This window comes from Solanum dulcamara, chromosome 10 (genome assembly GCF_947179165.1).
Source record: "Solanum dulcamara chromosome 10, daSolDulc1.2, whole genome shotgun sequence".
NCBI classification, from domain to species: domain Eukaryota; kingdom Viridiplantae; phylum Streptophyta; class Magnoliopsida; order Solanales; family Solanaceae; genus Solanum; species Solanum dulcamara.
The window spans coordinates 65,404,911-65,549,089 of record NC_077246.1 but is presented as its reverse complement, the minus strand read 5'-3'; the positions used below and the strand labels follow the sequence as shown (position 1 = coordinate 65,549,089).

At 33.0% G+C, this 144,179-nt stretch overlaps 10 protein-coding genes and 1 pseudogene across 14 annotated transcripts in view; 4 read left to right on the top strand and 7 right to left on the bottom strand.

The window, feature by feature from the left end:
* The first annotated feature begins 9,250 nt into the window (after positions 1-9,250).
* On the top strand, positions 9,251-10,633 carry LOC129869885 (zeatin O-glucosyltransferase-like). The gene has a single exon (XM_055944464.1). The coding sequence runs from the start codon at positions 9,251-9,253 to the stop codon at positions 10,631-10,633; it is 1,383 nt and encodes a 460-aa protein (XP_055800439.1).
* Positions 10,634-24,998: 14,365 nt separating this feature from the next.
* LOC129870999 (uncharacterized) lies at positions 24,999-25,721 on the bottom strand. Its single transcript, XM_055945865.1, has one exon. It carries the CDS (start codon positions 25,651-25,653, stop codon positions 25,204-25,206), a length of 450 nt encoding a protein of 149 aa, XP_055801840.1. The 5' UTR covers positions 25,654-25,721; the 3' UTR covers positions 24,999-25,203.
* A 7,042-nt stretch (positions 25,722-32,763) lies between these two features.
* On the bottom strand, positions 32,764-37,764 carry LOC129869884 (xyloglucan endotransglucosylase protein 7-like; annotated as a pseudogene).
* A 2,638-nt stretch (positions 37,765-40,402) lies between these two features.
* Positions 40,403-41,695, top strand: LOC129871301 (probable ribose-5-phosphate isomerase 2). The gene has a single exon (XM_055946203.1). The coding sequence runs from the start codon at positions 40,679-40,681 to the stop codon at positions 41,480-41,482; it is 804 nt and encodes a 267-aa protein (XP_055802178.1). The 5' UTR covers positions 40,403-40,678; the 3' UTR covers positions 41,483-41,695.
* A 4,885-nt stretch (positions 41,696-46,580) lies between these two features.
* On the bottom strand, positions 46,581-56,674 carry LOC129871056 (transcription initiation factor TFIID subunit 11-like). The gene is made up of 6 exons (XM_055945919.1): positions 56,398-56,674; positions 54,232-54,559; positions 49,296-49,383; positions 48,512-48,611; positions 47,711-47,872; positions 46,581-47,615 (listed from the first exon to the last, which is right to left on the bottom strand). Exons 2-5 carry the CDS (start codon positions 54,549-54,551, stop codon positions 47,745-47,747), a joined length of 636 nt encoding a protein of 211 aa, XP_055801894.1. The 5' UTR covers positions 54,552-54,559; positions 56,398-56,674; the 3' UTR covers positions 46,581-47,615; positions 47,711-47,744.
* Positions 56,675-59,594: 2,920 nt separating this feature from the next.
* On the top strand, positions 59,595-68,382 carry LOC129870301 (sulfhydryl oxidase 2-like). Of its 2 annotated transcripts, XM_055945032.1 has the most exons (12): positions 59,595-59,991; positions 61,886-61,910; positions 61,981-62,073; positions 62,888-63,069; positions 63,926-63,995; positions 64,101-64,169; positions 64,257-64,330; positions 64,417-64,570; positions 65,256-65,296; positions 67,157-67,303; positions 67,420-67,866; positions 68,085-68,382. In XM_055945032.1, the coding sequence occupies exons 1-12, from the start codon at positions 59,771-59,773 to the stop codon at positions 68,104-68,106; spliced, it is 1,545 nt and encodes a 514-aa protein (XP_055801007.1). In that variant the 5' UTR covers positions 59,595-59,770; the 3' UTR covers positions 68,107-68,382. The 2 variants fall into 2 exon arrangements, with proteins under 2 accessions (XP_055801007.1, XP_055801006.1); XM_055945031.1 differs by having other exon boundaries at positions 67,420-68,382.
* A 1,152-nt stretch (positions 68,383-69,534) lies between these two features.
* On the bottom strand, positions 69,535-74,399 carry LOC129871478 (uncharacterized). 4 transcript variants are annotated; one of them, XM_055946395.1, is made up of 8 exons: positions 74,198-74,399; positions 73,212-73,522; positions 71,442-71,513; positions 71,179-71,246; positions 70,907-71,051; positions 70,226-70,306; positions 70,056-70,145; positions 69,535-69,974 (listed from the first exon to the last, which is right to left on the bottom strand). In XM_055946395.1, exons 2-8 carry the CDS (start codon positions 73,455-73,457, stop codon positions 69,891-69,893), a joined length of 786 nt encoding a protein of 261 aa, XP_055802370.1. In that variant the 5' UTR covers positions 73,458-73,522; positions 74,198-74,399; the 3' UTR covers positions 69,535-69,890. The 4 variants fall into 4 exon arrangements, with proteins under 4 accessions (XP_055802370.1, XP_055802372.1, XP_055802371.1 ...); XM_055946397.1 differs by having other exon boundaries at positions 73,212-73,518; XM_055946396.1 differs by having other exon boundaries at positions 73,212-73,507.
* An 18,447-nt stretch (positions 74,400-92,846) lies between these two features.
* On the top strand, positions 92,847-95,398 carry LOC129870795 (WAT1-related protein At3g30340). The gene is made up of 6 exons (XM_055945656.1): positions 92,847-93,102; positions 93,196-93,258; positions 93,338-93,454; positions 93,578-93,959; positions 94,462-94,613; positions 95,165-95,398. The coding sequence occupies exons 1-6, from the start codon at positions 92,921-92,923 to the stop codon at positions 95,313-95,315; spliced, it is 1,047 nt and encodes a 348-aa protein (XP_055801631.1). The 5' UTR covers positions 92,847-92,920; the 3' UTR covers positions 95,316-95,398.
* A 17,691-nt stretch (positions 95,399-113,089) lies between these two features.
* Positions 113,090-113,822, bottom strand: LOC129870586 (uncharacterized). Its single transcript, XM_055945402.1, has one exon. The coding sequence runs from the start codon at positions 113,737-113,739 to the stop codon at positions 113,233-113,235; it is 507 nt and encodes a 168-aa protein (XP_055801377.1). The 5' UTR covers positions 113,740-113,822; the 3' UTR covers positions 113,090-113,232.
* An 11,688-nt stretch (positions 113,823-125,510) lies between these two features.
* On the bottom strand, positions 125,511-128,008 carry LOC129871759 (GDSL esterase/lipase 6). The gene is made up of 4 exons (XM_055946739.1): positions 127,762-128,008; positions 126,860-127,005; positions 125,938-126,403; positions 125,511-125,839 (listed from the first exon to the last, which is right to left on the bottom strand). Exons 1-4 carry the CDS (start codon positions 128,006-128,008, stop codon positions 125,601-125,603), a joined length of 1,098 nt encoding a protein of 365 aa, XP_055802714.1. The 3' UTR covers positions 125,511-125,600.
* Positions 128,009-135,616: 7,608 nt separating this feature from the next.
* The window catches only part of LOC129870100 (vacuolar-sorting protein BRO1-like), a 10,256-nt gene continuing 1,693 nt past the window's right edge, over positions 135,617-144,179 (bottom strand). The window contains exons 2-9 of the mRNA XM_055944696.1: positions 144,068-144,179; positions 142,352-143,305; positions 141,699-141,788; positions 140,926-140,994; positions 139,891-140,031; positions 138,104-138,152; positions 137,568-137,671; positions 135,617-136,513 (exon numbers count right to left, since the gene is read on the bottom strand). The exon at positions 144,068-144,179 is cut by the window's right edge and continues 196 nt beyond it. Coding sequence (XP_055800671.1) covers positions 135,881-136,513; positions 137,568-137,671; positions 138,104-138,152; positions 139,891-140,031; positions 140,926-140,994; positions 141,699-141,788; positions 142,352-143,305; positions 144,068-144,179 — 2,152 coding nt within the window. The 3' untranslated portion in view covers positions 135,617-135,880. The remainder of the gene's footprint in view (positions 136,514-137,567; positions 137,672-138,103; positions 138,153-139,890; positions 140,032-140,925; positions 140,995-141,698; positions 141,789-142,351; positions 143,306-144,067) is intronic.

Below are 144,179 nucleotides of genomic sequence, written 5' to 3'. Positions count from 1 at the left end.
CTTTGTGAATAAATCTGCAAGATTATCACTCGAACGAACCTGTTGTACATCAATTTCACCGTTCTTCTGGAGATCATGTGTGAAGAACAATTTTGGTAAAATATGTTTCGTTATGCCTTCTTTTATGAATCCACCTTTCAATTAAGCTATGCATACGACATTGTCTTCAATTATAACAGTGGTACTTTGACATCAATTTCCAAGCCATATCTTTCTTTGATGATCTGTATCATTGATTTCAACTACACACATTCTCAATTTGCTTCATGAATTGCTATTATTTCAGCATGATTTGAAAAAGAAGTAATAATAGACTGCTTTCTAGATCACCATGATATAGTAGTTCCTCCGTATGTATATAAATAATTTGTTTGAGATCGAGCTTTATGTGAGTCTGATACATAACCTGCATCAGCATAACCAATAAGATCTACATAAACTTTATTAGTATAAAACTAACTCATATCAATGGTACCCTTTAGGTATCGCACAATATGTTTGATACCGCTCTAATGCCTTCGCGTTGGGGATGAATTATACCTTGCCAATAAATTAACAAAAAATATTAAATCAGGCCTGGTTGCGTTAGCAAGATACATAGGTGCACTAATAGCACTGAGATATAGTATTTCAGGACCAAAAAGTTCTTCATTCTCTTCTAGAGGTCAAACGGATCTTTGTCCACTTTAAGTGATCGAACAACCATTGGAGTACTTAATGAATGTGCTTTGTCCATGTAAAATTATTTTAAGATTTTCTCAGTGTAGGCAGATTGGTAGATAAAGACTCCGTATGTTAAATATTCAATTTGCAGACCCAAACAAAGTTTTGTCTTTCCAATATCTTTCATCTCAAATTCTTTCTTTAGATATTCAATCACCTTTTGGACCTCTTCAGGAGTTCCAATGAGATTTATGTCATCAACATAAACGGCGAGTATAACAAACTCTGATTCTATTTTCTTAATAAAAACACATGGACAAATGACATCATTTATATAACCTCCATTTATCAAGTACTCACTAATGCGATTATACCATATATGCCATAATTGTTTCAGACCATATAATGATCTTTGCACTTTGATTGAGTACATCTCCCGAGACTTAGTACATGCTTCAGGCAATTTTAATCCTTCTGAATTTTCATATAAATTTCATTATCAAGTAAACCATAAAGGTAAGTTGTAACTACATCCATTAGATGTATTTCAAGATTTTTACGTACAGCTAAACTAATGAGATATCGAAAAGTTATTTCATCCATAATAAGTGAATGTATTTCTTCATAGTTGACCTCAGATATTTTAGAGAATCCTTCTGCAACAAGCGTACCTTATATCTTACAATTTTATTTTCGCACAAAAATCCATTTATAGCCAACTAATTTTACACCTTCAGGGGTTTAGACTACAGGTCCAAAAATCTCACATTTATCAAGTGAGTCTAATTCTAATTGAATTGCCTTTTGCCATTCTGGCTAATCACATCTACGTCGATATTCTTTGACGAATTTAGGCTCAAGTCTCTCACTATCTTGCATGAGGTTAAGTGCATTATTATATGCAAAAACATTATCAATCCTGATTTTCGATCTATCTAAATTCATCTCATCACCGGTAGAACTTATTGAAAGTTCTTCATTCACTTGAGTTTCGTATTCACTGATTTCTTAAAAAATATCAGGATTACTCAAATCTTGACCTTCTTCAGGAAGTTCTTTTGTAGTATCATTTTTATTATTCCTCACGCTTCTTTTTCTAGGATTTTTATCCTTTGAACTCAATGATCTACCACGCTTCAAGCGTGTTTGATATTCAGAAGCTATGATACTAGTAGATGGTCTTTTTTGATATCAATCTGGATAGGCATATTCACTGCAATGATATATGACTTAGTTATCCATTTCAAATCAGTAAATACATCTGACATTTGATTTGCTATTTTCTGTAAGTAGATGATCTTCTAGACCTCCTACTCACGTATGCGGGTACGTGAATCAAAATGAGATAGTGATGAAATGTTTCACACAATTTTTCTTCCGAATTCATTTTTATCTCCCCCTAATTGCAAAAAAGTTATTTTATCAAACCGACAATCTTCAAATCGAGCAGTAAATAAGTCTCTTGTAAATGGTTCAAGGTAGCGAATTATAGAGGGTGAGTCAAACCCAACATATATGCCCAACTTTCATTGAGGGCCCATCTTTGTATGTTGTGGTGGTGCTACAGACACGTATACCGCACAACTAAAAATTCGTAGATGGGTTATATTTGGATCATGACCAAATACTAACTGTAACGGCGAGTATTTATTATAATTTGTCAATCTAAGACGTATAAGTAATGTTGCATGTAAGATAGCATGACCCAGACAGTAATCGGAAATTGTTTTCATTAGTAGAAGTCTTGCTATCAATTGTAGGTGCTTAATAAATGACTCTGCAAGGTCATTTTGAGTATGAACATGAGTAACAAGATGTTCAATTTTTATCCTAATTGATAAGAAATAATCATAAAAAGCTTGAGATGTAAATTCTCCAGCATTATCAAGGTGAATAGCCTTAATTGGATAATCTGGGAATTGCACCCCTAATCTTATTATTTGTGCTAAAAACTTTGCAAACGTCAGGTTGTGAGATGATAAGAGGCACACATGACACTATCTAGATGATGCATCTATTAGGGCCATAAAATATCTAAACAATCCACTAGGTGAATGAATAGGTCCACATCTATCTCCATGTATACGCTTTAAAAAGCCAGGAGATTCGATGCCAATCTTAAGAGTTGATGATCTGACAATTAATTTGCCTTGATAATAAGCAGCACATGAAAATTCATCATTCGTAATAATCTTCGGGTTCTTTAATAGATGTCTAGTCGAATTTTCAAGAATTCATCTCATCATTATTGATCCAGGATGACATATTCGATTATGCCATAGCACAAATGTATTTAGATTAGTAAAATTCTAGTTTATGATCAAATGTTCTTCAATTGCACTAATTTCTACATAATATAGTCTAGACGACAAAGTTGGTAATTTTTCCAAAATATATTTCTGACCTGAGATACTCTTGGTTAAATCAAGGTATTCAATATTCATTTCATTTAGTGTCTCAACATGATATCCATTTTTGTAGATATCTTTAAAACTTAACAAGTTTCTTAGGGATTTAGAAGAGAACAGTGCATTATCTATAACAATCTTTGTCTCCTTAGGCAGAAATATAGTACCTCTTCCAGAGCCTTCAATCATTTTTGAATTACCAAAATTTATAGTAACATTTGCTTTTCTTTTAAGCAAGTAGGGAAAATATTTCTCGTCTTTAAAACTAGCTTGAGTCGTTCCACTATCAATTACACAAATATCCTCGTGTTGATCATTGATCCAATCAAAATTTGAGGCATATCCATATTTTTCTTCAAAAAGAAATAAGATAAATGTTATAATTAAAACATGGCTCATTAAATAAATTTAATTTATTTACATGAATTACAAAAATATAAATATATTATTTAGTACAAATAAATGAAAAGAAAATTATTTAAATATCATCAGGCTTATCAGTATTCATATTTCCTTCTAGAAAATTAAAGAAATCAGCTACATCCAGATGCATAGGCTCAATATTATCTTCAGAGATAAAGTTTGTCTCTGATTATTTTATGCCCTTTTCAAGTATGCCTGATATAGCTGAACCAGACGTTTTGATGACCGACAAGTCCGTGACCAATGCCCATACCTCTACATCTATGACATATACTTTCTAAATTTTTCTTTGGTATAGCTTCTGACTTTTTACTATTTTTTTTAAATTGCTAATCATTTCTTGGTGCCAGCCAAACATCATGATTATAATTTCTTCTTCGATCAAGACGACGGCCACTACTAAGGCCATGACCTCTTTCTCGTTGGTTATAGTTTGTCTGATTCACTTCAGAGAGTAGCAAAGAACCAACGAGCCGACTATCATGATTTTTCATTAACAGTTTATTGTGGTGTTCAGCAATAAGAGGGTGAGAAAGTAATTCAGAATATTTCTTAAATCCCTTTTCGCGATATTTCTGTTGTAGGAGCATATTCACGGGAAGAAATGTGGAGTATAATTTTTTAAATTTGTCTTGCTCGGTGATTTTTCTCCGTATAAATTTAATTGTGATATAATTCTAAACAAGGCATAATATTCAGTTATATTTTTAAAATTCATTAATCTCATATTTAGCCAATCATGACGTGCCTGTGGAAGGATGACCAACTTCAGGTTATAGTTTGTCTGATTCACTTCAGGGAGTAGCAAAGAATCAACGAGCCAACTATCATTATTTTTCATTAACAGTTCGTTGTGGTGTTCAGCAATAAGAAGGTAAGAAAGTAATTCAGAATATTTTTTTAAATCCTTTTCGCGATATTATTGTTGCAGGAGCATATTGGCGGGTAAAATGTGGAGTATGTTCTTTCAAGTTTGTCTTGCTTGCTGATTTTTTTTCCGCATAAATTTAACTGACTTATAATTCTAAATAAGGCATAATTATATTCAGTTATATTTTTAAAATCCATTAATCTCAAATTAAGTCAATCATGACATGCCTGTGGAAGGATGACATGCCTAGTGCCCATGATGAGTAGCCCTTTTCAGATATATCAAGAGCAACAAATTCAGGTTTAAATATATTCGACATTTTAAGAAAAATAAAATTCTTACCCTTTTGTTACCTTCTTAAAATAGCTCAAAGCGATAGAGCCTCGTGCTGATAACGTGTTATAAAATAAACTAACATAACAATTTAATAAGAAAGAGAGATAGTAAAAGAAAGGAATAAATTGAGAGAATTTCCACGGTCAATTATTTCTTTTGGGTAAGGCTATTTATAGCCTAAAAATAAGGGGATAAGCAAGAGGGTGAAAATTTTCTTTTAAAGTGGGTCCCACAACATGGGCATCCACTATATTTTGTGTATATATCCTTTCATACGGTTGGGCATAAAATACCGAAAATTAAATTACCGAACCGAACCGGTGATTTTGGTATTCGGTAATTTGGTTATTTGGTTCGGTATTTGATACTAAAATATAAAATTTGGTATTTCAGTTCGGTATTCGATATTTCGGTTTCGATATTCAGAAAATATCAAATACCAATTTTTTATTTTATTTTTATTTTATTTTGTTTCGTATGTCAGGTTGCTAGCAGAAGTAACACAATCCATAATCTAACCAAGTAAGCATCGATATCATTGTAGTAGTCATAACCTGACCCTTTTTGATATAAACTCAATCTATGAAACTGCAATAGATATTCTGACCATACTCCTTTCACAAAGTGGTGAAATTCGCTCTTCTAGACTGAAGCAAAGTTGTGTAGCGTATTTGGATAAGGCACGAAACCTAGTCTCACAAAATACAACGAACATATTCCCTTACTCTATATTTTGGAACTCATCTCCCCTCTTGTCCCTCTAGGTCCGGGGGATATACTTCTCTATGAAGAAGTCAAAAGACGTTGCCTAGCTGCCTGATCTATGCCCTTGGTGGGATTTCTCCTGCGACCTCTACCACGATCTCTCGTCACTAACCACCTCTAGCTACAGCCCTAATGGCTGGCTCAGGCGATGCTATTGTTTTAGTTCTGAACATTTGCGAAAATAGAGTGAAGAAGGTCATATACCAATTTGTATCACCTAGATACCAATTGAATTCAAGTAATAGCACGAAATAAAGAAGGAATGGAGTTTTCCTAAAGTCCCGTAGCCTCTCGAAGAAAAGTAAAGGCGTCCACATACCGTTCCGCAAGACTCTACTAGACCTGTCCTTGTGTGATGAGATTACAGAAACTAAAGCTCTGATACCAAGTTTTTCACAATCCAAAATAGGTCATGAGTGGAACCCACACTTAACCTCCTAGGTGGGAGAACCAACGATACAAACCTCAACTAATACATATAACAATAACGCGGAATCTTAATTAAATATGTTTTCCCAAAACCTGAAAGTCATCACATGAAGGACATCCAAATTCTAAAACTAGTTTTGAAAATATCAACACCAGAATAAACAATTAACATAGTGTGTCTGAAAACTAAGGACGTCATGCCATGTTAAGAGATTACATCGCCAACTAGAAGGATAGCTCACCCAACAATCCGATGAACTGGAGACTGACTAGAACTGAAGTTGAGTCAAAGCCGATAGAAGACTCACTGCACTCAACAAATAAAACAAAGAAAGATACAAGTAGGGGTCAGTACAGGACAACTATACTGAGTAGGTATCATTGGCCGACTCAAAATAGGAATCAATATGCAATAAGTAATAGCGGGAAATCAACCGTAGCACTTAACATGTGGCAACCAACAAGATCAAGATCAAGTAACAACACAATTAACAATTTTATAACCAATCAACAATAACAAGATCACACAGGAGGACTCATGCCTCCACATCACACTCTTTTGGAAAATGAGTTATTGGAGATTGGGTAGCATTAAGTTATTTTAAGTTGTTCTCCTTTTATATTACTGTGCCGAAACGTAACACCCGATCTAATAATACCGTGTTGAAACATGACACCCGATCCAAATATATCGTATCAGAATGTGACACCCGATCCAAATATACCGTGTCAGAATATGACACCCGATCCAAATATACCGTGTCGGAATATGACATTCGATCCAAATATAATTAATTTATCATTCTTCATAATTACATTCCACTTTATTAACAATATTTTATCAAGTCTTCTTTATTCAAGACACCATTTTTGATAGGGCAAGTTCAAGATTATGAATTTCATGACCTCGGGATTTCAGACCAATCACAACAATATATCAACCATTCAAACCACAACAATTAAATACGTAGTAAACTTCACACATTACTCAATGAATATCAATCACTATTAAGAGTCTATCTATGATATAGAATAAAAAAACCATAACCTACCTCAACCGAAGAACCAAAGTAAAGCAAGTTAATCCACCAATGTCTTTCCTTTCTTCAATGCCTCAAACCAATTTCAATCTATCAAATATATAATATATATAAGTAAACTAATCTGTACATCAATATTATATATATGTTTAACCTAGACCCAATAACTCATCCAATTCTATAAACACGTTCCTAATCTTGATGCCACTTAGCATGTCAACTCCCATATTTTTTGAATTTCAAAACTAGGTTAACCCTCAATTGAATTAAATAATCACTTTAAAAGTTGAGCCTTTCGTAACGCTTTCGAATGATCAAAATCTATTTAAATACATAATCTTCGTAAGAATACGAATCCAATGACACTCATATAGATATATTTATTTTTGGATCAAAATTTGGGTCAAAGAGTCATTCCGAGTCATTGAAGTCAATTTTGAAAATTTCTTTCCGATTATGTTCACTCATAATAAAATAAACTCACTTGTCAAATTTCAGCTAAAACGGATCGTTATTCGACCCCCAAATCAAGATTTTATGTGAAGAACCCTAGGGTCATATTTTTTTATTTCAACGTTGCTTCTCCACCAATATACCCTAAAAATATGTTCATAATCACATAAAAATTTAATGGAAATGATGAGAATAATTACATTGACGCTTTGGAAGGAAAATTCCTATTTTTCTCTTCTCCTTTATTTTTTTTCTCCTTTCTTTTCTTTCTTCCTCCATATTTTTTTTCCAGATTCTGCGTTATGTTCTTCGTCGATGTTCTCTTCAAAAAAAAATTCTTTCTTTTTGCTCCAACTAATTATGTACAAAAATTTATAAACCCTATCATTTTCCTTTAATAATTGGTATAGAGTATTAATTAAATTAACACTTTAACCCATTAATTAAATAAATTATCAAAGTTTTCCCCTCAACTAAATAACCGTAATTATCGAAAAATCTAAAATATCCAATTAAAAATTTACGAGATGAATCTTTTATGAACTAAAAATTCCTAATACTCAAAACGATCTAATAGATCGTTACATTTATATTTTAATAATGAAATAAATTATTTCAATACATGATGAAATACTTTATTCTAAAATAACTTATCTTATGATAATTAATCTCGAGATAACTTATTCTCAACCAAACGATTAGTGAATAATCTATTAGATGCCAATGACCCGTGGTAGCATGGACCCAACTATAGATCAATTAATTTATAATTCTTTATAAACTCATTTATAATTTTGTATTTTTTTACATAAGAATTTTTTACTTCACACACAAAAAACATGATAATAATAATAACATAAAGTGATGTGAAAAAGGAAAAAAAAGTAACTAAATTAATGATCACGAGTCACAAGAGCCATAAAGAGTGGGGTGCTATAGAGTAGCTACAAGACGACAGATCTGATCTGCAATTAATACGCATGTGCTTATTGGAACTATAATAATAATAAAAACTTTAAAAAATAACAACGATTTTGAAACATAATTAGTTTTTTTAACTACAATTTATTTAATTATATTTTATAACTATAGTTTTAATTGTTATTTCAATTTTCATTTGTATATTTCACTGCATTATACAAATTAGACTTTATCATTTGTATATCTCGTTGTGTTATATAAATTGAGCTTTCAAAGAGATTGCATATATTATTTTTCAGATTTACTTTAAAGATTTGTATCTGAATCCTCAAATTTGTATATGAACCCCTAAATTTATATAATATCAAATTTCATTAAACTATTCTTATCATATAATATAATAATAATATTTATCAAGCATAATTTTTTCTAATAAAAATGGGTCAGATTGGGTCAAATGGGCGAATCTCAAAAAAGAATTGCATATTTAAAATAAGGAGTGAATAATTTAATTCTCAACTTGACACGTATCCTTCTGTCAAAATAATTCTCAAAGTATAATGAAAAGATATATTTAAAACTCAAAAATATAACGAGAGAAATATATTTGGATTGAAACTCAAGTATATTTAAATTATTTTTCAAACTATAGAAATATATTTCACCTTCGAATGAAAATCACTTACACCCCCAAACTTTGATTTAAAAATCAAACTCTCTACTCAACTTTAAAAAATAATCAGTCTCTCCCTTTTTCTAATTGACTTTTTTAAATATTTATTCTACCCTTGCATAATAATGTATGATAAGATAAGGTTTTATATAGAGCTACCCCTCCACATATATTTTAACTAACACTTCCAATATTCATTTCTTCTTGATTGATTTGTTTGTCCTCTTTGTGTCCAATGGCTACTACCAACAACTCAATAATTGTAGCCATGGTGCCATTTTCTAGATTTACTCATATCAATCAACTCTTCCTCCTTGCTCGTATCATTGCCTCTCATAATATACCGGTACATTTACTTTGCCTTCCTGAATTTAATAAAGATTTAAAGCCACGCCTTAAAGATGAATATTTTGAGGTTGCAAAAAATATTCATTTTAAAGACATTTTGCTTTCACAAGATGAATATTGTAGAACAACGGAAGATGTTGATGATGAACTTGTGCTTTCGATTATGGAATTGTTGGAAAAACAATCCGAGGCTATTCAGAGAACATGCCTTGAACTCTCCACAAATACAAAGAAATTAGTCATAATTTATGACTCGATAATGAAGGACTATCTAGGGGATGTCCATTCATACCCTAATATTGAGACTTGTATTTTTCATTCAGGTTCAGCTATAAGCAAATATTCTTTGCTCCGACAGAGTGTCGATGACTTAGAAGTTGTTGATGGTGGTGGTGATGGTGATGATAATGATCATGAAAAGTTGATTAAGCAAATGCATGAAGAGTTCCCAGCTATGGATAGTTGTTTTCCACCGGGTATGGACATATTCGAAAAAGATTTATATGAGTGGGATCTCAACTCAGGAGAATTCATGATTTCCTCTAGAGAAATTGAAGGTAAGTATTTAGATTTACTAGCTAAGGCAAAAAATAAGAAGCCTTTGTGGGCATTTGGTCCACTTCATATGTTGCTATCATCATCATCATCATCATCTCGCAACAAGGATCCTCGCCATGAATGTCTTGAATTTCTTGACAATCAAGATCTTAATTCAGTAATATACGTTTCGTTTGGAACAGGGACTGCATTATCAAAAGAGCAAGTCAATGAGCTTGCATTTGGTCTAGAAAAGAGCAATCAAAGATTTATTTGGGTAATAGGGAAAGGGGATCATAGTAATACTAATGATAATAATAACACTATTGAATTACCACAGGGATTTGAAGAAAGGGTGAAAGGAAGAGGAATGGCTGTGCGAAATTGGGTGCCCCAATTGGAAATCTTGGGACATCCATCTACCGGTGGATTTTTAAGTCACTGTGGGTGGAATTCTTGTATGGAAAGCATTAGCCTAGGAGTTCCAATAATAGCTTGGCCAAATGAGTGGGACCAACCTTATAATGCTGTTCTTGTAACTAAAGTGCTAAAAATTGGAATCTCACTCTCTAACTGCACTCGCAACAATGAGTTAATCACATCAAAATCAATCGAGAAATCTGTCAAAATTTTGCTGGATACAGCAGAAGGAGAAGAGATGCGGAAGAGGGCGGTGGAGTTGAGCAATAAGATCAAGAGTTCGGTTAGCCCCGGAGGTGTGACAGCCAAGGAAGTTGAATCTTTCATATCCTATATTACCAAATAACTTTGTAGCTTAATTTTAGACTTGGTGCGTCTCTTTATTTATTTTGTTTAATAATAGACGTACTAATCCTCTTTGTTATTTTTAGTTTAAAATAAAGTTCCCAGTTTTATTTATCTACTACTATGAAATCTTTTTTATATATAATGTGATTCATATATTTTTATTATTATATAATTCAAAGGACACAATTATGTGGATTGAATACACCCAAGATTTACAATGTACAAAATTGAAATGTGTAAAAATTTTATGACAAATTTGTAAATAGATACAGACGGATAATATTATTGTTTACTCAACCTTGATAATTCTGTAAAAGTCCCAAAAACTATGAAAGTATATAACTTCTTTTTTTCTTCTGGGTCGTTCCGTGCGCATTTTTTATCCAACCTTGATAATTTATGACTTTTAATTTATTTTTTTTATTATTAAAATTAAATTCTTATTCCCTCCTTTCCATATTAGATGAGCACTTTCTATTTATACAGTAATTAAGAAATCATTAATAGATTGATTACCTTTACTATTTTGTCATTTGTTCATATCAATGCAATACACATAGAGTATAAAAATAGCTAGTATTGAAAATTATTCTCATTTAAAAGGTCATATTAATTGTAGGGGTAAAATGAAAAAAATATAACTAATTCTATCTCGATTTAGTAAGTGATAAAGTAATATGAGACAAACATTTCTAGTAAGATATACATCTAATAGAAGACGGAGGGAGTATTAAATTTATCCAAATATATTAAGTGTTTAAAAATTATTTGAACATAAAATAAGACAATCCAAATTGACTCTTACTCCCTCCATCTCATATTAGATGAACGTTTTTTATTTTACATGGTGATTAACTGTAACGACCCATTAGGTCGTTTTGAGAATTAGAGGTTTTTACTTCATTAAAGACTCATCCCGTAAATTTTTAATGGGTATTTTGGACTATTCCATAACTCTGCTTATTTAGTTAAGGGGTAAATTTAGATAACATATTTAATTAATGGGCTAAAGTGATAATTTATTTAATGCCCTATACTAATTGTTCAATACATATAAAAGTATATTAATGGGATTTAGCTTTTATTTATTTATTAATTCATGATTAGTTGCCCTAACTAAGTAGAAAAGAAAAGGGAAGAAATAGAGAAAAGGACGAGAAACTTACCTCGCAGACGACGACGGAAGAGGTCACCACACTTCAAATTCATATTGGAAATGTTTTGAGGCATCGAAGAAAGGGAAATCACCGGTGAATTAGCTTGCTTAACTTTGGTTCTTCGGTTGAGGTAGGTTATGGTTTTATTCTACACCATAGATAGACTCTTAATAGTGATTGATATTCATTGAGTAATATGTGTGAAGTTTACTACGCATTTAATTGTTGTGGTTTGGATGGTTGATATGTTGTTGTGATTGGTCTAAAATCCCGAGGCCATGAAATCCATAATCTTGAACTTGCCCTATCAAAAATGGTGCCTTGAATAAAGAAAGCTTGGTAAAATATTGTTAATGAAGTGGAATGTAATCATGAAGAATGATAAATTAAATATATTTGGATTGGGTGTCACGTTCCGACACGGTATATTTGGATCGGGTGTCACGTTCCGACATGGTATATTTGGATCGGGTGTCATATTCCGACATGGTATATTTGGATCGGGTGTCACGTTCTGGCACGGTAATATTAAAGAAAAACAAATTCAAATGACTTAATACTACCCAATCTCCATAACACATTTTCCAAAAGAGTGTGATGTGGAGGCTTGAGTCCTCATGTGTGATTTTGACATTGTTGATTGGTTATGTAATTGTTCATTGGTTGCCTCCTGTTAAGTGTTATTGCTGATTTTCCGCTATTACTTTATGTATATTGATTTTTATTTTGAGTCGGGCGATGATACCTACTCAGTACATGTTGTCCTGTACTGACCCCTACTTGTATCTTTTCTTGTTTTATTCTGTGGAGTGCAGCGAGTGTTCCACCGACTTCGACTCGACCTCAGCTCTAGTCCGTCTCAAGTTCATCAGATTTCGGGGTGATCTATCCTTCTAGCTCTAAGATGGATTCTCTCAGTCATGACATGATGTCCTTAGTGTTCAGACACGAACTACATCATTTATTTTATTTTAGTTTTTGACATTCTAGACTTAGTATTTAAGAATTATATGTCCTTGATGTGATGACTTTCAGATTTTGGGGAACGTTATGTAGTAAATTATTGTGGATTGTTATTTCTTACTTTATAAGTTTGAGCTTCCGCGTTATTGTTATACTTTATAAGTTGGGGTTCACATTGTTGGTTCTCTCACCTATGAGGTTAAGGGTGGGTGCCACTCATGGCCCATTTTGGGTCGTGACAAACTTGGTATCAGGGCTTTAGGTTCATTGATCTCATCACACAAGGACAGGTCTAGTAGAGTCTTGCGGAACGGTACGGGTACGCCTTTACTTTTCTTCGAGAGGCTACAGGACTTTAGGAAAACTCCATTCCTTCTTTCTTTCGTGCTATTACTTGAATCCAATTGGTATCTAGGTGATACAAATTGGTATCTGACCTTCTTCACTTTACTTTCGCAGATGGTTAGAACTAGAGCAACAAAAGCACTTGAGCCAGTCTTTGGGGCTGTAGGCAGAGGAAGAGTAGCAATGAGAGGTCGTGGTAGAGTTCACGGAACAAAGCCCACCAGGGGCAGGGTCCAAACAGCTGGGCCAGCCAGGGAAAGAGCAGCGACCCCTCCACTGGCTGATGAGGTAGTTAGAGATGATGTTGAGGTGGAGGAGGAGCAGGTTCATGAGAGGGAAGCACCACCCCAGCCTACTCCAGAGATGATCCACCAGGTTCTCACCTATCTTAGTGGGTTATCCGATCAGGGACAAGCTCCCCCAGCACCTCATATTCCAGGAGTTCAACATGCAGCTGTTATGGCTCCCCGCATGACTGCGTCCTTGGGGACAAGCATGTTTTCTCAATTGACTACAGGGCAGGTAATGACAAGTGACCAGCATGATCTCTTTGTTAAGTTCTTGAAGTTGAAACCCCCAGTCTTCAGGGGTACCGAATCTGAGGATGCCTATGATTTCCTTGTTGATTGTCATGAGTTGCTTCATAAAATGGATCTAGTAGAGCGATTTGGTATTGAGTTTGTGACATACCAGTTTCAAGGAGACGCCAAAATGTAGTGGCGGTCTCACGTGGAGTGCCGACCAGCAGAGGCACCACCTATGACCTGGGCAACCTTTTCTGACTGTTTTAGGGAGAAGTATATTCCCCGAACCTTGAGGGACAGGAGGAGAGACGAGTTCCTGAATATAGAGCAGGGGAGGATGTCTGTTGCCGCTTATGAGGCCAAGTTTCGTGCCTTACCCAGATATGCTACTCAGCTTTGCTTCAGTCCAGAGGAGCGAATTCGCCGCTTTGTGAAGGGATTGAGGTCAGATTTGCAAATTCCAGCTTTACAGGTTGCTGCTTCAGCAAAATCCTTTCAGGAAGTAGTTGATTTTGTGATAGAGGTAGAGGGGGTGAAGCCAGATAACTTCACTAAAGAGACAACATTCAAGAAGTTTCGTAAGGGAGGTGAGTTTAGTGGTTCTTACTCCAGAGGGCAAAGTTCTGGAGATTATTCGACCCGTCCTATTCAGTCTTCATTGCAGGTTTCAGATGGAGGTCCGTTAAAGACTAGTCAGCCTTTTTTTAACTTTGAGGGTTATCTTCAGTCTTCTTCGTCTTCACAAAGACCCACTCTTGACCCTAAGACTTGTTACGGATGTGGTGAGCCTGGACATATCAGAAAATACTGTCCAAGGCAGAGTCAGACTTGGCATGATCAGGGTTATAGAGTCCCAGCAGTTAGAGGTGGAGACGACGGCTATGATAGGGGCCGTCATTTTGGAGGACGTGGTGGCCAAGGTCGTGGTGGTTGCCAGTCCGGCCGGGGTGGCGGGCAGGTTGGAACTACTGTAGTACAGCCCGGCAAGGGAAATAGTCAGACAGATGACAAAGCCCATTGTTATGCTTTCCCTAGGAGGTCAGAGGCAGAGGCATCTGATGCTGTTATCACAGGTACTCTTCTAGTCTGCGATAGCTTAGCTTTCATATTGTTTGATCCTGGATCTACATTTTCTTATGTATCTTCCCCATTTGCTGATGGACTTGATTTACATTGTGACTTGCTTGACATGTCTATTCGTGTTTCTACACCTGTTGGTGAGTCTGTGCTAGTTGAGAAAGTGTATAGGTCTTGTCTTGTGACTTTTGTGGGGAGCAGAACTTATGTAGATTTGATTATTCTGGAGATGGTTGACTTTGATGTAATCTTGGGTATGACTTGGCTCTTTCCAAATTTTGCTATCTTAGACTGCAATGCTAAGACTGTGACGTTAGCCAAGCCTGGGATGGATCAGTTGGTATGGGAGGGTGACTATCTTCCCGCCCCAGTTCAGATTATCTCTTTTCTTCGTGCTAAAAGGTTGGTGGGTAAGGGTTGTTTAGCCTTTCTAGCACATCTCAGGGATGACCGTTCTGAAGTGCCATCGATTGAGTCTATTTCGATAGTGCATGAGTTTATCGAAGTTTTCCCCGCAGACTTACCAGGTATGCCACCTGATAGGGATATAGATTTTTGTATCGATCTGGAGCCCGGTACTCGCCCTATTTCTATTCCACCTTATAGAATGGCCCCAGCTGAGTTGAGGGAGTTGAAGGCCCAACTTCAGGAGTTGTTGGGTAAAGGTTTTATTAGACCGAGTGCCTCTCCTTGGGGTGTTCCAGTCTTATTTGTAAAGAAGAAGGATGGTAGCCTTCGTATGTGCATAGACTACAGGCAGCTGAACAAGGTGACTATTAAAAATAGGTATCCCCTTCCTCGCATTGATGACTTATTCGATCAGTTGAAGGGTGCTTGTGTTTTCTCAAAAAATGATTTGAGGTCTGGTTACCATCAGCTGAAAATACGGGCAACAGATGTACCAAAGACGACTTTCCGAACCAGGTATGGTCACTATGAATTCTTGGTAATGTCTTTTGGGCTTACAAATGCGCCTGATGCTTTCATGAGTCTGATGAATGGAATCTTTAAGCCATATTTAGACCTCTTTGTTATTGTTTTTATTGATGATATATTGATCTACTCAAAGAGCCAAAAAGAACATGAAGAGCATCTGAGAACTGTTCTGGGATTGTTAAGGGAGAAGAGGTTATATGCCAAATTCTCCAAGTGTGAGTTCTAGCTTGATTCAGTGTCTTTCTTAGGGCATGTGGTTTCTAAAGATGGAGTGATGATGGATCCCCAGAAGATTGAAGCAGTGAAGAGTTGGGCAAGGCCCACTAATGTCTCAGAGGTAAGGAGCTTTATTGGTTTGGCTAGCTACTACCGCCAGTTCATCAAGGGATTTGCTTCTATTGCTTCCCAGCTGACTAATCTGACCAAGCAGAAAGTTCCATTTGTGTGGTCGGATGAGTGTGAAGAGAGTTTTCTGAAACTCAAGACCTTATTGACTATTGCACCGATTCTTGCCCTGCCAGTAGAAGGTAAGAATTTCATTGTTTATTGTGATGCATCATATTATGGTTTAGGTGCAGTGCTAATGCAGGAGAAGAAGGTAATTGCCTATGCTTCAAGGTAATTAAAGGTGCATGAGCGTAATTACCCCACTCATGATTTGGAGTTAGCTGCGGTTGTATTTGCATTGAAGCAGTGGAGACATTATCTATATGGGGTGAAGTGTGAAGTGTATACAGATCATCGCAGCTTACAACATGTGTTCACTCAAAGAGACTTGAATTTGAGGCAAAGGAGGTGGATGGAATTGTTAAAGGACTATGATATCACTATTCTTTATCACCCCAGAAAAGCTAATGTAGTGGCCGATGCCTTGAGCAGAAAAGCAGGGAGCATGGGAAGTTTAGCTCATTTGCAGGTTTTCCAACGCCCATTGGCTAGAGAGGTTCAAACTCTGGCTAATGACTTCATGAGGCTGGAAGTAACGGAGAAAGGAGGATTTTTGGCCTGTATGGAGGCAAGATCTTTTTTCCTTGACAAGATTAAAGAAAAGCAGTTTGATGATGAGAAGCTGAGCCGGATTCGTGATATGGTCTTGCAGGGAGAGGCCAAAGAGGCTGTGATCGATGAGGAAGGCATCTTGAGGATTAAAGGGCGGGTATGTGTGCCCCGTATTGATACTTTGATCCAGACTATTCTTGTAGAGGCTCATAGTTCGAGGTACTCTATACATCCTGGTGCAACCAAGATGTATCGCGATCTGAGACAGCATTATTGGTGGAGCAGAATGAAGCGTGACATTGCTGATTTTGTTGCCCATTGTCCAAATTGTCAGCAGGTAAAATATGAACACCAAAGGCCTGGAGGGATACTTCAAAAAATGCCCATTCCTGAATGGAAATGGGAAAGGATTGCAATGGATTTTGTGGTTGGACTTCCAAAGATATTGGGTAAGTTTAATTCTATATGGGTGATTGTTGACAGGTTAACTAAGTCTGCTCACTTCATTCCAGTCAAGGTGACTTATGATGCAGAGAAGTTAGCCAAACTCTATATCCGCGAGGTTGTTCGATTACATGGAGTTCCGGTTTCTATCATATCAGATAGAGGTACACAATTTACTTTTAACTTTTGGAGGACCTTGCATGCTGAGTTAGGTACTAGATTGGATCTTAGTACTGCATTTCACCCTCAGACTGATGGGCAGTCTGAGAGGACAATTCAAGTGCTGTAGGATATGCTTCGTGCGTGCGTGATAGAGTTTGGTGGTCATTGGGATCAATTCCTACCCCTGGCAGAGTTCTCGTATAATAATAGCTATCACTCAAGTATTGATATGGCTCCGTTTGAGGCGTTGTATGGGAGGAGATGTAGGTCTCCTATTGGTTGGTTTGATGCATTTGAGGTGAGACCTTGGGGAACTGATCTCTTAAGGGAATCACTAGAGAAGGTGAAATTCATTCAAGAGAAGCTTCTAGCAGCTCAGAGCAGGCAGAAGGAGTATGCAGACCGAAAGGTCAGGGACATGGAGTTTATGGAGGGAGAGCAAGTGTTGTTGAAGATTTCACCCATGAAGGGTGTGGTGAGATTCGGTAAGCGAGGTAAGCTCAGTCCGAGGTATATTGGGCCGTTTGAAGTTCTTAAGCGTGTTGGAGAGGTGGCCTATGAATTGGCTTTACCTCCAGGTTTGTCTGGAGTGCATCCAGTGTTTCATGTGTCTATGCTAAAGAAATATCATGGTGATGGAAACTATATTATTCGCTGGGATTCGGTCTTGCTTGATGAGAATTTGTCTTATGCGGAGGAGCCTGTAGCAATTCTTGATAGGGAGGTCCGCAAGTTGAGGTCAAGAGAGATTGCGTCTGTGAAGGTCCAGTGGAAGAATCGTCCGGTTGAGGAGTCCACTTGGGAGATTGCGGCTAATATGTGTGGAACATATCCACATTTGTTCGTTGAGTCAGGTACCCTTTTCTACCCTCGTTCTTCTTTTGACCGTTCGGGGACGAACGGTGGGTAAATTGGTATCTGTTGTAACGACCTATTAGGTCGTTTTGAGAATTAGAGATTTTTACTTCATTAAAGACCCATCCCGTAAATTTTTAATGGGTATTTTGGACTATTCCATAACTCTGCTTATTTAGTTAAGGGGTAAATTTAGATAACATATTTAATTAATGGGCTAAAGTGATAATTTATTTAATGCCCTATACTAATTGTTCAATACATATAAAAGTATATTAATGGGATTTAGCTTTTATTTATTTATTAATTCATGATTAGTTGCCCTAACTAAGTAGAAAAGAAAAGGGAAGAAATAGAGAAAAGGACGAGAAACTTACCTCGCAGACGACGACGGAAGAGGTCACCACACTTCAAATTCATATTGGAAACGTTTTGAGGCATCGAAGAAAGGGAAATCACCGGTGAATTAGCTTGCTTAACTTTGGCTCTTCGGTTGAGGTAGGTTATGGTTTTATTCTACACCATAGATAGACTCTTAATAGTGATTGATATTCATTGAGTAATATGTGTGAAGTTTACTACGCATTTAATTGTTGTGGTTTGGATGGTTGATATGTTGTTGTGATTGGTCTAAAATCCCGAGGCCATGAAATCCATAATCTTGAACTTGCCCTATCAAAAATGGTGCCTTGAATAAAGAAGGCTTGGTAAAATATTGTTAATGAAGTGGAATGTAATCATGAAGAATGATAAATTAAATATATTTGGATTGGGTGTCACGTTCCGACACGGTATATTTGGATCGGGTGTCACGTTCCGACATGGTATATTTGGATCGGGTGTCATATTCCGACATGGTATATTTGGATCGGGTGTCACGTTCTGGCACGGTAATATTAAAGAAAAACAAATTCAAATGACTTAATACTACCCAATCTCCATAACTCATTTTCCAAAAGAGTGTGATGTGGAGGCTTGAGTCCTCATGTGTGATCTTGACATTGTTGATTGGTTATGTAATTGTTCATTGGTTGCCTCCTGTTAAGTGTTATTGCTGATTTCCCGCTATTATTTTATGTATATTGATTTTTATTTTGAGTCGGGCGATGATACCTACTCAGTACATGTTGTCCTGTACTGACCCCTACTTGTATCTTTTCTTGTTTTATTCTGTGGAGTGCAGCGAGTGTTCCACCGACTTCGACTCGACCTCAGCTCTACTCCGTCTCAAGTTCATCAGATTTCGGGGTGAGCTATCCTTCTAGCTCTAAGATGGATTCTCTCAGTCATGACATGATGTCCTTAGTGTTCAGACACGAACTACATCATTTATTTTATTTTAGTTTTTGACATTCTAGACTTAGTATTTAAGAATTATATGTCCTTGATGTGATGACTTTCAGATTTTGGGGAACGTTATGTAGTAAATTATTGTGGATTGTTATTTCTTACTTTATAAGTTTGAGCTTCCGCGTTATTGTTATACTTTATAAGTTGGGGTTCACATCGTTGGTTCTCCCACCTATGAGGTTAAGGGTGGGTGCCACTCATGGCCCATTTTGGGTCGTGACATTAACAAATCATTAATAGATTGATTATCTTTACTATTTTGCTATTTGTTCATATCAATGCAATATACATAGAGTATAGATATAGCTAACATTGAGAATTGTTCACATTCAAAATGTCATATTAATTGTAGGGTAAAATGGAAAAAATTTAATTAATTCTATCTTGATTTAGTAAGTGATCAAGTAATATGGATAAATATTTTTAGTAAGATGTTCATCTAATATGAAACGGAGAAAATAATAAATAGCCATTAAGTTTGGAAAGTACACTAAAACCTCTATAAATGCATATGCTTGAGACCGAAAAAAAAATATTCATTTATCGAGATTATTAGTTTATCGATAAATGCATATTTATTATTTTAGAGAGTATTTTGCAGTATGTGCCATAAGAAAGAAAAAAAATATTTGAATTAAGAATTTCAAAACCTTAAATCTAGAAAACTAAAAAGTATAGTCTTTGCATATTTATTATTTAAATTTGGGAAAGCTAAACGAATTTAGTGAAGTTTAATGTTTCTAATTGTATTCATGTATATAAAATATGAAGAGATTTTATATTAACTATAAAAGAAAAGGCTAGATGTTTAAAACTCATAGTCCAAGTATAATGTCTTCTCATCATTTGAAAGGCGTACAAAAATCATCTTTAACCAATAAAATAAGAAACGCAATATATGAGCATAAGAAAGAGAATCCAACTACTAGCCAAAAAGATTTGCAAGCATGGGTGAAACAAAAGTTTGATTCTACTATTTGTCAATCAACTATTAAATATATATAAATTCTTGATGTGTTCTAATAATTATTATTTTATATTTTTTCTGAGCCTTTAATACTTTGTTTTTAATTATTATCTAATGCATTTAGCGAGAATATTACTTTAATATAACTGGCCCAAGTCAAAATTGAAGAAAAATATTCATTTAACGAGATTATTACTTTATCGAATATTACTTTATCGAGTTTTACTGTAGTTGGATAAGAAGGGAGAGAAAGATCTTCAGGATACTTCCCATGAACAAGAAAATTAATAAAGTACTCCTTTCATTAATTTCAAAATAAATGGCGTTTTTATTTTTTATTTAATAAAAAATGACATTTACATAATTAAAAAGATATTAATAATATTTTTCAATTTTCTTCCTTGAGTAAATAAAGAAAGGGTGTGATGACACTCATCTTAATCCATCGAGACAAGTCAGCCTAAAACTCAACGAAAAGTAAATGCGGAAGTAATTGAGATAAAGCAAGGTTTAACTTAGTCAAAAACAAATAAATAATCTCAAAATCCCCCAAGACTAGTTGTCACGTGTACAAGCCACTAATACATTATTGAAGTACGAAAGAAAATATAGTCACAATGTCTTTGTCTCTAGAATAAGACTAAAACATATTAAAGGAGTAAGAGGTGTCCGCTAGATAGATGTAACAGCTACCTCAACACTAGAGATGATAGCCTCGGATGTGGTATAAAACGCGAGGAGATCAAGCAGGTCCGGGCTCACAACCTACACAAGTGTAGAAGCAAGGGGTGAGTACCAAACAACACAGTACTCAGCAAGTGGATAACTAAAACTAAGCAAAACTTAATAGATACAAGTACTCCTTTCATCCCAATCGAACCTCCTTAATTACAACCTGCATAAAACCAACCCAACTCCACACTCTACGCAATAATAATAGTACAGTCCATGAATACTCATCAGTAGTCTCATCAAGTGATTCATATCAAGTCAAGTTCAACATATACAGAGCAATAAGTGGTAAACACGAATTCACAAATTCACAAATATCAACAAAATGCGATGCAATGCAATGAGATGATGCATGTCTGTCCTATCGGTACACATCCGCTGAATTACAGTCTGAAATCCATGGGGGACATTTCTGTCCATGTTACCTGCCATAGAGCGTGTGGCCCGTCCCCTCAATATACATATCCTACCACGGAGCGTGTGACCCGACTCCTTTGTTTCATAATACCTGCCACGGAATGTGTGGCCCGACCCATTTGGTTCATATCATTTTCAGTCTCAGCACAGTATGTCAAAATCAATGCAATCAATTCATGCTCATATGATTCACGATAATAACATGACAACAACAATAATTTTTTTCCTATCTCATATCAACATAGTCATTTCACATGTCCAAAATAAATCCATAATCACGACATATCAATTCCACCAATACATTTCATTAGATTACCATTTTATACCCCTCATCTTCATTTTTAAGGCAATTCATACAGTCAATAATCCAGTCCAATTCTCATTACTCTCCAGTACACATAACACGGAAATACAAGCATCTACAAGCTTAAACTGAGGTTTAAAAATTTATTTGCCTCAATTAAATTGAATAGTCACTTTAAAATTTGAGCCTTTCGTAACGCTTCCGAACGATCAAAATCTGTTCAAATACATAATCTTCATAAGAATACGAATCCAATGACACCCATATTGCTATATTTATTTTCGGATAAAAAATTGGGTCAAAAAGTCATTCCAAGTCATTGAAGTCAAATCTGAAATTTTCTTTCCGATTATGTACATTGATGATAAAATAAACTCACATGTCAAATTTCAGCTAAAACGGATCGTTATTCGACCCCCAAATCAAGATTTTATGTGAAGAACTCTAGGATCATATTTTCTTATTTCAGCGTTATTTCTCCACCAATATACCCTAAAAATATGTTCATAATCACATAAAAATTTAATGGAAAGGATAAGAATAATTACCTTGACGTTTTGGAATAAAAATTCATATTTTTCTCTTCTCCTTTATTTATTTTTTTTCCCTTTCTTTTCTTTCTTCCTCCATAATTTTTTTTTCTGTTTCTACATTCAGCGGCGCTGTTATTTGTTGCTCACGTTTGACGGCTCCAATGCCATCAGACCCCTATCTTAATTTATTTATTTTTCCTTTTCATTTATTCTTTTTTTTAAAAAAAAAAGAACTTAATTTCTCGTTCTTCTTTCTTTTTTATTATTATTAGCAATAAAATAATCATTTCATTAATCTGAAAATCGTGTCACTCATTCCCACAAGTCATAAATTATTTATAAAAATTAAGGGTTAAATAGGAAAATCAATAAAAATCACAAAATAAGGTCGTTACATTCTCGTTCTTCTTTCTTTTTCATTATTATTAGCAATAAAATAATTCTTTCATTAATCTGAAAATCGTGTCACTCATTCCCACAAGTCATAAATTATTTATAAAAATTAAGGGTTAAATAAAAAAATCAATAAAAGTCACAAAATAAGGTCGTTACAAAAATTTACATTACCAACAAAATGCTAAAAAGCTACATTTTTATTTATAAAAATACATATCACTTGCTAAAAAATCTAAATTTAAAATACCATTTATTTTGAAACAAAAAAACAACTCCTAAGTAAGGCCACATAATCTCTTATCTTTTGGCTATATGTTAGATAGAAGGGATAAAGCGTTTCCTGGCCTGTGACAGTTTTAGGTTGGTCATAGGATTAGTCGTGCCATGTTAGTTGTGTTGTTGTTGCTTTTCGACTATCACATTATTTTGTTATTGTTATTATTTTATTTTTTGTTTCGTAGAATTCACATTGCTCCTAGTTTTTGCCAATATATATATATATATATATATATATATATATATATATATATATATATATATATATATATATATATGTGTGTGTGTGTGTGTGTGTGTGTGTGTGTGTGTGTTTTCTCCTACTTGGGGCTGATACATTCGAGTCGAGGGTCTTTCGGAAATAGCCTCACTATCTCCATGAGATAGTGATAAGATTTGCGTACACTCTACCCTCCACAGACCCCATTTGTAAAATTTCACTAAAAATATTATTATTATATTTTACGTGATTTACAGTTTCTATTTATACTCGTAGTTTTATTTAACCATACCAATAACTAAAAGTTTGATTTCCTAGATATATAATACTTAGCAAGACTATATTGATACATTACTTTAACCAATTTATGTGAAGACGATCTATAAAATTATATTAATTTTGGGTAACGAAATTCTCAGTTTACATTGTGTTTTGCGATCGTCAATATACTCTATTAGCACTATTTGTATACCAAGGCAGTTTTGAAATCCTCCCTCTTAATTAGTCTTTTTTATGTACGTCAATACTACAAACATTAGGAGAAAAAAACTCTATTATTTATTCAAAATACTGTATTTGTACTAAAATGTGTTTTTATGGGAATAAACTAGGTCGATGCACCATATTTGGAGACAAGTAAATTTATTATAATAAATTATAAATTATAGAAATTATCATAGAAGGAAAATCACACTTTAAACTAAATCGTTATATTTTTTTCCTTGTTTACAAAGTATAATAATGTTGTATACATGGTAAAAAAAAAAGTAAAATTTCGACCCTACACTCCTATAAATTCAACACAACTACGTTCAATTTAAACTTTTTGATTTTCAATTGATTTGATTGAGAATTAACATTATTGTCTTTGTTAATTACTTCCCAAAAAAGAAGTAATTAAGCTATACAATACACTGATAAAATATTATGCAAGACTCGTTAGGAAATAATTAGTTGCAAAGAGTACTTATGTAGTTCATAAGATTCGTTGAAAATCAAATGTTCATCACAAAAGAAGAAGAAAATTAATTAATCAGCAAAATTTATAATGTTGTAAAGATACCAAAATTCTTTCATATTACATTTAAATTCCCATGATAATTAAGTACAATATTCAGAAGATGAATTATCCTCTCAACTTTGTATGGAGATTTAACAAGTGGACGAGTCAAAGGATGACACGTGATCAAGAATTATGTCATGAGCCCATTTAGCTTCTAAACTGTGGAACCAAATATACATATTTTACTTGATTAAAAATTAAATATACCAAATCATATATCACAAGTCTTCAAAATCTCTGGTGGTGTTTTATATTTGATTAATTCAAATGATTAAAAGATTAACAATTTCTCCCCTTTCCTTTGACAAGTTCTTAGGGCACATATTGATAAGAACATGAGTAATTTACTTGTCTCTATATAATGGTAAAAGTAAATGTGTTCATAGAATAAGTATATATGTTTGTGCATATTTATATATTTTAGTATATATATGCAAACACAACATGGAGGGTGATACGACAGATTAGATCACATCCTTGATCAAAGGTTTAGAGTGCGAATTCAAAGAATGATTAGAAAAACTGATGTAGTAAATATTAGTCCCCCCCCCCCCTCCCCGTTAAAATGTGCCCTATACAATGCTAATTTAAATTGATCGAGTGGATATTGAATATCAGATGGTTATACTAAGAAAGAAAAGTATTGTCAAGAGATTTAGTTATAGAAACGATAGTATTATAACAATTCTCACTATAAAAAATAAAAAGCATTGCCCAACCTGGGTAAAGCTTACGCATACAAATTTGTACAAAGAATGAAAAGAATATAGCTATTTTTTCGTAATTAAAACTTGTATGAATTTACATATAAAAGATCCCAATTAAGAAGAAATTATGAAGGAGAACTTTTAAGGAATATGTAGTCCATTAGCCAAAATCCCCTTTGCCAACTCTAACAAATGAAACAAAACGACAAAAGTTGAAATGGGCACACTTAATGCAATGAGACCAACCATGCCCAAAACTAAGCTTGGCCTTGTATCCATCAATTGGGCTTGAAATAATCCCATTGCATCACAAATATTCGAATCGTAATCCGCATAAAGACTCTTCTCCCAATCCATCCATTCAGAAGGGGGCTCGTAATTCCTCTCTATCATCTTCATCTCGTGAATTCTCTTTCGAAGGACTATCAAGTTCTCATCTACACGACTAGAACCATTGGAGTGGTTCTCTTCGTGGGCATCTCTTCGCAGTATCGCCAACATTGTACATCTTCTTGAAGATCTTGATAACTTTCTTTTTGAGGAAAATGGTGAAGGAAGAAGTAGAGAAGAAGTTGATATTGATTTTGACATTTTGGTTGGTTTTTTGAGTTTAGGAATAAGTCTTGATTTTTGTTAACATGTAACATGGATGAATGTATTTATAGATATTGGTTCATGTGAGGGTATTAAAAGTCTTTAGCAATAAGGCGTGAAGCATAGCCGCGTGAAAAAGCCAGCAGCCAACTTGATTGGTGCGTGTTTTATCTCTATTGATCGACACACACAAAAGTAGCATCGTGGGTTTGGGATTACTTTAAATTCGAGCTTGGATATTAACTTTTTTTTTGTTTGGAGCTTCATTTATGAAGGTCTTACAGTGTACAATCCAAATTTAATCAAGGATTCAATGCAGATTTCAAACATCGAATGAGAGGGGAAAAAAGTAGTCTTTCAATATGCGAGGAAAACTACATTATTTGATACTCCCTCCTATCTATATTATATTATGTTTTTAATTTGTTAACGCCTTTTAAAAAATTCACTTGTTTCTAGAAAGTATTTTCTCCATTTAAATTTTAATTATCTATTTTGATTTGGCACAAATTTCTAAATTTTGTGATCTTAAATTTAAAATATGTCAAATGTATTAAATTGTTTTTTATTTTTATAATATTAAACATGTTATGTGGAAAGTTGAAATTAAAAAATTATTGAAAACAAAAGGAGATAATCCTTTTGAAATGGATAAAAAAGAAAATTAGGACAAACAAATTAAAATACAGAGATTAAGAATTCTTTTCACTAAATCACTCTCAATTAAATTGTATCTATTTAGTATGATTTCTTAAGAAAAATAGACAAGTAATATAGAATAAAGGAATTTAGATTAAATATCAATTAATATAAATATTATAATAAAATATTCATATCAATTATTAATAATGTATATAAAAGAAGTATCCACTCAGCTTCGGCATCTTAGTGTATTCTCCCTCCATTTCAAAATAATTGAATTATTAAAGTATTTTTTAGTGTTTAAAATAATTGAATTGTTCACTATTCAACGTAGATATTGGAAATTTTTTCTAATTTTATCCTTCATTAATTAAATTTCAAGATTGAGCTTCAAGAATGAATTAAATGAGCATTGAGAGTTAGCATGAAATTTGAAAAGGGCAAAAAGAAAAAAACATGAATAATTTATGTCTTTATTTTTTCTTAAGATGTGTCATATTCCAATAATTCAATTATTTTATAATGAAAGGAGAAATAATTAACTATTTAAAATATCTAAAATCATATTACAAATTTAATTAATGACTTTCCAACTTCTATCTATATCACATAAATTAAAATAAAAAATTAATATATATTAATCTCATACTAGCATGGAATCATATATCTGGGATAAGTAAGAGTGGTCCTCATCAAATCATCTAAAGTCAAGCCAAAGATAACAAATTAAAATAATATTCTGTTCTCTGTGCGAAAATAAGTATCACTTTAAAATTTTAAGATTAAAATTACGTATGTTTTTTTAATTATATATTTATACTTCATCTTTTAAATAGTGCTTAATTTTTAAAAAATATTTATTAAATAAAAATAATTTAATAAACTATATATTATATTTATTGATTTTTTTAATAGACGTGATTTTTGCAAAGAATATACTTATTTAGGAGGGACAAAATATCGAACATTGAGAAATTGGAGGTCCATCTACAACTGTTGATATCAAACGATTAATTAAATATATAATTAACAATTCTCCCTCCCCTCCCCCCCCCCCCTTTTTTTTTTTTGACAAGTTCTTAGGAAACACGAATAAGAACATGAGTAATTATTAGTCTATATATAAATGCAATTCTAGAATAAGTATAATTATTTTGACCACGTCTAAATTATAACAAAAAAACTTTCTAGAAAAAGACGCTATTATAAAACGTGAGAATTGGTTTTAAAAGTAGTAGTTTTTAAATAATGTCCAACACATGAAATATCTAGTGGAGCTATAGAAGCTTATGATATTTGTTTCAACAAATATAGATGATAATGGATGCATGGAGTTTGGTCGTTAGAATTCCTAAATTAATTTTAATTGTATAAAATGCTTATGCTATAATCAAAAATAAAAAAGAAGTCAAGAAGGCAAATATTTCTTGCGTTTAAAAAAATTGACTTACTTTTTTTTTTAGTCTGTATCAAAAAGAATGATCCATTTTTTTTGGCAATATTTTAATTACAATCTTTCACGTAAAATATTTAAGATCACAAGATTAAAAGATATTTTGATACATTTAACAAAAATTTAATTTAGAATTACAAAATTAAAAAGGTTTTATTTTATTTTATTAAACTCTGTGTAAAGTCAAACTAAATATTTTTTTTTAAACGGATGAAGTATTAGTGTGACTAATCTGAGAGTTAATTCAAATGCTTAAGGCACCTAGCAAATGGCAAACTCGAGTTGAATTTTATGTAGTACCAACAATATAAAAGAAATTTACACAATTATATATTATTTATAAAATAGTTATGGATAAATCTTAATACAATAAATATAGTAATTAGTAACCTCATAAAAATGATACCTAATTTAATTGCTTGACATGTCATGTCTATACAAAAAAATACTTTTTTTCTTTGACAATTTTTCAATTTTAATTTTTCACATATTTAAAATTTTAAGATTAAAAGATATTTTTAATAAATTTCATATATATTTAATTTAAAATTATATAATTTAAAAAATAATTACTTTTCAAAATTTCATATTAAATTAAAATCAAATAATTAAATTAAAATAAAACGAGTATAACTTAATTGATGCATTTTGGTGCACATATATTTCACGTAACTTAATGATGTGACTAATTAACTCATTATTGGCTGTTTCTTCTTGTAAAACACGCACTAATTGACACGGTTTTGCATCATTCCTTCTTTTGTAAGGCATTTCTCCAACGTCTCAATTTATGTAGCAATACTTTATTAAATACAATTTTTTTTAATGACGATCTCAAATATGTTAAATAAATTTATATAGTTATAAATTATTTTATTAAAATTAAATTATTTCAGAATAAAAAGATACTCCTTTCATTTTATTCTACGTGAAAATGTTATTATTTGAAGAGTCAAATAGTTCTTTCTTAGATTATAATTTTTTCAATTCTTTTTTAAATATTTTATTACATTAGTTGTATTGAGTTGTAATACTTTTGGTATAGTTTCCAAATATGTATTTTAACACTTGTATTCGGAATATTGTTACATAAATTAGGACAAAAAGAATATACAACTCTTAATGAAATAAACTAAAGAAAAGTATGACACATGAGAGTTCAATCTACAATGTTAACAGAATCTTTGATAGGTAAAGGAGGCAGACAAAAAAGTGTGTTCCCTTCAGATAAGACGCACCGTAGGCCATCATCGGCCTTCTTCGTTTTCGATGGAAAAAAAATCTCGACTCCCATACAATTTTTGCGAGAGCTGGAGAAGCGTCTACGGGTAAAGCAATGGAGGAAGTAATATGCTACTAATTAATGATAAACAATCTTCTATAAATATCAGAAACACAAGGACACAACAAAATCAAAAATGGCATCATCATCATCAACTTCTTCTATTCTTTCAATCTCATATCTTCCATCCAAACCATGTTTTTCTCAAAGAAGAAGATCATCAATAAATACAACAATGATCACTTTGGCTATGAAAAGAGAAGCACAGGGTCAAAACTACTATAATGATAGGAATGTGGATGAGAACATGATTGTTCTTAGATAGAGAATTCAAGAGATAAATAAATAGAAAGAGCCTATAAAGCTTCACTGTTTTCTGGAATTGGCTTTGGACCTTTCCTGGGCAGCTTAGGTAGAAGGCGAAGAAGGCCTCCTTTCATAGGGCTCGAACTATCAGTAAGATACCACTCTCAAGGCTAGAATTCTAACCTTGTGTCAGGACCTACAGGCCAAGGAATAGTCTCAGATAGACAATTTCTATGGGATGTAGGCCTCCCAAAAGGTAACGAAGGCATGCAAAGTTTTCCTCGGGCCAATGATCGAAAGGAATTACGAGCCACCAAGTGAATGGATGGATTGGGAGAAGAGTTTTTATGGAAATTATAATTCGAGTATTTGTGAAGCCATGGAATTATTGCAATTTTTGTTGATGAAGCCAAGCTTGGTTTTAGGCATGGTTACACTTGTTATACCGAGTGTGCCCACATCAACTATTGTTGTGCTTTTTCATGTCTTAGAGTTTACTAAAGGGATTTTGGATGGTATTCATATTAGTTAAAACAACAACCAAAAAAATGGTTAGACATTACAATCATTGAAACCTAAAGAAGCACTTTAATGGTGGCCACAACATTTTACTTTTTTTTATTTTATATTTAAACAAAATTAGATAAAATGTTTATTGGGTTAAAATTCCTTATACAAAATAATTTAATTATCTTTTATTAAAAAAGAAATGGTCATCGGACTTTATTATTTCCACCGAAGTGTAATTTTTGGCTCATTGCTTTCCCTTTCTTATTCTTTCTTCTTCGCTCTTCTTATTCCGGCCATTAAAGAGCTTCTTCTTCTTCCTTTTTCTTCGCCGCTTTCCTTCTTTTTTTGTGATTGAAAACATGAAAGGAAGGAAACTTAAGACTCCATGTTCAACCATCAAAGTTTGTTCGAAGCGTGATTTTATAATCGGACGTGTGACGTGTCGCAAATATGAATCGGTTCGAGTAAATAATATATCACAAGACTCAAAATATTCCGAGGAGCTCATATTTAAATTTTGGACTATTTAGAGGATAATTTGAGTTGGTCAAAATTGAAAACTCCATTAGCCATTAAAGCTTTTTCAAACCTCAATTTTAAAGTTTGATGTGTCGCAAATATGAATTGTTTCGAGTTAATAGGTATCAAAAGACTCAAAACATTGAAAGAGACTCATATCTAAATTTTGGAATTGCTTAGAGGATATTTGAGTTGGTCGGAATTGAAAAAAAAATAACTCGTTGAGAAAGATGAACTGGTGTAATGTATACAGACCCTGACACATTATTATACATCATATATCCATAGTTATATACTATTAATAGAATATGAATACATTACATAAATAATTAGACAATATCGATACATACATATAATGCATATAATTACGTAAGAAGCCCCCGATATATTTTAAAGAAAACTTCATAAATAGCTATTTGTTCGGACCCTAATTATCATAAACAATTATAGTTTGCTTAATTACGATTTATAACAATTATTGTGGAATTGTATTTGTTCTCTCAAATTTGTTGTATTTGTTTGCTCACTTTTGTTGTATCTGTCGCTCAAACTCGATGTATTTGTTTGATCAATTTCACTACATAAGTTCACTTAATTTCGTTGTATCTTTTCGCTCAACCTAGTTGTATCACACTTTTTAAATTTTGCTGGATGCAATATAGATTTTAGGGCAAGTCAATGTGTATCAATGTATCAACACATTTTTAATTTCTTCGAGTTTATGCACTAGTATATATCAGTGTATCAATATATCACTTATATTTTTATGAGATTCACTTATATCACCAAAAAAAATCACTAATTTATATCTCGATTCTAAATTGTCAGGACTCTGACCCGCTGTGACTGGCACCCACAATACTTATTCCATTGAAAGAACAATTTCTACAGTCCAGCTTATCAACTTAACAAATAAATATTAAAAACCTTACAGAAGCAGGAATATAACCAGAAAATAATACTGAATTCTCATAAACTCAGCCAACAATTTTAATAACTACGAAAATGCGAAAGTTAACACATCCTAGGAACTAAAAGTCATTAGTACCAAAACTCTAACCAGTGTCAATGTAAGAAAAGGGAAAACACTCCCCAAACAAAAGTCAAAATACTAAAACAGTGTCTAAATATCTGAGTCCCGAAAGAAGGACTGAGATTAATGAAAAAGTCCACGGCAACATGACAGAATAGCTCACCATTGGATTTTGAACAAACTTCTAATCTTCCAACCGAGGTCTCTTCGCAACAGACTGAATAGGCCCAATACTCAACAAAAAGGCAAAGCAAGAGTAGTATCAGTACACAAAGACAACGTTGTATTGGTAGGATCATGCGGTTAGCCAATAAACGGATCATAAACAAGTAAATTCAACACAATAGACATATACATATACAAAATAAGTCAACCAATCTCAAGTTAAACTATTATTCAACAATATCACAACTCAATAACTTCCACATGCTATAACTTCACACTAGGGCCCTCTCAAGGGACCTACAAACAATCAACTTTATGTCGAACCGTGACACCCGATCCAATTGTGTATCGGAATGTGACACCTGATTTAAATATGTGTCAGAACGTGACATCTGATTCAAATTACATGTCGGAACATAACACCCGATCCAAAGGTACCATAATCACAAACACATTCACTATTTACAACATTTATATCACCAAGAACAAGTTCATCACGCAAACAGGCCAGGAAGTGATCATTTCACACATAATCTAGCATATTTTCCTATTCATATACATACATGCATATCATGAAGTAATTTAATAAGTATATGAAACATATACGGGAAACTAGACCATCACCTACCTCAAATTCAAGCTTAAACAACCTTACAATACAAGATCCTTCCTTTTTTGGGTTCGTTCTTCTTGTTCTTGGTCTAAAAAATAGTAAATACATATAAATGATCAACACAATGGCCCAACTATCAGGAAATATAACATAATTTCACACCCTAAGCCAACCTTTGATCCTAACTTTACCCTAGGGCTAATTCCCACCATAGATTTTCAGTTCAAACCCTCCCCCAATAATTACCACTCATACTTTCTAGTTTCTAGGAATCAAAGTATGAATTTAGGGAGTAAAAATCTTACCTTAAGCGTGGAAATCCGTGGAAAATTGGTGCCTTAGGTCGCCTCTTAAAGTCTTAAAAATTGATTTTGCAGAAAAAGAGCATTTCTGGACTTTTTCACGACTTAAGTCGGGACTGTCCAGCTCTGGCAGGACCCATCCCATTCTGGCAGGACCCATCCCACTCTAGAAGGAATAATCCCGCTCTGGTGAGATGTGCGGAAACAGTGAGCTCGGAGTTTGTGCTTCAATCCCCTATTTCACAACACACCCCTTCCAAAGATGTATTAAAATTATACCCTTCACGTCAAATTCGATTTTGAGAGTTTTACTCGCCCAAATGCGATTCTGCGAAGCCACAAATGCTCAGTATCGTCTTGGCTATCAGCCTGTCCAATCAAATTATAGATTTGACCTTCCATCATTCACATGATCACCCTATGCTTCACCTGACTCAAAATCCGTCCAAGTCTAGCCTAGGCTCAAATTTTTCGAAGTTACTATCCAAAGTTTTTTAGCCCAATATCCTTCTCCATTGGCCTATTCCTAATGACGGAGACAGATCGTTACATAAATACAAACTAGAAATCCCCTCACCCCCACCCCACCCGACTTTTATACACTTTTCCCTCTCCATCTATGTCTGCCTCATTGGCATTTTCATCGGCCTTCTATCCTCTTCAAACTTATGTATTGTAGTTTTGACAAAGTATAGTTATATATTTTATTATATATATATATATATATATATATATATATATATATGGTCCTTATATTTGCTTCATCGTGTAATTTTTCTTCCTTTTTGGAGATAATTAGGGGCCTTCGGCATATAGTTACAAAATATGTACAAATATATAAATAGTTTATATTTTATAATATATATATATATATATATATATATATATATATATATAAAAGAAAACTCTAGGTAATATCTTCTATTGGTGCTTCAAACTAGTTTTTTTTATGGACCATATAATTTGGTTATATCTTGTGTATATCAAATGAAAGTCAACACTCTCACTATAATACAAAAAAAAAAAAAAAAATATGCTAGTGGCAGAGTTTGAAGATGCAGATTTGGAATTGCAAGAAGTTGATGATGAAGAATTGGGAATACAAGCATTTGCATCGAAGTTTTTGTAAGAAGCAAGCACTAAAGGGTGCTTGACTCCAATAAGTTTTTACAAGTCCACCTCTTGTAGCCCAATCATCTGCATTCTAAAGACTTGAGTATATTCTCATTGGTTGGTTATTGGAATATGATACTCCAATTGATTCTGCATTCTTATATTCTATAATGGATGTTCCATCTACATAGAAGCTTTTCAACCAAAAAAATAAGAAAACCCCAATTCAAGATTGAAAGTTTTTAAGAAGTGAGAGAACCCCAAGACAAATTTGACACTTTCTAAAAGAAACAAGAGAACCCCAAGTCAAATTTGACATTTTCTAAAAGAAACAAGAGAACTCCAAGTCAAGATTTATTCCAAAAAAGTGTAAATTTTAGAGAAAGTCTGAATCTTTAGGGTGTGTTCGGTACGAAGGAAAAATGTTTTCTTACAGCTTATTTGGATGATGTTTTTTTTTGTGGTATGATATAGTATGGTTAATAAGAAAATCACATTTTTTTTTATTGTTTCTTTAATTACATGGTATGCTATGATTTGGTTTTATGATTTTGTAACCATGAAAATTTCCATTTTTTAAAATCACTAATTTGGTGATATCCCATTATTTACTTATTTTTTTTCCAATTATATCCTTACTTAATTTTTAAATAATTCTAATTTACCCTTTGTTCTTTATTAAACGTTACCCTAATATATCTACTTCTTTTATCGACGTATTACTCATTCTCCCCCGCAATAATTATTGAAGTTTCTAGAAATTTCAAATTGAAAATCAGAATTACGATTGTTCAGAACATTTATCAACGCGATTCCTCTTCTCGATGAGCCTTATTACAGAATTTTGACAACCCCAAAGTGTTGAGCACGTCCAGTGCTTTACGTTGAGCTCTCCGCAACAAGGTTCAACAAAAGACCAGCACTTTGACCATAATATGCTTAAGACTAATACAAACTTTAGAAAGTAATAATAGTAATCGTGACAAAAAAAATTTAAGCAGAGTAAATGATAATAATTGTTCACCGCCTGTATTCCTTCAACAAAGTAAAAGTTTCCACAATTAACAAAGGGGTTCAACTCAAGGCCCTGCAGATTTTAAAAACCAAACCTCCAGAAACTTTGTGGCTCCAAATTAGTTGGTTAACGACATGAAAGGAGACTTCTAGCACTACAATATCTATGAAGAGACATCAAATCCTAATTCGGAAGTTATTTTGTTCAAACATAGCTTCGAAAAAAGGTATTCCGTAAAAAGAAAATTTATCTCACCAACCATGGAAGATCTAGATCTATTTGACATCACCCATGACATCAATAGTCTTCCATTTTACATCACAATCCTCTATTAAATTTTTGTATTTTTCTTTATAATTATTTTGATTATTGTTAGGTCCTTCATTCACACCTATAAATACTCACCTTATTTCATCATTTTGTTCATCAAGTTTTCTCAAGCAACTCTTCCCTCTATACAATTCTTTACACATTCTCAAAATATAATTTTAGTTCTTAGTAGTGTAGAAATATTATTCCGGTAATTCATATATTGTGGGTAGTACACTAAATGCTCTGACGAAGAGAAAAGGGCAAGGATTCAAGAGTGATCTTTAAGTCATTCGATTCTGAGTAAAGCTTATAATTTCAAGTATGTAAGGCTTGAGTATTCTTTCCACTCTCATGCCTAAAGTATTTTAATTATATGATAAATTATATTTATTTACCCAATTCTCTTCCAGCTTTACCTTAAGGTATATGGATGTTTATCCATGGGTTCTTTCACCCATGTAATCCAAAACTCTTTCAACTAAATCTCTTGATTTCAAATAAAATTTTCTTATTGGTAAAACTAATGATTATTGGTCTATTTTGATGCAAAATAATTTCATGTGTATGAATTGATGCTTTGCAAGTATTTTATCTATTTATCTTTAAAGGTGCTTGAAATTCACGGTGGGTTATTTAAAGAATGATTTTTAATTGATGGATTTCAAAGTATTTATGCATAATTTCATTACATTCGTGTTTGAAAGTTGAAGTGATTTGAATCCACCTAGTTTTACTATGTTTTCAATGAAGTTTGACTTAAAATTTTTGACTCCAAATGAATGTTTATGAAAGCAATGTTTATGATCAAAAGGGATCATGTGAAATAAAAGAATGATGAAATGATATGAATGGTGAATTCTTTATGCAATAAGGACAATTCTTGCACATTTGAATTTAAAAAGGTTTTAATGAGCTATTGTACCGAATATGATGTTTTGAATTCTCAAGCTATATGTTATGACTATTTTGGAGTATGAAACTATTCTGTGGGATTGACTTAGCACCGAATGGGTCATTGAGGTGGGATTCAATAAGGGAATCCTAGTATCAACCCCTTGTCTCATTAATTATGTGCTAATATAATAGCTCTTGTAGGCTTAGGCTAATGGATCCATGAAAGCCCTTAAAGTTAAAGTTAAAGAAATGAATGAAGTTGACGGAATTCTACCCGGCAAGTAGTCTCCACAAAATAAATGTTTTAAAGGATATCTATATGATTGATTATACATGCATTGCATTATGTTTCATATTACATAAATGTTTTAATGTTTCGTCAATGTTCATGCATGCCTACATACTTAGTACATTCAAAGTACTAGCGCATACTCTTTTGGCTACATGATATCACCATGTAGGGATCAGTGCTCCTCCTCGTTCTCCTCCTTGTGACTAGTTGAATTTTCATTTGAACGCTACTTTTGGTGAGTTCCCATGTTCCGGGAACAATACTCTTTTATCTTTCTAGCATATGATTTGTTGAGATCTTTAGACACTTACTATGACATTTCTTTCTATTATGATTAAGGGTGAACTAGAGACTTGTCTTAGCCCCGTTAAATCTTAAAGTTGAAAGTATTGTTGGACATATGTAAATTGAAGATTTACTATTATGATTTCCGCTTGTTTATTTATTGTCATTACCTATGAAAGGCTAAAAGAATGTTAAGAGGCTTGTTTGAGGTATTTTCGAGTTCCTCATTCGCCCTGTCACGTCTAAGCTCTAGGCTTGGATCATGACAGGCCTAGTCGGATAGGGTTTCAGGAGGTGGAGTGGAATGAAGTGTGTTGAAGGGTTGATGACAAAATCAATGTAAAATATTATTTGTAAAACTTGTTTTCCCTACTTTTTGTTGGGAAAGTCATTTTCCTCATAAACTTGTTTTTCTAGAAAAAACATTTTCCAAAAATTTTGAACCCCAATTCAAGATTGAAACTTTTTAAGAAACAAGAGAACCCCAAGTCAAAATTACACACTTTCTGAAAAAACAAGAGAACCCCAAGTCAAGATTTTATCCCAAGAAGTGTAAATTTTGAAGAAAGTTTGAATCTTTAATTACTTACATGATGCGTTGTGGATTCCATAGGATGGAATAGGTGTGGAATTCAGCAGTTGGATTGAACCAAAGATGAAATATTTGTTCTTTGTTGCCTTTGCCTTGACTAAATACATTAGTGTGCAGAGTATAAGGATCACCACTTACATTTCCCAAGAATTCAAAATCTCTCTCATTATGTGTTGGCCCTAGTGATGACTACTACAATAAATTCAAAGTTAAAAGCAAATCAGTTTCATTTCAACTCAATGAACATAGTAAAATCTAGAGATGACAGTCAAAAACACATTTAAAGTATCATTTTTTTGTGAGTTCAATATTTGAAATATGAGATATTTGTGTTTTCTATCTGAATTATATCAACTATTAATCAAATGACCTCTCGAAGCTAACTAGACCAAATATTTGAATACCACCACCAAAAGTCGTGTGATAACTTAATTTTCCCATAACATTTCATCCATATGTCAACTCATTAATTTTGAGGCGTATTTTGACAAATACATAATGATAGTTCAAATAAAAAACGCAAACACCAGATAAAAAGTTTCAAGGACAAGTTTGAGTTGCATGTAAATTTTACCAAAGAGATTTTCATTCTTGGATTGAAAACGCAAGAGATTTTGTAAGTGAGAGAGTTAAAAGCTTTGCATTGTTGAGTATCTTTGTTCTGCCTTCACCTCTTGTGATGTTAAAATCTTAATTTAATTTACCTCCAATTGCATTACCAAAAGCACAAACCACATGACATATCACAAACATTGATTTGGAAAAAGTATTAGAAGCCATCTTTAATTCTTAAGATTCAAGATTTTTGAAGTTTGTTGGACGAACTAGAGTTGGATAATTAGGTGGGGTTTTATAAGGGTTTTGGAACACCCCTATACCCCACCCCCTAAAGTAACCTCTTGTTTGAAGAAAGAAATGGGGAGGTTCTTTTTATTATTATTACTTTTCATACGGTGTTCGTTACCTACATTGGAGTCTGATTAAATTTAAATTCGCATTGAAAAGTCTCACATTAAGGATAAAGCGTTTTCTAATCAAGACGACTCCATAACTAGAGAGATATGAACCTGAGACCTCGAATTAAAAATAAAAAAATATTTACTACTCCACGACCCTTATGGGTAATAGAAAGGTTCTTGTAACAAAGTTATGGGCTTGTAAGAGGTAAAAACTAAAAAGTGGAAATAAATGGTTTTGTTTATATATTTTGTGTAAGATGTTGGGAATTGTTGATGGTACTTTGAAAGGGTTAGTTATATATGTATTTACTAGCTATTTTACTTACTATTTTCTATAAAATAATATATAGATTCTTTCATAATTTATGCATATATTAGTTATGAGTGTTTCTAAATTATCAATCAAATATCGTATTAATTTTATACATAAATAACTAATTTTCTATCTACTTTAAATAACTTTTTTTTATCCGTCCACCAAACGATTTCTAATAATATTTGTATAATTCTAATCGATTATCAAGAGATCACGTGTGAAATGTCTATTACGTCTCTATTTGGCCATATGTTTTTTTGACAAATAACGACTCTCTCTATCTACTTTAAATAACTTTTTTTTATCCGTCCACCAAACGATTTCTAATAATATTTGTATAATTCTAATCGATTATCAAGAGATCACGTGTGAAATGTCTATTACGTCTCTATTTGGACATATGTTTTTTTGACAAATAACGACTCTCTCAATAAATCATAAATTACTTAGAAAAGATGGAACTGTTATAAAATAAACTAACTTAACAAAATAAGAAGGAAAGGAGAATATGAGAAAGAAGGAGGAGTAGAGAAGTGAAAACATATCTGTGTATATCATTTTCAATGCCAAAGAAACTAGCAATTTATAGCCAGAAAAAAGCTAAAAAGAAGAAAAAAAAACTAGTGGACAACCTGCCCACTTTAAGTGGGCCCCATACAAGAAAAAGACATCCACTTATATCATAATAATCTCCCTTGGATGTTCATATAAAAGAAAAATTCTAGTGAAAGAACACGTATATATATAGTTATTTTCAATATCCATAGATGTTGTGCCTCGTTCAAAATCTTACTATTTGAATTTTTCTTTGGTAAAAGCTTCTGGCTTTTCACTCTTCTTTTTATACTGCTGATCATTTTTCGGTGCCAGCCGAGCATCATGATTATAATTTCTTCTTCGATCACGACCACGACTGGGGCCATGACCTCTTTCTCGTTGGTTATAATTTGTCTGATTCACTTCAGGGAGTGGCAAAGAACTAACGAGTTGACTATCATAATTTTTCATTAATAGTTTATTGTGACGTTCAACAATCAGAAGGTGAGAAAGTAATTCAGAATATTTCTTAAAACCCTTTTCACGATATTACTACTGCAGCATATTCGCTGGTAAAAATGTGGAGTATGTTTTTTCAAGTTTATCTTGCTCAGTAATTTTTTCTCCGCATAAATTTAATTGAGCTATAATTCTAAACAACGCAGAATTATATTCAGTTATATTTTTAAAATTCATTTTTCAAATTTAATCAATCATGACGTGCCTGTGGAAGGATGACCAACTTCAGGTGGTCATTTCTTTCTTTTAGATTCTTTCACAATTTAAGGGGATCCTTTAATGTAATGTACTGTAATTTTAATCCTTTGTCAAGATGGTGGTGGAGAAATATCATGACTTTGACACGGTCTTGACTAGATGCTGTATTATCATCTTTGATGGTGTCTGCCAGACCCATCGATTCTAGATGTATTTCGGCATTTAGTGTCCATGATGAGTAACATTTTCCAAATATGTCAAGAGCAACATATTCAAGTTTAGAAATATTAGATATTTTAAGAAAATAAAATTCAAGTTTAGAAATATTAGATATTTTAAGAAAATAAAATTCTTACCCCTTTTGTTATCTTCTTAAAAATATAGCTCAAAACGATGGAGGCTCGTGCTGAAAACATAAAAAAAAAAAAACTAATTTAGCAAAATAAAAAGGAAAGGAGAATAAGAAAAAGAAGGAGTAGAGAAGGAAAAACGTATCTGTGTATATCATTTTCAATGCCAAAAAATTGATAATTTATAGTAAAAAAAAGCTAGAAAGAAGAGGAAAAAAACAATAAGCAACTTGCCCACTTTAAATGAGCCCCACATAAGAAAAAGAGATCATGAACATCCACTTAAAATCATATTTTGAATTGTTTGGTAAAGTAGATTTTGTTGTATATGATCACAAAAATATCATTGCCTCCTCCCTCCAACCAAATCATCCTTCCTACCTCCGCGCTTTCTAGCTGGCCTCTATTGTGTGTGCTCCTTCCCTAGACCCCTCAATTTCCTCCTCATTTAAAAAAATATTAGTCAATGAAATCTTTTGATTAATTTACTCTTAATAATGTTACTTTTTCTCTTCTTTTTTTTCTCCTTAACTTTCCTATATATATCCCTTTCCTACTTTCTTGGTTCTTCTCAGTTAACATCTTTTAGCCCTAAATCTCCTCTTACCTTTCTTTACCAATGTTATAGCCTACAAATCAAACATACCCATTAACCCCTTTCTCCTTGGAGAACCCTTATACACATTAAAGGTGAAAGCTTTATCCTTTTTCTTGGAAACAAACATTTGGATTCTTGATTTAAAGGTGAAAGCTTTATCCTTTTTTCTTGAAAACAAACACTTGATTCTTGATTCTTGATTTTGCAATTTAGAGATATGGCCATTGCATACCCTCATTTTTTTGGGTCTGAAAAGGCTAAGAATTTGAAGCCATCAGTGATGGTTTCTCCTACCCCATCACCTGCCATTTTATCCCAAGATGAGTTGAAGAAAATTGCTGCATATAAGGCTGTTGAGTTTGTTGAGTCTGGCATGGTTTTGGGTCTTGGAACAGGGTCTACAGCTAAACATGCTGTAGACCGTATAGCAGAATTATTGAAGATTGGGAAATTGAAGAACATTGTAGGAATACCCACATCAAGTATTACCCATGAACAAGCTGTTTCATTGGGGATACCCTTATCAGATCTGAATGCACACCCAATTGTTGATTTGGCTATTGATGGTGCTGATGAAGTTGACCCACAAATGAATTTGGTTAAAGGAAGAGGAGGCTCATTGTTAAGGGAGAAAATGGTAGAAGCTGCTTGCAAGAAATTCATTGTCATTGTTGATGAGTCAAAATTGGTGAGTCATTTGGGTGGTACTGGCCTTGCTATGCCAGTGGAGATTGTACCCTTTTGTTGGGAATTTACATTGAGAAGGCTTGAGATGTTGTTTATTGAAGCTGGTTGTGTTGGGAAGCTGAGGGTAGTTGGGGAGAGTGGTGGTGAACCATATGTTACTGATAATGGGAATTACATTATTGACTTGTATTTCAAGAGTGATATGGGTGATTTAAAGGAAGCTAGTGATGCAATTTTGAGGCTTGCAGGTGTGGTTGAGCATGGCATGTTTCTCGATATGGCGACTACTGTGATTGTGGCAGGAAAGCTTGGCGTCTCCGTGACCAATAAGTAGGATTGAGGTTAATGTGATCATATGTTCTTTTAGGAACCTTTAGTTTTCTATATTTTGTTTAACTAATATATTAGGATACGTTGGGGGTTTTGATACTCTACCAATCCAATTGGGGAGGTCTTGCTGAACTATTTATGTGGCAAGGACAATTTAGGTGCATTTGCAAAAAACACATATATTGAATTATTTGGGGTATTTGCCTCAAATTTGCAATCTTTGAGAGCAACTTGGTGACATCTGTTAAAGAATGGAAAGTTTCATGCTATTCAGCACTTAATAAGTGTCATTTTTTCATGGCTTGCATTTGCTTGAGTATGCTTACAGTTTTGATTAGTATTAGTCTTGTATTTTCGTATTCTTAGATTTCTATTTCTATTGCTTGATTCTTTAGCATTAATTGTTGAATTTTCTTGTTCTTGTCCCTGCTTCTTGTTGTTGTTGTCATTTGTTTTGAGCCGAGGGTCTATTGGAAACCGTCTTTCTACCTTTTTAAGTTAGGGGTAAGTTTTGCGTACACACTTCCCTCCCCAGACCCCACTTGTGGGATTATACAGTGTATGTTGTTGTTAGTGTTGCTTACAGTTTTGAGGTTCATCCAGTTATGTGGCGTACTGGCTGTTTCATTGAACATGTGTTTGATAATATTAGAATTGATGCTCTACTTTTATGAGGTTAAAATTTTTTCTCTGCCCTATAATGTTCAAAGACCAACACTTTAGAGTCTTGTTGGATGGTATTTGCTTTTGCATCAGATTGGCCGGAGCTAAAATCTAGTCACGCGAGTGCTGCGAAGATAAACCTGAGGTGTCTGACGTTCTATTAGCATCAAGGTTCCATAATGAATTGAATTGCCTACTGCTAGTTTGTTCAAGTAGCAATGTCTTTCGAACAAATATAAGATAAATCATTGATGAGGACTCACTGACTTACAGCTGCATTGCGAAAAAAGGCCAAGGACTTAGAATATAGATTGCTTAAAAACTTAACAGCCGATGAGCAACTGAAAATAAGGAATGCTGATATGCAACTCCATTTGTAATTGTACTAGAAATTTGATTGATGTGAAGTGTTGCTTCTTTCGATGCTTTTGAGCGCTGTTGTCAAGAATCAGATGCTTGGAGCTCTCTGTTGGAACAGCATTAGTTACAGCTGGTTTTAAATGTTGTTTCTGCTGATTCTGTCATATTTACCCCACTTTTATGGGAGGAGGAAGATTTAACTCAATAGGATGCATGGAAAAGGAACTTTTGTGGGATGTAAAGCAACGGTTATTGTCCGAAGCATGAACCCAATCGAAGGAAGGTGACATATATTCTGTTTAAGACTTAGTGGGATATTCATATTTGACTCTTGAACTATAACTATATTTTACTTTGCTTGGCCCTAATTTCTCCACCTTTTCTGTGATTCTCTTTTCTGCACATGTACACCTCCCATGAAAAGGTTACAAAAGCCTGAAACATGCAATATGGATTAGGTAAATTTTCACCAATTGTCCCCTTGAGATATAATTCGAAAAGGAACTCCACGTTGGCTGTACTTATGTTTTGGGGCCATAATCCAATTCCCTTTTTGGTATAATCCTTTGAACGAACAAACATAAAATTAACTTATTATCATGAATATCCTTCAATTGAGGATGTCCTTGTGCTCAGCCTCGAAGGATATCCTTTATTATGCATCATCACTCATGACAAGTTCCCTTACTATTATACTGCAGTGGGTTGCTAAGTTGTGGGTAAGTGATACTCTCATAGGTAGGTGGAATATCTTACTGAATTCAGTTGGGTTGCTAAGTTGTGAGAAGAAACTGAATTATTTTTTTTGGCTTCATGCACTTTGCTTGAGAATTATTAGAATTTATGTAATTCTGGTACTTGAAAATTGAAACCAAGACTATCACTCTCCGGATTACATGTGGAACCGTGTATGTGCTAGTTCACTACAAAAGCAGGAGATCGATGAAGTCCGAAAGAAAACAGGACAATATTGTGTATAGGTGATGATGAGAGTGTAACGAAGCTTTGGCCACAGTACAATTTTTAGGAAGAATGTACAGAACATGAGAATAAAATGATAAGTGAAAGAGGTGTTGTTGAATCTCTGATAAAATGGCATCGCTTCCTTATGTTCGTACGTGGCTTGAATGTTCTTTTAGAGGGATATGATGTAGAGGAACGGTGGCAGGATATATGTAAGCCGTAGTTGATCTAGTGATAGTCATGGAGGGGCAGGTTATATGTAAGCTGAATGATGCTTGCTTAACTCAAGTCAAGCTCATCGGAAGAAGCTTCCAGTTAGCCAACAGACACCACATGTGTCTCTCCAGGTCAGAAACTATTAACCACCTGTTTATTCAGATGTCTGGAACATGTTTCTATCTATTTTTGGTCAGAAATAGTCTATGACATGTAGTGTCAGAGATGCTTATGAGTCCTGGAGTGCATGGAAAGTTGATAAAACCCCATCAAGAATATTTGGAATATGGTGTCTGCATGCATTTTCTGGTGTATATGGTCTAAAAGGAACCACAGATATTTTGATGGTACCTCAACTTCAAACAGCTCCCTAAAAGCTAAATGTTTGGTTTAAACTTATTTAGCTGGATTAGCCTGTTTCCTATGAACAGTCCTGACCTATTTTTGGAATTTGTCAGCTCATTAGTCTTATAGTTTTCTTGTTATTGTGACAGAGCTGGCACTTTCTTTCTTCTGTAACTACTGCATCTTCTTGATACCTGTTAATGTTCTTCAACATAATTCATCGAAAAAGAGAGACACAGAGGAGGCAGGTTTAAAGAGTCCTGTGGTCCTATTTTCCCTGAACTCATTTCATATATGATTGACAAATGAATTCTGTACTGGGGAAAGTTGGCATATAATGTACTCCCTCTGTTTCAATTTTTTTGTTAGATTTTGACTTCACAGGGTTTAAGAAAGTAAAAATGACTTTTAGATCTTGTGGTCTTAAACTAAAGATGTGTAGAATGTACCAAAATCTCCTTTCATTTCGTGGTCTTAAACATGTCAGGTGGAAAGTTGAAATTAAAGAGTTGTCAATAAAGAAAAGAGACAGTTGTCACAAAAAGAAAAAAAACATTTTTTTTAAACGGACTAAAAATGAAATTATGACAAATAAATTGAAACGAAGGGAGTACTGTTTAATCTCCCTCTAGGATTAGTCTTGTTGTGATGAATTTGTGAAGGGTTTTGACCATAATAATTTTGGCAAGAGATTTGTATGTGGAATTATTTTACAAATCTCATCTTAAAAGCAGGGATAAGGTCTGCGTACACTCTAGACTCCTTAGATCCCACTTACGGGATTACACTGAGTATGTTGTTGGTAACTAGCTAATTCCCCAAGGTCTTTCTTCTAGAGCGTCTTAGTTCGTATGTAGCATTAAGGTGAGGCGCTAGGTGGAGTCATTTCTTCTTAAAGCATGAACCTATTAGAGAGGGCTCATTTAACTTTAGCTCAACGAATTTAACACCTTTGTTACAGAGGCAGAGGAAACGGTTAGTTCATTCATATTTTCACTTCTGTTGGCTTTTGGTTATTTATTTCGTGAGGTCCTCAGGGTGAAATGAGAAATATTTATGTTTTGTTAAAATAGAGCTGATATATTTCTCATTATAAAAGTAGCTCTCACATACACCCTTTTCCTATAACGGAAGTAAAAATTTAATTTTTAAATTTAATTTTTTTGTTAAAATAATAATTCATATAGGAGTATATTTGATTCTTTTCACGCTTTTTTACTTCTTTAATTCAATAGCTAATTTAATTTTAATTTTATTTTTGATGGTCAAATTTATTTTTTCACTAATTTTCTGGTATGATTTAGGATATATTGTTGCCCCAATTTTTTTTAAAATATACAAAAAATAAATTATAATATAGCCACAAAAAAAGATAAGTTTTAAATTTTTTCTTACTTTTTTTCTCCTTTTCCATTCACACTTTTTTTTTTATTTCTCATATTTTTACACTAAAGAATGAAAGAAAAATGTGAAATAAGAATAATAAATTCAAATAATGATAATTACAAAAAATCAATAATTCATGTGTGAGAAAGATCAAATATATTGTATATTTAAAATTAATTTTTCACTTCCCTTATATGAAAAGGGTATATGTGAGCCGTTTTTGTAATGGTACAGGGTATATGTGAGCCACTTTTATAACGGTAGGAGTATATATGAGTCATTTGTATAACAATAGGGGTATATGTTAGCCATTTGTATAATAATATATGTGAGCCATTTATATAACAGTATGGTATATATGAGCCACTTTTATAACGAGAAATATATCAACAGAAATGACGAAGTTGAGGGATATATCATTCCCTTTTTAAATAAGAATTTTTTTCTTCATATAATCAAAAGGCAAGAGGCGAACCAACATATTAGATTATTACAATTTTAGACTTGGGCAGGTAATATTTAACTATTTTCTTGTAATTTTATTGATTGCTTCATCTTTCATGGAAATTGAGAACTTATTTAGCCAAGTTCTTTGTATAGGCAACTATATGTAAATAAGCATAAGCAAGGGCTATCTATAACCAAAGAATGTGGTGAAATGAATCACTCTTTTTTAAATAAAAATTTTGCTTTTGAGCTTAAGAATGGAGAAATTCTTAGTAAAAAGTGTTTACCCTTTAATGTGTTCGATAAAAGAGATTTAATTAAAACCCCTTCAACACGCTGATATTTGTTACAATAGAATATACCTACAGATTAAAATTAAAGCTTATTTCACCAACATTAGAACTAATTTTATTTGGCCAAGCTTCCAAAATCTTCTTAAAAGTACATTTAGAGTGGAATAATTGGTGTTTGATTAATTAGTTGAAGCACTTTTCGCAATATTAGATCAACAAATTCACCAAACTTTTTAAAAAATGCTTCAAGCAGAAGCTACTTTTTTCAACTTTTCAAAAACAACTTCTAGTACTCGTCAGCATCAACAGTCAATGAGATACAAGCAGCAAACATTGAACATCAATCTCATCCAGCAAATAAATTTTAATTTTTAAAGCTACATCAACAATAACATATCCGATATAATTTCACAAGTGTATTTGAGAAAGTTGGGTGTAAAATTTTATCCTTATCTTTGTGGGTAGAGAAACTGTTTCTGATTTGGCTCAAAAATGCAAATTACAAAATACAAAAAGAAGGTGAAAATATTGAAGACAGAAAACCAACAAAAAAAAAAGTAAAGATAACCTAAATAAAGAGAAAAAAAACAACAGTAATAAAATTGAAGAATAAAATAATGCTAGCATAATAATAATAATACCTATAAAGGAGCAAGTAGGTGCTCTAGGCCAAAACCATGTTCTACCAGTAAAGTTGCTGCCATGTGACCAAGAGATCACGGGTTCAAGCCTTGAAAATAATCTCTGACAAAAATGCAAGGTAAGGCTGCGTACAATAGACTCTTCCCCGGACCCTGCGCATAGTGCACGGGACTGCCCCTTGACCTACTTGTTCTCCAAAAAGCTTACATCCAGATTATGAATTTGAAGATATAAAATTAGGTACTTATACCCTGCTGCCAAATGATGTCAGTTCCCAAATTAGAACTCAAACTTACTCCTCATACTGCCTTTTGTATCTCTTTTCTGGTCAACAAAAAAAAATTAGCTTCTTTTGCCTGGCTCAATGTACTTGGTGAATGAATAAGCATTGTTGTCAATCGTTTCTTTTCATTTGGGTGCACCAAAAGTTCAAAATACGAGTGATTAGCTCATCAATTGATGATGTAAGTCCACACTTTTAGTAATTTATGCACAAAAACACCATGATGAAAAAACTCTATAGAAACGTTAAAGAGATTGTGTGCTTTACTCAAGGCACTAACCATCTCTTGTATTAGCATTTAGCGCGCACAGCAAATTCTGCCTTTAAAAAATAAAGTGATGCTGTAATGTTTTAGCCAAGATGTTCAAGAGTATCTGTTTCTATTTCCCCATTTTTGGGTTCCGGATCAGGAGGTATAATAACATCCTTGTTTTTCCAAATGTCGCATTATAATGAATAGGTTCTGCAGATTTAAACAAGCAAATCCAAAAGCATCTGCATACCTTCCAAGCTTTGTGGGCCAGCTATGTTTACATGGCCTGAAAACGCAGAGCAAGAAAAGTATCATCACAATCCAAAAGCGGAATGATCTTTAAGGTCAAATGGTCCAAGCTAGGAGGAGGACGAAGGAAACCTGAAATAATAGCACAAGTAGCTTCCATGGTTGGCTAACGGAAAAGCCTTGGCACTGATCTTTTTGGAATCTTGCCTTCAAGTTTTAGTCTTCTATACGCTTCTCGCATGTGACACGGCCTGATTGGCCCTGTATCCTTCCTCTCTGCCATCACCATTCTAGCTGGAAAAAAGAGTTTCAAGAAAGATACAACATAGTGAATACTTGGGATAGATTGATGCACTATAGGCCCTTAATTTTTTTTCAACCAAAGACTTTTCACCTTACCACTAAAGATTGGTGCCAGCACGTTTTTGTTAATGAAGCCATTAGTTCACTAAATCTATTTTGGGAAGAAGACAGAGGAGAGGTAGCAGAAGAGAGGGCGGCAGAGAGCATGAACATCAAAGAGATGGTAGGATGCTTGCTTGATCAATAGGGGCAATAAATCATTATACTTTTTCTTGCTTTAAAAACGACATTTCTCCTAATCCCTAGACGAAGTGTCTAGCTCTTTGAATCAGCCAACACACGTCAAATACTACTTCAGACAAGTCAAAGATGCTAATAAGCATAGGCCTTTTCCTTTACATTGTGAACTTTGATGAGTTGTCCATTGAAGCCATTGAGTGCTACTTTTTTAGTAGTCAGTTTAAGAGATAAAGTGCTTTAATAGCTAAAGAGGGCAACATGCTCATTCTTGGATAGTTCTAAGGGCTGCTACTACATTTTACCCTTTAACAATGAACTAACTACACCTCACTGGAAAAGATATTTTGGCTTTATCTGATATCTAATATAAGCTTGTAAATGTCCACCAACCTGTTTCAACAAGCTCACCGACAAACAATTTTGCTATACCAGACACCACAATTGTCATTGGCATAGATATCTTTGAACTTCCTGTGATACTGGTCAGTAACTGCATAGGCAAAGTGATGACACAAACAAAATCACGCATGAGAAATTATGAGAGTGAAAAAGAAAACATCGCAATAGCCCAGGGGCCTGAACAATGCCCTTATAAGGTAGCAAAGATCATTGTTCCCAAAGATATTCCCGAAATTTGGCATCTAATTTTGAGGTTCTAAAATTATATAGTCTTGGTGAAAGACAAACTTAACATCAATTGCTTTGATCGGCTAAATGTAAGGTAATGGTCGAATATCAGATGAGAACACCCTCCAACTTCAAAATATGGAAACAGAACTATTATTAGACTAGATGTGAGATGAAAAGGGAAATAAGAGTCTTTAAGCAAAGGAGACTTCCGCCTTTCTACTTATTCTTTTTCTATTCCATATTTATTTGTTTGTGTTGACTGTACTGCTAACTTCAAAAGCCTCATCATCTATTAGAAAAATTAATCGACAGAGGACGAAGAACTGTTACTCGATTTTCTTCTCACTATATCCTATTTTGTCTGAACCCCATTTCAGCAATGAACAACACACAGATGATTGGCCATACATGCTCACAAGTTAAGAGAGGGCAATAAATAGTCTCAGTATATCCTCTATGGTACTTTGGGAGATAATACAAATCATATGCAACACATGCAGAAAAGAGGCTAAAGGAGGAAAAAGCAAGAGTGTCAGCAACATACCTTCTTCATGTTCGATTTCTGAAATCCAGACCTACGGAAAGATTCATACCTACTCATTTGCTCCTCTGTGAATTGGGACAATATAGACCTGCAAAAAAAAGAGAATAAATTGAAATATAACAACATCCAATAATAATGTTTTTTTTTATTACATATGAATTAGGGACTAGGGCACTATTCTGTCTCGACGCATGATTGCTAATGAGCACCAGCCATGGGAAAACGAGCTCATGTACCATCCAGAAGGCTCTAACGGCTCAAAGTACTGCTTCACAAGTAACAAATCAATAGAGAAAGGATGGTAACCAAGCAAAACCAACTGAAGTAAGTCGCCAAACCCCAATAGGAGCTGATTCTGGTGTGCGTGAACAGGAAACCAATGGAGCAGTGAAATCAGCAACTCAATCAAGGACTGAGGTAGTGCAAGGCACAAGCAGCAGTCGGAAACTATCCTGGGTTGAAGAAGTGGAAACAATGGAAGAGGCGGAGAAGAAGAGCTCGGTATGGGATAATTTTGACATAGGGAAGATAGCAAATGCAGATTTCAAACTCGAATTTGTTGCATCTAAAGTACATGGTGAGTCTACTATTTGTGAAACTGAAATCAACGATATCACTGATGAAATTGCATATTGGCTTAATGCAGTAGTTTGTTATGTGTTAGGGGCTCACCCCCCTTTTACTGTATTGAATGGCTACATTCAATGACTATGAGCTAAACATGGAATCAATAAAATCTCAACACTGCGAAATGGAATAGTCTTAGTTTGATTTGACTCTGAAATTGGGAAAAACGAAGTCATCCAGGAGGGGATATTTCTTTTTGACAACAAACCTTCATTGTGAAGGCATGGACTCCAGACATGGAATTCACCAGAAATGAACTGTATTCAGTTCCTATTTGGGTGAGGTTACCTGACTGGAGAGTGGACACCTAAAACTTTTAAGATTGGAAGCTTCATAGGGAAGCCTATTATGGTTGATAAGAGTACTGAAAAGAAAACAGGCCTTCATTTTGCAAGATTTCTGGTTGAAGTTGAGATGAATGCCAAATTGCCAGAGAGGGATTTGGTTCAAGAATGAGAACGGCATGCTACTTGAGCAGAAAATAGTATATGATTGGAAACAAACTCCCTGCAAATGCTGCCAAAAATATGGGCATGCAGAGGAGGAATGTAGGAGGAAGAGATCTCCCGCTGTGAACCAGGATGACAGACAAACAGATGACACTAAAACAGCAGATGAGAAGGTGGAAAGAGGGCAAGATAAAGTAGCCACAGCCACAAACAAGCCTCAGAATGTAGGGAAGGGGCCGCCAATAGTTACAAGGGAATGGGACAAGAAACCAATATTATCAGCAAGGTAAGACCAGAGAATAAAGGCAATAGAGATGGTGCTAATATTCAGGCTGGAGGTAAACTGAAGTAGGCGACAAAGGATGGATGGGTGACTCCAATTCATACCAGAAAACAACAGCCAAAACAGACTAATCAAATAAGAAGTCCAAATGCTTTCCATGTCCTTGATAAGACAGGTACAAGCAAACAGATGCCAGTAGCAGAAGTAAGGAAAGAGTGTGGTCCTATCATCTCCACTTCTGGGAATGAATAGCCTACTTTGTTGGAATGTTAGGGGCTTAAATGGCCCTAGTAAGCAGGAGGTAAAGCTCTTTTGCAATAAGCAATGTGCAGGTTTGATTGGTCTATTAGAACAAAGATAAAGTCTTATTAGATTGAAAATGTGGCAATAAATATGTTCAGTGGTTGGGAGTCTCTAACTAACCTGGAAATACATTACAATGGCAGAATCTGGATTGTTTGGAGGCAGATTACTTTCAGGTTGTTGTTCATAGTATGAGTGCACAAGCAATTACTTGCAAGGTCACTCATATTACTGGACAAAGGGAATTTATGTTGACAATGTGTATGCCTTCACCAACAGGGAAGATTGAAGGGGAATATAGGACCTATCTAAGGAGGCATTTGGCTATAGGATTTGGGACCCCAATTTCAAGTTTTGATTTGAAATTTGTTTATGAGATTTGTAACAGCAATTTCAAATCATGATTTCAATCTCAAATTATCCAAAAAGTAGGATTTCAAATTCCAAATTGTGATTTCAAAATTTTTAAATGTAAAATTTAATCCATGAGTTTATATCTTATAAAGAAGACCCATCATTTTAAATTTTGTGGTAAAAAAACTCATGCTCAACGTGAATAGATTGTCTGTACGTTGTGGAAAGATTATATTAGAGAATGGCTAGTTACCACTTTTTTGATTTTCTGGACCAGCGAATCTTTGTAAAATTGTGTGTTTGAAATCTTGTAATTAGCATGTAATCGCAAACATTTCTTTATAAAAAGAACATGAAGATATGATATTTAATAATGCGGCGCCTTAGGATATTCCAATACTTTGTTTATGAACTATGGTTTGCTCATTTGGTAATACTGAATAAGAGTTGGGGAAGTTTTGATAATTTTTCAGAAATTGTGGGGTTTTCATGTTTATGAAAATAACTCCAACTTAAGAAATCCAAATTGCAGGGTGTAAGGTCAATGTCTGTGGGGAGGGTAAGTTTCGAATTAGATATAGCTCCAATCATAGGGATTCAAGATTTTCATGATAAGATAGCAGGCAGTCAAGGTGGAGGCTATGGAAACTATTAGTTTTTCTCAGAGGCCAGTTTATTTGTTAGAATGAGATTAGGATGACATGAATGGGCCTGTAAATGGAGGAGTGGCGGTTACGTCAGCAGCCACAGGATTCCAAATCTCAGCCTTTACTTATGTCTTCTGTTAGTCATTGAACTAGAGATATTTAAGACAAGGAACAATTTTGAGAATGTCTTCCGCAGAGACTCTGTTACCTAACAGCTCAAGAGTATGTTTCCAGACCAGGTTCGACCATCTTGCTTAATATGTGATAGCAACTCTCTATTACCAGGTAGAAAACTACTGGAATTGACCAAACAAAACTTTAAATTGGAAGTTATGCCAGAAATGCAGAAGGAAATGTTATTGCTCAGGAAGGCTCAAGAATATACATCTACATAGTGGTATGTACATTTTGGTTCAGGCAGTAAAAGTAAGTTTGACCAACAAAACCTACTAGTTTACTAAAAGTCTAACTAATCCAAAAACCCGAAAACCAAACAGTTTGGTCTGGAAGGTCACGGTGTACTACCTCATGATTTGAGCAGTCTGGGCTTCTTGTAAGAATTACATATTCTTACTGAAAATATGCAATAACACAGGAGAAAGAAAATTGCAAACACTTTATGGTCCATGTTTTAAAATAATACCAATTGTTTTGGCCAAGAAAAAACAAAAGAATACTCGAGAGACAAGCAAAGCTGACTATAACAAACTACCAAACAGTGATGTTGAAAGTGAAAACACGAAATTACAGCTTATGCACATATAGCCTATTTTTTTAAACATATTATATATATCTACAGAAATCTAAAATACATTGTCTAAAGTCTCTTAGTTTTAATTTCTATGACACTTTTCTTTTTCACATTGGAAGTGTTCAACACATTCAGCTAATCATATGATTCTAAATAACTTTAACAACTCTCAGTAATACAAATTTACATATTTTAGACTTTGACTTGATGTTTTCTCTATCAAATTAACTTTTTAACCATAACTTTGATACTTTCTTCCGCTCCTGTAGTATAATGCAAAAGTCAAATCAACATCTTGAATAACACCCCGAGTAACCAAAGTAATATAAAATGAAAGAGAAGGATATAGGTTGAGAAAGTATCAAATCATGGAAAAATCAAACCAATCAATTTGCAAGTATTTTAAACGTAGAGTTTCATTTGTCTTGATGGTTTAATTGGTTTCGCAATTCTTTAGACATCCGTCACTGTGGAAAGGAAAAATCTTATCAGAAAAGAGCATAACTGCTATAAGCTTTTTCTATTTGTCGGTGCTTCCATAACTATATTCATCTTTGGATACAAGCTACAGTAGTCACCTTTCCGAATTTCCCCTTGCTTACAAACCCCAGTCCAGGCAAAACTTATTACCTTGCCGGAAAGATGGTACCTACATTGCTAGCAGGAGGCACCTGAGCTATGGATACAGCTAGTTTAAAAGCTAAAAATTCATTGGTGCTTTCTGTAGGTGCTTACTTGCATCATAGCAATATGCCTTTCAAATTTCTGATATATCTTAGAAGAATTCAACTGGTAATGAACTTATAATTATTCAAAAAAATTCACAAACAAGCTAGCCTAAATGTACAGTCATGTGGCAACACACTAAAGATACCAGTGACGTTAGCAGTTCTTTTAGCAAAAAAGAAATGGGAGAGGGAGAAAATAATGTTAATACAACAACAACAACATCCCAGTGTAGTTCCACAAAGTGGGGTTTGGGGAGGATAGAGTCTATGCAGGTCTTACCTCTACTTCAAAGGTACTGAGGCTATTTCCAATAGACCCTTGGCTCAAGAAGACAGTTCAAAGCAGTCCCGAAAAGGGAAGTAACAGAAGTACAAGAAACAACAAACACAAACAACAATAGTAGCTAGTAACATAACAGAAAATACAACAAAACAATACAATAATCGAGGTACAAGAAACAACAGATAATAACTAAAATTGAAGGACAAAAACTACAGGAGCAACACTACGACTAGTAATATGAACGGAAAACAAGACAACACACTACTACTTACTATCCTTCTACACTAATCCGCGTCCCTCACACACTCCTATCTAAGGTGTAAGCTGAAACTGCATTATGTCCTGTGCAATGACTAAGAAAAAGAGTTTTCAATGTGTGTAAGTGATAACACTTACTAAGTAGTCCAAGCAGCTTTTCAGAGTGAAATCTATAAAGAAGAATGTCACAGAACTAGAATTGATTGATTTCCTATTGATAAAAGAAATAAAAAGAAAAAAATCAAGGACTTACTGCATCTTCACCATTTTATCAGGATCACTGTTTGGTGCAAACTTTTCTAACTGTACATCCATGTTATCTTCCTCATCCTCCTCGTCTTCCTCTTTGATTTTACTACTTGAACCAGCAGTACCAGCGGAACTTGGTACTGTCCTAGATGTCAAACGATTTTCAAGACCAGAATTGATATTAGCATCATCACCTTCAGGGACACTACCACTAAGTGCAGCTTGGTCTTCAGTTTCATTCTCATCAAGGCCAACAGGAGATTCAGGGGGTGAGCCCTCCTCTTCCTCAATGGAAGCTTCAAAAGGATCCTTTGAATACTTCATACTATTGTCTGCAGAGGAAATTGAGATTAAAATGAAGTTTTCCATCTTTAGTAAGATTATCAGCATTCAAATCACAAATTTAAACGTGCCTTTTGAAGTTACTTGTTCGACGGAGACTAGGAATGATTTTATGTAAAACCCTCCGACTAGGTTGATAGTAAAATAAATTCCAACTGGTATATTCTTAAGTCATTTGTAATTGCAAGAACGAAAAAGAAAGAAGAATTAAAGCAAGGGGAGAGAAAATAAACTGGAAGAAATGGGTCTAGGTCGAGTGAAATACACATTTGAGGATTTCAACCGACTTCAACTAGCCTTGCAGATTGACGTATAGTTGTTGTTGTGGGAGATAAACAAACACAAGGATATTCTACCAATGTTAGAGAAGATACACATTTGATCAGAAGCAACCCCATTTTTCAATTGCTCTTGAATTGGGGAAATTTGAGAATAGATAGAAAATATAGTGGTCACAAGAAATGAAGGCTGTAAAAACGTGGCACATAATGACAGCAGTTTGCCTCATTTCATATAAGGCCAGTTAACTTCTACAATAATTTGATCACTCAGAATACAAGAACACTTATTTATATCACATGATATGCTTATCAATGTTAACAAAAGTGTTTGTCTTGCTTCAAAAAAGGGTTTAGAGACTGTGTCCAACAATTAAGTTATACGAACAACATTTGTGCCTGCCTGTACAAGCTATGGTGGATTGGAAATTGGAATTTCTTCAATAAACCCACTACAATCGCAAAAGAACCTGATAAAGGAGCCCATGCTCCAAAAAAGAATAACAACAATAGTAACAATACTAATAATAATGCAGTAAAAAAACTACATATAATGACAGCAATTTGTGTGTTGCATACAAGGCCAGTTAACTTCTTCAATAATTTGATCGACTCTGCGTACAAGACCACCTATTTATATCATGTGACATGCTTATCAATGCTAAAAGTGTTATTCTTGCTTGAAAAAGGTCTAGCAACTATGTCCAAATATTAGGTTTAAGGAAGTACATTTCTGCCTGCCTGTACAAGTTAGGATAGATTAGAAAAGTGGAATTCTTCAATCAACTTACTATAATCTCAAATAACTCAATGAAGGAACCCCAAGCTCCAATAACATACCCATCGTAACCTCACAAGTGACATCTGAGAAGTATAGAGTGTACGCATACCTTACCCCTACCATGAGGGAGGTAGAGGGGCTGTTTCCATAAACACCCCAACCCTAAGCTCCAACAAGTGTAATCCTACAAGTATGGTCTGACGAGTGTAGAGTGCACGCATTCAATTAATGTAGAGGAAATCAAGTAAAAACATGATTAGCCATTTATACTAAAATAACTGGAAAAAACTTAGGTAATAGATTAAATCGAATAGGGAAAAAGGCCGTCCAAAAGTGGAGCACTTGTATCCTTCACACTAACGGACGGACATGTGTCCTCATCCAGTGCATCCACCCAATTATTCATCTAATTTTAACCCACAAAAGAAAAACCACTCGGATTAAAAAGACCCACCCAGTCATTAACACCCAAATCAAATCACCCTCAAATTCTCTATTCACATTAAAATTTCAAGAAGAATTAGCAAGAAGAATCTACAAAATTTATCCACGAGATTCAATTGAATCATCATATACAGATGCATTTCTATGAAACTTGCCCATATCTCAAATTCGCGCATTTCACTGCAAATCAAGCGATACTTGAAACGTTCACTAATTGTAACAAAGTTCATGTAATTGATTTCATTTTAAAACAAGGTATGCAATGATCTGCGCTGATGCAAGCTTTAGCTTTACGTCCTGGTAGACCGCCTGCATTTAGACTCACCGGAATTGGACCTTCACAGCCTGATAACACTGATTCTCTGCAACAAGTTGGATGGAAATCAGCTCAGTTAGCTGAAACAATAGGGGTTGAGTTTGAATTTCGTGGATTTGTTGCTAATTCATTAGCAGATCTTGATGCAACTATACTTGATATTAGTCCAAGTAAAACTGAAGCAGTAGCTGTGCATTCAACGAAGCTCTTCATTATTGCTCAACCATGTTCGATTCCTTAGAAAGCTCTTCGTCTTCGCAAACTGGAATTAAAGTTACAGTGGATAGAAAAAACAACAAGAACCCTATATATAGGATTCAATTGGGAGACGGGTTGAATTGTGTTGGGCTTGCACAATTGGGCCCAAATACTTTTTATGGTTAGCTGGATTTGATTGCTAATATGGAAGGCTTTGACTCAAAATTAAATATGTTGAGAAAAATAAATATAATTTGAATAACAAATGTAAACTTTACTACTTGGTGTAAATTCAACTTAAATCAAGGAGATCTCAAATGTGTTTTGGATGGTTGTTGCCTATTGTATTGTATCCTGATGTTAGATGATTACCATGTTTGTTTTAATTTTACTTAAATGATATTGTGTCGTATCGTTAGATCCATCATTATATAAAGATGAAGTGCAATAATCAATTTGGTGCGATGTTTTTCTTAATTTGTCTTCAATTACTATTTAATAATTTTATTTTATTATTTATCCTACGTCTTTTTAATAGTTTTATATTATACCCTACTTTTTTTGTAGGTTTATCCTTCAAATTGTTGATGTGTGACATTATATAACGACGAAAAATGATACAAATATATCCAAAACATTATGTTCTTTAAAACGATTCAATACAACACTAAACAATACCATACATTATGAAATAATACGTAACAATCACCTAACAAAGTGTTGGAAAACCTAAAAATGCATGTTTAGCTCTTCGATTGGTTAATCTTTAATTTTTCCCTCTTTAGCAATTTTTAATTTTCTTTCAAAGATGGAGAGAAACAAATTAAATGATTAGGTGATTTGGGTCGGGTCAAAAGAGGAAAATCACATAATTTAAATACAACAACAACAACAACAACCCAGTGGAATCCCACATCGTGGGGTCTGGGGAGGGTAGAGTGTACGCAGACCTGACTCCTACCAATGTAGGACGGATGTTTCCGAAAGACCCTCGGCTCAATAAAAGCATAGAAAAAGGTCAGACAAGAATATTAGAATAAATAAGTAGATGACGAAAACGATCCAAACAATATTATAATCAAAGCACAAAAACAGTAGATATTATTATTGGATAATAACATAAATACCATAAATAGCATACATCAGAGTACAAGAAATCATAGTGCGTTAATACGCCTACGAATAAGGGAGAATAAAACCATTATGTACTAGCCTTCTACCCTAATGTGTGTCCTCCACACCCTCCTATCTAGGGTCATGTCCTCGGTAAGTCGTAAATGCGCCATGTCCTGTCTGATCACCTCTCTCCAATATTTCTTCGGCCTACCCCTACTTCTTCTGAAACAATCCATGGCCAGCCTCTCACATCTCCGCACTGGTGCATCTGGGACTCTCCTCTTCACATGTCCAAACCATCTTAGTCTCGTTTCCCGCATCTTGTCTTCCACCGAGGCCACTCCTACCTTTTCTCGAATAGCCTCATTTCTAATCTTGTCACTCCTGGTATGCCCACACATCCATCTCAACATTCTCATCTCGGCAACCTTCATCCTTTGCACGTGGGAGACCTTAACTGGCCAACACTCCGCCCCATACAACATAGCTGGTCTAACGACCACTTTGTAGAACTTGCCCTTAAGTTGTGGTGGCACCTTCTTGTCACATAACACACCGGAGGCGAGCCTCCATTTCATCCATCCTGCCCCAATACGGTGTGTGACATCCTCGTCGATCTCTCCGTTGTCTTGCATGATAGAACCAAGGTACTTAAAACTACTTCTCTTTTGGATGGCTTGGTCCCCAAGCCTAACTTCTGTGCCAACCTCTTGAGGTGTCTCACTGAACTTGCACTCTAGATACTCTGTCTTGGTCCTACTCAGCTTAAACCCCTTAGACTCCAAGGTGCGTCTCCAATCTTCCAGCTTAGCGTTAACTCCGCTACGAGTCTCATCGATGAGGACTATGTCGTCCGCAAAAAGCATACACCATGGCACCTCACCTTGAATTTGTCGCGTCAATCCATCCATCACCAAGGCAAATAGGAACGGGCTAAGAGCTGATCCTTGGTGCAACCCCATCATAACTGGGAAGTGTTCTGAGTCCCCTCCTATTGTCCTTACCCTGGTTTTGGCACCCTCGTACATGTCCTTGATCACCCTTATGTACGCTACATGTACACCTTTAGCCTCCAAACATCTCCATAGTATCTCTCGTGGGACTTTATCGTAAGCCTTTTCCAAGTCAATGAACACCATATGCAAGTCTCGTTTCCTCTCCCTATATTGCTCCATTAGTCTCCTCATAAGGTGGATGGCTTCTGTAGTTGAGCGTCCCGGCATAAATCCGAACTGGTTCTCTGAAATAGACACGCCTCTCCTCACCCTCATCTCTACTACTCTTTCCCACACTTTCATAGTATGGCTTAGAAGCTTAATACCTCTATAGTTGTCACAACTCTGGCTATCCCCTTTATTTTTGTAAAGCGGGATCATGATGCTCGATCTCCATTCTACGGGCATCGTTGTCGTCGTAAAGATGACATTAAATAACCTAGTCAGCCATTCCAAACCTACCGAGCCCGCACTCTTCCAAAATTCTCCAGGGATCTCGTCAGGTCCGGTCGCTCTTCCCCAGCGCATCCTACGAACAGCATCCTTAACCTCATCGACCGTAATACTCCTACAACCCCCAAAATCGTGACTCCTTCCTGTATGTTCCAAATCTCCAACATAATTTCTCTGTCCCCTTTGTCATTCAAAAGTTTGTGGAAGTATGACTGCCATCTTTGTTTGATAAGGGTCTCCTCTATCAATACTTTTCCGTCTGCCATCTTTTTTATTTTGATATGCGAATTTTCATTCAATTTTGGGTATAGTATATGATAAGTTTGGACACAAAAGAACAGCTCGATGCACTAAAGCTCCCACTGTGCACAAAATTCAAAAAAAATCGTGATCATAAAGTGTATTGTACGCCATGAAAGTATAAATAGTCAGATAATATAAATTAAAATTCCTCAGCGGGCAAAGGGACAGTAATGAATTAGGTAAACTGTTCCTCTGTCCTAACGAAATCTAAAAAAAAAAATCAATTCTTTAACCCTAATTACCAAATCAGATCGAAGTTCTCAGCTCTGAAAATCCATTTCTACAGAAACCCTTTTCCCTTATACTGAATCTTGGTTATGTCTTCTTCAATATTTTTGCTCTTTTTTGTACTATTTATTTCAATCTTGGAACAATCAGTTTCGGTTTCGAACGGATCGCAGCGGGCAATTCTTCGGGCGATTAGTGGCCAAGATGGTGAGAAGCCTGACTTTGCTGTTGAATTAAACGCCACCAACTTCGATTCAGTACTCAAAGAGACTCCTGCCCCTTATGCCATTGTTGAATTCTTTGCACACTGGTCAGTTTACCTTGTTTTTCTCAATGGGTTTTACTGATTTTTTGAGAATTAGAAGTTTTTTGGTTGTTTCTTTATGTAATCTTATCAATTATAACTACCCCTTTAGTCCTAAATTAGTTTTATCTATAACCTGTCGTGTCATGCCAAACTTGGATTGACTATACTAATCAGTGTGGGAGCCATGATTTTCATTTAGGGATTTCAAAATATGAAGAACTAAAAACGCGAAGAAGCTGAAGGGTTTCAACATCTACTATATCTACATAAGAAAAAAATAATTTTAACAATGTGTAAACAATGTAATTTTCCAACTAAGGGGGTTTGGATGAACCTGAACACTCTAGGCCCTTCTTAGATCTGCCCCTGATATTAATGGTTACCTGTGTCTAACTAGTGGGGATACTGGGTCACTCTGTTCGCTTAATCTTGAGCATATGTGAATAAAGTCTCCTAGCTTGGTTTGCTCCATGAGGGATTTGAACCTTTATCTCACATGGTTTTCATTCCAGCTTCATTGTCCATTAGATCTTTTTTGAGAAATACGAGACATCTAAGTCATACGGGTCAAGAGATCTATTCATTGACAACAAAAAAGAAAAAAACGCGAAGGGTATTGGATGGATGATAAAATAGAATAGTGAGTTGCGAACAGTGGTTTGATTGACAATGAAAAAGAGAATTAACGGCAAAAGAAAAATAGGATTGATGGAATTCTATTCTGTTCGACTCATAGTGATCATTTATCACAAAATGACTTTGGTTAAAAAATGATTAGGTTCACCTCAATCCAGAGCTAGTTGGGGTCATCTATATGAATCCTTGTATCCATTCATCTCCATATGGGCTATTTTGTTCGTAATGGCCATTTAATGGTACCAATTTCATTCCTAAGAAACCTTGTTGATCACGAGAATAATAACTTTGCCTCACTCCCAAGCTGGTTGGGGTAGGCTATGTCAATAGTTGTGATATGAAACCTTTATATCCATCCTGCTTTATGGAGTCCATTTCATTCTAATGATGATGGGTCCTATGGAAAATACCAGGAAGATCCAAATTGGAAAGTGAAAAACAATCATAGTTGGAGGATCTAACTCTTCACACATTTCATTCAAAAGAAACCTTATTAATTGGCGGAGAGAAAATTGCTGGTGCTGTGGTTTTAGCATGTTTATATGTATTCAAAGAACAGAAAAATGTTAAATTACAATATTTGTTGGGAGAAGAAAAGTTCTGGTATGACCCATTTCATTTTCGGAGGCAAACTTCTTTCTTCCTTGTCTTGGTTTTGGTTGCTGTACATGTTAAAAGGATCTTTTTGAAGTTTGGGGAACTGTGTGTACTGAGAGGATTCTAAGGGAATTATAAAGATTGTAGCTTTTTGCATCTGAGTGTTTGGCTTTGGTTTGTCCCATATAAAATTTGAGTAGTCTGAATATGGACATCATAATGATGAAAAAGCTTTACTTGGTAGTAGTAAGAGAAGCTTGTGATGGTCATCAGACTCCGTCAATTTGGTTAATTTTTGAATCGTAAATAGTTAGTTGTGTTCTTTTTATTCACCAAGCAATGTGTTCGCGTAATCCAGTAATCCTAACAACTGTTCATTGTATATTCTAGCTCTTCTTTTTGCTGGGCTATTTAATATGTGATACTTGTGGAATTCATATCAAAATTCTATAGAAGTAGGAAAAGATGAGAAAGTTTAGCATCAATACGATTTTGAGGAAAAGTGAGATGTTGCCTATACTTGTTTCATTGGCGTGTGCTTACCAATAGTGTGATCAACTTTTCCATGTGTATTCAACTTCTATCTTGAATTCATAATATATTATTTTGAACCATGTTTGCATCCATGGGATTCTCACTTAAAGCTCTTTTATTCGTCTCACAGGTGTCCTGCTTGCAGAAATTATAAGGTATGAATCTGCTACTTATCATATGAACTTCCATTGTGATATTTCTAATGATGAGGCAATACTTTTGCAGCCACAATATGAGAAGGTTGCAAGACTCTTCAATGGAGCAGATGCCAGTCATCCAGGAATCATATTAATGGCGAGGGTAGACTGTGCATTAACGGTATTACTCTATGCTTTATTTATGCTTCCAAAAAGTACTTTATTCTCTATTTGTGTACATAATCTCCTCTTTTTAATGGGCTTTTGTCAATGGTCAGTAAGCATATTACATTTTTCCCTCTTTTCTGGTGGTTACTGAGATTTATAAAGACTGTTCATCTTTCTCCGATGTTCGTTTTCCAAAATTTGTAGTTTTTCAATCAACTGTAATCCATGGACTATGCTCTCTCTTTCCCTCTTATTCACCATTTTGAATGTCTGAAAATTATAATGTTAGTTACTTTGAGGTCATAGTCTCTCTGTCTGCGTCTCTGAGAGGACGTCCCACCCTTCAGGAAGAAGAGAGTGTAGATCAGTCTGCAAGGAACGATAACGAGACAATTCGAAGCTATTCTGCTGGTGGTGTAGTTTTCCAAATGAGTAATATCTTTTGCCACAAGAGACAAGTTTAATCAGTCTCTCTTAAAAAGAAAATAAAAAAATCAGTCACTCTTTTCTTTTGAAATATGTTAATCAGTCTCTCTTTATTTTTCTTCTCTTCTCATTTAAATTGGTTCGGGTGGGCTCAGTCAATATCACTTTGATTGGGGATTCTTGCTTTTTAATCATTTCACTTTGCCACACTTTTTCTCCTGTAGTGAGTTTTTAATGCGCTTACCGCTTGATACCTCCCATTTATGCAGATACTTTTCTGCAAAATTTCTTTTTGTTGACATTAGCCTTATCTTTTTTCATTCTGTTAAGAGACCTTTTTTCTTACCATACATGATACACCTAACTGATTTTTCCTCTTATTCATCTTTTTGGCAGCACAGATAAATTCTAATCTTTGTGATAAGTTCTCTGTGAAGTATTACCCAATGCTTCTCTGGGGCCCTCCTAAGAAGTTTGTTGGTAGTGGTTCGGATCCAAAACAAGAAAATAGCGAAATACTCACCATTGAAAAAGGACGCACAGCTGATGTCCTTCTAGGTTGGATCAACAAACAACTGGGAAGGTATATATGATCTCCGACATAGATTTGTAGTTATTGGTGAAGTCATGTCCTAAAATTAGCTCTTAAGCTGATTGTGTGTGTGGTAGCTACTGTAAAAAAGTAATACTTTTGAGAATAGATCATTTATCTTTCTTAGTAATTCAATTGAGCTGCCTTCTTTTGGGGTCTTTGGGATCTAGGTAAGTTAAGGTAGATGTAGTTGTTACAAATAGAGTGTGCTATCTTAAGCTATTATGGTTGTTAAAAAAGCAGTTTAAACTATATTATCTCTAATAGTAATTGCCATTGAACATTTATAGAAATGTCCACTAAGAAGGGTTCCTTAAATACATGAAATAGAGATAAACCATAGAAAGCCTGTAAGGCTGATAAGTTACTTTTGGGTTTTAAGGATACAAAGGTAAAGAACTGTTTGAAAAGTATAAAAGTCAGTTCCATGTGGCTTTTTGTTAATGTTGTACCAGCTGTAGAATACATATTGTTGGGAGGTGTCACATAGAGCTCGGGCGGACTTTATGAATTATGTACCGCACAAAAAATTGTTTTGACATGGTTAAATTCCTCTGTTGTTGAGTCTTCTCCTAGGATCTTAAATTCACCAAAAAGAATCAAATCAGTATTGTATTCGACTGATTTCATATCCTCGGTATTGTATTCGACTGATTTCATATCCTAAATGCTCACTCCATAGGCTGATGTCGTATGGGACTTGAGTTGGACTCTTGAAATTAGAAGACAAACATTTGTTTGTGTGTGTGTCCGTTTTCACTTCAAACTTGTTTTCACATCTGATTCTTACACTAGTTTTATATTTGATCAACTATTTTTTCCCATTGAACTGACTTTGAACTTTCAGCTCATATGGCTTCAATGATGGGAAGTATGAGAATGAGCATCTTCAGAGGAACTTTTCGGATCCTGCCCAGGTTACTAGGAGAGCATATAATATTGTTCTGATTTGTAGTTTCGCAAATTTAAGCTGTCCATTTTTATGTTTGTCTCTCACTGCTGTAAAATTTTTCTTTATGAAGATTGCCAAAGCTATATATGACGTTGAGGAGGCAACATCTACTGCCTTTGGCATCATTCTAGACCAAAAAGTAAAAAAGCCAACTCTCTCTCTCTCTCATGGATAACTTTGGTCTGCATGACTTAGTTTCAATGGCTTTGGTTCTCAATTAATGCAGATGATTAAATCAGGGACTCGGGCCTCACTTATAAAATTCCTTCAACTTTTGGTGGCTCATCATCCTTCTAAGAGGTTAGCTCCTACATTGCTGTGTTCTGTGAATTGTAGAAGCATATCCTGCCTTTCGTTGACTTGTTAAATTTGGATATTTGCGCTAGGTGCCGGAAAGGAAGTGCAGATATACTGGTTGACTTTGATAATCTGTGTCCATCAGAGATATTGTTAGCGGATAATGAGGCTGACAGCTGTAGCAAAAAGGGCGCACTGGGAAATTACCAAATTTGTGGAGAAGAGGTTCCTCGTGGATATTGGGTGAGTACATAAATTTGTTCCTTTATTTTACCTGATGCATACTGAGTTCATTATTCACTTCTTTATTTAGTAGAAGTTGGACATTGCCCTATCCTGGAAGTGTAGGGGTTGATTCTCTATTCTAGAGCAAGAAACTTAGAGAATGTTTGGCTAAACTTATAGCTTAAAAGCTAGTTAAACTAGTTTATAAACACTTTTTGACGTATCTATGTGTTTGGTAAATACCAAAGGTGTTTAAAATCCAAAAGTAGTCAAAAGCCATAAGCTGGTCACCCCCACCTTATGGTCTTACAACTTTTAAGCTCTTTTGGTGTGACCATGCCTTCTACAATTTTATTCTTAATACCTTATGTGATCTCCAAAATACTACTCAAACATAAATTTAATTATATCTCTATGCTATTCTAGTCATACGTTCTTTCTTTAAGTAAAAAACTTCCAAAATTTGTATTTTTTATAATTAGCTTTAGGGACATTTCAAATCATTTTAATGGAGAAGTGCTTATCTCTTAGAAGGATGATGAGCCACCAAAAGTTGAAGGAATTTGTAAAACTGGAATTGTCTAGTGCATGAAGATGCTCCCATCTTTTTACAGTATTAATAGCTTGAAGGAGATTCTGCATATTGCTTTGTTGTGCCGTGCGAAGCATTTCCGATTTGTTTATGACGGTCTGTTTCATGCAGATGTATTGTCGTGGCAGCAATAATGATACCAGAGGTTTCAGGTAATGGATCATTCATGTACGCTTTATTCATATGTGAAATCTTTTACGATTTTATGATTGTAGAAAAGTTGTTGAGAAAGAATATAGTGAAGCAGATACACTCATAGCGAGATAATTCATTACAGAGATGTTAAAGTTTTGAGGATCTGCATTCTATTGATTTCTTTAAGCTATTTCTTCGATGTTAGTGTCAGATGAAGCATGTTTAGTGGATCTAAAGGGCCAAGTGGGACAGCAAATAGGGTATTTGAAAGGTCAACATGTATGGTTAAATTTTTATCTTTTCGCTTCTGATGCTGCTTTGCACCCAAGGGTGTGTCCTAACAGTCAATGAAGAGGTGAAAATCCTGGGAGACTAGGATTCAAATCTCAATAAAGAAAAAAAAAACCACGAAGTGAGTTCTTCCCATGTGCCTTTGGTAGATCAAATTTCCCAGTACATGTGTTGGTAATATTTGAGATGTGCACAAGTTGGCCGAGTCATCACCTTTGTCCAAAAAAGAAAAACTAGTATTATTAGCAGATACCCAGTGAAATCCCACAGGGAGGGTAGAGCGTTAGCAGACCTTGCCCCTACGTCGTAGAGGTAGAAAGGCTGTAAACGTTGAAATTTAGTGCATTTAGGCCATATAATATTTGGTCATAATTCCAAAATACAAGAGATGTTGGACCAAATCAAGTTCAATTATTTAAATCCTAGACACGGATTTACTTGAAACTCCAGCTTGCCCCAAAGGCTTTGGTCTGGTCGTAAGAGCGTAACTTGTGATGTATGGGATATGCGCACGTCACTGGTTCGAAGTTTGCCGCAGATCCAGTGAGCGTAACTTGGTTTAGGAGAAGAATCAGAGGATGTCTTTTGTAAATGTTGTGACATCAAAGAGAATGTAGTCCATATTTTTTCTTCATATTAAACACTAATTTATTAAACTTTTCTTATCTTGATTATTTTTCAGACTCGAAACTCTTTTACAATGGCGAATAGTTGAAATTCCCAAATTGACCAACGTTATGAAAAGCTTTTTATTAAAGAATGTAGAATTATGTTTTTGTCATCTACTTAGAAAGTCCTCTGTTGAATTCCTTGGACCCTGACTGACATACATATTGAGTTTTAAATCTTGTAGGCCTCAATTATCTAAATAGTGTAGTGTTAAAGATGCAGAGGATTTGGAAAAAACTAAGATAGTAAATTACAGACGAAGTTGAAGAATTGGGTTTGTTTATCTTGTAGTGTAGAAGTCTGATCAATTAAGAAAACCTTAAAATGGTGGATACATAATCTGTAGGTGGACCCAAATCTCCAAAGCACTTGTAACTGGAAACTGCAGGTCATTTTCTTCTTAAAGGTTTGTATTCTATGAATTCAAAGCACTTTACTTCATTGATAGCCTAAATATCTAGGGAGTGAAGTTTGCACCAGCAAATGTATGGTCCAGGGTTTTGTTAAACGTTGAGAGAGACGATGAGGGCATGAAAGGAGACAGACAATTAGGTGGGTTCGGTCACAGACTGGGAGGGAGGGTGGGGTTTATATCAACTGCAATTGGCAGTGATGGATTGATTAGTGCTCCTGCAGCAACACACAGTTGATTGACACGGTTGAAGTATCGCTTTTAAATTGTCTGTTCCTTTCTTGCCGGCATCTACCGCTCTGTCTTGTATGCATCTTCTTTTGATAAGTAGCAGAACATAAATCAGCAAACCCAAAAAAGTGGTTCAATTTAGTGCAGTACTAAAAATGCTTTTGCTAAAAAGATACAGTAGCAAAGGTATTGGATGTCAAAAGTTAATCAACTGATGTTATAATATTGATTTGCTTTGGCAGTTTTCTCAGCCACATGTTTATGTCTTTTGCAGTTGCGGTTTGTGGGTGTTGTTACACTCACTCTCTGTCAGAGTTGAGGATGGAGAAAGTGACTTGGCATTCAAAACTACCTGTGATTTTATACACGACTTTTTCATCTGTGAGGAATGTAGGCAACACTTTCATGACATGTGTACAAGGTAAAATGTCAACGAGGTTCTTTTTGTGTCTCATCTTTCTTAATGTTACCTTTTTGTTATCTGACCATCCAGGCTGGTCGTGTAACTGTTTATGTTTAAAATGTTTTCAATTCCAGTGTATCTAGTCCTTTCAAGAAAGCACATGATTATGCCCTCTGGTTGTGGAGTGCTCACAACAAAGTTAATGAGAGACTAATGAAAGATGAAGAATCACTAGGGACAGGTGATCCTGAATTTCCAAAAGTTATTTGGCCTCCAAAGCAGCTTTGTCCGTCATGCTATCTCAAGCCAGGAAAAATGAGCAATGAAAATAGTAAGATTGATTGGAACAAGGATGAGGTCATTAAATTCCTGGTTAGTTACTACGGAAAAGAGCTATCGAATCTCTACAAGGACAAAGAACTGCAAGCAGGTGGTGGGACGGAAAAAACAGTTAATGAGGAGCTGGTAGCCTCAACGAATGCAGTTGTGGTTCCACTGGGAGCTGCATTGGCAATTGCAGTTGCGAGCTGTGCATTTGGAGCGTTAGCTTGCTTTTGGCGTTCTCAGCAAAAGAATCGGAAGTATAAACATCTATACTCTTTGAAGAATATATGACTATTACTTATGACATCACTCAAGTTGGTATAACAACAACAAAAACAACATAATTTTAAAGCAAAATTTGAAATGTAGAAGGAACTTTAAAAAGTTGAAAGATTTTTCAAGAGGTGGAGTTTGAGATCGTTGGAGGTTGACATTCTTGCTGTCTTATTTTTTTTCTCTTCCGCGAACATTTCAGGCCAAGAAGAAGCTGGAACTGAGTATGTTAAACAGGAAAGATCTACACATGGTGTATGTATAATTCAGATACAAGTCGAACGAGGCGCAAAGTAGGAAACAAACTGAGAGGATTCTTATGTGGATCTCTACTGTTAGAGATTTTTCATCATACATGTTTTTCATTTCCTATTTTTCCCAAATGGTGTGTACAGATTTACTTTTTAAGTGTAACTGAACAAAGATTTTATTTTGAGAACCTGCACATTTTCACCCCCTGCTACTCTTTCCATCTGATCTTGGATTCTTCCCTGTCTCAATTCTGATTGATTGGCGTCTTCCTTCGTGCAAGCTGTCGGACCTTTTTGTTGTGTTGCATTTTGTTATCTTCAGCTTTGATTTTACTAGTGGAGACAGTGTCAAATATGATGTATTATCGTGTAGAATGGTGCATCTGGAATTTTAAGTGTTGCAGGTTCTGAATTGAGATGGTAGGATCTGAAATGTATATTTAACTTACATATTCGTGTTTTTGCACATACATATTTGATTTGACCTAGAAACACTATCCATTGGTGGATTTGCCACTGCAGGTGTTCCGTAGGAAGGAAAATGTATTTTAGAAAAATAATGAGTTTTCTTTTTTAAAATGTTTTTTGATGTTCGATATGTAAGTAAAAATATTATCTTAAATGTATTTTTATATAATCTAGATAATCATTAAGGGAGGTATAGGAGCCGGAGGGGTAGGTATGGGGTGCGTAGATGTGGCCACAGGGGTAGGAGGTAAGATGAGGTGTGTTGGAGAATAGGGAGGACATAGTCAATATAAAATGTTACTTGTGAAATTTGTTTTTCCTACTTTCGATCAGAAAATTATTTTCAAAAAGAATTTGTTTTTCAATTAAGAGATTTTAAATCCTTAATTTTACCTGGAGAGATGGTAAAAGCATATTGTAACTATCATAGGGTAGAGATAAGGAGTCACTTTAATTTCTTGAAGATTTGTGATGCTTTGAGAGACACTCCGTCATGTTAAGGGTTAGAACTCTAACGGAACGTTTGACGGAAAAATAAGTTATTTTAAGATTGTTATTCTATCATTAATATGGGACTAAAATAATACTATAATTTCGAAATAAATAATCACAGAATAAGTTATTTTGCGATTTTATTCCCATCAAAACATGGGATAAACTCATCTTAAAATTAATTTGAGAAATAGTTATCCCTTACCAATGAGCCCTAAAATCAATATTTGCAAATACTGGGTTGGACATAAAATATACTTAAGTATATGCAAACTAAAGATAAGTACTCTCTCCCTCTGGTTTAATATAAGTAAAATTTTTGGGGCGTAACACACCTATTAAGAAAATTAATAACACCAATTAAAGAGTCATTTGATGATATTATCATTTTGCTTTCTCCAAACTTTCCTAAAAAGTAGAAATAGTCAGCATCGAGATTGATTTATGATAATTAACAGTTAATATAGCAATCTGAATATTTTTTGCATGAAATCTCAAGTGGTATAACTAGTAATACTACAGATGAGAACCTTTTTTTTGCTAGTTTTATATTCTTTCAAAGTGTTCATATACATATTAACTATACAAAGATTTTTCTGACTAATTCACACCTTCAGACATATCTAGTTGTAAATTGGATATCTTGGTCTTCTTTTGAGTTCTTTCTTTTTTACTTTTATGCTTCTATTTTGAATTTCTCACTGATCTCTTCAGCCTTCACTACAGACACCGCTGTCCGATGTAAATCTTCTATCTTGAAGAAAAAACCTTTTTTTTTCATTCAACAACGAAAATATTCATTGGATAGCAATTATGGGAGGTTCCTGCTGCAGAGTCACCAGGCCAGCTTCTTCACGGGACGAAGAGTTGGGCAAAGTAGCCTGTTGTGAAGGTTGAGCAAAGAACTTAGGAGGCAAATTATGTTAAGGCGGAGCTTAAGAGGAAAAAAGATTCTCACACACCTGTTGGTGTTGCCGGTGGTGGCATGAGATCACTGCTTTCATTATGACGTAGACAGGAAGAACAATGCCCATAACTCTAAGTAGCAGCAGCTGCAAGCAACGCGTAACAAGTGAGAAGACATTATGTATAATAGCAATACGTTACCATTTCCCATATTCAACTACCTTACCATAACCAATGGAAATGAGTAGTCCCCTGCTTGATCAACTATGACGGGAAGGGCATGACTTACAACTAGAAGCAGCATAAACTATTTAAGAAAACAAAATGAGAAAAAGAAGTTAGAATGCAACATATAAATTAGAAAATTGCCAAACCTGGTTTCCCAAAGTACAAAGAAATCCTCCCAGATTCAAAATGAGTGAGTGATGTCATTAGTTGTTTCTTACGTATCAAAAAATATGCTGCTACTAGTTTGACATGTAATCCATCCAAGAACGAGAACTAGTGCATCGTATAATTTCACGTTTTTCCTAGTGATCACTTTTTGTGTTGCATATCAATTTAATTACATTCCTTCGGCTATTTGTTGCTCACGTGATACTTATCAATTATCATGACTCATATTACCAGAGACACAGTTAGAGTATAATGTACGGGTTCACGGGAATCCAGTAACTTCTGCATAGACCTTATATATATATATATATATATATTACTGTGAACCCATATATTACTATTGTATATTAACTTGAGATCTTTGGAGGAACCCATAACATAAAATCCTGGATCTACTTCATATTACATGTCATGCACGTAAGCAACCTTTTTTTTTGAGTGTGTATGTGGGGGGGGGGGGGGGGGGAGAGAGAGAGAGAGAGAGAGAGAGAGAGAGAGAGAGAGATTTTACTATTATGGCAAATACACGACAACACATCATGATTCTGGATGTAGAAACTTCATCTTCATCAGAGTTAATGAGATTGTGATCAGTTGAAACCACAGCTATCACACGTTGATTATTCAAGTTCCTTCTGACAATTCGCCAATTCCCCCTAATAGAAACACCATATACATAGGTTCTCAAGTGATCCAATGAGAAAAGCAACATGGAACTGGGATATTCAAATTTCTATCACATAGTTAAGCTATTTCAGAAAAGCATGAATGAAGAAAAAACACCTCAAGTTCATTGGAATACCACCAAGTCGAAAAATAGAGGGCGGTGCTGTGTAACCTGGCCTGAAAGGCTGCTTCACACCAATACAAAATATAAGCAATCAACAGTAACTGAAATTGATTAAGCATGTGCTAACTTACAGTAATGTACCCAAATAATCAAACAGGAAATACTAATGATGATTCTGATGCTGCGAAAGTGATTGCTTTGCTGCAAATTATGTTTAGCCTATAAGATGGACAAACAAATAGGAAACATATCTGACCTGGTGGCAGATCTCGCAAATGGTATCACCCTTCTCATTACACCATCTTTGCACGCATCTACGATGTGCATACTGGAAGAAAAAGGACAATCCAAAAGCAGTTGGAAAACAAGTTTAAACAGAAAATAATATTATAATATTAGAAATGGAAGGAGAACAGAGTAATGAATATATAGCACCGCCATATCTATACCTCGGTCTAATTTTTTTTTTCTTTAGGGGGTGGGGGAGGGAGGAGCAGCTCAAGTGGGAGGATCAAGTTTTTTGGATTGACTTTTTAAAGTGGCTTATAAGCTAAAAGCTAAAAGTAATAAGTTGGAGACACCCAACTTTTGGCTTTTGGCTTTGTTCTTACTTTTTTAGCCTAAATTGTGTTTGCCAAACACTTCCAAAACTAAAAACTGCCTAAAAGCCAAACGCCACTAAAAATAAATCTGAAATTACTTAATGTGTAGTATTATGAGCACAAAACAAGAATTAGAATAAGGCACATGTAACTCCCCTCTCCTTTTCCCTCTCAAAATTTTCTTTGAGTATATCAAATATCACATTAGATAGGGACATTCATGAAGAGAAACTGATCAGTGGAATACATGGCAATAGAGCGCTGTGCAAAACTAACCATGTAAGTCCATTAGTAAACCCAACTTATTTCACTTGTGTCAACTTTACTATTCATAAAAGGATTCTGGCAAGACATTGATCAACTATAATAGATGTTACATATCATTGATGCTATTTGGAACATGGAGAAACATAGAAAGACATAAGACAATTATGTGGGAACAAGAAGATAAGTGAATCAGCACACACATGGACCCATTTGGCCAACCAACGCCAAAAATACACCATCACAGCCAACTGTCACTTTCATTAAACATCTAGACATGCCAAACTAGTTGAGAGTTCAAATGCCTGCTTGGATTGGCCAAGTACTTAACCACTAACCTCACTAATAAGAAGGTTCAAGATTCTCAAATTTCTTCCTTTCTACTTGCTCCACCTTGTCTATTACAAGGAGCGAGGAAACAAATGCAAACATCATCTCCTTGGAGCTGGGGCGAGGAAAGAAGGAGAAGGTAAAAGCAGAACAATTTCAAAGCATATTCAACACCCAAAAGAAATCCGTACAGGATCTGGACCTTCAAAGCAAAACAATGAGTACAAAGGTAGAACCCAGGATCTTCAACTTTTTTCTCAAGTGGACAGACTATGTCTGCAATAATAAACTGGTTCAAGGGCCCAAAAAAGGAAGAAAATGAAGAAGTATCCAGACGAGCCAACTTTCAAGATTAGAGAGATACAAATAGAAATTGTTTGGAAGGCGTTAAACAGTTATAAGAATAGCACATTCAAACACATTTCTAACAAATTCTTTAAATATGCCTGTGAAAGTAGAACCTATCTCACACCATCATAAAAAAAGGCAGCCTGATGCACTAAGCTCTTGCTAAGTGCGGGATCCGGAGAAGGGACGGACCACAAGGGATCACGTGGCAACAACTTTACAGTTATGCCAAGGCTCCCCTTCTCTATCTCACACCATCTTAAACAAAAATATTCTTTAGTAGGAAGAAAAACAGACTAACTCTGACTGTGCATGCATAACAGGAATTTGATTTTGAGCAAAAAGTACCAGCTGTTTTACATCAATCAGTCACAAGCACAAGCATGCCAAAAGACTAATACACCAATTGATAACATCTTTGCATACTTTAGCTGAAAGTAGCTGAAAGAAAATGATACTCCAATAAACAAGGGTCCACAAACCTTCAAGCTACCACAGCAAGAGCATGGAGCCTCCATATTTGATTCCATATCATCATCTTGGCATATCCTGCATTCCACCATTTTTCTTGGAGTTAAAACAGCATCAGCACTTTGGGAGGCGCAATCACCTGTCGGATCATCAGTTGTCCATGATGCTAATAGATTCTGATTCCTGCTCTCTATTGCAGCCTCCAAAGTTGATTCAGTCAGCAAACGATCAACCAGAAACACAAAGTGTTCTCCCATCCTTTTGGTGATATGAAGAAGATACAAACTTACGCCTTGAACAATCTGTTCTGTACCAGAACTGTCTACAATTAGAACATAACAGAAGTTGCCTTAGAACACAGAAAGATGCTTCTAAAGAATTATCAAAAAGCTAACATACTATATGAAGAGCAGCACTACTAAACAAAGGCAAGTCATACAAGAACACCAAATATTCATGAAGGAAGCAAAACAGATGATTAGCTTCAGAGTTTGATAAATTAGGTCTCCGCCCTAACTCACACCCCAATGCTAGCCCAAAACTAGTTCAAAGGAAGGAGGATTGCCCATTCCTTATGTTCAAAGGGAGGACGATTGCTCAGGATTCTATTCATTCAAGGACGTGGGACATTCCATTCATCAGAGTTCAACTTACAAGAATGAGACAAGTTTAATCAGCAACAACATATGGCAACATCAAAAAGGGACAAAAAAAACCAAGAAAATGAGAACAAAAAAAACCAAGAAAATCCCTAGGAGAAAAAAGCAAGAAGAGAGAAAGTACCCCATCAAAGAACAAAATGAAGAAACTTTATGCAAACCCATATTGCAAAAGTAGCTTTTGAATCAATACCAAACTAAAGCAGGGAGGAAAAAGAAGGGGAATTGAAGAAACCCCATTTGCCAAAAAGTGATCTTTCACATAAATTCCAGGTTATAAGCAAACAAACATCAAAAGAGAGAGAGAGGAAAATTCAAGAACATATAAAAAGTCTTACAAGAAAGGGATTAGATATCTTCAACTTTAGAATTCTCTCTGTGAGGAGTCTAATTTCTTCATAAAAATCAAAACTTTTTAGAAAGAAACAAGAGATTAGCGAGAATGCAAATAGGAAGGACTATTATAGTAAATATTTAAGTGTATAATTTGATTCAAAAGGGTTTCTTGTTTTAGTCTGTTTTTCATGCTTACTCCACAGTAATCCACCATTTTTATAATGAACCAAATTTGAAAAAAACCCACGCCACCCAACCCCACCACGTCCCCCCACTTCTCCATGAACTGTGCCACTTCTTAGGGCCACACATATAATCAAATCAAATTAAATTAATTATTTTAAATTACTTGAAACCATGAATTTTATTAGTAACCTTCCCATTAGGAAATTTGATAGAAAACTTGGATAAATGTATCCATCAATCATCCAATTTTTCAATATAGTCCAAATATACACTATTTATTTATTTTGGTGGTATATATATACACACATTATTAATATATCGCAGGATTATAAATTTTCATGACAGTTTAAAAATTATAAATTTAATTATAAATATCATAATCAACTAAATACAGTCGTAAAAAAAAAAGGAGAGTAAAAAGGGGAAGAGGTGTGACTTAACAGCTTGTTTGGATGATGATTTTTCGTGTTATGGTATGGTATGGTCATTTTTTGTGTTATGGTATGGTATGGTCGGTAAGAGATTTATGTTTATTTTAATTGTTTTTAATTACATAATATGATATGGTTTGGTTTTATAGCCTTTTAACCATGAAAACTCTCACTTTTTGAAACCACCAATTTGGTGATATCCCATGGTTTACTCTTTTTTTTTCCAATTATACCCTTAATTTTAAAATCCCCATGAAATTTGTCTTCCTACTCTATGTTTTCCGTTCTTCCTTTTTGCTAAAACATTATTCTTCTCAATTCTCTTTGATTAATTTTTTCCTATGCTGTTTGGGCGTACTAAAAAAAGGTTATTATACACTCCAACCTCATCCCTTGGCAAAAAAAGGTAGCACCGAAGAAAGAAAAGAGCGAGATGGTGGTTTTTGTTGTTCCTGTGAATCGAAGATTATTCGCTTGGCGATTAAAATGGGTCACACTTTTTTTGGCTTCGGCCAAACACTTTTTCTCGCTGGTTGAACTTTCTACAAAAAAAGCGAGGCAAGAACGTATTCTTTTATCTAAGTTTCTTCCCACATACATTATTTCGGGTGCTCGAGCACCATTACCTGACGTAAAATTATTTATATATATAATAATTTCTTCAAAACATGACTATATCAAACGTTAAACACCTAATAAACAAAGCTTCAATACTGTGCTTTGGTATTTACACATTTTCTATTTTTCTCTTTCCATATAAACTCTCACATCTTCTTCTCTTTTTTCTTTCTTTGTATACTTAACTTTTAGTCTTAATTTCTATTATTTTTTATGTGAATTTCTTGTGACATGAAAAAAAATTAAAAAGTCATGTCCAATCAACTTTTCTTATTTTTCTTGAGATTTTTTTGTTACATATTAATTAAGAAATCCTTCAAGCTAATTTTTTTCACCTCAAAATTTGAAAGTTCCTTCTTTTTTTAATGATAGTGTTAATCTGTTTTTTCTCATTAGTGTTTTAAATATCTCATTTAAATAATTATGCACTTATACTATGTGATTTATAGTAATTTTCTATTAAAAAAAGTGAGCACCCATAAATCGAAAATCTTGAATTCGATATTGACCACGCCCAATGTCACGGAATGATTGAGAATTACGACGGAGTTGAAATGCATTTTCTTGTTGAAGAAAAATGACGTAATTAAGTCTTAATAAATTAATTACAAGTGGATTAGGAACTCAATAGAAAGAAAGACCAAATTCTCTCTTTTTAGGATTATATATTAATTATCAATAAAGAAAAACCTAAAATAAACAATCAATTTAGGCAGAATCCTTAATTATGAAGTTTGTTATATAGGCAAATGCGACGCAAATCTGAATTATTTGGTTTAATAAATTAAATACAGATGATTATATATATATATATATATATATATATATATTAAATGTCATTTTCATATATGATGGGCTTAATTTGACTGATTGGTTATCTTCCAAAAAAGACTATTTGTGTACGTTGCAATTTGATTAGTTGGCTAACTATTTGTAGAGTTTTCTATTATAATTTTATAATATACATCTTTCTAAATCTTGTTTTACTTGTTAAAAGAACTTTAAATCAATATATGATAAATTAAAGTCATAAATCTTTCATTGGTTTGGTTGGTAACCCTCCAAAACCAATTAGTTTCCTCCCAATATCTCATATAATGCATGAAGTCAAGATCATGCTTAATTACCCAAATTTATTCAATAATATATTTGGTCATACACTTCTTTTCCATGCATGTGAGAAGGGAAGGAGGACTAATGGACGATGTGAATTGAACTCACATATATTATTGTGTAAATGAGTATTCTTATAAAATCTCCAAATTATAAGTGTTGATTAGTAGAGCAGTTCAAAATTAATTATTTTATTGCAATATTCTAAATTTCAATTATAAGAGATGATTGTATCTCATAGAATTCGGTTTTACTTTATAGAGTTGATTTTTCAAATCAATTTATAAAGTCCAAAAAGTAAAAATAATAGCTAGGTTTAATTTGGAGTCTTGGCATTTAAATTAATTTTGGATTGGTGTGTGTGTATGTGTGGAGGCTAAAGTGAGGGCAGCTTTAGGCAAATAGTACTATTAGGTATGGTTGACCAACTAGTATAGTCACAACACCAAAGACTATGTTTTATATGCTTCTTATTTGGTGTTTGATATTCACGTATTGCAAAATTTATTTTTGAGATAATTTTTATGAAGATCCCCCCCCCCCCCTCATTTCAGGGGCTTGAATCTGTGACTTTTATGATTAAGGATAGAGGAATCTCAATCATTTCACCACAACTCATGTTGGTACTAAAGATGATGCTATTATATTGCTGATCTTAAACCAACTTGTAATTAAACAATATTGCTAAAACGGATAATTAGTGGGTTTAAGTTGTTATACCACGTAATTTTGTCTTGTAATATTTAATAGTCTACACTCAATATATAATCAGTGTATTTACTAATTATATATACATATTATCCAATAACTATACACATTATACTGACTAAACTTTGTAAAAAAATAAAGGTTAAAATTATTTTTTTGTTATGAGCTTTGTTGGGTTGGTGTGTAATGTAAAAATCCCTATTTGTTGATAATTGGGATACACTATCCCAGTACTTGATCATATGTTATAGTTTGTGAATATTTTATCTTTAATATTTCAAGAATGGCCTGAATGAAACGAACAATTCTGTTATTTGGTGGAAAACTTGTTTAATTTCTTGTGAGAGTAGCCATAATTAAGCCATGATCAAAATTAATTGTCATGAGAAACTCACAATAAAAGGCACATAATCAATCACGCAATATAAAAGAAGAAAAATGGACAAAAAACTTGGATATGTATATATTGTCTCGATATATATAAGCACTTGATATGAATAAATTTTGAAAAAAAATTCACAAATAGCTATTATAAGTATCTTAATTATGCTTCTTAGCTATAATTTTCTTAGTTACGCTCTATAACTATAGTTTTGTTTTCTATGGGTACTTCTGTTTGTATATTTCTCTTGTCAATATACAAACAATGTAAGTATACACAAATTCTGTATTGATACATTTAGGAATTTTTCAGAACTCCGTTTGTATATTTCGCTTGTCAATATATACAAACAGGGTAAATATATACAAATTTTATATTTATACATTTAATAATTTTTCAGAACTTATACAAATCAAATGTATCAACAAATCATATACAAAGAACATAATTATATACAAATTTTAAGTTTATACAGTTATGAATTTTTCATAACTTATCCAAATCAAATGTATCAACAAATCGTATACAAATAGCTAGGGTAAACATATACAAATTCTAGATTTATACAATTAGAAATCGAATTATGCAAATTCTATATTTATACAATTAGGAACCGAATTATACAAATAGAATAATAAAATTGATTAAATTATAGTCACATTTAATAATTAATCGAAACTATAGCTTAAGTACATAATAACCCTTAAATGTTTGTTATTTTGCAAAGAAATTAGCACTTTCATATTAGGTTCTAACTAATCATGGGCCAAAAATTCACTTGGCCCAAATTCAATAGCTTGTCAGGCAAGGTCATAATTGGAATTTGGAAGTCTGGAACCAATGAAAATAGTAAAAACTAGGTGGGATGACCAGTTTTTGACCGCTTATTAATATGTAAAATAATAACGATTTGAAATGTAATAGGTAAATCACTACCATACGGTTATCAGTTCAAACTCCATAAATTGTTTATGAAATTTAAATGAAAATGAAGCATTACACATTCAAATTTTGAGTTTTGTAATTGATTTCATCCATTATTTAAATCATGTATCTGATTTTCAATTGATATTTTCTTCTAATTTTGAATAGTTGTACCAAGTTCTTTTTTTAAACGTTCATTGATTTAGGATTTTATTAAATTAATTTGATATTTAAAAAATCTTCAACCAAGAGGATTGTTAATAGAGGTACAATACAAAAAATTTAAATTTTAAAAATTTAAATTTGACTATGAATATCTTATGTAATTATTTAATGATAGGAATAGTACTCGATTAAAATAATAAATATAGTTTCTCTTGATTTGTTAAAATGAATAAAAAAATATTTTTATTATAAAGGTCAAGGAAATGAATGGATAAAATATTATTAATATAAAGATCAAGTAAATGAATGGAGGAAATAGCTTTTTTTTGTTGTTGTAAATAAGAAAAACAACAACCAGTCTTTCAGATGTACACAAGGTAAACCCCACTTGTGTACTATAACCAACAAACCACATATGATGGGAAATCAAAAAAAAAAAACATACAAGGATGTGTACAAACTAAATTCCACTCTAGTGTAATACAACCCACAAACCACATAGAAAAAGTAAATTGCACAAGACAAGCTCCATGAGATAAGTTCGATCAAAATAGCATATAATAGGGTGTTGAACCTGAAATTCCGTCATCTGCTCAACCAATTCAACCACACTCGTGGACGCAACGAAGGAAGTAGTATATATATTAATATAATATGTAATGTATTCGACTGTCAAATTTGTATTCTTGATATTTCCATGAACTATGAAGTGCTATAATAGTCATAGCGCATTTGATGGAATGGACAAGCAAATACAATGGTGGAGACGACCTAAAATGTAGATGCTAATATGATTAAGTAGTTTAGAGCATAATATAATTACAAAAACAACATAGTAAGTCAACTGTAATTTCGTACGCATACTTTTGTCCCTGCTTTGATAAAGATAAATAGGTTTATGTAGACCCTCAACTCTAAGAGATGAAAAAAAGGATGAGTAGCAACAACCAGAAAAATAACAAGATAGTAAGATAATCAAGGCTAAAGAAACAACATGCAATAATAGAATTCGAAATAAACATAAAGTGAATTTTATTATAATTTTTTTTTCTTGATTTATTTCATTATTGCAGCTAGGTCTAGAGGGAAGTTATGAGCATTAAGAATAGTATTAATACTCTAGGAATAGAAAAGAAACACGTCCGATTACCTATTAACCTTATTTTAATTCTCGACCTCCACACTCTCCTATCAAAGGACATGTCCCTAGTGAACTGAAGTTCACCTCATCCTATTGCTTTTTTGGCCTATCTGTACCCCTCCTGTAATGACCCATTTTCGTCGTTATGGATAGGCCAACGGGGGAAGAAACTTGGGCCAAAAAACTTCTGAGTATTAATTTGAAAAATTCGAGCTTAGTCCAGACTTGGACGAAATTTAAATCAAATGAGTTCTGGGGTAATCCGATAATGGATGGATGATTTAATTATCACTTTGATAGTTTGAATTGATAGCCAAGACACTAAGGAGCTTGTACGGATTTACAAAATCAAATTCGAGCGAGTAAAATTCCCGTAATTGATATTGGTGTGAAGAATCGATTTTAAAACGTCATTGTTTGAGGGCATGTTTCAAAATGGGAGATTTGGGACTCAAATTCCGACTTTCTGTCCCCGTGCAACCCGCCAGATGGGATTATTTCCGACACGGCAGGGCAGTCGTGGATTTAAATTGAAAAAAGTCCCAAAAACATTATTTTTCTGCAATTCTCATTTTTGGAGAGCAAAGGGACGAACTAGGGTTATTCTTTACATTTTTTCCACTCATTGTTGTGGCAAAGGTAAGTTGAATACTCACCTAACTTGTATTTTGATTCTTAGAACCTAGAATCCATGATCAATATCTTAGGGAAGGATTTTTGGCCTAAATTTAATGGTGGGAAATAGCCCTAGTTGAGTGACATGATCAGGAAAGTGGACAAAGTTAGGATTTTGATGTAATCTGGGTATTGTAGGTCATTGTTTATTGATTCTTTGTAATTCTTGTTGTTTTTAGACTAAGAACAAGCTAAGAGACTTCGTAAAGGAAAAATTCTAGCGTTTTAGAGTTTCCAAGTTTGATTTCGAGGTAGATGATGATTTATTTCCTATCTATGTTATATGTACCTGTTAAACTGCAATTGATAGTATTGCTTGCATGCATAAGACTAGGAAAAGATGTAATGGACTTAATGAAATGACTATTGTGATCAATTGCTTTCAATACCTGTTACTTGATTGTGCAAGTATATGAACTATTCATTGTGAAATGTGATTGTGCTTGTGATCGATATTAGATTGGGTGTCACGTTCTAACACATATATTGAATTGAGTGTCACGGTCTAACACATATATATTGGATCGGGTGTCATGTTCTGATATATATATATATATATTGGACGTCACGTTCCGACACATACATATTAGATCGGGTACCACGCCGGTACAAACTAACGGTTTGAGTATGGATTCCATGAGAGGAGTATTATTGGCTTTGGTATTGAGATTGACACTACGAACTGTGTAAGGCTTATGAAATGATAATTGGTAATGTGTTTCCATATATGTCTATCTTTACTATGTTGTAGTTACTTGTACACATTTCACTTACTGGGTTGATCGCGTGATCCTACTAGTACACCGTTATTTATGTATACTAATACTGCACTTGCTCTTCCTTATTGAGTATATGGTATCTTCAGACGGCTATTAACAAACCTCAATTAGGAGACCAGTGATTGTTCAGGATTTAAGGGTGAACCAATTTTTTCAGACTGCCATGGATTCTTCCAAGATCTCAGTCCAACTTTTTCAAACCTTTCAGACTTTATTTTACATTGTTATTTTTGGGGTTGCATTTCTGTACTCTTAGACTTGCTATGTAGTAGTTTTTGTACAATGACTTTCAGGTTCTTAGAGGGAGGGGGTTGACTTCTGCATGTTTTGATCACATTATGACTATGTTGAATTTATTCGTGAGTTTATGGAAACTCAGCTTAACTGATATAAAAATTGTCTTCACATCTTTATATGCTTACTTTTGTATTAGGATGCTAGTTTGGGGTGTAGTATTGATTCTCCTATCGGAGGGTTAATGTAAGTGTCACTCACGGGCCGGTTTGGGTCGTGACACCTCCACAAGGCCACTACACTTAACCTCTCACACATCCTTAACTGAGCTATCTGCGCATCTTCTTTTTAAATGTCCGAACCATCTCAGCCTTAATTTCTGCATCTTGACCTCCGCGGGGCCACTTCCACCTTGTTCTGAATATATTCATTCAAAATCTTATCTCTCTTGATATGTACACACATTTATCTCAATATCCTCATCTTTGTTACTCTCATGGCACTCCCCCACATACAACATAGTTAGTTTAATCACTATTCTATAGAATTTACATTTAAGTCTTAACAATATATTCTTATTCCAAAATTAACACAAAATGTGAGCATTCATTAAACCAAAGAAATTTAAAAAATTCACGTGTGAAATGGATCAAATACATCCCATGAATTAAACTTTGCAAGAAGGATCAAACATACTCTATATGAATTTTGTTTTAATAAAAACAGTTAAAAAATTAAATTTAAAAATATTTTTTTCATTTCCGTTAATCAAAAAGGATATATATGAGCATTTTGTGTAACTATATATATATATATATATATATATATATATATAATTTTAATTTTAAATCGCAAAATTAAAGGTTATCCCTAAATTAAATATTACTTCTCATACGTACATGCCACACAATTAATGAATGAATGACATAGTTCCCTTAGTCATTTCCACCATCTAATTTGCGATATTCTACTTTCAATATATTAGTGATTCTCAACAAACTCTGACTACCATACTTTAATAATAATAGCTCCAATTTAAAGATTAATTTACTAGATATTCTCTTTCCATTAATAAAAAAAACTATAATCATAATGGATATAAAAAAAGCGACCTAAAAAAATCACAAAAAATCTATCTTTGAAGGTCAGTTTGTATTTATTTTTTATATAGAAATCGACCTTTAGAGATCCTTTTTTTTAAAAAAGAAATTAACACACACAAAAAATAAAAATAAAAATAACACTTATATTAAAAAAAGATCGACCTTGCTATACTGTTCTTTTTTTAAAAAAAATAGAATTGTCAACTTCAGAAGGTCATCAATCAAAAAATAATTAAATAAATGACTTTCTAAGGTAGACATTTTTATTTTTTCTTAAAAAAGAACAATCTCACAAGCAGTGGGGGAGCCATCTTCTGGTTAGGGTTCATCCGAATTCTATTTGGCAGAAAATTATACTATTTATACATGATTAAAATAAAATTTTATTTATATATAGTAGATGTCGAATCCGACTCGTTCATATATCTACTTTTTCAGATTTTAAACCCCTTAGTCAAAATTCAGGCTCCACCACTACGCAATGTCGATTTTTTGCGACCTAACATTTAGCCATTTACCGTCATTTTTTGGTGTTTGTTTAGCAGTGTTCAAATGTGTGAGTGCAAAATCTACATCCGTACTATGATAGAAAAGCATGTCTCTGACTTCTATTTACTTGATTAATATTCATTAAAATAATAGTATATGGTCGTAATTGTTTATTTTAACAATGTTCATTATTTAAAAATGTATTGACGTCCTTTCATAATTCAGTAATCAAATCAGTGGAAGAAAATATTCTCCATGCCATTTATTGTGCAACTAGACTAATTATTATATTTGTTGTGCCACTAGACTAATTGTTCTTTATTTATGATTTATTACAATAAATTTATTTTTTTATTGTTGGGGTTCACAGGAGGAATTAGTAAATAACAAGAAGATGCTATTAACTATTAAAAATAATATCTTATTCAAAAGAAATGTTTGAGAATAATTAAATAAATAATAAAACTAAAAGAAGACACATTTCCCTGTTTTTTTAATTGTTTGACTAGCAAAATTAGTATAATTTTGCTTTTGCATGAATTTTCTTTAATTAATTAATTGCTGGAACAACTTTGTGACTGGCAATTAATTATTTCGTCTTATGTTTCCATCCTACGTTGGACGAACAAACTTGTTTTATTTTTATTTATTTCTAATTATATAATATACAAAAAAAGGTAGAAATTAAAGGCAACATAATATGAAATAAATGTGCTGCACACGACCGTCAAAGATATATGTTGGGTTTAATTGATAGGTTGAATGGGAAATTGAGGGAAAAAGAAGTGGAGAGGAAATGATATGTTCTCTCTTATTTTATTAAATAAGCTTTGGTCCCACATAGGTGGTGGAAATGAAAAGTCTCCTATTTAAAAATAGAAGCACTCATTCATGTTGCTAAAGGGTCAAGAAGAGGGTCTCCCCTCACGCCGTCGTCGTCGTCGCTCGCTCGGCTCGGCTCGGCTCGGCTCGGCTACGGCTTCGGCTTCGGCTTTGGTCAATTGATATGATTGATAATCTTTTTGGACCAAATTTTCTTTAAATTTTAATTAATTAATATTATTTAATTAATTAATTAATTAAGTGGGAAAAAAATCCTGACCTGCGACCCGCGACCCGTTTTTTCCCGGATTAATTTAAAATTTCCCTCCGTTTTTTCCAACGGATTTTTGAATGGTTGCAACCTTGTCCGAAAAGTTGCAAACCTTCTCAACAGGCAAACCTTTTCTCAACAGGTGCCTTTTCTGAAAAGGTATAAACAGTCTATATATATCTGTAAATCTTCAGAATGTTCCATACGAAATTCTCAACATACCCTCTTCTTCTTCTTCTTTCTGCACTTCCTAAAATCATGTGATATACATCCTTCAAGTGGTTCGCTGTCATCAAAGATTTGCAGTACCTCTACTTTGGTGAGTAATCGTTCTATCCTGGGAGGAAAGATTCCAACAAACCTCGGGTACTTTGAGGGGAATAATTTCCTTAAGGACACACTGTGAATTCAGTGGGCTCGATTCTGTTTCTGCATTAATATTTTCAGATTCTGTTTTTTTTTATTATTTTCAGAAGTTTCTGTTACTGTTTAATATTTTCCAATACAGTTTACTAAAAATATATGCATACTTTAAGCAGTAAAACTAATTATATACAGTAACATGGATAATTTCAAATTAAGTAACAATATGAGTTGCAGCGGGATGTTTGAAATTCCACCATCCTTAATTAAATTTTTTGAATTCGAACGTCTAACGGATATGATATGATCATATGAAATAAGATGAGTCTTTATTTGCTTTATCAGTCATAGCTTTTTTTCAAAATAAAGGCAGAGAATATGAACTTGATACCATAGTTAGGCGTGGTTCCACAGACTGTATAAGCGGTAGGGCCCGCTTCTTAAAGTAGGCTTCCAAGCTCGCAAATTCAAGAGTGTGACTAGCGTTATAAGTCGATGGACTGTCGGAAGGTTGCCACGAGTAAATGAGTTTGGGAGATCAAAGGCAGTTCTCGGTGTACCGGACACGTAGTTTACCGAATCAGTTGATGAGAACAAAAAAAAATTTGTTGAAAGTGTCACCCCATAAATGGGCTATGTAATGTACGGATTCGAATTTGATTGATCAGACCCCATTATTGTTGGAGAAGAGTACTGCACCAAAGAAGAAGAAGAAAAGAAGAAGGAGATGGAAGCTGAAGACCCTAAAGAAAAAGAAAAGAAGAAGATGAGGAAAGAAGAAGAAGCTGAAGAGTTTAAAACTCTTCAGCCCAAATTTCCTGGGCATACACGTGGAGAATCCTTCTCCACATAAAATTATATATATATATATATATATATATATATAATCTTCCACAAGTAAATTTAAAATGGTACATTTAAATATAGTTATGCCCATATAATTATGGGCAAGTAGAGTAAAATTTTGTATAAATTTTGTAGCAATGTCTTCTTGTCTCTATTATAGCCATTGTATAATTCTATATAAACTAATGTACATACCATAAATTAAATACACAGAAAATTTATCTCAGCCTCTTCCTCTCTTTGATTTTTTTACATGGTATCAGAGCATCTCTAAGCTCAATTCAGATCTGTGTAAGACACATCAATATCATCTTCAAAATCTACATCATCATCATCTTCAAATCCCTATTAAAGCAAAATGCCTGAAGCAACTCAAGTTAAGTCAGAAAGTGGAGAGAAAGGAACCACGTATGAAAGCAGTCATCCTTACCACTTAAACAATTCAGACTCACCTGGTATGACTCTGGTCAACAATGTTTTCGATGGAAGAGGATATCCAGGTTGGAGGAGATCCATCCTCTTATCCTTATTAGCCAAGAAGAAACTTGGCTTCATCAATGGAACCTGCAGGGCTCCAGAACTGGAATCTGCAGATTTTGAACAATGGAGTTGTGTTAACGATATAATCATATGTTGGATATCAAATGCACTCTCTAAGGATATTGCAGATAGTGTGATGAGTTCCAAAACTGCTAAGAAACTTTGGGACAGCCTGGAGCAGAGGTTTGGCAAATCAAGTGGTGCCAAAATCTACCACCTGCAAAAGGAATTAACAAGTCTAATACAAGGGAATAGTGACATTGCAGGTTACTTCACCAAACTTAAGAGATTATGGGATGAATTGGATGTGATAAATGTAATTGTTTGTTGCTCATGTAAGTGCACTTGTGACGGGAAAGCAAAATTAACAAAATCACTAGATGATCAAAGGTTAATTCAATTCTTAATGGGACTAAATGATGTATATGCTCAGGCAAGGGGAAATATACTTATGATGAATCCCTTACCTGGAATGAATGATGCATATTCATTACTTTTGCAGAATGAGAATCAAAGGGAAGTGTATGCAAACACAAACTACATCTCTAATTCTAGATCATTTCTGGCAGCAAGTCAAGCAAAACAATAGGACAACAAACTAATTATTGAGTTTGCAGTATTCATGGCCAGTGGACAGGGAAAAAATACACAGAGATTCAAACACCAAGCAATAAGAGGAACAAACACATACCAGAGGTATACCAATCCAGGTCAGAACCAGAGACATGATAAGTCACATAACAGGTTTAAGGGTAAGAAGAAATATGATCCAAACCTGTCATGCACTTATTGTGGGAAAACATGGCATGTACATGATGATTGCTACAGACTGCATGGATTTCCTACAGATTTTGAGTTCACCAACTCTAGAAACTATCAGCCTCAGATTAAAGCAAATGCAACCTTGACTTAGCAAGCAGATGAAGACATTGGGAGGACAGATCCTGGAATCAGTGATAAAAATTTTGAGGAACAGTTCAGCAAGCAGCAGATTGCAGAGATGACGCAAATGTACAAGCAAAGAAAATTGACACAAACATGAATCAATGCAAATACAGTGGCTGGTACCATCTTTAAATACTCAAATTTTGTACCCACTAATCTTAAGCAAAATACTTGGATAATTGATTTAGGAGCCTCAGAAAACATGTGTTTTGATCCCAATTTCTTCTTATTTCTAAAACCTCTGCCTATGCCTTTGAACATTAATTTACCTATTTTTTTCAAGGTAAGTGTGACCCATATAGGCAGCATCTCTATTTTGTCAGGGCAGGTCATAATTGATGTACTGCTTGTGCCAGACTTTAAGTATAATTTACTTTCAATTCACAAGTTCTGTGTTCAGTTTCAGTGTGATATCCTATTCACTGCTACTGGATGTTTCTTGCAGGACCTTTCAGTGAGGAGTCCTCAAGTTTTTGGTGAAGTTAGAGAAGGACTCTATTTATTGGATTCCAACACTGACAAGTCTAGAAATAGTTTCAATTCAAATGATGTATCTTCAGATCCCATCCCACAATCATTTTCAGTTTTTAATTCAGTACATGTTAATGCTACTCCTAGTGTGAAACTTTGGCATGTAAGGTTGGGACATCTTCCTTTTTCAGCAATGAAACATTTAAGTTTTCTTCCATGTGAATCCACTTTTGATTTTGTTTGTGACATATGCCCTAGAGCTAGGCAAACTAGACAACCCTTTCCTACTAGCAACATAAAATCCACACATATTTTTGATCTCATCCATATAGACATTTGGGGACCCTACAAGTGTAGTACTTACAATGGTTTCAGGTTCTTCCTCACCATAGTAGATGACTACAGTAGAGGGACATGGACATTCTTACTAAGCACTAAGAGTAATGCTTTCCCTATACTGAAAAGCTTCCTATCCATGGTAGAGAGACAATTCAATGTCAGGGTCAAAATGATCAGATATGACAATGCTTTAGAATTGGGGAAAGGGACACAGGAATCAGCATTTCTTGCTTCTCAAGGAATCTTACATCAGTTGTCCTGTGTTGCTATACCTCAACAAAATGGAACAGTTGAGAGAAAACATAGATACCTCTTAGAAATTGCAAGAGGGTTGATGTTTCAGTCAAAATTGCCAATGACTTACTGGGGAGAATCTGTTTTAACTGCTACTCATATCATTAATAGACTACCATCTAGTGTTCTAAAGGGACAAACACCTTATGCAGTACTTCTTAGACAAGAACCTACCTATGCCCATTTGAGGAATTTTGGATGTTTGTGTTATGCCTCTACACTGGGACAAGGGAGAAACAAGTTTGATGAAAGGGCTACTGCTTGTGTTTTAATAGGATACCCTTTACAACAGAAGGGGTATAAACTGTTATCTCTTGATACAAGGAAAGTGTTTGTATCCAGAGATGTCAGATTTCATGAATCACATTTTCCTTTCAACTCATCTGATAGCTCCCACACACCTTTCTTTTTGAACTACCCTTTTTCCTCAGATTATGATCCTACTTTCCACAATCACTCAGCCCCACCTATTCATGATCCTTTTTACCCAGCTACACCCTCAGTACCTCTACCTAATACTTCTACCTACAGACCCCAATCTGAATCCACACTTCCTCAACAAACATCTCCACCTACATCACTAGATACTTCTGCCCCTGCTCCTGTCACAGATCTACCAAGAAGATCTAGCAGGATGTCTCATGAACCTGGCTACCTAAAAGATTACATTTGCAATAGTGTAATATTCACTGATCCATGGATAACTTGTTTTGATCACTCTCATAAGCCAAAAGGATTTGTTTTCTCCTCCCTATCCCTCCACAATCAGAAACTAATTCATTCCCTATCTAATATCACTGAGCCTAGCTGCTATAACCAGGCTTCCCAACATCCAGCATGGAGAGAGGCCATGAACTCCGAACTTCAGGCCTTGGCAACCAATCACACTTGGGATGTTGTCTTGCTGCCTAGAGGAAATAGAGCTTTACCTTGCAAATGGGTATACAAGATAAAGCATCTCTCAAATGGGAGGATTGAACGACTAAAGGCCAGACTAGTAGTGAGGGGGGATATACAAAGAGAAGGTATAGATTATGGAGAGACTTTTTCACCTGTTGTGAAGATGACCACTATCCGGTGCCTACTTACCATTGCAGCTAAAAACAAGTGGTCTGTTTCACAATTGGATGTCAACAATGCATTCTTGCATGGTGACCTCCAAGAAGAGATTTTTATGAAGTTTCCAGCAGGACTGACACCTCCTAGTCCTAACCACGTCTGTCTTCTGAAGAAATCCCTATATGGTTTAAAGCAGGCTTCCCGGCAATGGTATGCTCGACTTGCAAGAGCCTTAGCTTTCAAAGGCTATTCCTCCTCTTTAAACGATTACTCCCTCTTTTTCAAACACAATGGGACACTTACTTCTATCTTAGCAGTATATGTCGACGATATTCTCCTCACTGGAAATGATTTGTATGAACTCGAAAATATCAAATGCTTTCTCAACAAAGAATTCAGAGTTATAAACTTAGGACAAATTCACCATTTTCTTGGCATGGAAATTTTGAGAGAAGATCAAGGATTTATTGTAAATCAACGGCAGTTTACCATGGACCTTCTTCATGAATTCAATGTCTCTCATCTGCCTTCAGTTAATTCTCCGCTGGATCCCTCCTTCAAGCTTCGAGCAGACGACAGTCCTCGCTTGGATAATCCCACTCTTTATCATCACTTGGTTGGCAAGTTGAATTATTTGACCAACACTCGCCCAGATCTATGTTTTGTTGTTCTTGATCTGAGTCAATACATGCAACGACCTTGTTTGTCTCATTTCTCGGCTGCCTTACGCGTTTTACGCTACCTGAGCACAGATCCAGCTCAAGGCATCCTACTTTCTTTCGATCCATCATTTTCCTTACAGGCCTTTTGCGATGCGGACTGGGCATCCTGTAAAGATTCACGCAAATCGGTCAGTGGTTTTTTATTATCCTCGGAGGAGCTCCAATCTCTTGGAAATTGAAGAAACAAATCTCGATCTCCTTGTCCTCCGCAGAAGCAGAATACAGGTCTATGCGTCGTGTTACTGCTGAACTTACTTGGTTAGTTCGCCTTCTTGAAGATCTTTCTGCTCCGATTTCTCTTCCGATTCCGCTACGCTCAAACAATCAAGCAGCCATCCATATAGCTCGAAATCCGGTCTTTCATGAGCGCACCAAACATGTTGAGCTAGATTGCCATTTTGTGTGCCAACAGTTTCAATCTAGTTTGATTACCCTCTCATTTGTTCCTTCCAAAGACCAACTTGCCGATCTCTTCACTAAGCCCCTTTTTGGGGTTTCTCATCAGGCGATCCTGTGCAAGTTGAAGGTACTCACACTCCTCTCCAACTTGAGGGGGGATGTTGGAGAAGAGTACTGCACCAAAGAAGAAGAAGAGAAGAAGAAGGAGATGGAAGCTGAAGACCCTAAAGAAAAAGAAAAGAAGAAGATGAGGAAAGAAGAAGAAGCTGAAGAGTTTAAAACTCTTCAGCCCAAATTTCCTGGGCATACACGTGGAGAATCCTTCTCCACATAAAATTATATATATATATATATATATATATATATATATATATATATATATATATATATATATATATAATCTTCCACAAGTAAATTTAAAATGGTACATTTAAATATAGTTATGCCCATATAATTATGGGCAAGTAGAGTAAAAGTTTGTACAAATTTTGTGGCCCATGTTGTCTTGTCTCTATTATAGCCATTGTATAATTCTATATAAACTAATGTACATACCATAAATCAAATACACAGAAAATTTATCTCAGCCTCTTCCTCTCTTTGATTTTTTACAATTATAGATATCGAAGGGGCAACCAAAAGAGAAGTTTCAAATTAAATTTCAACAAAAAATCAGTTCCAACCTCTCAAAGTTTATAAATTGTGAGGAAATTTTAAAACAAATAACAAAAAATAAGAGTGTGTTTGGTATGAAGGATTTCCAATTTTTTCATGTTTTGGTAGACTTAAATGTTTTGAAAAATATTCTTCAATCAATTTATTTTTCTCAAATTTAAGAAAAATGACTCTCTTTCAAAAACTAAGAAAAATATTTTTCAAAACTCTCCTCCAACCTCAAAGTACAATGTTTTCTTCTTACCTCACCCCTACCACGACCCTCCTCCCCCCAGTTTTTTTTCTTTTTTAAGAAAAAATTAAAAGTTTATTTTTGAAAAATATTTCACGTTTTAAAATTTTTATTTTTTTACCTCATCCCTATCCTGACCACCCTACCCTCCAAAAAAAAATTAAAATCTTTACATTTTTTAAAAATATTTCAAATTTAAAAATTTCACTTTTTTACCTCACCCCTGCCCTCCCCCTCCAAAAAAATAATTAAAGTTTATTTTAAAAAAATATTTTAAATTTTGAAACTTTCATTTGTTTACCTGACTCCCCCACCCACCCCATGATTCCCTACCCCACCCACACAAAAGAAAATTAAAATTTTATTTTTGAAAATTTTATTTTTTACCCCATCCCACCCCTATCCCAACCCCCAACCCCCACGCCACCACCCCTGCCACACACACATAAAAAAATTAAAATTTTATTTATTAAAATATTTCAAATTTTGAAAATTTTATTTTTTTACCCCACCCCACTCCGTTCCCCCCCCCCTGCCGCAGCCCCCCCCCCCCCACTCCCCCACACACAAAAAAATTATTATTTTTTTTAAAAAATATTTCAAGTTTTGAAATTTTTATTTTTTCACCCCACCTATAACTAAAGCACTGCATCCGCCTTTGTGTGACCGGGCACTTTTGCCCCTATTTTGTGTTGATCTTTAATTTATGTCCTTCGTAACAAATACTCTTTTTGTCTCAATATTTGTGATGTAGTTTGTCCGGACATAAATCGAATGTTGATAGTGTCATTAAATATTTATCAAATAAAAAAATATGTCATTCTTTTTTTGAATTGATTAAAATGAAAAGTGTGTCATAAATTGGGACAAAGAAAATAATTTTTTCACAGGGTACAAGTTCATATTTTTCATATCATAATATCTCACAATTTATGTCCGGATATGGCTTCAGTTACTTAAGCCGTACTAGGCATAAACTCAATTGGTAAAGGTCAATGAGGAATTGAAGACATGCCCATTTGAAAGACAAAACGTGCGATTTTATGAGGTTAGTGAGCCTTCCACCCGTCAAGTGAACCCTGAACGTCCATAAATATTCTGTGGGACGCCAGGCAGTCTTGTACCATCAAACAAGATAGAAAATGGAACATGTCCTATGCCAAATCTTGATCTCTCAAACCTTTATGTGTTGGTAGTAATTAGTTGTGACTTTGTGGTCTCTAAAGATGGAAAAAAACTATTTTGCCCATTGTTCATTATTAACCCAAAAGATTAGACATATTGTTCTTCTCCCACTTTCTAATTATATAATATTAATACATGAAAGCAAAGAAACTGGTTCTTAGTTTCCAAAAGTAGAATGATTAGATGCTTAATGTTGTATTTGCATCTACTTTCTTGAAATGCTCCCAAATTTTCATTAGTAAATGAACAACACGAGAAATTAACAACAACAACAACCCAATGAAATTAACTTGCATATAATTTCTGAGGTCATGAGCTGATGTTGCATAGAATATTAACAAGGAAACTGATTCCATCAATCGCCAAGGCGAACGATTCAATTAAAAAATAGTCGAAAGTGGCTTCAAGAACATTATAAACATGTAAAAAAAAACACAATGATGTGATGTATGAGAATCAATGTCATGTTCACTCTGCTTCCTAGTGTTTTACTATATATGCTAGAGCTTATGTGTGTCTATGCATCAAATGTGGCTCTAGGGCGGGCTCACTCACATACTCGATACGTGACTCAGAATTATAGTGCTAGTTCTGTTCCCTCAGGAAAATTAGTAATGAGTTTCTTTGAGAAATGGAAGGCAGTAGCTGCAATGATTTTTGTTGAATTTGCTCTGGCTGTTGTAAATGCTCTATTCAAAAAGGTACTTAGTAGAGGAATGAATCAATTGGTGATAACTACATATAGATTTTCAATTGCTGCGATTATCTTAACCCCCATCGCGTGTTTTCTAGAAAGGTATGGACTTTTTACACATCATGTACTGATTAAAAGAGTTTAGTTTCCAAATCAGGTATGAGAATATGATCATAATTCACCTTGCCCTTTCAGGAATTTTATATCGAATTTGACAGGTCGTGTTGTCTGTTCTCTGTTTTTCAGCGCGCTTTTGGGGTGAGTTTTCTCCATCACATTTTAGTAAAGATACAACGGTATGCTTTAGCACAATGATGAAAAACTTCGGTGTTTTCAGGGGTACGCTAACTCAATATTTCTTCCTAATTGGACTAAAGTACACTTCAACAACATTTAGTTGCGCGTTCATCAATATGGTTCCCATCAACACATTCATCATGACATTACTGCTCGGGTAAGCACAAACGCGTTGATCCAACTCTCGTTGCACGATTGATTCTTCAAACTCATACATGACTTTGGTACTAGCAACATAGGAGGAGTCAACATGAATGATCAACTTATGAAATTCTTGCAGGCAAGAAAACATAAATATGAAATGTAAAAGTGGGAGAGCTAAGGCATTAGGAACCTTATGTTGTCTTGGTGGAGCCTTAATACTTACTCTATACAAAGGAATGCCATTGATAAATCAGTCAACACCAGAAGTTGAAGTGAATCACAATATAAAGAGATGGATTGTTGGTTCATCGTTTCTATTCGCGGGGAGTCTCGTTTGGTCTTCATGGTTCCTTATACAAGCTAGGATTGGGAAGGACTATCCTTATCAGTATTCCAGCACAGCAATAATGTCATTTCTTGGAGCCATTCAATCTGCTATCTTGAGTTTGGTTATTGATAGAAACACATCCTCATGGTTTCTCAAAGGAACTTTAGAGATTTCAACTGTCATATATGCTGTGAGTAAATCTCCTATTTTCTTGTTTATTGTTATGTCTTACTCTGTCCATTTCAATTTATTTGTCTTACTTTAGAATTTCTTTTCTGGCAACTCCTTAATTCTAACTTTCAATGTGACACATTTAAGACTACAAGATTAAATGGTATTTTGGTACATTCTACATATCTTTAGTTTAAGACCACAAGATTCCAAAGTCTTATTTACTTTCTTAAACTGCATGCCTTGTCTAAATCAGAGAAACAAAATGAAACAAAGAGAGTATTATACAGTCAAACCTCTCTATAACAACATCGTTTGTCCTAATATTTTTTGATTGGTATAGTGAAATACTATTATATAAAACATATAATATAACATAACATGAAAAATCAATTTCACAAGAAATAAAAAAACATAACTGTTATAAAGAATGACTATTATAAAGAGGTTTGGCTGTCTAGTTGATTATAACCATAGTTTCATTCAAGAATTTAATGTTTATTATTTGTGTGTATGTACAGGGAATGGTGGGATCAGGTTTATGCTATGTGGTCATGTCATGGTGTGTAAAGCAAAAGGGTGCAGTATTCACCTCTGCATTTAGTCCCTTGATTCAAATTTTTGCTGCTGTGATTGACATCTCCATACTTCATGAACAAATTCACCTTGGAAGGTGGGAACTTCTTTTCTTTGAACAATTTTTTTTAACCAAAAAATGGAATAAGAATCAAGAAAGGAAAAAAAAAAAAGAAACAGTAGGCTCAATGATTTCACCAAAAAGTATATACTCTGTCAGTGATGTTATTTTTTTATTAGTCAGTTCAAAAAAGAATGATACTATTTTCTTTTTATTTTGTTCTTCTAAACTTGATTAATTGACAAGAAAAAGCTTCTGTAATGAGAAATTTTTATAGCAACACAAATATATTCAATATTTAAGATCACAGTTTCAAAAGTATTATAACCACACAGATATTATGACATATTTAAAACTACAAACTTTATAAGTCATTCTTTATTTCTTAAATTTCGTATCGGGACAAATTATGCCACATAAATTGTAACGGAGAATAGATGCTAAACCTTTAGAAAAAAATTCTAGACAGACAATAGATTTCTCCTGTCTATCAAATAATGGTCAAATTATTCAGGTAAAAAGAAATCAACTTGCATGATTAATACTATTGCTCTACTAAAATATCTTTTCTTTCTTTCTTTTAACAGCATTTTGGGGTCCATTTTGGTTATTATTGGCTTGTATATTCTTCTATGGGGTAAAAGCAAAGACACACAAAATAATTTGAAGAATTCTCCAACAACAGAAAAGAATGGGCAGGCTACACTACCTGTTACTTCCAGTCCATCTCATACATAACAAGTTTACATGCAACAAAACAGATCGAATTCCTCTCTGAAGCACTAAGTAATGCAACTTCCAGTATCTAAACAACAACAAAAAAAAAAATCAATGTCACATAAATTAAGGGAAGGACTATATCCAACAATTTGTTATCTTAATGTCAATGATATTCACCGTCTTTCTAGTGCATTATGTGTATAAAAACCTATACACATAGTAACATAACTTGATCACCATATGTAAAAAGGCTATATCTTTGCCTCTTAACTCTTTTATACAGTCAAATCTCTCTCTAAGGGCGTCGTATATCTGGATATTGTTTAACTGCTATAACGAACATATACTATAACATAACATGAAAAATTGGTTCCAAAAAATACTTGGCCATTATAGTGAGGATGACTGTTATAGAAATGTCTAACTGTAATCAGCACGGCATGTCCTTATAAGGTTCCCAGAATTATTATATTTTGTTTTAACGAGTTCTAATTTGTAACAGAGAATCTTTCCATCATCCACAATAATTTCTAACATATAATTATCTCATGTTTTGGAGAATTTATCTTCAGGGGATTAACTTTAGAGAGGAAACTTTAATCATATCATATACACATATATTCTTATTAACAACATTGATTAATACATATATGGTGCTGATGTAAAGTACATTGTGAAAACTAAGTACTCATCATATGCTAGACTAAAATAGAAGTCCTTGCAAGAATCTTCCAACTGCTACAATTGCCCTAAGATTTGCTGAGTTGATTCCGTAAATGGTTAGTCAACTAATAGTTATCATTTCAAAAAGAATAGGCAAATTTATAATTTCTAGAACAAGAGTGCACCACTAAAAAAAATGAAAAGAATATACTAAGTTGGGAATTGATCCTTATAGTCCTCTAGATAAATAACTCAACATTCAATAACGTGCACCATTTAACCTCTTTGTAGTATGGATGTCAGCAAATAATATTATACCAATTTTAAAAATATAATATTTTTCCTAATCATGCTTAGCTTGTTTAGGTACATGAACATCATAAATCTATCTAATCCAAAGTTTACCATGAACCACTTATTCCATAATCTTATGTTAATCAATATATTGAAGACCCCCTGTAGTTGTTAATAAGAATGGGGGACTGAACTCTTCCTATATAAGATAGTGTCAAGAATAGATCAAATCATCATGAACTGCCAAGAAGCTATCATATTATACTAAAAGTGGGAAGAATATTAGGCAAAAGTTAAATTACGATTTTACCCTTACATTAAATTTAAATATTATAAACTATTTAATAAATTAAATGGTAAATCATCATATTAGTACATGAATCAACCACCATAAAATCTCTTGAATATAAGTTCTTTGTATTAATTTCATGCTAGAGTAAATTCATGAATTTTTTATTTTGTTCATCTTCCAATTGGAAATATGAATGATTATGTTTGTCCTTCACAAAAGAAAAAAATCATACAGATAACTCCTCAATCATTTATAACATAACACAATTCAGCTAATGTAGTCTATTTTTTTATATCATTTGTTCAATTTACATTTATGTTCCATACATTAATGATGATGCAGTAATTTGAAAGGGATGTTAGTTGTATTGTGGTTTAAAATATTAGGAGTAGTATTGTTTAAATAGATATAAATCATGAATATATTAATGTACTTTTTATCATTTAATTAGATGTTTAATTATATTTAGATTTACTGTTTGTATTAATGTGAAGTAAATTACATAAATTTTATTTACACTAACTCTCCATTATGCAAATATATGTAACTCCGAATAATTATATTCATTATAATCTTTACTCCCACCTCTCATTCATGATCTCAAATGGATTAATGTCATATTCATGACAACTCTTTGTGTTCCTCAATCATATCCTATAAAAAGTGACATTTGACACAATATTGTGCACACTTCAAAAAATTAAAAAAGAATATATGAGAAAATTTCTATGCTCTCTTCTCTTGTATCTTTTAATTTATTTTTTTGTTTAATGTTTATGTTTCTTGTTTGTTGTTATTGTACAACTTTCGATTGTTTTGTTATTATTATTGAGAATTTACAGTGGTCTGTTACTTTGTATACATTAGTCTAGCATGTAGTATTTTAGTATCCTCATTTGAATATTGTATTTGTACAATAGTTAGTTATTTTTATTTTTTTGCACTTTTAGTCAATTTTATAATTAAGGATGTATTCTTTTTATTAAAAAGATATATGTACTTTTTATTGTAAAAATAATGTATTCTAAATACCAATAGATTTGAAGGGGATAAAATATGACATTTATAATACAAAATTTATATGAAGTATTTTGGGATAAACGTGCAACGCACATTTTCAGAACTAGTCTTCTCTATAAGAGGCAGTGACAGATCTAAGATTTTCACTTAGGGACAGTGGCGTAGCCAAAAATTTTATGAAGTGTGTTCAAATTTTGGATAGTAATTTTTTTAAAAATAAAATTGATGATTTAATGTACCAAAAAGAACAATCAAACTAAATAATATTTAACGAAATTAAAACTTAATTTGAATAAAAATAGAAAAATCACAAAAATGCACTTAGTGGGATTTGAAGTTGACTTCCCTAGCATGCAACTTCAACCATCTATCACTAGGCTATTGAATATTTACATCAAAGTTATACATTTTTTATTTACTTATCGACTTCAAGAAAGGCACAAATAATAATAATAATAAAAAAACGATGCGGCCAACAGGAACTGAACTTGGGCGCCATGTGGTTTCGTGACTATCCTAGCTACTGTGCTACGTGCTTTTTTTTATTTTTTAAGAATGTTTAAAATATTATATATATCAATATAAAATAAAATTTTATTTATATATATAATATAATATTTCGATAAATAATGTCCAACTGAACATTCTAACAATATCGTAGCTCCGGCCCTGCTTAAGGAGTGCCCTACACGGCTGAACTACTCTTTTGCACGTTGTTCAGAGGAATTCAAAATTTAACGTATATATTAAATGTACTCCTATCTTCTTAAGCCAAAAAAAAAAAAAAAAAAAGTTAATCACCTTTTACACCTGTCATAACAGGTAGCTAATTACATGTCATGTGAGGCTTTTTTAATTTTTAATCTGTAAAATTTCACTTTATATTTGCCTAACACATTCGAGTGGGTTTTCTTTAATTTGTATAACACCTGTTAGTTTCCACAATCAATAATGGAAGAAAAGGTTAACACAATATACATTTTTAATTTATTAAAAGAAATATTACTACCTAATATTTAAGTCTATTGGTCGAGGTAATTTGTTGCTGGAGGAAGATTTATTCTCTTCAGAGAATTACTGTCATTTTACCTAATTAATCTCATAAGTTCGTAATTATTTAATTTTATTACTTCTATTTTTAATTTTTTTATTTCATTATACTTTAGGATTATCCAATATTAATGGAGAAATTTTGCAAATAACCACTATAATAAACTTAATTAGGCTCCTTAGCTATAGTTTGTATATTTTATGGGTTATAGCTGTAGTTTAAACTGACTCATTTGTATAATTCGTGGATAATTGAACTATTTTTGTATAAACTTGAAATAGTGAATTTATACAAATATAAATATCTTAACTTTAAACAGTCATACAAATTATATTATATAAAATTACATTATGCAAATGTTATACAAATTTCGAATAATACAAATATACGAATTATACAAATTCAAACTGTAATTAACTTTAAATGTTAGTGGCGAATTGTAAATTACAAAACTATACTTATGTTAACTAATTAACTATTATATGTTTGTTTATTCACGTAATTTTTTCAATGTTTTAATTCGTAAAGCATACAAATGCATGTCTTGTGTATCTTTGTTAATAATGGTCTATTTTTCTGGGGAAAAAGGTGAAATAAAATGAATAATTGTCTCTGAAAATAAAAATATAGAAACTATATTAAGAAACTATTATTGTTAAAAAAAATTGTGCCAAAAAGTTTATATTTAAACACTTCTAAATATTTCAAAATTTAATACAATTGACTATAAGAATGATGGATAGATTAACTATTTATCCTTTGATGAAATAAGATAGAGGATTCTTATCATGAGAATGATGCTACAATTAACAAAATGCCACTTGTCATATTTATTTATATATAAAACACGATTTGGTTTGATCTCTTTGCACTCAAACTAATTTAAAAAATATTTTTACACCAACTAGTAATTAATATATTAAAAAAATAGTAATCAGACATTAAAAATCTTTTATTAATTGGCTGGGTCAGTTGCCTCTGTACGTGCACTTTTTTGCTTGCATGGCACAAACACATCATATGGTAGAAAACTAGAGATGTCATCGTCGTCTTCAAAGTTGCAGTGATAAATATTTTTATATTTTTAAATAGATTTTGTGTTTCGTCTTTACTTGAAAGTATTTTACTCTCTAAATTAGACTTTCTAATAAGTAGCGAAATTAAGATATTTATTTAAAAATTTTAAAATATAAAAAAATAAACATACAATGAAATTAAGAAAATTCAATATTTATGATATATATATAACTTTTTTTAGAGAACGAGATTTTAATTCAAATTAGTTGAATCTCATAGAGATCAGAGGATGCTAATTAAATAAAGTAAGAGATGTCAAATTCCTATGAAATGAATTAGTGGCATGACAACTAATTCTCTCATTTGTTTCCGTGATTGTTTTGCTAATTACTTTTAATTTCTGTATTATATTACTTTTCTTGAATATGAAACTCTTTTGTTTCCCCTTTTCTTCTGTTGGGGTGAGCTGTTGAATATAGATGCCTTTTTTTTGATTAATTATTGTCTCAACATTTTAAAAATGATTATTTATACTTAAACGTGATAAGTACATAATAAAGGTATAAAGGTGGTAAGTTTTGTTATCCCAAAATTATAAGGTAAATAAATTGAGATTAATTTTCATGTCAATTTGGTAGTTGACCTAATTAGTTAACTTCTCCATAAGACATATAAGATGAGACTAAGTAATGTGTATCTACATCGGTTATTTAAAAGGCGGGAGCATGAGGCACAACGTATTTTAATTAGTATGGGGCGAGGTGTAAGTTTCGAGGCATAAGATGTAAGCCCCGTGAATCTTTAAATTTCGATTTATAATGTAATAAAATAGTATTTATAATAAACACTAAAATTATAAAAATAGATTAATAGTTTAAAAGAATAATAAAAAATAATTAAAGAAACTCATAGAAAATAAAACTTCTAACATAATTTTACAAGTATAAATAGTTCAATGCTATAAAAGCTTTTATGAGATGTAAATCAACTATAATATCACAACTTTCAAATAATAAAAGAATTATAATTTCTTAAAATATTAACTAATTAATTTAACACTTAATTTCTGTAAGATTTGTCAGGCGAGTCCCAAGCATTGGACGTTAGGCGTGTTTCAACCATATAATTAAACATTTATTAAGGTATAAGTCTCACAAAACTAAGCCCCACACTTGAGCTTCAGTGTATTTTACCTGTGCCCGCCCCAAACGAGTCTCAAAATTGCCTTTTAAAACACTGATCTACATTCATATTAAATGAGAAGTTAAATACAAACGCAATTTAAATTGGAATTTGCCCCATTAATTGCCTAAGTTTATTCATTTTACAATGATAGCCGGATTAACAATATTTGCAAACAGTTAGTTTCAATTTTCACAAATAATATTATATTATTTGTAATGGCGTGCTAAGTACTTTTAATTAGAAAATTTTAATTTAAATCCTGATATAATGTTGTCTTTTGAAAGAAAATACTTTACTTTCAAAGTGGGATTTCATATAAATCCGAATTAATCAAATCTCAAAATGAATACCGGATAGCCGGAAAAAAAATTGTAATTCAAAGAGTACTGTTGGCATCGTCAACTGGAATGAAAGAATGTTATTTATAAGTGCCAATTATTATGACTTTGTGAGTAAGTTCTAGGTTAGAATTTGTCAGCAGGACACGTGGCTCCTAATTAATCTCTTTCCTTTTTAAGTTTGAGTTGTTACCCTACTCTTTGTATAACTTAGTGAAAAATACTAGACCTATTCTGAGTTAATTTAAGAATATATTACCTAATTACTTAAATATTTCTATCATATTTATTAATTCTCCATATAGTTTGAAATAATTATATATTGTCTCATTAATTAATAATTTCATATCATTTCAAGTCAAATATATTGCTACCAGATACACTCTGAAATATAAATACATTGAGCGAGAGAGGAAAGAGGCAATGTGTATTCTAGATACATACGAATCACACTAGATACATATATCTGGGATATCAGATACATTCCAAAATACAGATAAATAGGGAGAGAGGCAAGCGAAAGAGTCCATATATCTCAGATATATGCTAATCCACTTGATAATTATACCTAATTTCGACCCCATGTATCCGATATACATGTGTCTAGATGCATCAAATACATGTATTTGATGACCAAAGTTTAACACAAATAATAATTTCAAAAAATCATAGAAAAACACGTAATTAGGCCCTAAATTAATAGGATTTTGTTATTTTTTTAAATAATGTGTCAAGTTAATATTATAAGTAAATATTTATAATTATGTACTTATGACAATCTAGAATTTGTACTTGGTCATTGTACGAAGTAGTAGTAAATATAATACTCCCTCTATTTCATTTTATGTCATTTTTCTTTTTAGTTCTTTCTAAAAATAATATAATTTTATAATTTTTTTTAAATTTTTAATAAAATAATTTACAAATATATATACAGTCTCTATTTCTACGAAAATACATATCTAACAACAAAATATCTTATGATGATCTCTATATATGAGTGGCACTAAACCTATATTCAGTTAAAAAATTCCTTATGAAATATGGCTGCCTCTCCAACACCTCTCTTTTGTTGCTTAAGAAAATTGCGTATGCCTAAGTTACAAAATTATCAAATTATCATGTCTCGAAGCTTACATGGTGAAGGTAATTAATATATCCCCCCATTTCATTATTAATATTTTAGCTCTTAATTTCTTTATTTACATCAATTACAATCATCATCTTTTCATCATACTCAATTTGTTTTCACTTTATTTCATATGTTTCTTTTATCTTGAAATTGCATGAGAGGGGCGAATTCAGAATTTAGAGTCCATATAGATTTAAATGAGTTTTAATTTATTATATGCATATAGTTCAACCTTGAAAAGTTAGATTTACGCTTTAACTTCTTACTTGATGAACTTCTTGCTTCTATCATTAAGATGAAGGGTTCAAACCCCATCAGTATCGTAGTATCGATCCCTATCCACCCTCCCCTAACCCCGATGTAATAAAAAAAACACTTAAATGGTGAGTTCAGTTGAACCCTAGAGTTATGCCTCTTTCTTCAAGATTTCATATCTTTTTAAGTAGGTTCGAAAATGGAATTAGAAATCGAATTAATTAGGGGAGGACATAATTTTTTTGGTCTCTTACTTATTTTCTAAAATTTTACAGGGAATTCAGCTTATAGTATTGTTGATTCAAATTTAAACACTCTACGGCAAAGAATAGAAGTACTAAGGAAGAAGGACAAGTTGATCAACACAATTTACAAACATGAAAATGGTTGGAATTATACATGGGAGTACGATGACAAACACAAGAAACATTCTTTAGTATTGGAATTGGTTGAGCTAGCAGGTTTAGCAAGCACCAACATAGGATTTGTTTTCCTAAGTGGTTATTCCTGCATGTTTCTTGTTTCCATCATACTTCATATCGTTAGACATTGATTCATGTTGTTTGGATTCTTTTAAGAAATATTAATAAGCGTGTGTCAGATTTTTCAAAAATTATGTATTTTTAAAAGAACTAAGTTTTGAAGGATCAGATATGGATGCAAACAACATTTCTAAAAAGACCGAGCAACATATATACATAAAACGTCATCTCTGAAATAAGCGGTGTGAGTTTATCAAAAGTTTGGCAAATCGTCTCTACATTAATGGTGCATAAACTATATTAGCCTAATTCAAATTATATGATATCATAGGAAATGAGAAAGAGATAATTGGTGTTTGTACTTCTTAATATCTGATTCACATTTTCTGATCCTGATATAAAAAAATATAAAAATCAAATTAATATTTGATCAATTAAAGACAAATTCAAAATTTAAAATATTTATGAATTCTATATTTTAGCTCTTTATTAAGCTACTATTTTTTCTAACTTTTATTTTAATATAAAAATAAATTCAAAAATAAAACTATTAATTTAGAACCATAGTAATCAATAATCTGAATGGTACATGACATGATTGATTTAATAGTACCTTATTTATATAGGACAAAAGTTGGTTTGAATTTAGCTTTTTTGGTCATCAATTATTTGGGACAAAAGCATGGTATATTTGGCGCAAGCATAAAGTTGTTACGTAACTACTCATTTAGCTTAAAAATTAAATATCGTTTTAACTTATTTCATATTAAAATATATATTTATTAAATAATTTCAATCCTACTTATTAGATATGTTTTAAAATTTAATTTGAAGTTGTGTTTTAAATTTGAAAAATAATTTATAACTTATTTTTTAAGTTAATTTTAAAATAATAATTTATTCAATTATGAATATTATTTCATATATTATAAAACGTATGATTAAAATATAGTTTCAACTTTATAAATTCAAATAAAATAAAAATATTTTAAATAAATAGGATCTTAAATGAGGAAATATTTTTATTAAAAGTTGAAATATTCTTATCGTGATGATGCTACGATTTAACAATATGACACTTGTCACACCTATTTATATAACATGAGTTGGTCTGATCTCCTTGCACCCAAACTAAAAAATTTTTTTTACACCAACTAGTAATTAAAACATATCATTAAATAACAGCAATTAGACATTACAAATCTTTTGCTAATTGGCTGGGAGTTGCCTCTGTACGTGCACTTTTTTGCTTACATGGAGAGACGGGGGAGCGTATGCAGAGGCAGAATCAGAGTCAAAATCTTAATTTTTTAAATTTTATATTTTAAAACGACTGCTTCAAGTGTTAATAATTAGATTTTAACCTTATTATTTATATATATGTAATAAATATTTTAATACAAGCACACTATTTAAATAAAATTACTGAATTCGCTCGAATCTGTATCCATGCTTTTAGCTCCACCCTCGAATGTAGGGGCATGTTGGAGATATAGGGAAAGTTACGAGAATTGGCAAACACTATTACTATAGTTATGTGATAAGGGTATAGTTTCAATTAATTATACGAATTGACTATAGTTTAATGAAATTTGCTATTATACAAATTTGGGGCTCATATACAAATATGGAAGCGAATATACAAATTTAGAAGCAAATATACAAATCTCTAAAGCAAATTTGGAAGCGAATATACAAATCTCTAATGCAAATCTGGAAGTGAATATACAAATCTTGACGCGAATATATACAATCTGTTTGAAAGCCCAATTTGAATAATGCAGCGAGATATACAAATAGAAAAACCCAATTTATATAATGCAGCGAGATATACAAATGTTGATGACCATAACAAATATAAATATAGCTATGAAGAGTAATTACGAAAATTATACTCATAGAGAATTATTAAACTTAATGTGTTTTTGCCATTTTTGAAATTTTCCCCATATTAGAGTGGATTTGGGCTCGAATTGAAATGAGTAGATAGTCTTATTTGGGTTGATCGAATTTATTGAGCTTTAAAATTAGATTAAAAATAACTTTTATACTATAAAACACTAATATTAACCAAGTAATTAAACTAAATCATATAATATGCCATAATATATAAGGCTGGGCATAAAATATCGAAAACCGAATTATCGAACCGAACCGACTATTTTGATATTAAGGTATTCGGTACTCGATAATTCAATTCGGTATTCAGTACTAAAATATAATATTTCAATATTTCGGTTTCGATATTCGATATTTATAATTATACCGTTCGATATTCGTTATTTACCGAATACCGAAATTAAAGGGCTATAGGCCCATTGTAAAAAAAAATTAAGTCCAACACAATAACCAATTGCCCAAATCCCTAAGACCCTAACTGAGTAAGGCAGTAACCCTAAGAGGCTAAGAAGACTTGTTCAGTAGTTTCTAGTGGAAATTGAAAACAGGAAAAGTATTTCAGTTGATCTTTTACTCTCTTGTGTGGGATTTTTGGCTCCCCCAGAGTCATCTTTTTGCAGCTATTGCTCATTTTTGGTATAAGCCTGATGATTGTCAATTAAGAACGGAGATTCAAATGTTGCTATTTGTTGAAGCCTTCTTTTAAGTTGGACTCCAGTGGCATTACATGTGATAAAACCTTTTTACATATGATGAAGGCTTTTTTTTACCAGAAATAATCAGATATAGAGTTTTTTTTTATCTATTTGTCTTCAAACTTGGTGGATTTTTTTCTTGCAGAAGGATCTTGTTATCCGTAAGATTGGTCTGCTGGATCATACTGTTAAACTAAAATGATAATCATCTCGTCATTGTTATTCTTGATGCATTCTTTTGAAGAAAATCATGATAAACTGCAACATCTTTTGAAGAAAACCAAGAAAATGGAACAACGGCTTCCATTGGTAGGTTACCCTCAGTGAAGTTTTGCACAGTTTCTGCAATGCCAGAATTTTTATCATTGGGTTTATATGCGTCGTTGAAGTTGGGAGATTTTGAATAAGCCGTAATGTACATATCTTTTACAATTAGTTTGAGACTTAGTTGCATTCGATCCATTGTTTAGTTTGTTATTAGAAATTTTCACATCTCTTATTATTGCTATTGTGAATCTGATCTACTAACATATTCCGTGTGGACTTTGACTTCAATATGGTATTAGTGAATACCCTACTGAACCGAAGTTTAATTTACCGATTACTGAATTATCGAACCGAAGTTTGAAAGTTCGGTATTTGGTATATACTTTGAATTATCGATTACCGAATTACCAAACTCGAACTTTAAAAATATCGAACCGAATACCGAATGCCCAGCACTAATAATATATTATAATTATTTAAATAAATTATGCGATAGTGCAAAGTTTACTGAGATAAAAATCATATAGTAAAAATAGTGATAACAATGACACTTGAAAAGTAATCATTCGAAGCTATATATTATTATGTATAAAATGACTTTGCAGGAAGCATGTCCTGAATGTTGCTTCCATAATTAAAGTATTGGATATGTAGTTTTGGTTAAGAAAATTCTTGCGATTTATTATATTATATTTCAATATTTTGATATATTGAGATATGTAATTAAATATTGGGGCATTGTGTTGTATGAATACCATTAGAATTATGTTAATTGTAGAAGTTAAGACTTAACCATAAGCTTGAGATTTAAGAAATTGATTATAGAGTTAGGTGAGTTTTGAGTCTAGACTAGACATATAGTAATATGGGTGTCTACGGACTCGTTTGCTTATGAATATTGTATACTTGATAGATTGAAAATGTGAGGCATCGAAGAAAGGAAAGGCATTGGTGGATTAGCTTGCTTTACTTCGGTTCTTCGGCTGAGGTAGGTTATAGTTTATTCTATATCATAGATAGACTCTTAATAGTGATTGATAGTCATTGAGTAATGGGTGAAGTTTACTATGCATTTAATTGTTGTGGTTTGGATGGTTGATATGTGGTTGTGATTGGTCTGAAATCCAAGACCGTGAAATCCATAATCTTGAACTTGCCTTATCAAAGCTGATGCCTTGAATAAAGAAAGCTTGATGGAATATTGTTAATAAAGTGAAATGTGATAATACAGAATGATAAATTAATTATATTTGGATCGGGTGCTACATTTCGACACGGTATATTGGGATCGAGTGTCATGTTCCGACACGATATATTGGGATCGGGTTTCACATTCCGACATGGTATATTTGGATCGAGTATCACATTCCGACATGGTATTATTGGATCGGGTGTCACGTTTCGGTACGGTAATATTAAAGAAAAACATATTAAAATGACTTAATGCTACCCAATCTCCAATAACTTATTTCCCAAAAGAGCGTGATGTGGAGGCTTGAGTCCTCATGTGTGATCTTGATATTGTTGATTAGTTATGTAATTGTTCATTGTGTTGTCACTTGATCTTGATCTTGTTGGTTTTCACCTGTTAAGTACTATGGTTGATGTCTCGCTATTACTTTATGCATATTGATCTCTATTTTGAGTCGGCCAATGATATTTACTTAGTATATGTTGTTCCATACTGATCCCTACTTGTATTTTTCTTTATTTTATTTTGTGGAGTGCAGTGAGTGTTCCATCGACTTCGACTCGACCTCAACTCTAGCCAGTGTCCAGCACATCAGGTTCTAGGGTGAGCTATTCCTTTTAGCTCGTGTTGGATTCTCTCGGGCATGGCATGATGTCCTTAGTTTTTCAGACATATTAAGTTATTTATTATTCTGGTGTTTAATATTTTCAGACTTAGTATTTTAGAATTTGATGTCCTTGAAGTGACGACTTTCAGGTTTTGAAAACGTATCTAATAGACTTTAGTAGTTTAATTACTTCTTACTCTCATAAATTAAGCTTCCGCATTATTTTTATACTTTATAAGTTGGGGTCTGTATCGTTGGTTCTCCCACGTAGGAGGTTAAGTATGGTTGCCCTCATGGCCTATTTTGGGTCGTGACAATTCGGGACCCACTAATTGATTCGTATATATCCAGAATTTGTATATGCTTATCCTAGCTATTTGTATACGATTTTTTGATACATTTTATTTGTATAAGTAGTGAAAAATTCATAATTGTAAAAATTCAGAGTTTGTATATAATGATCCTGTTTGTATATGATTTGTTGATACATTTGATCTGTATAAGTTTCTAAAAAATTCTTAAATGTATAAGTACAGAATTGTATATACTTACCTTGTTTGTATATTGGCAAGAGAAATATACAAACGGAATTCTGAAAAAAATTTAAATGTATAAATACAAAATTTGTATAGAATTATCCTGTTTGTAAATTGGCAAGCGAAATATACAAACAGAAATACCTACAGCAAACGAAATCAGGAACTAGAAGATGGTTGGCATGACACACCTAAATCCCCCCACAATCAATCCACAAGACTTCAAGCGACTGGAGCAACCTTTGAAGGCACTTGGCCTTGTTCATCCTTTCAGCTTAGTATCCCGCTTTTTTCCTTGGCCTCGTAGTACCCTCATACGACAACTCTGTGGAGCTTTTTGGTTCGAAAACCTGTTCGACGTCAGAACCGATCTCAAAACCCTAATGTCACCGTCTTTAGAGAAAGGACTTTCTCTATATCTATATCTATGCAACTAGTTCTTTCACTTTCTTTCAAATCCATCCATCTTATTTACTCAAAAGCTTTGAATATTCTACAAGAAATCTTGCTTCTAGCTTTTGGTACCTCTGACACAAACAGAAATAGCGTATATACAAAGCTAGCATTTTCTCTCAAGCGTTTTGGTATCGAATCCGCTCTTTTGTTAACATGAACATGAATTAGATTCTATTTGAATTCTTTATTCTTAAGAGAATCCCCCAAACCTCAATCCTTATTTGAAGACGAAAATAATAGATTATCTGCGTGAGGCTGTAAAGCCTAAGCAAATACAAATCTTTCCAAACCTATAGTTATAATACATAATTAGACAAATTGTAGCTAAACAACATAATTAAGATACTTATAATAGTTATTTGTGAAATTAATCAGTTAATTTAAGAGTTTTGTTGGGTCAGGACCAAAAGCCCACTAATTTTGTGTATTTGAGGGACTGTGTGCTCCACTCAAAAGTATAAGAATTATTTTGAATCAATTGCCAAACAAGGACTATTTTGAGTTTTTTACTCGTCAATAACATGTATATTAGAGATTTTTTCTCGTCATATTTCCTTTTAATTTACTTTTTTCATATAAAAATTATGTTTTCTTAAAATGTCACACTTGTTTTTTATTTAATCATTTGATATCTAGTACACACTAAGCTGACTAATGTTAAATTAAGTTGCATAAAGCTCAATAAACAAAGTAGCACTCTTTATTATGTATTTTTCCTTTATTTCATAGCTCAAACACGTATCCTTTAATAAGAGTGAAGACATTTCATCAATCTCACCGCATTCAAATCTTCTTGTATCTTTTTTTTCTTGGGAAGTTTCCACATGAAACAACAAAACAGATGATAATTACGAAAATCGATAAAAAGAGGCTGAGTTATATAACAAACTATAACATCATTACATGCTTTCTTCCCATTTTCTTTAAACTTTTTTTGGTTGTTATGATCTGTTATACTCTCCCAAAGCCCATAGTCCTAAAATAGAATATAAAACATCATATCCTCTTGTAAAGTTTTAGAAAGGTGAGATAATTGGTGAAGAAATAACTAACAACATTTTTGATATATCACACAACAAACATTGATTTTTGTCATGTTCTAATCAATGATTAAGATTAGGAGGGTCAATTTTACTGAATTTGAACGAATCAAAATAGATTGTGTTAATAAATGAGTGAATTATTAATCCATTCAAAAGTTACTTAGACTGAAATGATCAAGTTTCACTTAAATGAAGAATCTAAAAAGCATGTCATAACTTAACACGCTAAATTCTTACTAAGTTTTTTTCTGAGTGTATTCGATACAAAGGAAAATATATATAATAATTTAAATAGATTTTTTACTTATTTTTCTTATACATAAGCAAGAAAATATATATTAAAATATTTGTATATAATCTAGACACATACTATAAAAGGTGGGAGGGAGGGATAGTAAGGATGTGGGGTGGTGGAGAGTGGGGCTACGAAGTGGGGGTGAAGGCGAGATGTGTTGAAGAGCAAGAAAGACACAATCAATGTGGAATGTCATTTGTTGGACTTGTTTTCCCTACTTTCACCAGAGTAATCAGTTTTAGGGAACTTGTTTTCTAAGATAAAAAAAAATTCAAAATTTTTGACCATTCGAACACAAAAAAATTGAAAATCATTTTTAGTAAATATTTTTCTCCGTGACGATCACTCCCTTTTTTAAAAAATAATAATTTTAATACCTAGTAAAATTATTATTTTTCTCACTTTATTATGAAATATATATAAATATCAAACAGAAAAATATCTTTCTAAAAATATTTTGACAAAAAAATTTATGAATCAATTTGAGCTGCATAATCTATTTTTCATGAATTAAAATGGATTGGACTTAACTCGGCTGACCTAATAAATGATCGAGTCAATGACCAACCTAAATTTAAATAGATTGAACAATTTACATTTTTATGGACAAATTTTGCGGCTTATCACTACAAATTATCAATAAGGGAACTATAGGCGTAAATGAGCTTAATACAGGAAATTCTAATTATCTGCGACTTCGATTGATAGGTAAAATCTTGTGAGATTTCGTAGATTGTCACTTATTTTTATTTTATTATAATTTATCCCATTACCAATTCAAATTTGAATGTGATCATATCGTATAAGGATTCTATCAGAACTCTAAACCAAAAAATTGTTTACCAAATATATATTATGATAAGTGGCCCTTTTGAAAAGTCCTCATATTACATCTCTTCTTAACACGTCATTATGATTCCCACAACCACAAGACAAAGATACTACATAAAATATCAAGTACTATATTTTAAGGCTCAAGGTCTAAGGAAGTGTTCTCCTAATACCGACCTATATTGAATATTCTACCGCTTCTTGAAAAATTAAAATATCGTTAAGAGGCGAATTCAAAATTTAAAATATAAGAAAAAATATGTGTCAAAAATATATTTAAATTATTCCTCTTTTTTAAGTTTCATATCTAAACTATTGAGAGTGTAAGTTTGATACTTAAACTATCACTTCTCAGTTTAAAAAACACACTTGAGCATACTCTCTCTATTTTTTTGAATTTGTTTTGCCACATGACTAAAATATTCTATATTGATAAAAATTAAATAAACTATTAATATTAGTTAAAAGTTAAAACTAAAGTATTTCTATCCTCCAAAAAAAGAAATTATTTTTTAAACAAACTAAATTATTTTTTTTAAAATGAAATTATTTTTTTAAAAAAGTTATTTTTCTCACTCATGTGTATGTATCTAACACAAAACGAGAAAAAAATTTGGAAGAGGAGGAATAGGTGTGGCGGGTAGAATTTTTTTTTAAAAAATCTATAAAAATAATATCTAAATTATTATTTGAAGGGGGAGAGGAAAGATGAAATAAGAATTTTTTTAAAAAACTTTTATAAAAGAAATTTAGAAAATAAAAATAAAACAAAAAAATTTGGGGGGAGGGGGCGAGGGGGGAGTATGGTGAGAAAATGTGGTGGAGTGGGGTAATAAAATATAAAATTTTATATTTTTTTGAGGGTGAGATAGTGATACTTTAATATTTAATTTTAACTAATTCTAAGAATTTATTTAATATTTAATTTGTTAAAATGAAAGAGAGAGTGTACCACATACACCAATAATAATAACATATTTAATATAATTTTATAGGTGGAATTTTACTAATATTTAAAAAAATTATAGTAATTTTAACTTGCTATATAATAATAAATAAACTTATAATCTTATATTTAGTACATCTTTTAATACTCATATAAGATTTTGATGTAAATAACCGAATTATCGCACATATAAGTTACAATGTTAATTCGTCTTTTGTAGTATCAATAAGAGTTTTCATCATACAAAAGAAGCAGAGATAATAATCATGATTTTAAAAAAATTAATCGGCTCAAGGAGTACTTTTTTAATTTCTTAAAATTAAGTAAAAAGAGTTATGGCCCTCCAAGTTTCTAAAACTTTATATTTATCTTAGCATAACCATTATGTCACATTGCCACTATTAATGTTTATCTCAACTTCACAATGACACAATAATAATTAATAAATATACATGCACATAAAGAATAGTATATCTTAATTAAGGTTGAATATGTAGACATTCAAATTGTACTCCATATATTCCATCTCATTGAATAATTCTTCAAAAAAATGAGCACACAAACTTTTTAAATGAAAAAAAAGTGCATATACATAATGTAAACAAAAAAAAAAATTCAATAAGAATTATGTGACATTTCAAACAGTTTAAGTTTGAATTTACGTATGAAATTTTCAAATATTTTAAAAGTAGGGGTGTTCATGGTTTGATTTGGGTCGGTTATTGATTAAAACCATAATCAAACTAATTTAATCAATTTTTAAATGTCTAAAACCATAATCAAACCAAGTAAAATAATAACCACCAATTTGGTTATTGTCGGTTTGGTTCGATTTATGACTAGTCGAGACAATTCAAATATTCTCTCTCGGCGAACTTTGCTAAACTTTGCTGCATATTGAAGGAAAGACATGCTTGATGGCAAATCAGGTGGACCAAATTTGCAACGCAGTTTAGATTTAAAAGAATAAGTCAAACAGAAGTTCCAAAATACAAACAACTTTGTCCATTAAAATGAAAAAAATACATATTTAAACTAAACTAACTAGAGAATTCATAATATAAATAATTATAAATTTTATGTATATAATTATCGATTTGGTTCGGTTATTTATTCGATTATTTTTTACTATAACCATAACCAAATCAAACCAAACCAAATGTCGGTTTTTTTATTCGGTTTGGTTAAATTTTCAGTTTGATTTTGGTTTTAACCAAAACTGTGAACAACTCTTATAAAAAGTACTATAAATCACAATAATTAACAGTTCAAAATATTTTAAAGATAGATAAAAAATTTACGATCAAAGATAAATTTATTTGAATCGCAAAATTTAAAAGGTGCACTTAAATTGAGACGAATGGAGTATTTTTTCACACTAAATCTCTAAAATAAAAATAAAAATAAATTCTAATTATTTTTTTTTCACATTAAACTTCTCATCTTGAAGAAACAGGTTCTTCCATAATCGTCGCCAACGAAGGCTTCCTCGATCTACACGCCAACCTATACTTCATTTCTCGTCCCACCGGAAACCCCTCCACCTCATCGGAATCCCGTCCTCCGGCGGCATTATTTCCCGGCGCCGGTGACATTTCCGGAGAAATCCTAACATTTCCACCGGTAATTCTCTTAGCAGCAGAATTAGCCGCTAACAAAAGCACCGTCATATCAGCTGCCGTCACCACCGAATTAACTCTCTTCATCGGAAACATAATATAAACATTTCCAAATTCCAAATCTTCATCGGCCGATAAAGCCGAAAATCTCCGGCCTATACTCAACGAACTTGAATTGACCAAGAAATTACTTGGGTTTTCCAGCATGATTTCTGCTGCTTTCACTGGATCTCGAAATTGCCTGATTTCTCCTCCTGGTAGGACAACTCTGGATGCTTTCGAATTCTTAATTGATGGTAAAATCGGGCATGAACTAAAATTTCCCATAGAAAATTTTGAAAAAAAAAATTGCTCCAAATTATTCAATGAGTTGATTGAATCAAGAGGATTTTTCTTTTGGGTTTTTTATTTTTGAAGAAATGGGTGTGAATGGGTGTTTTATATATACAATATGAGAAAAAGAAAAAAAAAACACGCGCAAAGAAGAATAGTTTTTTTTTTTTTTTTGAATTTAGAAATTCCCACGTTTTGTGACTGCTGAGTCAAAGGATTTGACGAAATACACGCCACGGAAATAGGTAACAATGTAAATCTTTTAATAAGTTTTAAAATTCATGTGATTTTGGTCTAGGAATATAAAAAGAGATAAAATGTCAAAAATGCATTTAAATTATCTTATTTTTTGAGTTTCATACCTAAATTAATGAAAGTGTAAGTTTCATATTTAAACTATCACTTATTAGTTTGAGAAACACATTACAGTAGAGTTATTCAAAACCAAACCGAAAATGAGAAATCAAATCGAAAAATAGTTATTGGTTTATCGGTAATGGTTTAGGTAATGATTTTCATTTTTTTTATTATCGGATTATCGATTTTTAACGGTTTAAGGTTTGTTCTTAGCGAGTTAACCGATAACCCGATAGTAACTTAATAATTTATAATTATTATCATTTGGTATATAAAGTCATTCACTTAGGATTTAGTTTTAGCTCTTGGTGTCTCAAACTCTTGGTTATTATACAATGTTTTACATTTATTTTTGAGCAAGCAATTTATCAACTCATATGTATGTAGTGGCGGACCCAGCATGTGTCCACAGGGTTCATCTGAATCCCCTTCGGCGAAAAATTATACTATTTATATATGGTTAAAATATTTGTTTGTGTATAAATAGTAGATGTTGAATCCCCTCCAGCTAGTTCGTGTGTCTACTTTTTCAAATTTTGAACCCCTTATTAAAAATCCTGGTTCCGCCATGTATACATGGTTCATTTGGCTTGTCACCTTGTTTCTAAGTGATTTTCAATGGATTTTTTTGTATCAAATCTTAACGGTTCAGCCTATAACTGAATCAATAATGATCAATAACCGATAAACAATAACCGATAAATCAATATCTTAATGGTTCTATAACAGTTTGGCATGTCTATAAATCGATAACAGATAAGTTAAATCAATAAACTTCAAAATCGAACCAAACTGACCAATACACAATTCAGTAATAGTTTAGATATGAAATCCATACTCCCAACAGTAGGTATGAAACTAAAATTTTTTTAGATATATTTTAATAATATTGATATTAATTAATGTGTATCTTAATATTAAATAGAGTTTATAACTAGTACTTACATAAATTGAAAGAGTGTATCAAAGAAGGAATTAGTAATACACGCCACGAAAAAGGGGAGGAAGATAATTACAGTTATAAAATTCACTAAGGATTTTGGTTATGAACAAGTCACTTAATAAAAGAAATGGGTTACGTGTAAATCTTTTAACAAGTTGAAAATGTAAATTTATGCGTTTTAAGGTGTGTTTGGTATGATGGTGAAGATAGTAAGCTTTGCGTGTATATTATCATTTTCAGATTTCACTAAATTATTTATTATTATTATTATTGTCAGACGCGAATTCAGAATTTAGAGTTTTTGGATGTCAAGTAGACTTATCGATTAGTGGCAATGGAAATTTTAAGAAGTTTGATGAAAGAGTTAGAGTTTGAAGAGAAGGTTTCTTGAAAAAAAATTTAAAAAATATGTGATTTCTTATTTATTTTCTTGTATTGTAGAAAATAGTGTATCTAAAAAGAATATGTATTTATATAATCCATAGAAAATAGTCAAAAATGCCCTTGAATTATGTGGAATGAAAAAATATATCCATTGATAGTTTGGTCCAAAAATGACCTTATTGAGACTTATTGTGTCCTTTTTCAAATAAATATGTTATTTTTTTCTTTTTACACACATTCTTTACCTGTGATGATTTTTTAAAAATTTAAAAAATATTTATCCTACTTCAATTCGTAAAAAAATATTAAAAAACAAAATATTTTCTATTTATTAGAATATTTTTTATCATTATCTACATGAATCTATGAGGGCATAGATAATTACTATGTGCACATATGGTTAAATATTACTTTAAAGAACCATGTTTTTGTTTCTTTCTTTTAAAATCACTTTAACTAATAAATAAGTAGAAAATAATCTTTTTTCTTCTTTTTAATCTCATTTTTAACAATTAAAATAGAATAACTCTATGTAACTTTTTATTTGATAATATAGATCATATATATAAGATCATAATAACCCCGTCATTAATTTTTATTTAGATAACGATTAATTTTTTTAATAAAATAGAAAATATTTTATTTTTTATTCTTTCCGAATTCAAATAGGATAACTATTTTCTAATTAAAAAAATCATCATTAGGAAAAGAATGTGTCACGACCTCGATCCGACGTGACTGACACTCACAATAACCCTCCGGTGGGAGAACCATTACTACAACCCAACTAACAATAGTCGCAAAATATAAACAATTTTAAAGATACGAAAGCAGGTTAAATCAACAAAACATAGGTTGAATTCCCATAAACTCAGAAATATCTAGTTATCGACCAAACATGCGGAAATATTATTACCTAGTAACAAAAAGTCAGCGTACCAAAACTTTAAACAAGTAACAAGTCTAGAAAGGGATGCAACCCCGAAAGAAACATAATAGTAGTGTCTGAAAGTCTAAGTCCTGAAAGAAGGACTTGAGATAGGAAAAGCCCATGGTAGCCCATAAGAAGTGGCTCATCCTTGAACTCTAGACAGCTAGTGGTCTTCTATGTGAGGTCTCTCCGCAGCTGGCTGAATATGTCCTGTACTCAACAAAAACAGAGCAAGTATAGTATTAGTACACAAAAGCAACAATGTACTGGTAGGATCACGCAGCCAGTAAGTGAGTCATGGATAAGTAAACCCAACACAGTAAGCACATATATACAGAATAAACTTAACCATTTTCATCTCAATCAGTACTCAACAAGATCACAGTTCATCAATATCAATATCATGCAATCTCACATAAGGGTCCTCTCATGGGACCTACAAACACTTATCATATGTCGGAACGTGACATCTGACACAAGGTTTGTGTCAGAACGTAATACCCGATTCAATGTGTGTCGGAACGTGACACCCGATCCAATTATGTATCGAAACGTGACACCTGATCCAAACATACAAAGCAGCCACAATTACAATCAATAGTCAACATCATATCATCAAGAACACGTTCACCACAAGTCAGGCCATAAGTGATCATTTCACATAATTCATATCATGCTTCTCTACTCATATACATGTATGCATACAATGAAGTAATTTAGCAAGTATATGAAACACATACGGGAAACAAAATCATCACCTATCTTGAAGTCAGGCTTTGAAAATTATAAAGTGCAGGAGCTTTCCTCTTTCGGATTCGTTTAGCTTGTTCTTGGTCTAGAAACAATAATAACATACAAAGGATTAATACAAAGGCCTATTGTTCATGAATTATAGCATAATTCCTCTCTTAGGCCAAACCCATGATCCTAACCCCACCCTATGGCTATTTTTCACCATTAGTTTCAGTCCAAAATCCTCCCCCAATGATCACCAACCATAGTTTCTAGGTTCTAAGAATCGAATTACGAAGTAAGGGAGTGACTTTCTTACTTTAACCACAAAATATAGTAGAAATCAACAAGAATTCGTCCTAAGTCGTTTCTGGTCTCTTAAGAATGAAGTGGGATGATTAAAAACCAGTTTGAGACATTTTCCCGACTTTAAGTCACGTCTAGAAATTAATCCCACTCTGGCAGGTTACACGGAAATAGAGAGCTCGGAAGTTGAGCTCCTCCCATTTCACAACACACCATCAACCCGTGGCGTCTTAAATCATCCCCTTCACACCAAAGTCAATTTTGGGAGTTTTACTCACTCAATTGCGATTCTGTAAAGCCGTAAAGGCTCAGTATCGTCTTGGCTATCAACTAACTTAATCAGATGGCCAATTTGACCCCCTCACCTATTATCGGGTCACCTTAGACCTCACCTGACTTAGAATTTGTCTAAGTCTGGCCTAGTTTAAAAAATTTCAAAGTTACTATCCGAAGTTTTCTAGCCCAAATTCCTTCCCCATTGACCTATCCATAACGACGGGACAAGTCATTACAGAATGTGTTTTAAAAATAAAAAAATATATATTTATTCGGAAAAGGGCATTTTTGACTCATTTTAGTAACAATAAGCGCATTTTTTGACAAACTATCAACTGAGAACATTTTTATTCATTTCACATAATATACTGACATTTTTAACCTTTTTTGCAGTTTTTAAAACTTATGAATTTATATCATATTTAAAAAAATTAAATTTTGTTTCAAAAGTAAAATATATTCTAAAACTTTAATCCAAACTTCATCTAAATGTGATTTTTTAAATATAATTAAAAATTTATTATCAAACGCTAGTTAAATTTTGTGTCAAAATAAAAATTAGAGAGTATATAAATATCTTGTCGATGTTATAATGCGCTTATAATGCGTGTGGGACTTCTTCACAGGAGAAATCCCGTGGGATTGTGTTGGCTAAAATTCTGGATGAAATTAATACTTTAAAAAGTAGTGGAAAGTTCTTCTTCTTTTTTTTCACTTCTTTTTCTTTCTGTCCATTTCTTTGTGGGGTTAGAAGAAAGAACTATTTAGTCGTAATAAAGAATATTTTTAAATTTTCTGATCTTAAATTAAAAATATATTAAAATATTAAAATATATATTAATTGTGTGTCTTTAAATATGTACGTGGAAAGAAAATATGCATTCTTTTTGAAATTAATTAATATAAAAAATAAGACAAATAAATTGAAATAAAAAAATATAAATAAGGTGTGAATTGGTAAATTATAATTGGGAAATCACACGTTATAAGGAAAGTTGTTGAAAGACTTGGACTTCAACTGTCAATATACTAATATGTAAGGATGTGGCTGCCATTTTATCTTAAATTTTGTGCATGTATTTTAGAAAAATTAAGGAAATATTTGGTTGACAAGTCAAAATTGTCAACCCAAATTTATGATCAAAGCAATAATAATAATAATAATAATAAAAACATCGAGAATACATGTTTTTGAAATATTCTCTTCTTTTTTTTTCAAATTATGTATCGTGTTTAAGATATTTCTTTCATTCACTTTTAATTATTCATAATTTTGATAATACATTTTTATTTTTATTTACCATTTTTAATATATATATATATATATTTTAATTTCATATTCTCAATATTAATTACTTATTCTCCGAATCATTTCTCAAGATATCAATTTATCACGATTCAAAAATCGAAGTCATGATGACACATAATCCAAATCCAATCTGATATGTAAGTCGAAAAATTCGACTCAAGAATTATCTCAAATGTCACAAAAAAAAAAGGAAAAACTATTATACGAAGAAAAGCTGAGATACACCAAAGAATTCCTAAAACCTGATAACATCAATTAACATGGTTATTGTAGTAAAATGCTCATAGTAATCACTATTTCTTAAGAGGCGTACAATGTCTAAAGTAAACAATTAAAAGTGAAATAAGAGAGTATTAATTAAATAAATTTATAAGTATTTTAAATTTATTTTACATATTTAATACATATCTAAAATGCTTATAAATTAAAATCAGTCAAAAATTATAAATTGAGCGTTTCCAGTCCAGCTAGAATTCCAGTACATATACACTTTAATTTATAATTTTTAAAAATAACTTTTAAGAACATATTGAGCGTTTTAGAAAAAAATGCTATCAACATTTTCATATTTTTTTCATTTCAAAATAAGTGATGTTTTACTCATATCTAAATAAAGAAAATTTTACATGATCAAAAACCTATCGAAGAGCTACATCTTTTTCAAGATATTTATTAAGGATAAGTTGATAAAAAGACATATTACTTTTTAGGAATAAATATTTTTTAAAAGTATGTCTAAATTAAAAAAACCACTTATTTGAAATGAAGGAAATATTACTAAACATATGATTTGCTTACTAGTTATCTGATCCTTTTAATCGTATTGAGCGTTTATTTATAAAATTAAATTTAATATTTAATATTTATCGACTATTTTTAATTAGCTAACCCTAACCGATTCATAGTTATCTGATCCTTTAAATCGTAGAATGCACTTATGCACAATACACGACACTATTAATTTTAAGTTTTCAAGAGACATTATGAGATAAATAAAATTCTTTAATTTTTTTGAATCATTTGTGAGGGTAAGTAACACTTATTTTAACTTATATAAAAAGTAAAAGTAACAACTTGGAAGATAATTTGCTTATCTAGTGCTTACATAGAATTATCTCTTGATCAAATATAATTAAAGGATAAACACTTAATTTATCTTTAAAATCAATTGAGTGTTTTCCACCTTAGGCTAATCAACATTAATTTAAATGGTTAATCATGCAAAGAAAATCTACCTTCAACTATATATTAAAATATTCTTGGGAATAAAATATACGTGACATTTTGCGCCATTTAAGTGGATAAAATATGATGATATAATTTCAAAGGAGATTGAAAGAGTAAGGGCTTCTTTGACAAAATTAGTTTGTTGGTATGAAAAATATTAAGGTATACTTTATTGAGATGAACGGAACTTTTCCTCCGAAAATCGTATATGAGACTTTTATCCTGTACAACTCAAGCAAAAGTAGAGTTTGGTATGATAATTTTTGTTGGTAATTTATTTTTTCTTTAGAAAAAAATATATTTTTTAAAAAAATGAGTTTATTTGTGAAAATAGGATAAACAAGCACTCTTACGCTTTTTTCAACACACTTCATCTCGCTCCTATCCCCCATAGCTCCGAGTCTCCAACTTTCACTACTCCCTCACCCTACCCCAATACTTGGGGCTCGTTTGGTACGTGAGATAAGAGATAAATCATTTTAGAATGAGTTTATCTGATGTTTGATTGGAGTAAAATTGTGGAATAACATATTTAAGATTAGTTATTATGGGATGATAGCGTTATTTTTATCTCATATTGAGTGAAATAACAATTTTGGATTAATTAATGCCCGAATAATTTGTTTGCCAACCAAAGGAGCCATTATAGTGCTTATTCATATTATATATTAATACTTTTAAGGTGATATTTAGTGTTTACTTATCAAACATAATTAAGTGAAAAATCCCCTTATTGAGTTTAATTTCAAAAAAAAAAACATTTACCAATTGTGCAGTTACTTTGAATTTTTCATGGAGATATACCGAGTTGATTACTCCTTCAATCGATTTGATTATTTTATTGTTTTTACTTGTTCAAAATTGTTTATTCAAACTCTTCTGACACAATTTGGATGCAAGCAGCATTTATATATATTTTTTAAATGTTAAATTGAGAAAATGGGGAGAAATTTCTCTTTTATCATTTTTATTTTTTCGAAATTGTTTCATTTTATCCTCCTTTGACACAACTTGGATGTAAGACATTATTTTTATGTTTAAAATGTGAGTAATAATTGTTACAAAAAATAAAGAAAATAAGCTACCATTCAACAACAATAATAAAATTTTATAAGTGAGATATGGAGAAGACAGTCCGTTTTATCCCTCTAACAAATTAGAGAAATTGTTTTCTACGACCCATCATAATAAAAAAAAAAGAAAAATTAATAATATCAACAATAAGTAAATAATATGATAAACGAAACATGCAAAATTATAATTTTCTTTTACAACGGTCCACTTCTTGTATTCACGAGTTCAATTTAAGGAAAAAAAATCAGAGATAAATCACAAGATAAAAACAAGAAATAAGGGTAGAAATTAGAAAATGACTTTTAAAAAAAGAACGAAACTGACTATTTCATCATTGCTTTAACGACAAGAAGACTACACTAAGTTCAATTTTTAAAGAAAAAAAATCATAGATAATTAACTTGAAAAAAACAAGAAATAAGGATAAATAATGACTCTAAAAAGAAGAACTAATTGATTAATATTGGAAAATTTCATCGACGCTTCAACAACAAGAAGATTACAATATAATCCTTAGACAAATTACTAAAAGCCAATCAATTCACATAGCTCTAATCAATTAATATTTAATGGTAGAATTTAAAAATAACTAAGAAGAGATGTGGTGAGATGGATATAGGATGTCTCCACTCTTAATAGGAGGTCTTGAGTACAAGTTTTAGGTATGAAATTTTTTTTTGTTAAGAAGCGCTTCCTCCTTAAATAGAATTTACGTGGTGAGAATTCAAATAATGCAGGTGACCATGAATATACCAAACGTTGGAATGAAAAAACCAAAAAAAAATACGCACTTGGGAACTTTGTTAATGTTTTAATTTTTTTTTTTTTTTGTTAACTAGTCTCCGGATTTATCCAATATCGAAAGTATTCTATGTGTAACAAATTGTGTAATTTGAGCAATATATCTTATGTTTTGAATTCCATTCACAATCTAAAAAAAAAATAATCTAAAATCAAAAGTTTCCAAAAAATAGCTTTACTGTAACTCTCATCATTGAAGTTCTAAGTCTAATTTGTGTGTTGTGGTAAAGTTCTAAAACTGAATTGTAATCACAACTAATAAAGTATAAATCTTGTTGGTAATTGGCTCCACAGAGAGCAAATCTCATTACTTAGAGCCCGTTTGGATGGGCTTAAAAAATAACTTTTATGTATGAAGTGCTTTTAGAACTTTAAAGTGCTGAAAGTTATTTTTATAAATAAGCAGTTAAGTGTTTGGATAAAAGTGCTTAAATGAGGAAAATTATGTGAATTTTTGGGTTAAAAGAATAAAAAGGGTAGTTTGAGAATTTAATTAAAATATAAGGGATATAAAAGTAATTTCCATGGTCAAAGAAAATGACTTTAAGCACTTAGAAAAAAAAAGTTAGGAATCCTAACTTTTCATTTTTGACTGATTTTAAGAACTTTCTGGCTTAAAGTTAGCATTAGGCAAACACGTCCAAAAGCTGAAAAGGAGCTTTAAGTTGGTTTTGACCAACTTAAAGCCAATCCAAACGGGCTCTTAATTAGCTTGCTATGTTGCACTATCTTCAAACCGTATTTATTAGTTGTGCGAACAAAAAATTATGTATTTATGATACACAACTATAGTTAGAAAATATTATCATTGGCCACTTTATTATCAAATCTGTATCAAATATACCATTTATACACAATAATATCCGTATAATACAGCACAAATCAAATTCCCCAACTCCACTCTCTTTTGTTTCTCTCTTTACTGCAAAATTAGTTTAAATCAAATCCCACCCTCTTTCTTCCAGTTTGTTCTTTCTTCTTTACAAATTAAATCTAGTTTTTTAATATGAATTTCCAACAAATTTAGAATTTCTCATAATCAGGTAACTCCTTTTTTGCTTTGAATATTTTTTATTAGACAGAACATGATGCAATTACAACTTACCGAGGACATGACCTTAGATAGGAGGGTGTGGAGGAGCCATATTAGGGTAGAAGGCTAGTTCATAGTATCGCTATTCATCCTTAGAAGTAGCCGTATAAGCGCATTATGATTCCCTGTGGTCTGATGTCTAGTATTATTTATTGCTTTGATTACTTTCTGTACTTTGATTGTTCTATTTTTATCTGGGTTGCTTTTGCTTTCGTTACTTGCTGCTTTCCATCAATCTTTGAACTTCTTATTCGTATCTGACTTCTTCTTTTGGATTTTATTTTGATTTTTCTGAGCCGAGGGTCTTTCGGAAACAGTCATCCTACCTTGGTAGGAGTCAGGTTTGCGAACACTTTACTCTCCCCAGACCCCATGTTGTTTGATTCCACTGGGTCGTTGTTGTTGTATATTTTTGAGTTAATCTCGTCATGATTCATCATCACGGTTGTTTCCGCCTCTTCTACTCCATCATCTTCGCTGCCTCCATCTCCTCTTACGCCACTGTCACAATCATCAATCTCACAGATTGAATTTTGGTGAAAAATTGGGATCGTTCACAATGGTCCGATGAACTTAGAACGATAGTTGTGTGTTTTATTCTATGTGAGATTAAAGGAGTTATTAATAGACTATGTTTATGGTGGATGTTTCAAGTATGTATTTTTGATGGCTAAGTGCTAACACAATAGGTGGGTGGGTGTTTCAATTTGTGTGTGTATTTTTTATGAATTTTTTTCTAATTTGGATTTTTTTTTTGTGTTTGGGAGAAATTTTTGTATATTTGTACTTTGTATCAATATAATCAAGTGTATCACTTCAACATTTATAAAGCCCTTAAATAGTTAGACATTTGTATTTGTATCAGGCTGTGTATTTTGTATCTTATATATTTGTATTAAAAGATAAGTATCAAATATGTATTTTATACTTTCTGTATTTTCTACCAATATGTATTTAATTTGTATTCATATGCTTTTGAATTGAATGATCAGTACCAAATACATTCCACATATGTATACCTTTCAACAACTTGAATTTTTGTGTTTCGCTTGTATTTGGAATCAAGTGTTCGATAATTATATTCATATGCATTTTGTATATATGTATACAAAGAAACTTGACAAATTTTACGAACAAAAAATGAATATAACTACACTCTTGACTCAAATAAAAATAATTAAATAACACACAAATGAATACAATATGAGATTTTAATGCATTAGGTATAAAAAAAATTGACAATTTTTAAGAACAAAAATAAAAATAAAAATACAACAACTTGCTTGACTCAAATGAAAACAATTAAATATAAGCAAATTTAGCAAGTTTTTGCATACAAATGACCATAAATGAATAAAATAAAAAAAATTGAATACGCACGTATTAGTATTGAATATAAGAAAATCTGTCAATATTTATGATCACATACGAATACAATAACATGTTAGAATACAAAAATATTTGGAAGTATTTGGATACAAATGAGTCATAATGAATAGAATGATGACTCATAATGAATACAAGAAATTTGGCAGATTTATACTTGATTTTGAATTCTCTAGAATAACGATGAATCACACACAATTGAGAATTCAATTTAAAACAGAAATATATTTAGGGAGTGATTTATTCTATTACCATATCATAAAAGATCTCTTCCTTCTTTACTCAATTTAGTTAAGATGTATTTGTATTTTTATAGAAAAATCACCAAAAAATATAATGAATACAACATATAGCACACCAAAAATGTAGCCGCGACTTGTAAATATTGAAACTGTAAGTAAGTAGTCCTAATTAAGGCCTAATGTTAGTTGTTTTTGAAAAATTTCCTATTAATTAGAGGATCTTGTCCGGACTAACTTATTCTAACAACCGAATTAGAGTCAATGCTTCAATGAAATGAATAAGAAGATAGTGGCGATTGTACGGAGCTATGGGTCCCAACTTAATGGGCAATGGGCCCCAACTTAGTAGTTCGTCTATGGCAAATCTACTATCGTTATCCATAGTTTGAAGATGTGCGTGTACGCGCACGCACACATACACAAAAATAGAAATATATATATAGATTTGTTGTTTTAGTGATCATAAATGCTCGAATGTTGTGGGTGACACATAGTGACTCTCTAAATAAGGTCACGGTGATAGGACATCGTGGAACTTATTGTTCGAGGAGAGATTATTGACTAAGCGAACAAAATTTATATATATATATATATATATATATATATATATATATATATATGTGTGTGTGTGTGTATGAGTAATGATACTCTTATTGATGTGAGACAATCTTTCGTATAAGGTGTATTTATTGATGAGGGCCAAATCTTGATTTCATCTCTGCTAACATTTTGAAATGAAAGGTAGATACCCCATTCTCTACTTTAAGATTTTCAAAACACAGTAATTTCCTTAATTAGTGTTGAATGAAGGTCATGTTGGCTAGTGTCTTGATATTCATAGGTCGAATTCTAGAATGGGTTCCAGTCCACAATGCCTTTGAGATGAGTTTATAAGTATGCTCTGATGGATGAAAGTAATCCCAAAACAAGTATTCATTGGGCTTTGCACATATCTTGTAACCTTCCTTACCACATTGCAATAATCCTCCAAGTGTTCCATCACCACAACATGCATTAGTCACATCTAAAAAGCCTATGTAACAAATCATCATGAGTTAGTTTAGTGGGCGTTTGGACATAAAAAATAAAATAAAATAATAAAAATACTAGTAAAGAAATGTAAGAAATTACCATAACGTTTAGGATTAGCTCTGAAGATTTGAACAATCTTGTACACATCACCATACACAACAAATGAACTAGGATACTTGGTTGATATTGTTTTTACCAAACTCTCTAACCCCATATTATAATTCTTGACCATTTTGTTCATCTTTCCATAACATTTATCAATTGGTGCACCGGGCAAGAGGGTCCTGGCCGGGACACAACCAACAGGGCCTAACGAAAATAACGCGATTCGACGTGCTCCTAGCTTGCAAATTTGATCAACAAAGTTTGTAACTTGAGCTAACATGGATTGAACATAGGCATCTGGGGTAAGTGTTGGGGCATCAAATGGATAGAAATAGCTGAAGATGTCATTTGAGCCTGACTCAAAGAAGAAAAGTGATTGTTGGATTTGTTTCTTGTTTATGTGGTTTTGTTGGACTAAGGTTTTGAATTGTTCGAGTTGATCTTGAATTGGTGTCACTCCCTGCATGTTTCAAAAGTCAAGAATTAATATCATCAGTTCAAACAACAATAACAACAATAATAATATACTCAATGTAATTCCATAAGTAGAATGTGGAAAAAATATGATATGCGCTGATTTTACCCTTACCTATTACGATAGACATTCTATTTTTTATAAATAAATAAAAAAGTAAAGCCAAAGTTGGTATATACGAAAGAGGTTAAGTTATATACTTCGTTAGTGTAAAGAAAGTTACACTCACATTTGTTTTGAGTGAAGTACTTGACCACTTTCAAGAAGAGAAAATTGCAGATAAGGTCAAAATCAATTAATTGTGATAGTTGAGTTAAATTTCGATAATTTTTTATTTTTTTTAAAAAATTAAAGTCTATTCTTCTAATTTTTTAAGACGTAGAATTGTTAATATATTTAAAACAAGAACTATGATAAATACATCCTTAATTAATTTCTTACCAAATCCTGATTGGTTGGTTGTAGAACTCCACTACCAGCACTAGCAAAGTTAATGCCATTTGATGGATACTCCTTCCTACTTCCATTTATTAATTCAAGTTGTGCTTCCAAAAATGGCCTTTGCAATGGAATCCCAATAAATTCAGCTGCAATTTTACACCCAAAAAAAACTAATAAAATTTTTGCCCTTAATCTTCAATTTACTAGTTCCACCCATTATTTATAGTCCTAAATGGTGTTTGGGGAGGGTAAAGCGTACACAGACCTTATCACTACCTCGAGGAGGTAGAGAGGTTGTTTCCGCAAGACCCTCGGCTCAAGTGTCTCAAATTCAAGTAAAAGAAGAAGAAGAAGAAGAAACAATGAAGAAGCATAGTCGTTAATAAGAAATGCAATGTAATGTCTAAAAGAAACTATAACAACAACAAAATAGTGTAATAATAGAAACACGATATATAATATAATACGTTAATCCTCTACTAACCTTTATCCCTACTAACCTTCCACCATAATACGCATTCTCCGCTCCATTATTTATAGACGTAGTGAAGTAAGGAATTTTAATAAAGAGTTTTAAAAAATGCAAGAGTTCCTCACATGAAATTGCAATTATTGAACCACCTTTGACCCTACGATAAACACTTCCCTCATGCTAATATATTACATACACACATAAAAAAAGAAAAAAAGTAGCGTTACTTTTACTCTAAAAGGAATTCAAATTGAATCCCCTCTAGTTATAAATAATTACATTTTTGAATGACCTGATCATATATAAAAATTAAATTGTTGAACTCGTGATCAACAATCAACTATGACTCGTAAAAATGGGAAAAAAAGAGTATATCATTGAATTTTTTTTTATTTTTTTTGGGATCGGGACGTTAGGATAGAGTACTCACAGATGAAATCGGCAACAGTGCGACCATTAGTGAATCTACCAGTAGGATGATGAAAGAAATTGGAACCATAAGGTGGAAAATCAGCTTGTGCTGTGCAATTTTTGTTGTAGTGATTGTTACCAGCATCAAATATAGAGTCTCCAAATATGAAAATTGAAGGAACATTAAATCCCAAAACACAACTAATACTATTCATTACCAAAAAAGAAGCAACAAACATAAATTGAATTTTGTTTACTCTTTCCATAACTAAAAATTAAAATTGTGTTATATAAAGTACTTTTAATTTGGAAAATAACATATGGTGTGATTTATTTATTTTTATATAAGAAAAGTAAGCTGAAATTAATGAAACGGAACACACGAGTTTATTGCATACGTGACCTAAGAAAATAACTAACTTATTATAAAGCTACTGCTAACTAGAATTTTTTGTCTACTAGTACTTTATCATTTACTTTAATATATTTCCTTTATTTATTTCTTTTTTCCCCTTTAAATATGTTGTTTTTAGAAGGTGGTTAGTAGACTTCAAAGTCTTGAAAAATATAAAATAGTCCCCTTATTTCCACGGTTAGAAACTAAAAATCAATTTATTTCTTCCAAAAGCTTCTGATTTCTCCTTTTTCCAACCTAAAATTCAGGGTTTTTATCGAAAAATCACTCCTCAAACCACTACTTTAAAAAACGATAAAAACATACCTAAAATGCAAACTCATATTGATTTTACTGAAAAATCGATTTTGCATGTATGTTATAAAAAAACTTGATCATTTTTTTCAAAGTGGACTCAAGACCTCGTGAGGTATTAACCATATACTTGATGCTGAATAGGGTTCAGATTGAAAGTTTTATGTACAGATTGGGGGGAGATCTTTTATATCTTTCGAGATTATTTACCTTATAATATGGGGTAAAAACAAAATATGTAATTTTAAGTATACTTATAAAAAGAAAACTGATTCTTGAACCCATTTTACACTCATGTCACATTGAGGAACATTCTTATGACTAAAACTTTTCAAATTTATGACTAAATTATTTTCAAATTTAATATATTTATTACTTTTGAAAGAAACCAAAATATGTCACATCATGAATTGAAACCAAAATAACAAAAAGACATACATTAAGAGAAGAGAAAAAGCTTACTTTCTAATTTGATTTTTATTGCCTTGTATTTTTGTGTATATAGGATTGCAGTCCTTTTCCATGCGTTTATATTACCATAAATAATGTATTTACAAAGCTATTTATAGCAAGGGAGAAGATACAATGGTGTGCTTTAACTCCATTAAATTATTATATTCATTCTTTAAAAATAGTAAAACTTCTCACATTACTTCATTACACTAGCCTTTTTCGTAATTTATGATATTACACCTATTTTCCTTATTTTGAATTTTGTGTTACAATTCTTTTTAACCTATTTTCACTAATGTAAACAAAATATAATTTGACAACTTTTCCCTTTTTGAATATTAAATTGCTTCAATTAATTATTTTTAAATCAAAATATCATATCTGATAAATTCTTTAATAAGAAAAATGTTATTCCTTCACTCAATAAATTCTTCTTTGCAAATAGGGGTCCCAAGCCTTAAAAGAGGTAATTGCCTTAGGTTTTTTAATTTGAAGGGCCTTATTTTTTAAGCAATAATAAGTTATAGATAATTGTTTAAAAAATTATTGAGTATTATTTGTAGAAAATATAAAAAAATTATATAAGAGGAAATAATTATTAGAAGTTTGACAATTCTAGAATATTATGTCTCAAAAAGATCAAATGAATTGGTTGTATAATAAAGTGTAATTTACATAAATCACATAGTGTTAAGAGTTAATTATATTATTTCTCTACTTTTTTTAAAATTACAAAATCCCCTTAAAATTTATGAATTTCGGATATATCACTGAACTTCCGGATACATCAGCAGACATCCAGATACATAAGAGAGGGATGTATCATAGAGGGGAGAGATGTATCAGAGAGATGATAGAAATATATCAGATAAGGGATAGGACATCCGAATACATAAGGGAGGGATGTACTCGAGAGGGGAGGGATGTATCCGAGAGGAGGATAGAGATGTATCAGCGAGAGGGGAGTGATGTATCCGATAGGAAATTTTTGAATTTTTTTTAAATGATAACAAATTTTAGAGATTATGATAAAATAAGATATGTATTTATATAAAAAAATATAAAAAATTTATTCAAAGAAAAAGAAAATTTTTTAATACCTCCAATTAAATTTAGCACTAGATCACTAATGTGTTTGAGCAAGCCCCACCTCACACATGAGCTTAGGAAGAGGAAGAAAACATGGAACCCACGTTTTGTACATAAAAGTACTCTCCAGCAAAGAAATTGCGAGTTTTTGGCATTGTTTTGATTTGTTTTTTTGTTGTAAATATGGCATTTTAATTGAAACAATTTAATATTACAAAAGGTTAGATTTGTCCAATTGTATTTAATTGACATTAATGGAAAATGGGAAAAGGGTATGATATACCCTCAATTTTGTTATTTAAAGTTGATATACCCCTCGTTGTGAAAGTGACTTATATATATTTCTATTGTTACACAAATGACTCACATATAGCCTTTTCTTCTGACGGAAGTGAAAAAAATTATTTTAAATTTATTTTTAAAAGTTTTTTTGTTAAAAAAATAATACATATAAGGTTATATTTTATCCTTCTGAGACATAATTTATTTTTTTGACTTTTTTGATTCAACGTCTAATTTGAATTTATTATTTTGATGGTCAAATTTATTTTTCTCACTACTTTTATTGTAAAATTTATTATACATTCCCCAATGTTTTTTATAGATACAAAGTCTAAATTACAATATAGCAGCAAAAAAAATAGTTTTGAAATTACAATATAGCTTTAAAAAAATAGTTTTAATTTTTTTTTCTTATTTCTTTTTTTTTTCATTCACACTTTTTTTTATTTCTCTTATATTTACACCAAAGAATGAAAAAATAAAAATAAAATAAGAATTAGACACTGAAATAATGATAATCAAAGAAATTAAAAAATAATTCATGAGTAAAAAAGATTATATATCCCTAAACTTTGCTAAAGCGAATTTTCTATGTGAATTTGCATATTACTTATTCAAAATTATTTGACAGTACGTATTCAAAACTTAATACAACATTTCGAAACTCACAAATGAAGTCCGCAACAATTCGACCATTAGTGAATCTACCAGTTGGATGATGAAAGAAATTGGAGCCATAAGGTGGAAAATCAGCTTGTGCTGTGCAATTCTTTTTGTATTGATTGTTACCAGCATCAAATGTAGAGTCTCCAAATATGAAAATTGAAGGAACATTAAATCCCAAAACACAACTAATAGTACTACTAATTACCAAAAAAGAGGCAACAAACATAAATTGAAATATTTTAACTTTATCCATAATAATTAACTAGAAGCTAAGTAGCTAATTTTGGAAAAAAAAGAGAGAATAATAATTAGATATATATAGACTTTAGTGCATGCATGACCTAAGAAAAACCCCACCCATAATGGGCCCCCCACCACCACCACCACCACTAGTTATAACAATACTATTTTCTCTGTCTCAATTTATATAATATAAAAAAATAATTGATGTATTTTTTTATTTGGCAAATATTTAATTATATTAGCCTTTACCACAAAAATATTATACTATCAATATTTTAATCATATTAGATTCCACATATTTGGCAAATAAGTTCACGAAGGTGTATTTTTCTATTAAAAAATTATTTATTTTAAAGATAATTTTGTAATATTGTAAAGCCTTCACATATTTTTTTAACTTTATTCACACATAAATTAAAACGAAGAAATTAATTGTCCACTGCCAACAACTACTAACATTTTGTTGTCTTCTAGCACTCCGCCAATTAATTTCCCTTTGTTTGTTTCTTTAATTTATTTTGTAGATAACCTTATTGATGAGATATAGATGTGTTCATTATTTGATTTTGTAGAAAGTATGCCATTTTTAGAGGGTGGTTAGCAAGTATACGTATTAGAAGAGAAAAAGTTATATTTGACTTGATTCTTATTGCCTAATTGCGTTTTAACAGGCAAACAACATAAATTTCATTATTAATTTATGGGTTAATTATCTGTTTTTCTGAGAGTAGTTAATATTACCATATCATTTTTTCCACATTTTTTTTATACATGTATCTGACGTGTCTGAATACACATATCACGAATATATGTTACAAAAATATATCTAATTATGTGTATTTAAGTATGAAATATAACTGAAACCCATCAAGTTTGTCACGATCTAAATTAGGTCATGAGTGGCATCCACATTTAACCTCCTAGGTGGGAGAACCAACGATACAAACCCCAACTTACATTAACGATTCAACTTATAAACCACGACAATAATGCGGAAGCTCAACTTTATTAAAGTCAAAAATAACAAAAGCCACTAAAATCTATTACGTAACGTCTCCCAAAATCTGAAAGTCATCACATAAATGACATCTAAATTCTAAAACTAAGTCTGAAAATGTCAAACGTTAGAATAAATAAATAATATAATGTGTTCGTAAACTAAGGACACCATGTCATGACCGAGAGAACCCATCATGAGCTAGAAGGGTAGCTCACCCTGCAATCTAATGAACTGGAGACTGACTAGAGCTAAGGTCGAGTCGAAGTCGATGAAACACTCGCTGCACTCCACAAAATAAAACAAAGAAGAATACAAGTAAGGGTCAGTATAGGACAACATGTACTGAGTAGGTATCATCGGCCAACTCAAAATAGAAATCAATATGCATAAAATAATAGCGGAAAATCAACCATAGCACTTAACAGGTGGCAACCAACAAGATCAAGATCAAGATCAAGTGACAACACAATGAATAATTTCATAACCAGTCAACAATATCAAGATCACACATGAGGACTCAGGTTTTCACATCACGCTCTTTTGGGAAATGAGTTATTGGAAATTGGGTAGAATTAAGTCATTTTAATTTGTTTTCCTTTAATATTACCGTGCCGAAACGTGACACTCGATCCAAATATACCATGTTGGAACATGACACCCGATCCAATAATACCATATTGGAACGTGTCACCCGATCCAAATATAACGTGTCAGAACGTAACACCCGATCCAATAATACCGTGTTGGAACGTGACACCCAATTCAAATATACCGTGTCGGAACGTGACACCCGATCCAAATATAATTAATTTATCATTCTTTATTATTACATTCCACTTCATTAGCAATATTTTATCAAGCCTTCTTTATTCAAAACACCATTTTTTAAAGGCAATTTCAAGATTATAGATTTTACGGTCTTGGAATTTCAGACCAATCACAACAACATAATAACCATCCAAACCACAACAATTAAATGCACAGTAAACTTCACACATTACTCAATTACTATCAATCGCTATTAAGAGTCTATCTATGATATAGAATAAACCATAACCTACCTCAACTGAAGAACCGAAATCAAGCAAGATAGTTCACCAATGCTTTTCTTTTCTTCAAAACCTCACGTTTCCAATCTATCAATTATACAATATTCGTAAGCAAACGAATCCATAGACACCGATGTTATATATATGTTTAACCTATACCCAACAACTTATCCAAATCTATAATCAATTTCTTAAATCTTAAACCTATGATTAAGTCTTAACTTCTCTAAATAACATAATTTTAATGATGTTTATATAATATCATACGCATATTATTCGATCATCTGTATTAATATATCAAACTTAGATTACAAGGATCACTCACAATTTCGACATGCAAAAGCAATTTAAAAAAAAAAAAAGTTAACCTAGTTGTCAATGCCATCCTATCATCAGCCAATCATTCCCCAAATCACAACCTAATCATTAGTTTCCCTTTTCATATTAGTTGCCTTTAAAAAAAATTACTTTGCACATCCGCAGCAGTAATGACTCAACAATAGAATTTTGAAGACTTGGATTCTTTTCCACAAGCTAATCAATGTGATATAATATATATATATATCCAACCTCCTAGAAACTTATGCATTTAGAAATAAATTGGTCTTTGTTTAAGTTATTACCTGGAGCACAGAGCTTTCTCCTCAACGTCGTGCAAATTCGCCGCAAAGGTTAGTTTCTTCCTCCTTTCTTTTCTTTTCTAAAATAATTATTTACTAGAAGTGACAAATCCTACTACTTATTTTAATAATATGAGGCAAGTAATCTAGGGTATTGAATAAATTATTACTTTAACCCACTAATTAAATTAGTTATCTAAAGTTACTCCTCAATTAAATAACCGTAGTTATTGAATAGTTCCAAAATACCTATTAAAAATTTACGAGATAGATTTTTTTATTAAAAAAAAAAACATTAGTACTCAAAACGACCTAATTGGTCGTTACAAATTTAGGAGCCAATCATGCGTTCTTCCTTGAATTTCTTCTCCAAGCCTTTCCTGAATTTCTTCTCCAAAAGAAATCAAAATTTTAAATTTCTTCCCATTCTTTTCGGGCATCAGCAATTTCTTCCCATTCTTTTCGCGCATCAGCAATCTTTTTCCAGAGATATATTAATTTTAACTCAAATACATATATACTTTATTAGATATATAAACTCTTAATATATTTTGTTAGATAAATAAACTCTTAATTATATAGATACACATCTTGCATGCGCCGAAGTGCTAAAATGAGATAGAGTTGGACCAGTGCACCAAATTAGCATTCATGTTTTAAGTTGCATAATTAAATATATGTTCCTTATTCAGATATATATATATATATATATATATATATATATATATATATATATATATTTCGTGAATGCTTTTAAGTTGCATAATTAAATATATGTTCCTTATTCAGGTATGTATATATTTATATATAATATATAATATTTCGAAGTAAACGATTGCACGTACACCCATCCTCCTCTGCCCCTGCCCTACCCACCCATTGTTTGTTTACTGCCAACTACTGCTAACATTTTTTGTCTTTTATTTCTTTAATTTCTTTTGCAGATAATTAACCTTATTGGTGAGAAAAGGTTAATCTGACTTGATTCTTATTCCGTAATTACGATTGTTAGTTACCGCCTAATTACGTTAAGAGTTTAGTTATATATATCATTAATATAAAAAGTTGTTTACACTATCACATCATCTAAATAATATCTACATGTATATCTTTACAACATATGAGATTTGAAGTTTTAAAAATGAATAAAATTATCATTGCTCTAAATGTGGAATTCTTAATCTTAAAAATAAAACAGATTATCTTCTGTAACAAGTAAATATAACTTGATGGGGTATCAAATTATATAACATAAGCTTCTTATAATTAATTATATGCAACTTTATAAAAACAAGAAACGACGTCATGCAGCTAGGGGTATTCACTGACAATGACATACGCAAAATTTTGAGCAAGCACTATCGACATTTTAAGAAATGAACAAATTACTATATATAACTAGGTTCAGTAGCTCCGATTAAATTAGAATCACGCATTACAAGGCTTATTCTAGAGTTGCAACATAGGTTTCAAACCCGATATTTCTGATTAATGATAAAACAATCTCACTACTAAACCACAACTCATGTTGGTTACTACACGTTATAGATTTTGAATTATGATATTCTTCTTGTCCCCTCATATAAATTTCCGATTCCAACGTTGAACTTTCTTTTAAAAGTTGAAAATTCTAGGAAGGTATTGCTCAGATAATATTTCAATTGACTTATGAATATAAAATTCTTATTAGCACAAAGATTTACATAGTTATATAAAATGTTGTGGGTGAGAATCATTGATCCCCTTCAACTTTGCAATAAAAATCAAATATAAATGTACATATTTATCATTATTTAATGTATTTATCATCAAAATATCTTGATATATCATAACTAAATCTTTAATTTGGTCATCGATTATACAAGGAGATACCCTGTACATGTGTGCTTCATTCAAACTTACAATGTATAAAGATATATGCCAAGAAATGGTACAGACAAAGAAGTCTCGCCACGTCCAATCTAATCGACTTGAGAACGACAAAAAATGAACATGAGATGCACACGGAAAAAATTATTGGAAAACTATCATTGCCTGTAATAGCCGCTCTGATGGGGAGGAGGATGAGGATATGGAGGAGAAGGGGCAGTGTAAGGAGGCTGAGGCATAGCTCCGGGCTGCTGTGGAGGTGCATTATAGTATGGACCCCTCCACCCAGGATATGCAGGTTGGCCGTACTCATGGCTAGGTGGAGGCTGTTGTTGATGTTGAGGATGCGGTTGTGGATGTGAATATGGTTGACCTTGACCTGGGAAATGGTAAGGCGGTTGTGAAGAACTGTAAGGAGGAGAGGTTTGACTATATCCAGACATTGTTGGTCGCTGAGGAGGAGGTGCAGGCGGTTGTGGAGAACTATAAGGATTAGAGGTTTGACTATATCCAGACATTGTTGGTTGCTGAGGAGGAGGCTGGTACGTAGGAGCCTGGTGTGGTCGAGAAGAATTGGGTATATTTCCAGTCTCGGTCTGCATCTGGGGATTGGATCTTGGAGGCTGATGAGCCTGCCCAACAGCAGGATAAGTATACCCACTTGAACTTTTATTATCCTGGAAACTGAGACCTGAGATTTGCCTCTGTACCTCTTCCATCATTTCTCGGCACTGCATGTTTCTTGTCATCACAAAATCACTACACTGCTGCTTCACATTAGTGATCGCCTCCTGTTCAACAAAAGACAAATTTATCTGAATTCATTTCCTGGAAATTTGCAGATAGATCAAAAAAGCTTGACGTATTCAGGAAGAACTGGAAAAAGACTAGTCATTTGTCCCACTGTGCACAACTAAAAAATGAATCTTAGAAGTGCGGAAAAGCAACTTTGAGCTACAAGTTCTCAATGCTCATCTCCGATAAGGCTCAACCCAAGCCTCATACCAAAGAACCTAAACAGATACAATGATTAGCATGTGAGGTTATACAATTGAATGATCCTAGTCAGATTTGCAGGAGAACTGGGGGTTTTGACACCATTGACTATGCTTACATGAGAAGATCCAAAGGGATTCTTTGACTTTGCACATGCGAGGGTAGATTATCATACAGTTGAATTAGAGTGAAAATCGAGAATGTGATTGTAATAACGGATTCTTGGTGAGATTAGTGGGATGGGATTGTATAAATTATTCTCATGCGCAATTCATGGATTAGATGAGAGATTACACTTCAGATTATTCTTCTATTAATTAGCCTTGATAATTTCTTTATTAAAAAAAAAAAGGGAAGATGAGATGAGGTGGTGGAGCTGGTAAAGAACCGCACAGCACAGACAAAGGCAGGGAAGATGGGAGGAGAGTAAAAATGTATCCGACAATTCCTTCGGATACCCCATTGGGGAGGGGTTTAAAATGCAACCCATGGAATAGTCACATCTCAATCCTCTCAACGGGTTAAAATAGGTCCCTTGGAGGATAATTGTAGTCCTTGGTATATCAGCCAATTGCATTATAATCCCATGGAACCAAAAGGAAAGTGATCACCGACTCTAATCTAGCTCACCTTATCCCCGCCTCAGCTTCTTTGCCCGACAGAAATTCTTATCTAGGACACAAATGATCATATATCACAAGTGGAATGTGCACAAAGGTTCTACTGAAAGCGAATGATTGGAATCCTCCTCCTGTTGTAAAATGGGTGAGCAAACCTTCCTATCTGTACCCCCTCCCCAAACCACTCCAATAGAAAGACCCGTCTCAAAAGAGGTGAAAATTCTCATACCTGAAGGGTTACATAGAACTTCAATCCCTCATTGATATTTTCCTTGATTTCTTGATATTTCAAAATGGCAGCTTCAATCTGCTTATAGATTCTCTCGCGGGAAGCTGTGGCATCGAGAAGAATGAGCTTAGCAAATTAACACTAACTAGAACATCTGAAATCAACAACCATACTTGAAGAAATATGAATAAGCCATGCCGAGAAGAAATGTCAAAGTAGACAGATATAAACTAGTAGAGAATGCAGATGTTAAATGGCCAACATATCATAGTAAGGGCTGGACAGCACTTCACCATGTCAATTTTAAAACTGATAACTGCAACATCCATTTAAAATGACATCAAGGGACCTAACTTGCTTTGAGTATATCACTGGACACATAATGTGTAAGGAGTCATTTTGATAAACAAAAATTGAATGAAAGGGTCAGCCCACCTAAGTTACTTAGGACAGAAGATATTTGTGTACCAAGAATATCTAAGCTTCAACGTTCTTCATCAGACATTGCAAAATGATTATGGGAATTAAAAACACACCTTTATAATCCTCAAGATTGAAAATAGAAGCAAACTCATAATTTTGAGCCTGCAAAAGGAACACCACCTTGTTAGAGAGCATTCAAAGAGATGCAACTTGAATAATGAAATCCAGCGCAAGTAGATTGTTCCTTCCCAAAAGAGGGACTTTTTTCTCAATGTTTGCACAAAGAAAACTTAAAATGAAGTATTTCTGGTCCGAAGGAATACAATATTTTGGTTAAGCATGCCTTTTATACAATAATTTGTGCTATACAACTCTTAATTTCCAAAAAATATAACTTCGCTTCAGTCCCAAACAAGTTGGGGTCGGCTATATAAATCTTCATTGACCATATTTCTCCATATTAACTCATCTCAGGCACTAATAATGACATGCAAATCACAGGATTCGAACACATGAAATAACAAGTATAAACTAAGAAAAGGAACACCACACATATAACTGCAATTAAGAAAATAACACTAATTATATGATCCTCTTTACCCCCACTCCCCCTTCCAAACATTCTCTTTGACACTTTCTAGATACAAACAACTAGATTAACCTGTGTAACTCAAAAAAGTTTGGAACGAAAAGACATGTCATAGGTGATGTCTCAATTAAGGATATGGTAAAGAAATGCATCTTGGGCCTAACTCAACCCCAAGCGTTAGTTCAAGCGGTGAGGATTGTCCAAACCATACAAGGATCCCACCCATCCCATAAAAAACCGACGTGGAACTTTCAACACCCCACCACCACGCCTAGGGTTGGACATCTGTAATGTGGGCAATTTTTAATATGGGGATCCAACATCGGGTAACAAGAATTGGGATGGAATTTTTAATATGGGGATCCAACATCGGGTAACAAGAATTGGGATGGATTCTGCGCTTATATCATGTAGAGCAATGGATCTTGGGCCTAACTCAACACCAAAAGCTAGCTCAAGAGGTGAAGATTGCCAAAGACCATATAAAGAGACCACCCACCCCACAAGAGCCCGCAGTGGGACTCTGCAACATGGGCGGAGCCACCTTAAGCGAAGGGTGGTTCCCCGGAAAATTATATGATATACAGAGGCTAAATGTTAGCTGAATGTATACTTAATTTTGCACACCCTTAACACAACTAAAGAAAATTTGCACATCCTTTGCCAAATTTCTGGCTTCGCCACGGCTCTAATGTCATTATATTACATCTGAAATGCTTTCCGGATATTTAAAAAATGCAACTTCCCATGTTGGTCGGCATAAAAAGTACTCCCTCCGTCCCATTTTATATGAGTTAGTTTGACTTGGCACGAAGTTTAAGAAAGAAAGAAAGACTTTTGAAATGTGTGGTCCAAAATAAGTGATAGATATTTGTGTGGCTATAAATCATTTCATTAAGGGTTAAATAGACATTTTAAAGTTAAATTGTTAATTAATATAGAAATGTGTCATTCTTTTTGGGACTGACTAAAAAGGAAGTGAGTCATATAAAATGGGACCGAGGGAGTAATAGAAAATCATAGTTGAAAAAAAACACCAGCCGATGACACAAGGATTAAAAGAAACAAAATAGGAAAATGCTTGCATCCCTCGCTTCGTTACCTATAAAATGTATTCTGAAGAGCAATCCTAGAGCTAACAATACGGAAATATATTAGGGAACTCCTACTAAAGACTGTGCAATACACATTTCCTCAAATTTACCAGACAAGTATTCCTAAGATAAAGCTTAAGAGAAGCTCCCAAGCTGAAATGAAAAAGTGCAGCAAAACTAAAAAGGTATATCCCTGAAAAAAACATAAATTCCGAACCTGAATTTGCAGCAGCAACTGTTCTTGCGCCTCGATGTTTTGAGAAATTTCTTCACAAATATGATCATATTTTGCAATCTCCTTCCTGAAAAGATCCTCATGGGAGCCCGTGGATGTCATCAATTTCGGAAGTATATCATCCTGAGTAACATCACACAACAGATACAAAATCAAGTTGCATATTTAGATCCCTTGATGGTGAAGCAGAGGCAAACAAAATGCTAAAAAAACAAGCATGTTGCATATGGATACACAAATGTCAACTTAGCACAAAGGCAAATTCATATTGCATTATCTGCTCCTGAGATGATGAAGAGCAACGGTAATGCCAGAGTAGTCTTAACTATGTCACCACTTCTTTATAAAAAGGCCCGATCTATCCCTCTTTTTCATATACTCAGAAGAAAGTTCTTTTCGACTTCCCTAGGAAATGGAAGTTGCGAAATCACATTCTGAGACATAACTAAAAGATCTTATCAATCTGCATAACCAAATAACCCTCCCTGCCCCCACCCAACAATGAGTTTCTCAATTTAATGAAGAGCTTCACTTGATGTGATGTAATTGAACTATCCATTTGAATTTGTAAGAAAATGGATCCTACTACTGTGGCTCCTTCCCCGTCACTCATCAATAAGATAAGCACATATGAAACCATTGGACAAAACGCCAATCCACCGATGGAACAACCTGCACAGAGTGAACCATCTAATCCAGGATTCATTCAGGGTAATTACAGTGAGTTTTCACACCAAAATATGTTTATCCGTGGCTTATATCATTGAAGTATGAACTCATCTTATTAATATCATGTTAATAAACTCAATGACTGTAGAGCAGCAGAATAAGAGGATGTGCACTAGCAAAGGATTATATCATCATCACCTTCTAGGGTGAAAGATGGCATACTTGACCAACCCTCCTACGATAATGGACCAAAGATGGTTAAAGTCTCATTCTAAAAAAAGATGTCCAACTCTACCTAATAGAATTCAACTTTGCAGAGCATATATTTTAAGACGAATCTTATCATACCTTCCTCTTCATTTCTTTCAGCATATCTTCCAGACCAGCACGCTGAGCACCAAGATTTTCTAGTTGCCTCTGTAAATATAAGCAACAATGACTTGAAGGAGACCACTAAAATAATTTAAGTTGCAACAACATAAAGCTTATACGTCGAAATAGGACAGATGATTCTTTTTAAAACAGATTGGAGTGAAGTTCCGAAGTGCCTTTTTACAGTTCATAAATCCAAATATTTATGGACAATTTCCTTCCGTAATTTATATTTTATAGTACCATGCACAATATACTAAACATTACGTTATTTAATATCCAAAGATGCCTGCATAGTATAATTGTCTTCTAATTTCCTATTCAAAGACCACTTCTCAATCACAAAATGGGCATTAAAGGAATTTCAAACTAGAAATAATGTGCAGTAAGTGCCCAAATCTCATCCATGAAGGTTGCTTAAGAATTAGGATGTTTTTCAATGTTTTTATTAGTAGTATTCACTAATAAATTATTATGTTAATGCACGACTGACATCAATTTTCAAGTTATCTCCTTGTGACAAAAAAACAAAAGCAGAAAGACATCCTGAAAAATTAGACACTTCTCAAACGGAAAGAAGTTAGCTTTCATCCACACACACCTCCAAAAAAAAAGGAGATGATATATATGTTGAACAGTAAACAGAATAGGCTTAAGTCACTCAAGAAACATGTTGCAACATAAACCGTTAGATAAGGAACACAGAAAAGACCAATAACACAAATGTAACCCCACTAATTCATTGTTACCAGGCTCTGCTTCAGGGCTCCCACAATGGCATCTTCAGTGGCGTCCAGAGACAAGATTGGTCTTGCCAAGGTTGGAAGAGCAGATTCGATCTATCAAAGAGAAAAATGCACACCTCAGGACTTAACTTGACAGCTATCACAGAGAGAAATAGAAGTGTTATCACATTGTATGTGATAAGCACTAGATCCAGTAATGAAATATTTTTGCAAACAATAACATGTCATGCATGTGCAATAAGCTACAGATTGAGCCAAGTTTCAAAATGAAATCAAAATTTAGGAATCAAAGACTCCAAATCTAGTATGCATTTAACCTGTTTAAAATCCTTGGAAGTGAACCATGAGAGAAGATACAAATTATCTGGTATAGAAGCATTGACCATCTTACTAAGCTCATGGTGGTGCAAGCGTGTCAGAGATTTATCTAATTCACTTGCTTCATTACCAGATAGGTTTGATAGTTTTATCCTTAGAAGTATTACCTAATACTATATGTCTACAAATAAATCCAAGAGCCAGAGAATTTGATTATTTTATATGCATTGATGAGTAAAGCCCTTGATATTCATATAGCCAGGTGCCAACTAGAAGTGGCACAATAAGACATGACATGACTAGTTATGTAAAATAAGGTCCAAATAATAAATACGTACTGGACGGCAGTCAAGGATTGACATGAGTGCTGCGTGATCCCTCACTGATCGGTCAATTCTGGCATCACTTTCTGCAGCTTGCTTCAGGTTTGCTGCAAACCTGTTTAACCTGTCCTGCAGGTTTTTTGTTAAAGTAGTAGATTGAGGCCTTGTCCATCGGGTTCCGAATTGAGTTCTAAACTGTGTATCTTCCGTTGCTTCTTTTTGCAAAAGCTCCTCTGTCTGGACCAGCAACTCCTGGTTCACCCTCTTCAGATCTCTGAGTTGCTGAATCTCAGCATCCAAACCAGCTGGACCACCACAAATTTGCACTGCCTCTACATCTTCTTTTAAAGCCACAGGTAAGGATAAATTTCCCTCCAAGGCAAGAATCGAATCAGGCAAGTCCATTTCTCTGAGCCTCACTCGAGCTAGCTCACTGCCCTGTTGTAACTTCTCAGCTTGAGTCCTGATGACATCATCAACCATCTCAGTGTACCTAGAAAGAGCTTTTGCACTGTTGTCTGGGACAAGACTGGCAAACATCTTCTCCTTACTTGCGTCCAGAATATCATTCATTTGCATAGGCTTGACCAAGGAAAATGCTGCAAGTGGTGGCAGAGAACTGGCTGGCGGAACCCTCATGAGGTAGACTCTGTCGTTTTCCTTTATAGCCTTCTCCAAGTTTAGATTTGAACTAGCTTCTAGCTTAGTAATTGCATCCAAGAGCTGCTGTGGTGCTCCCCTTGGAGATGTTTTTCTTGCCTCAGACAAGACATTAACACCACTCTTCAACCTTGCAATTTCCTCTGCAATTTCTTCTTTGTCATGGAGCTCTAGACTGTACCTGTAGCAGGCCTCAGCATAAAACAGTGCTGCCTTAAGCTGAACATGAGCTAGCCAAGCCTTGTCAAAGTGCTGGTTCAGAGGTGCAACATTTAATGCTGCCAAAGCTTCCTCATAAAATAATCCAACCTATGATAGAGCATTCATTTCATTTCAACATCGATTTTGCATCTATTGCTGCATCCAAGCACTTAAGCAAGACCCAAAACAAACTCAACTGGTTTGGCCAAATTTGATAATTTACAACTTATAAGCTAAATGATATGAGTTGACATGCTATCTACAGGAATAACATGTGCAATAAACTAAAGAACCAATATCTGAAGGAACTAGCCAACCCAACTCAGACATGCCTTCTTCAGTGAACTATACTGAGTTTAAATTAAAATTCGAAAAGAACAAATCCAATATGAAATTGTTCTCACCAACCCCCAATTCTCAAGCTGCATATGCCACACCTGTAGTATAGTCTAATATAATTTATACATGAGTTTATTCTAACCAAACTCCAATAAGCATCATTGCATGTAGGAACTTGGAGGATTGTCATTATTTATTACTTAATATAAAATGAGCATATTAACAATACAAAGTTGCACAGACCATAGGAGTTTTCTTTGCTGACTAGATTTCCGATAGAAATGTACAAAAATTAGTGGTCTTTATCTGACATGGACTAAATTATTTCCTTCTAAATATCTTAGGAAAATTCTAATAAAGAAAAGAAAAAGTATTAACTCACTCAAGCTATCTAAGAAAAAATGTTGCATAGCAATGTGACTAATGTCAAGAACTCAACTAATTCTACAGATAAGTTTTTTTCTTTATAAGTAAATCTCATACAGCAGTTATTGAGTGGTGTAGATTAAAAGAAGGAATAGAGAAATGAACCTGTCTTGAAATCTTTGCACAGACACCAGGAGTATTTCCCTTGGCAATGCTATTCTCAAAAACACACTCCTGAGCCTGAGCCAACATGAGTCTTTCCAGCATCCCAGCACAT

Coding starts and splice junctions, on each gene's coding strand:
- LOC129869885 (XM_055944464.1), top strand. CDS start 9,251: ATGGTGCCATTTTCTAGATTTACTCATATCAATCAACTCTTCCTCCTT.
- LOC129870999 (XM_055945865.1), bottom strand. CDS start 25,653: ATGTCAAAATCAATATCAACTTCTTCTCTACTTCTTCCTTCACCATTT.
- LOC129871301 (XM_055946203.1), top strand. CDS start 40,679: ATGGCCATTGCATACCCTCATTTTTTTGGGTCTGAAAAGGCTAAGAAT.
- LOC129871056 (XM_055945919.1), bottom strand. CDS start 54,551: ATGAAGTATTCAAAGGATCCTTTTGAAGCTTCCATTGAGGAAGAGGAG. Junction 49,384..54,231: donor GATAAAATGGTGAAGATGCA/GTAAGTCCTTGA, acceptor TTTTTTTTGCAG/GTCTATATTGTCCCAATTCA. Junction 47,873..48,511: donor CGGTGAGCTTGTTGAAACAG/GTTGGTGGACAT, acceptor TCTTTTTTCCAG/CTAGAATGGTGATGGCAGAG.
- LOC129870301 (XM_055945031.1), top strand. CDS start 59,771: ATGTCTTCTTCAATATTTTTGCTCTTTTTTGTACTATTTATTTCAATC. Junction 59,992..61,885: donor GTTGAATTCTTTGCACACTG/GTCAGTTTACCT, acceptor TTCGTCTCACAG/GTGTCCTGCTTGCAGAAATT. Junction 64,170..64,256: donor GCATCATTCTAGACCAAAAA/GTAAAAAAGCCA, acceptor CAATTAATGCAG/ATGATTAAATCAGGGACTCG.
- LOC129871478 (XM_055946395.1), bottom strand. CDS start 73,457: ATGGGAGAACACTTTGTGTTTCTGGTTGATCGTTTGCTGACTGAATCA. Junction 71,052..71,178: donor GGTATTCCAATGAACTTGAG/GTGTTTTTTCTT, acceptor TGTTTCTATTAG/GGGGAATTGGCGAATTGTCA. Junction 70,146..70,225: donor ACTCATTTCCATTGGTTATG/GTAAGGTAGTTG, acceptor CGTTGCTTGCAG/CTGCTGCTACTTAGAGTTAT.
- LOC129870795 (XM_055945656.1), top strand. CDS start 92,921: ATGAGTTTCTTTGAGAAATGGAAGGCAGTAGCTGCAATGATTTTTGTT. Junction 93,103..93,195: donor ATCGCGTGTTTTCTAGAAAG/GTATGGACTTTT, acceptor TTGCCCTTTCAG/GAATTTTATATCGAATTTGA. Junction 93,455..93,577: donor ATCATGACATTACTGCTCGG/GTAAGCACAAAC, acceptor AAATTCTTGCAG/GCAAGAAAACATAAATATGA.
- LOC129870586 (XM_055945402.1), bottom strand. CDS start 113,739: ATGGGAAATTTTAGTTCATGCCCGATTTTACCATCAATTAAGAATTCG.
- LOC129871759 (XM_055946739.1), bottom strand. CDS start 128,008: ATGGAAAGAGTAAACAAAATTCAATTTATGTTTGTTGCTTCTTTTTTG. Junction 126,404..126,859: donor AACCAACCAATCAGGATTTG/GTAAGAAATTAA, acceptor TGAAACATGCAG/GGAGTGACACCAATTCAAGA. Junction 125,840..125,937: donor AGCTAATCCTAAACGTTATG/GTAATTTCTTAC, acceptor TTTGTTACATAG/GCTTTTTAGATGTGACTAAT.